The following is a 144,179-nucleotide window of genomic DNA, read 5'->3' as shown; positions in this document are numbered from 1 at the left end:
TTTAGAAATCTGCTTTGTAATATCAGCTGGACAAAGTGCTATGTATCACCACTTGTTGCCAACTAATTTCTGAAGAGTGTGGAAAACAAACACTTTCTGTGAGCTGAGCAATTAGGAAATCCTCAGTCGCTTTGACAGTCAAAGTACCGAGCTCTTGACTCAAGACATAGTAGACAGTATTCCTTAAGTACACTGTCTATTTTAAGAAGCTAAGGAAAAAAGCACAGGTTAGAAGTAGAACGCATTGTGGCTGCCCTCCATATTTTTATTTAGATCATTATCCAAACACAAATACTTGCCCTTAATGCAAACTCTCCCCTGAACAGACAGATAAGAGGAGTTCTTTCCTCTTCCTAAACTTTTCAAAGACTGTGGTTTTGTTTCACCCAACCAGCAACAAGAGAATAGCACCATCAGAAGCCACTTTGTAAAGCCCAAGGCTACTATAGAGGCATCCTTCTCTTTGCAAAGGATGGTGATTAAGATAGCACAAGGGGAAGTTACAAAAGAACTGTATTAAACTAACAATAAAAAAGTATGCAATATCACCGGCAAGTGATATCACAATAAATAAGACCATTGGCAAAAGCAGAATACCTCAGTCCCTGGGAAGGAAGGATTCAAGCGCTAGCATTTTTCTTGTTTCTGCTTTCAATGCCATTCCATGCTTAAACACGCAAACTTAAAAGCACTCAAACAGGCATAAGCTGATGCTCAATGAAATAACAAAGTTATCCAGAACAGTGTTCCTGGAGGAGATGTTTTGGTGGTTCTGACAAGAGATTAATTTCTGCCTGAGAATCAGCAACTATTTCTCTGGCTGCTGGCTGCTGTACAGGCCTTTGGACAAGAGTTTCTCTTCCCTTCAGAGAAGTATTCTTCTCCTCCTGCTGCAGAGCTAATGTGATAAGGCCCACTGGGCTTGCTAGTTATTTCTTTGCATTTAAGAAATAACTATCTTTCATCTGCTTTCAAACACAACTGAGTTCCTACATCTTTCAAACAAAACATTTGTGTTCTTTGTCAAAACCTCTTGCAACTGTCAGTCACAAGGCAAAGGGAATCTTTCAGGGTAATCTTCTCCCAAAAGGAAACTGATTCCCAAACACATTCTGAAGAAATGCTCTCACAGAGCAGGTGCAGAGGAGACCAAAGACATCTTGGTGCACCATCACATAAACTGTGCATCAGGCTACTTGAGAACCAAGGAATGAGTTAATCAGTGAATCACAGAACAACTAAAGTTGGAAGAGACCTCTGGAGGTCTATAGTCCAACTCTCTTTTCAAATCAGGGTCAATATCAAAGCTAGATAAGGTTGCCAAAGGGCTTTGTCTAGATGAGGACTGATCTCCCCGACCTCTCCAGCCCCTGTCCCATTGCTGCACCTTTCTTATAGGGAAGCAGTTTTTACTTACACCCAAACAGAATTTATCTTTTTGCCACTTGTGCCTTTTGCCTCTTTTCCTGTCACTGTGAAGAGTTTGGCTCTGTCATCTCTATAGGTCACTGTAGGTAGTGGAAGACACAATTAGATCCTCCTATGTCTTCTCTTCTTCAGTCTAAACAAACATATTTCCCTCAGTCTCTTCCTGAATATCAAATGCTCAAGCTCTCTAGTCATTTGATGACAGATTATACTGTATTCAGTCCATTTTCCCAGTATCTGTCTTGTAACAGAGAGCCCAAACCTGGACAAGGAGGCACACAGAGACCTCACCTCTGCCACACGGTGATGCACAGCCTACAACAGGCTCAGAATCACCATTTCCAGGTGACTTTCCAGTCTGAACTAGGAAAAGAATGAATTCCTACACCAGACTAGACTAAATGAGCAGAGGTTCTCAATTCTTGATCATCAAGGGAGAACCAAACTTGTCTCATAAGCAGAGGAAACCGAACTAGCCGAAAAGAAATCCTCTTGGAGCCAAATACAAAACATTCCCCATGTTTATACTCATCGTTGGGCAAATATCCATTCTTGGAGAAAGGAGAGCACCTGTCCTAATGCCAGAGAGGAACCCCAAAATAAAGACTACCTTACAAACAAATATTCTTTAAGGCCCCACTTCTCCAGTCTGCTGTTGTTATCTGTGACCACAGGAAAACAAAAACTTATACTGCTCACCACTCTGATTCATGTAACACCAACTGGACGGCCACTCTGAACAGGTTTCTCCATTTGGCCAGGCAGGAATAATCTCTGTTACTGATCTGGACAATTGAGTAGCAAGTATAATGACCACATATATGTCCCTTAAACATCTGCAAATGTGTAAGAAGGCAAAAGAAAAGCACAGAAAATGCTGAGGTTTTGTCTCATTGACTGTGATGCATCCAGGAAAGGGTAGCAAGACCCCATGCATGGAGAAAAAGTTGAGAAAGATTCCCATACATTTTTGTAGTCCTCTTAAGACTACATAGTAAGTTTGCACAGTTCCACAAGCCCACTCAAACATCTCATAATAAATTTACTTATTCCCAGGAGACCAAAGATAGTCTTGTTTCCCCCTTTTTCATTAATTGGAAAGTTCTAGTTGAAGGTCTCTGAGGCTATGCTTGGTTCCTGAAAAGACCTGTCCTTCACGGACCTAACAGCTCCGGCCAACTTATTAAGGCTTGTTTATCCATCTGTTTATTACTTTTCCTACCTCTTGAATTTGTCTTTTATGCTGAATAGCTCTTAAACAGATATCACTAAAAACCAGATATCCTTATGTTCCACACATGTTAGTTACAGTGGTCTGAGCTGATAATGCTTTGTAACGCTGTGAATCATGCAGATAATCCTGCAAACCTTTGCAAGGTGGAAATCTTTTTATTTTAAGGTAAATGCCTAGCTGAGAAACCTGTACCTAACATTTTGGTTTTCAGCTTTTATAGCTTAATCTATATACAGAAAAATCCTGTTTCCTGAGTCAACCACCCAGCCTTTTTTGGCTGGGGGAGGTGGGGAGAGTGCAAGTCTGATTTCTTGTGTAGGTTTGATTTCTTGTTTATGTGACCATGTGTTTTAGAACAGCATTTCATTTCCACAGTGAATTACATAAAATAGGAAGAATAAGATAAAATAGGAAAGGTATATACGAGGGGGTTAAAAATAACAAAGACATTTTACCAGATGAAAAGAATGTTTTGCAAATTGTCAGGCCCATCTGCTGCTCTTCATGTTCATGGATTTATTTACAAAATGCAAGGCTGGATCCTGCATAGAAAATCAAGAAAAAGCAGAATCAATTCACTAGATCTGCTGAATAAGATACAGTTTTCACAGTTGTGTAGAGGCAATGACTAAACAGGTGAGGCAAGCTGGTAGGGTAACGCAGATATAAATGTTTAATCCACAGCCCGGAGCTTTGGTCAGCTGGCTGTGGAAAGTCTGTCTTCACCAAATTTGCTGAACTTCCTTATATGAGTATCTGGACACACAGACAGTCACAGAAAATAACAATTGATGGAGGTGCTCCATCTCAAGTCAATGCAGAGGCACGGTTTTCTGACAGCATATTTCCTAACTAAGGATTCAGCTTTCTGCTGCCCATACCAAAAATACCTAGGATGCTGTCCTATAGTGAGCCAGACCTGCCACCCAAATGCTCATGTTTCCAAATGATTCCCACAAATTCCCATATGTTATGGCAAAGCAGCTTTCCCTGACCCACCACAAAGGTGGTTCTGACATGAAGTTGGGTAGGTTGTGTAGGTTGCACACAGTTCATAATTGTATGTGGGTTAGCTCAGATGTTCCTGTAGGACCCTTCTTTCCACTCACCAACTCCCAATCCCCAAAGCACATATTGTACCCATGGCAAGAAGCAAAATTCCTCATCAACAGAGGTTGGCAGTTCACTTGAGGATAACAGATACAATAGCATGGCAACTGGCTTCTACTCATGAGCGTTTCCCCAGGGTCACTGCTATGAAAACAGCCCAAACTGCCAGAAGGCTCCTGAAGACAAAGCTTTTGCTAGAAACAGCTCTGTATTGATGCAGAGCCAGATTTTCTCTGCTTCTTTCATCATAATTCATAATTTCATTATACAAAGTTACAAAAAATTAAATACATCCAATTACAGAATTTCAAAATGCATTCAGAAATAGGAAGGGGGCAAGCCCACAATTAGCACAGTCCTTAATGCAGTTTCACAAAGCCCATAGCAATTAAGTTGCAAAGTACCGTAATTTACATAAACAAACAAAACCATGGGTGGGTGTAGAAATGTTTGCTTCAGAAACAAAATAGATGTCACAAACAGCTCTAATACAAGACTGTACAACAAGCTACAGCATGGATAACATTGCTTAGTGATTCTGGCTGCTGCTTCCACAGAGCCGGCTTCCTTCCAGATGGGACAGCATTTGAGAAAGAGAGTCTGGAAAAGGATGAACTGTTTCTATCAGAGGTTCCCACTCCGGACACAACAGCTGAAGTACACAAAGAGCTATGGGACAGCTAAGAAAAATCTCTTCCGCATCAGTGTCTGGCCCCAGCAAGAGCACCAAAGAAACAAGATGCAAAATGGGAACATCACCCCCACATTTTAAGTGACAGTCTGTGACTACACCCCTGAAACTTCAGCAGGAATGTTAAAAATCTCAGCATTTACACACTTCACTGAACAGCAAATTGCTACTATGAAAGGGTGCTCACAGGAGTATTCCAAATGCCAGCCCTCCCCCTACCCACCATCATGGTAAGTGGTGTATGGGCCCCATAAGAAGAGGGAAGCATAAATCACTCTCTGAAGCCCTCTTTGAGGAGTAAGAGCCCTTAACTTCATTGTGAAAAGCTACTCTGCACCCTCATCAAATACCCCCATCAGCTGCCCAATTAGTGTAGCAGCTGCTCAAGACAATGGGACCAGTTAATCTCAACGTTCCCTTGCAGCCTTTGGGCCACGCTGTCTAATTTGAGTGTGTAGGAGTCAGTACTGGTGGCAATGGCCAAAGTTTTCCTATGAACAACTCGTCTTTCAGGAGCTAGAGAGAACATGCCAGTCCTCCAGACCGTTTTTTTCAGCTAACTGCCTGACAGGTAGGGGTTCTGGGGCTTCCAGCTCACTTCAGGCAGGCTGCTGAAAACTAGGAGAAACTTGCCTCAAAAGTATATTCATAGGCTGCAAGAGAAATGTGTCATTTCCCCCTTGCATAAGAGTGAAAAATATGTGGAAATGTCACAATATCCCCACAGGAGAGAAATCCGAGTTTTAACCAGCTCACCTCTGAAATTCGTCAGCATTCTGGTGCACTTGCTGCCACTCCAGACAAAACAAGTGCAGCTCATCTTTCCCATCTGTGCACACAAGCCACAACAGCCAAGGCTGGAGAGAGGAATTACAGAGTGATTCCATCTCCTATCTTTTCAGCCTCCTTTCATTAAAGCTTTAGCAGATCACAGGAAGAATACAATATCATCAATCACAAGGAAGGTTTTTACTGGTGAAAAAGTGTGAATAGTGGCATTTAAGAATAGTAAATGGCCTTTAGAAGAATTAAATTCCCCAACAATTTCACAGCTTAAAAATTGGAACAAATTCAGTTCTGCTAAAGTTCTGTAAATGTCACATCAGCAATTTAAAAAAATGTTTTCCAGCTGTTTTTTCTCACAGAACTGTAAATACCCTACATTTTAAGTAATATTATGCAGTCAAAGGCCTGAAACACTTGCAGATGTCATGCTTCCCCAGAAGGGTCAAAATATTCCAGGGAAATGGTTTAATTATTTCTAAATCCTGTATAATCTTTCAACAGTTTTCAAAAGTATGCATTGTGAATGGGGAACAATGTAAGATGTGCCTGACCAGCTTTCCCATTCTGCTGGTGCCCCGCATTTCATTCCAGAATCCTCCACCACTTCAAAGCAGCCCTCTGAGCAGAGAACAAAGCATGGTGGTACTGAAGAGCACAGTCACTTTTCACACCCAGAAATCAGTCCTGCTGCTTCAGTTTAGGATAGAAAAGGGGCTCTACTTTAAATTACAGATAGTCTTTAAGGTAACATCAAGAAAATACCAAGCAATTTTGCCAAGATGCTTTAAGTTCAGTGTCTTCTCTGTTTAATTCTGCTGTTGTGCTCTTCAGAGAGGTTGGATGTGTACAGGCAGTGAGTCTAGCATTTCTGCTTGCATACAGAGCCAGAAATATCTATGACTCATGTATGCTAATATCCATCTCCTCTGATAGTTAAATTCTACCAAAAACCTTTCTGTTGGAGAAAAGGTTCCTTTTTAGCTTTCATGGGTGCAAAGAAATGTGGGTGCCCTGTTCAGTCTTCCTGGGGCTTCAAGAGAGAGGAAAACCTTCTTCACACTTTCACAGGTTTTGTAGCTTGAAGACCATTGCTTTAGGCATCCCACCACCATGACAGCAGTGCTGGTCCCACAGGGAGAGTCTGTCCAGGGGTTGAACACTGGGCCCATAGTATGATTGGAGGTGACTGGATCACAGGCAACACTTGTTACAGCATGGCTAAAAGTCCCCAAATGCACACATATACACTCATTCAATCTTCTAGAAGGGAACAGCAGGAGTCACCTATATGTGCCACTCACAGCTTCTTCTGGAGGAAACTATGAACAGCCAAAACACAGACCGGTTCTGCTGAGTCTGAGTCTGTCAGGTCATTTGAACTCCATTGTTTTTAATTCCCCTGCCTCAGCCTTTGTGGCAGGCACATCTGTTGCCCCAAATCATAAAAGCCAGGAGCAACCAAGTTCCTCCACCCCTGCCTTGCTGGTGCAGTTGCTAATCTGCTGTGGGTCAGGACACGCCTGCCAGGACAGAGCCATCATTGCATCCTCAACCAAACCAAAGACAAACCAAGCTTCTTCCCCCGTCAAGTAACAGCTAGTTGTGCAGTTCTGCTCCTGTTACATGCCAGAGGACTGCCCAAGGAGATCTCAGCCAGTAAATCTCTACACAAGCAAAACGCGCCCTACCTGGGATCACCACAGCACATTCAACATGTTCCCATTTGCTCTGTATTTGTTAGCCGTGGTCACTGTCAAGGGAGACAGCATAGGTGTTGTCTCTGTGCTCTGAGTTGTCAGGCCAAGGGTCTGAGTGATGCCTGTCCTCCAGGAGCATATCCAACCATCACTGTCCTGACTGCACGGCTCCCACAGCAGCCTTTGCATTCCCTGGGAGGTGTCCACCACAGTGCATTCACAACTCACTCCTCTTAAGTCTGAGGAGCAAGATGGGGGTCCCACTGCCAAATCCTACTGGGAGCACCCAAGAGCTGGTCCCAAAGGAGAGTTTGCGTGGTAACTCACTTCTCTGGAAGACAGCTGGCACTTAGAAAGTTAGAAGCCATTTGGGATCTGGCTGCAGGTGACTCTCTCACAGCTCTTCACACATCAACACCTGCATACATCCTCTCAGAGAAGCAGTTGATCCTGGCTGACATTAACAGGCACAAATTTCCATCCTGTTCCTGGCACTGCCATCTGCTGAGTAGAAGTACCATGCCAGCACATGCCAACCCACCTCAACCAAATACAGAGTGCCAGTACAGATCTTATAAATCCTTTGAATTCTTTTCTTCTCTTCACCCTGTGCACTGGGTGGAAGTTATTGTAAAAATTTAATGCTCTGAAATGCTAGAAAAGGTCAAAATAATTTAAAAGTAAATAACAGACTTAGAACAGACTACAAAGCCCTTCTGCTCGTGGGCTGACATCTCTGGCAGGAAGCACAGCTATGTAACTCACAGTTGTACCAGCCATGGCAACAAGCGAAGACTAAAACAAATATTTGGGACCTTTATCTTCAAAACACTTCACCAGCATTAAAACAGTCAGGAAGGAAAATCTCCTGGGCAAGCCTGTATCCCCTTACTGCATAGTCAGTGCAAATCCGGTGGCAAAAGAACTGAACTCCTCACTTATAGCAGTTTGGCTCCTTGTGAGAGGTAGAATTCCTGCTAACTTAAGCAGTTGATGGACATTGCTGTAGGATTTGATTTGCCATTGGCATGGATTGAGTAAATTTTTGTATCCACTGCAATGTTTAAGCAGTTCTGCTGAGGCAGTGGTATTTAAGCTTGTATCTCTGTCCTGTAAGATTTCACACATTTGCTGTGTGTGGCAGCTCAAAAGACGCTCCACAGCACATTCTATCAACAAATCAGTTGCATTCACACTTGATGCCTATGGACCTTCCCTCATCAGTGTAGATTAGAAATTTTTCACCTAGACTTGCTAGGCTTGAGAAGATTCATAGCCCTCAAAGGCCTGACTATCTACAATTTCAAATCTGAACTCCTTGACACTGCACTACTTTCAGGTAGTTACCTATTTGCCAGCAAGCTTCCTATTTATGAAAATTTTGGGGGGCACAAATCATGTAAGAGGCTACTTAGCCTTTCACAATCTTTAAAAGCATGGTTACAGATGAACGTAGGAGTTCATGCAGTCTAACCCTCCTGCTGTACTGGTTAATTTGAGTTATTTGGGAATTTTGCTTTGCATTTAACCACAAGACTTGGGATTGTGCAATGTTGTATTTCAACTACTAGTACCACATTTGGTTTGATTGGATTTTTTAAACTTCTCAGATTTATCTATCTCATTTTGGGCTGAAATTTTCTGTTATTCATTTCATTCCCAAGGTGGTCTGAAAAAAGAAGTCTGATCATGGTTGTTTCTGAATTCTGCTTCCATATAAGCTATACCATTTCTTCACAGGTTTCAACTGTAAACGGATAACTCAATAGCTAAAACGTTACATACCATTTACTTTTTAGTTCTCCTATATGCCGTGGACCAAGCTAAGGCCACTCCACTAAATGTTGGAGATTATATAAAGGGAATTAACATAATGAATATGATAATGAATATGCTTTTCACTATTTGTGATTGACTGAATAGAAAGTTTGCTAAACTGCCCCAGTGTCACCTATCTATGCAGTGTCTGGCTTTAATAACACCACCTCCATATGAAAACGCTGAGGTCTGTGATGTTCTTTAACCTCTACCTCTCTCTGACTGCAGACTCTGTAGTCCTTAGGATACACTAAAAAGTTCTTAACAGCTCACATGGGAAAAGCTGGGGACTTAGGGCTCCATATGTATGAGAGGCCTCAGCTATGAACACTAATGCTTCACCAGCTGAGGAAGCAGAGACTTTACAGGCTCCTATTTCTATTCCTTCTAGGAAATTTCTATCCAAAACTCTTATCTGAATTACTTTGTTAAATCTAGAGTTAAAAATCAGGAAATGCATCATTAGATGAGAAAGATTTGGATTAAATCAACACATCTACAACTTTCTTTATTCACTGCCTCAAAATTTGACAAGTCTTCAGAAAAGAGACACAGAGAAGGTTCCACAGTCCTGAGGCTGCTGGGTTAAACAAAAATTCTCTTCTAAAGTCTTTGAAACAGAAACTGTGCCTTCACACATAATAAAAGACCAATGAAGAACAAAGGCACAAGCCAAAGCTTCTTTTTTCCGCTCCAGTGTATTTTCGGATAAAAAGAAATCAATAGTAGCTGTGAGATTCACATCACAAAGATCAGCTTATTTAGGTATAACCACAGCTCCCTGACACCCTGAGGATGTCTGTGCCATCCCTAGGAGCAGGTCAGCCCAGCCCGAGGGCAAGAAAAGCCCACCACAGAGTACTCAGCAGTGACACAAGCCTTTGATCTCTGATAAATTAAAGACTTGGTGGAAGCAGGGGAAAGTGATGCATATAGTTTTGTTATTCGCTATAGTTGTAGAACCTATTTTTAAATTCCTTTCTGTGCAGCAAAACTTCCTTTTTTTCTAGCTTTCTTTGTTCTGTAAAATTCATTTTTCTGCTTGAGAGGTTTTTCCTCCTCACAGCAGAATGGGGATACCTTTCCTTAGGAGCAATGTCTTGGTGTATTTGTATACACCAAACAATAGACAGTATAATTATGTTTACCAAGGTACTCTTAATTGCTGAATGACACATATTTGGATTTCTGTCCCACACTGAAGACCCAAAGCAGAAGCCAGACCTTTGCAGCAACGACAGGCAGCTTTAGCATTGTTCTGCAAGGCACCTGCTGACATGTGGATCTCAGTGTTGGCCTGCTACCACAGCACCCACAGACAAGCCCACAGAGAAACCCACCAGCAGACTGAGCCTGGGAACCAGGAGCGGACATGAGCTGCCAGCCTTTGAGAAGGTACCCCATCCTTCACAAGACTGCACTAAATTGCGGAGGTAAGGAACTGGGACACAGCTTGCTCAACTGTGCGTAAGACCTAGAGACACAAATACTGGTCATATAATGCACACCAAACTAGGACCATCCTTTCTCAAAGATTTGACTGCTTAGAATAACATTTTACATTATAGAGCCAGACTCTCATGTTCGCTCACTTTACTGTCGCCAGCATTGACAATTGCCAGCGGCTCTTCCTTGTCATATTTCTGGATTAGAAAAAATGCCAATTCACTTCAAAAATCTATTTTCAGATCCAAATTTATTATGAATCCAAGCTCAACTCCATCTCTGATACACAGATACCAAATGCTGTCTAAGATAGCTGGCACACAAAACCAGGAGATTGAACTGGAGGAAGACCGAGAAATGTTCCCATCTTCCAGACTGCCTGAATTTTCTTTCAGAAATTGAAGTACTTCCATTTTCACAATGGAATCACTCATGACAGAGACTGTGAAACACAAACACCTGGGCAGGGCTTTGAATAGAGTACACAGAGCCATTAATATCTGCTACTTTTTTCTCCCTTCAGTTTCCAGAGTTCTCTCCCTGACCAAACGGTGCACATCCCTGACGATGTTCTCTCCATGACCACTTTAGCTGCGACAGCAGTGTTGATTCTGACATGCTTTGTTACATTTTGTTTGGAAATTTATGGGCTGCATCTCACAGACTATAAAGTCATGAGCACAAGCACTGACATAAATTTTGCTGCAATATAAAACAGATTGCATAAGAACTGAACAGAAGTTTAAATACCAGATAGTACTGGGAGACTCACATCAGCATTAAAGCACACTAGATGCATTGGTAAACACTGTAATAAGCAATAGACAGCATAATTATGTTTACCAAGGTACTCTAAATTGCTGAAATCTTCCCTGGCTGTCCATAAAATGTTGCAGCCTTTGCTTTAGGTTATAGCAAATCTCATCTAGAAGGAACCGACTGAGACTATTCAGTTTCATAAGCCATCTGTGGGAAAGCAGGCAGAACACTATTCTTCCATTCCTTTATTTCTAGGAATCAAAGATGACTGTTTGGGGAAGTACAGTATTTTTTTCAAATGTTCCTTAAAGGAGAAATTGCAAGACAAAAGAAAACATCCCTTACCAAGTAGATAACAAATGGATTTAGAAAATCACATGTTGGTCCCACTGCTCTTGTATAAAATTTGACCTGCTGGGGCACCAGAAAAGTCCTCAGTCATAAGTGTATGTCTACATCTATTCTCTGTCAAATACCAAACTCGAGAACTTCAACTGAATGGGAATGGGACAACTTTACACATGCTGTAACTTCCCTCTGGCCCCTTAAAATCCTGGACACTCTGAAGAAAACATTACCAGAATGATATACAAATTCCTTAGGGAAATCTCTGTACAACCTCTTAGAGGCCTTTTATGCCTTTTTTGTGTGTAGTACATGATGAAAGACAGACCAGGTGTTCACAGGTGCTGTCTTCTCTCAGCATACAACTAACAGATAAAATAAAATGTTTTAAACAATAAGGTGAGAGAAGAACATACAATTTGGGGTTAGGAAGGACCACTTGCTAGCAGACATCTTTGTCCTTTGGTAAGTTGTAAGGGAGTTAAGCCAGGAGGGACAGAGTTTACTGGTAAAGGCAGGAATTGCTTCACCAGTGTAGGCTGACTCAAAAATCTAGATGTGGAAACAGGGACCACATAACTGAATGTAACACTTCTCTCACAGCTTCGTACCTCAAAGCCATCTGCTCGTTTGAAGGGGCAGCGCAGAGGAAACCTATTATCCTGATCCTCTGCTAACGGTAGTGGAAAACTTTCACAGAGCTTCCTGAAGATGATGCTCACTGTGGTGTGAACAGCAGATGTGGAGGCTTGACTCCACTCAGCCAGAGGCAGTTAGCTGGAAAACTCAACACAAAGGGGCATGCACCTCACCTGTGCAACTTACCCTGACTCTCTCACGGCAGTCTCAACACCTTTGAAATTCTCCTTTAGGAATCACTATTGGGCCAGTGCAATGAGAAATGAGGAGAGTCCTGGTGAGGATGGAAACTGTCTAGGAAAAGGAACTTGGATAAGAAAAGCAGACAAATGAAAATAAAACAGGTTGTGTGTCCCCAGGAAGACAGCATGGAAGAGGCAGCTGGGAAAGGAGGTAGTACCTCCCTGCATCTGCACACGCATATGGCACAAGGCAGACAAAAACATAAAATTCAGGGAAAAAGTAAAAAACAAATCATTGCCAATGATGAGGGTGAGGGGGAATCTCCTCAGATCCTGATGAGAAAATTGGTGCAAGTCTCAAGGGGCACCAATGGCAGATTAATGGATGATTACATCAACTAGCCAAAGGGTAAATACTAACGAACTAGTCCCATGGGATCAGTCAGCCAAACACAAGGGTTGGAATGAACAATGGATCCCAGACAAGGATAAATTCACCCAAAAAAAGTCATCAGCCTGCAGCCTATAGTAAAAGCTCAATTTCTGCCAATGGTCCCCATAAAGACTTTTTAAGAAAACAGGAGGTTTATAATTTTCTTTGTTTTAAAAATGTATGTAACTTGATTTTGGTACCGAATTCACTTCTCCTTTTGACATGTGTGTGTGCAGAGGCTGATGGTTTCTTTTTTTTCTATTTTCAGTCCACAGTTTATTTTTAGACCTAACCTTTTGTTCTGAGCTGGGAGGGAAAAAAACTAAAGCAGTGAAAATTTCCAGAAAGCAGAAGAAAAAAAAAGGTGTTGCAGAACAACAGTTCTTGAGGAAGACCCAGAGTGACCTCAGCCCTTCCTTAAGCCCCCACGAGATGATCCCTCTAACTTTGCCTGTGGCATTATTTTAGCCGCTTCTCATTCCCCACAGACGTTCCCTTCAGAAGCCTTCCTCCCTGACCACATCACACACTATTTCTGTCTGTTCCCAAGATCATTGCAGGTTGCTGCAATGTGCAAAAGCCCCATAGCAGGCAGGCCAGCTCAAACTTTGCCTATCTAACATCACTATAATTGCACAGATCAGTGGAGACTAGCACAGTACATTAGAAAATCTAATTGTTTAGAAAATGCTGTAATCTCAAAATATCCTTTAGTGACATAGGGAAAGGGGGAAATATTTCACAGAAGGAACACCAAATAAAGAAATCTGCTTTACACTCAAGCACTTCTGTGCACAATTGATGTCACTGCTGACAAGTTAAGCTGTTTATATTACAAAGGGAAAAAAAAAAGAAAGCAGGTTTTCACTTGCAACTGGAATTTAGCTTGATTCCAGGATAATATCATGGACACAAGAAGTTTCTCATTTTTGCTTCCTTAGTCTCTAATTTCAAAAAGCAGTTTTCACAAGGAGACTGATCCTTCTTAGTTTACAGTGCAATAGGCACTTACAAATTTCACAGGGCAACAGATGCTAGTATTAGAAAGCTAGACTTTGGGTTGTATGAAAATCTGAATATGCGTAACTGCTCTATATCACAACGTGCTTAGGCCTTCCAGGTTCTCTTCAAATCCAGGAATTCCATCAAAAGCCACTTATTGCCACATGGTTAAGAAACTCAATTGGCTCTGAAGCACTTACCCAGCATGGTTTGAAAGAAGCAACATTGGCTAGAGATGGACAAAAGCATGCATCACACATGGATTGTGATTACCCACGTCCTTTCACTTGGAAGAACAGCAGCTTTCACAGTCTCTTTCACAAAGATACTGTCCAGATGATAAGGTCAGTCAACTCATTTGCTGCTTTGCACATGCTGACTTAAAGCCTTTTATAAAGCACAGGGGTTTGGCAGTGCACCAAATGCTTGTTGCCAAGCTGCACGTTTCCTCTAACACACTAACTGGGGAACAGCCGCGTGAGTGGAGCAACCCATTGCTCTCCCTCCTCTCCAAAAGATCCCACGCAGTCCTCAGAAGCAACCAGCATGGGAAGGTACCCTCTCAAGGGCAGCTCCCAGGTAACGCAGTATTGTAGGCCATAATGCAATCTCAAAAAAGCAAAAAACTGAAGAGAAACAGAATCCTTTTTCTTGCTAGTGAGCACCATAAGATGCCAAGTTCCACTGATGTGCTACCAGAACAGCAAAACAATCCACTAAGTCATCTTTTAACTGAGGAAAATTCTGCCAGCATGGACAGACTAAAGAAAAGTGTTTGCAAACACTGTTTTTCTAGCAGAGGGACGTCTATTTCTCCAGCCATGTTCCCAACCACTTTCAGTGGCTTCCCAAGCTGAGAGAGTCCCACAGGGTCCCCAGAAAAGTCTCTTTCTTTGTCCCTCACCCTCTTAAGGTTGTCCAGTTTCCTCTATCAGCTGCACACTGAAACCCTTGGAACAGTCAAGTGGAGCCCTTACTGCCCAACTGCTGGAAAAGCACTGTTTTAAGGCAATAACAACCTTGATGAATTTTGCAAATACTTTTTTCTCCTCACATATAATCAAGCAAATGGAGCATATGGACAAGGCACTTCAAGAGTGTTGCAGTCAGGCCCAGGAGATAGCATTTGTTTCTGTTCTGTGCAAAGTTCTGTCAACAAAGAGCCAGAAGATTTTGTTACTAGAAAGCACCATGCCTGTGGGTTGTTTCTCCCATGGCACAACCCGACAACTTAGGAGAGACACATTAGGAGAGACTCCAGCTCCTGGCATCTAGACACAATGAAGCTTCTGAAGGATTTCCCAGTGCTTTGCTGAAACTTGCTGCATATAATCCATCAGCATATGGTTTTTCATCTACAACAGAAGTAGGCTCAAAGCCCCTTTTATGAGTTTTTTCAGATGGTTTATATGAATTTCAGAAAGCTTTGGGAAGTACATACATTTTTCCCATTGATACATATATGGCTGAAAAGACTTTTTTTTCCAAACAACTCTACAACTAGTTTTTCCATGTGCGATAAGACATGGGATGGCCCAAAAGAGCACAGTCTTTCTTGATTGGTGAACTCCTACTCTGTAACACTCTTGTGTAGATACAGGTTTTGCACTTTGGTTGGCTTTCCTCTTATGGTTTCAAAGGTTCCCAGTTTCCATTTGATTAAAGCATGGAAGAGGCTAGAAGCATTTTTTTTCTGAGTATTAGATGGTGTGTCTTTGAAAGGAATTCATAATCCTCTTCTCCCAATTTACAGACTCCACTTGCTGGTGCATGTACCACAGCAGTTTTTCTTTATAATCTCTTTTCACCTCTGTAGCATTTGTCCTTTTCTTTGTGTCATAACAATGCACAGAGGCTGCTCTATACTACTCATGTGAGCACTGCAAGAAGAGCAATAAGGCCATTCTGAGTGACATGCCTGCTAATTCAAACCAACACTAGAGCACAGCACAAAGCAGTTCTTAAAACAAGGGAGATGAAGAAGCATGCCAAATCAAGTGCATTTCTACATGTGTTTCCAGGATCTCACAGGGCCTTGTCATGGGGGAAGTAATGGAAACTGTGAACCTGACTACGATCACAGAAGCGCCTATGAAGAACTGTGGTTCAGCTTATTAATTCTCAGAGACTTGGGAATTGCAAAAGAGCAGATGCTGTCAGGAAAAGGCTCTGACTGTGAATTCATCATAGCAGCACCACTACCCATCCAACATCTTTAGAGAAAGCCAACTCTACTCTACAGAGAAAGAACAATCTGGTACCTAAAAATGCATATGTTGAGCCCTATGTATGACTTTTGGGGCAGGGAGGGAAATCTTAATACACCTGTACATGTACACTGGTCATTTAATTAACATACAGAGGAAAGATTTATGGTGCTGCTACAGCTCTTTTTCAGTCACCTAAAGGAAAATGCTTTTGTTATTATGAAACAAATGCTGCTGTAAACTGAGCAGAAAATTATGGAATCAGTGCTAACAGCTTTGGAGAAGGGGGAATTCACAGCATTGCATTTTAGAACTTTGGAAGCCTTTATGATCTGCAGAAAAGGTTACAATTTTTCTATTAAATCAACACAGAAATGATCACAAGGTGTTAAACACTAAATGCCTCTCTAGGCCATAAGGTAGCAATCATTACTTTTTCCTGTCTGTATAGCCTCTAGTATAATGAAGCCTTCACTCTCTAAGTCACACCTAAAATGATAACTTTCTGCCGTTACTACTGATGATTGCACTAGGCTTTTGGCCAAATTCTGTAGTATGAGAAAAGTTTAATGTCATACTCTTAGGGCAAGAATGATACAGGAAGTTTTTGTACAACAGGTACTGTTTCCTGAACAGCAGCTGCTGGAAGTAGCCCAGGAGGACAAGAACAACTGAGGCATTCTTAAGGCAGATGGGATAAGCAGTCATGATGGGCAAAGGCGAATGTAAATACTACTCTTGATGCAACTCTGCAATTAATAAACAAGTCACACCTCCAAGCATGTGTTTGCTCTTGCACAGGGAGAGAATTAGCTATATAAACACAAGCTTAAACTGCCATGGATCATTTTTTCTATCTGCCAGAGTAGTTCTGCACCTATCAAATGCCATCACAACTGGGGATAAATATCCTTGCCACTATGAGTCTATCATCAGTTCTCCTCTGCTGAATCAACTGACTTTGATTTGAGACTTAATAAACATAACCTGGCTGCTTCCTTTTATGCTGCTGCTTCTCTTATTTCTGAAGAGGAGATGGAAATTCTCCCCATTTCTCCACTTTCTGCATTGGTTTAGCCAAATGTCAGACTACGGATACCTGTGTTCCCTCCCCAAAAAGCAGCATTCTGTCACTAGTTCTCCCATTATCCCTAAACAACTTTTCGTTCCTCACCTAAGTCCCATCATGCAACCTTTGTCTTCACTTTTCTGCCATGCATAGCAGAGAGCTGAAAGGTCCTCTGTTGCTTTTTGCCCAAAGCTCTAAAGGACAATAAAGAGCCTATGTATGTGGCTGCTTCTCCCTCTGTTTTTTCTTTCCAGCACATGCCCAGATATATCTATATTTATCTGACCTGGTTAACATGTCCAGACTCTGCTGCTGACTGGGAACCTCTCTAGAGACCACCAGGTCACCGACAGCCAGAGCTATGAGATCTAAGGAGACAAAGACCTGCAAGTATGCTGTCTGTATCAGGCAAATTAGCAGAAAGTCTTCCAGTGAACAGAACTGGTAGGCACATGGATAAATCAGAGATATTTAGGACAGGTCATGGTGGTGTTTGTGGAGCAAAGCTGTGCCTTACAAACCTATTGGTGTTCTTGGGGTGGTTTGGCAAACATGCCAGCTTGAAACAGTTTTGATGGCTTTCAACACAAGTGACATGAATCTACCATGGGATAACAGGTTAAAGTTCTCATACAGGCTTAAACAAATGGTTAAAAGAGAAGAGATAAAGAGTAGGAGAAAGCAGTATTTTTTTCCAACAAACAAAAATCTCCAGAAAAATGTGGATTAGTGAACTTTGCTGTTCAACACAATCTCAGCTAAGCTTTAAAAGGTCAGGAGAGAAGTAGGGAGGCCAGAGACTTCACTAGCCGAATCAGAGTCATCCAGACAAGAGCTGACTTTGCGTAAGTATGCTGAGTGACCAGGCAATAAAACAGCAGATGAAATTCCATGTAGGTAAGCATAAAGTGGTGCACATGGGTGGGAAAAAAACGCCATCAATTTCATGTATAAAATGATGATGTTTGAACTAATGATAACCACACAAGAATGAGATCTTGAGTGATGATTCATCAAAAACACCAGCTCTGTGCTCAGCAGTAGTCAAAAACATCACATATTCAGAATTATTACAAAAGGGGTGGAAGTCACTGGAGAGAACATCATCATTATTTTCCTGTATAAGTGAATAAAACTTGAATGCTCTGTACAATTTTTTTTCCGGCACTCAATAAAACATAATGGATTTACAAAAGGTGCCAAGATGGCAAGAGGGATGATCAGATGTCTGAGACAGCTTCTGCCTAAGGAATATCCACAAAAAATGGTTGGAACAGAGGGAAGGGCTTATGACATTGGATGCAGAGTGTTATGACACAGAGCCAAGAAAGAGTGAGCTACATGAAATGACAAGAAGCTCAGAGAGAGTGACCAGGAAATACTCATTTGACTGTATCCTCTGGTAAAAGTTGGGGACATCAGATGAATCTATCTGTCATATGTTCAAAACAAATGAAAGGAGGTCACTTTTGAAACAACATGTAGTTAATCTGTGTGACTCCCTGCTACAGGATGCTAGAGGTTTACACAAGTTCAAAAAGAAACCTGGATAAATTCACCGATAAAAGTCAGTCCTGGCCACCTGCAAGAGTCCAGGAGAGAGTGCTAGGAAAGAATCATGCTTGACCCATTCTTACACATGTCTCTTGGCATCAGCTGCTGACCAGGATACTGGGCCAGGGCCAGATCTTTGGTCTAATTTAGGTCAGTTGAACTTACCTTCTTAGGCTCTTATCCTGACAAAACTGTAAAGCTTCTATGAGGAGCAAAGCACTACCCTCCGAAGCAACAGGATGAGGGTTTCAGATCTGCCAGAGCCCGTTAGCAAGTTCCAAATGGTTCTCTGTTCTTATGTCCCATCTGAAGCTGAAGTTGAAATTGTTTTAACTGGTGGATAAGCACAAGTTGCAATGATAACTCACTACAACTATAGACTTATAGTTAGGTAAGTATATAACTATATAACTATAGTCTAACTATAGACTATAACCTGCTTCCCTGACCTGTTAAATGTCATCACTGCATTTATTCCTTATGCATCAGCATAGCATAGTATCTTAGAGAAGGGGGTACAGAATATGAAGGAAGTAGAGCGAACAGCTGGCACAAGGAGGAGTTTACAGGGTTAAATAACTTCAGTAACACTGATGTCATTCTTTGCAGCACATTTTCTAGGCCGTGTGCAAACCTATCTAATTATAGATTATAATTTTAAAGCCTAGCATGCTGGAATATGAGCACCTGCCAAAATCAATAATGTCAAAAGGTGGACATAATTAAAAACAATGTAATTGTAATCCTGCCAAGAATCAGCTCTGGCACACTGTACTAAACAACTCAGAAGAGAGCTGTTCCATCAACATCCTAACCAAGCTATGCCCATTTTCTAAGGTTTGTAATTACTGCAATTAAGTAATGCTATTTTCCTCTTATTCACTCTTTTTTCTAAAGAAAAAAGTGCTCAATTCCATTTAACCTCAAAGTGCAGAGGTTCTATGTCTTATGAGTAATTTCTGGCTGTAGTCTGACCACAAATCAAACTGTCTTGCCCCTTGCTATGCACCCCACTTCCACTAGAAGTTGCAAAGTCTTTCACTTGGATTGTTTCAGCTTGTGCCAGAGACAGACTTAAAGCAGAAGTGGATGCTGTGAGCAGCTGAGGTCTTTAGCGGTCTCTCCATCTCTTTTATTTCCTTTTTAGGTGCCCTTTTTGCTGCCTTGTGTTAGTAGTGATGGACCAATCATACCATATGTTATCATATCATGAGGGATACTTCTAGCTTGTCCTGGTTTCAGCTTGGATAGAGTTAATTTTCTTCCTAGTAGCTGGTATAGTACTGTGTTTTGGATTCAGAATGAGAATAATGTTGATAACACACTGACAACAATGTTGACAACACACTGTTTTAGTTCTTGCTGAGCAGTGCTTACACTAAGTCAGGGGCTTTTCAGTTTCTCATACTGCTCTGCCAGTGAGGAGGCTGGAGGTGCACAAGAAGGTGGGAGGGGACACAGCCAGGACAGCTGACCCAAACTGGCGAAAGAGGTATCCCATACCATATTGACATCATGCTGAACAAAAAAACTGGGGGGAGTTGGCCACTGCGCAGGAACTGGCTGGCCATCAGTCAGAGGGTGGTGAGCAACTGCATTGTGCATCACTTGTTTTGTATGTTCTTTTATCATTATTATTTTCCCTTCCTTTTCTGTCCTATTAAATTGTCTTTACCTCAACTCACAAGTTTTACCTTTTTTCTGATTCTCTCCCCCATCCCACTGGTTTGCTGGGGGAGATAATCAGAGAAAAGGTAAAACTGGGAAGGGGGAGTGAGCAAACATCTGTGCAGTGTTTAGCTCCCTGCCAGGTTAAACCACAACATAGCTGAACCAAGACCATTCCCTTTTCTTCCTCTCAGAGTTTCTACCTTCCAGAGGTGGGAGGGAAGCACATTCAAGCAGATCTCATCAGTCTGACGACAAATGAAATTCACTTACCAGACAGAAGAATGACAAACCTGGACAGGCCGAATGATTAGATATCTTCTGAAGCCCCCCTGCAGAGTTATCAGTGAAATGTGCAGTTATTTGTCCTCATCCATAACACTGCCCTGCACACACACATTGCACAATGAATCTGAGGGATCAGACTGCTGCGTTAGGGCCCTTGTCAGGGAGGGAAAAAAGTTTTCTTGGTTTTGCTTATTAAAGTTCTTCCCTGTTGATATGGCTATCATGATTTCCAAGTAGCCTTCTGTCCACCTCCCCTTGCCCAGTTCAAGGAGAGCCATCCCAGGCAGCCCTCTCCAACTTCTTGGTATCAGGAGCCTTACACATGCAGAACAGAGCTGCTGGTGACTAACCAAAATATTTGCAAGAGTGATCATATGGTTTGTGGCTCCAACTGTTAGGCTGTATACCAAGCATCATTCCAGGTTACATTGCTGTGAACTCTTTTGGACTGTGATGTAATCTGTTACCCATCGAGGCAGAGAGGCAGGCAGGCACGGCCTTACAACAGCTTCCTCAGAAACCTCTTCCCAGCCTCTGGCTCCAAGGCTGGTCCTGCAGACCTGAAGAATACCTATGGTAGCCTTGTCTCCATAAGGTGGAAAGGGCTGCTTCTGTAGAAGATGTTAATTGACATCTTACAACATCATCAGCATGTCGGGGGGGGGGGGGGGAGGATGACTGAAATTTAAAGCCAGTCAGAGCTTAGTGCAGTGTTAGTGTCCGACTCTTCGTCCTCCAGCCCGCAGACCTTGGAAGGATTTCATTCTGTACCAGCCCAAAGGGACACAGTTTGCTTACTGTGTGTGACAAAGCTTCTGTGGATTCAGAGCAAAGAAGCAATTCATGTTTTAGCACAGCTGGACCCAAAGGATGTTCCTCCCCAGCTCTCCCCAATCCTTTCTGTCCCCACTGGGGTCAATTTCCTTAGCCAGAGCTTGTGACATGCCCAGCCATTCCTGCAGCAAGGCTTCTCTCTAGTGTGAAAACAACCTTGCTGTCTTTCTGGAAATGGACAAGAGGGTGCTGGCACGCCCCACTGCAGAGTGCTGCAGGTTTGGTCATGCTGCTCAGCCAAGGCTGGCATCACTGAATTGCTCTCTTAGCCAAAAGCCATGTTGGGATTTCACATGCTCCAAGCCAAGGATCCATCTAGCAATAGCCAAAGAAGTGTGAAATAGAGTATTTCGCTCAGAGCCACGCAACACAATTAGACCCGTCTGTAAAATGCACGCCCTGTTCAAGGGAACTTGCACGCAGATGTGTGACAGAGATATCACTTCCCCATAACTTTTACATTTAGTCTGCTCTCTCTTCCCCCAGCAGAGAGCTGTCAACAGCTCAAACACTTGTCCTGCATTAATCCTCACTGTGACCAATCTTTTTACTCATTTCTCTGGTAAGGAAACAGGGCTCCGAGCAAAAGCACTCGAAACTCTTCACCAGTACTTACTGAGTTTGCAAACTTAGTAAATAGTGGTTATTTCAGCCCCAAATCAGTCTGATGGTCAAAGGCAGATAAGACTTGTCCTTCTAATCTCTGAGCTTCTTTCTTTGTCCCTTGTCCGGGCTGAGATGCAGACAAGCTCAATCAACAATATGAGGATCCCGTCCACTCTACTACAAATTCCATACAAGAACACAGAAGACAAACACTATTCCTAGCCAGAGAAAAACATTTTATCTGTAAGTCTACAAACAGTATGTTTTAGTTCAAAGTCTAGTGTAATTTTTCAGAAAAAACAGATATTTTCATTCATTTTCTAGAGCTTGGCGGTACATTAAAAATTATCTACTCTGACACTCAATTCTTCCAAGGCATATAACAGTAATAAATCATAGAGGAATAAGAAAAATAAAAAATACGTAGTACTACTGTCCCCTGTACAAAATCATCTGCATGACTTCCTTGGTCTCGATAGGCTAAAAAGTTTAATTAAAAAAGAACGTACTTATCAGACCACTTGCAGAAAACTCATTTTAGAATGAATTTCAAGGTAGAATCTGGCTCTCCTGGGGCAACTGTAATTCACTTTTTGGGCCTGACTTCTGGAAGCAGATTAAGCAAAGCAAAGGTATAAAGGAGATGTTACACTAAAGATAGCTGGGAAATGTGCAGTGACATTCTCTGCATTAATAAAGCAATGAGACAAGGACTTGCGCTCTCAAAAAAGGTAAATACACAACAAGTTTGCAGGAAAAGAAATTAACTCTAGATTAATAAACTTTATTCTGCATTGAATTAACAGATATTTTAGTATATTCCATAGCATTACACAGAATAGACATTTTTTGAGTATTTATAAGGATTGGTTTTGGTTTTGGTTTTGTTTTTTTATTATCCACTCAAATCACATTACTGCAGTTTGACTTTAAGGCTGTGGTCTGCAAAATTAAGTAATTGAATTTAAGTGAGGAATAAAATCATTGATCGATGCTGAAGCAGTTTCGCTAATGTGTTTGGGGTAATTTTGCCAGCTGGACTGGTTCTCAGTATAAATCAAAGGCTCCTGCCCTCACAGCAGTCACGCGAATAGAGCCTCCGGACGGAGAATTAAAGGCGCACCGCGCCGGCAGACTACCCGCGGGGGGGCCTGCTGGCGGCGGACGACGACGACGACGACACCCTGCCTCCGGCGGCGGACGACGACGACGACGACGACGACGACGACGACGACGACGACGACGACGACGACGACACCTTGCCGCCGCCGCCTTGCGCCGCCACGCCCGGCAGCGCGGCGGCGGGCAGCGCGCGAGCGCCACCGGGCGGCGCGAGAGGCTGGCGGCGCCGCCGCCCCGGGGGCCGCCCCGCCGCGCAGCCTGCCGCGGGCGCGGTGGGCGCAGGTGGCTCCCCCGCGGCAATGTCAGGGAGGCGGCCAGCCGGCGCAGGGCGCCTTGCTTTTCCCTTTCCAAAGGCGTTCGCTTCCCCTTTCTCGGTCGGACGGGGCTGGTTCGGGGTGTTGAAATTCAAATAAAGCACCGCGGTTTTGTCAAAGGTGAACTTTACGGTGACCCAGTCTGGGTGCTTGGGGCGGGGGGCAGAACGCAGGCGGAGAAGGAGGAGTCTTGTGAGCAGGTAGTCTTGTTCCAGCTCCGAGGGGAAGCCTGAGACTGCAGGATTTCCCCAGAACTGGCTACAGTAATTTCTGTATAACAACACTGCCAGGATGACAAGTCTTAAATGCCTTGTGCACTGAAAATGCATCATCCAAAGTAGGTTGTATGGCAGCGAAAAGTTAAGTGTGAGTCACTGCACTACCATTACACATGTATTTAATTAAATACACTACTCTCCCAAGAGGAGGTATGAGGATTCTCATGGGAACTGTAAGGGCTGGATATGTAGCAAGAAAGATTGAAGATTTTGAAATAACTAAAAGCTAAGCTAATAACTGAAAGCTAAATTATTAACTTTATCTTTTGGATCACCTTTGTGCTTAACAAAAGGTGTTTTGTTTAATAAAAAGGTGATCCAAAAGAGAAGGATCATTCTTTGAGGACTCAATATATTACTCAGAAATGCTAGTCTCATTTGCTTTGTCTTAATTTAAAAGAAACAGCTACAGGCTGCCAAAGAAATACATGTTTACTACTACAGCTCAGCCAGGAAATTCTCAGTAGCAGTTAATATTGGCAGGTCAGGGAATGCAGAAGAAATAGTAACACTGAAACTGTTTGGGTGGTGAGCTATCAGTGTCAGCTGCCTTTCTAAAAGAAAGCTAACATGAATTTTTTGTTCAAATAACCTGTGACAATACTACAGCAGATTTGAATGAATGAAATGGCCTAGAAGCCAAGATCGGAAAAGATGCTTATGCCAATGATACATCAGAGTCATTAGGACTGATTTACCTGTCTACCTCTACAGACTCAGAGAGCAATGGTAACCAGCATGCGCAGGGACATAGGAGAAATCTATCAGCAATACCAGTGTACATACTAACCTCACGGGTTACTTCTGTTACAGACTCTGACTGAGGCACCTTAAGTCTCTGCAGCCACAGTCTTAAAAACACAGTCTGCATGGAATGAAGAAGATGCAAATCTGTAATGACAGAGGAGGAGTTTTACTCAGCTTTCCACCAGCCTGCACCTGCCCGCTGGCCAGGCCCTGGAGCTCTCTGCACAGTGACATTGGGTGTTGATGGCACCAAGCTGCTGGGCAGCTGCACAGACACTCAAGTCAAAGGCCTGTTTTCTTCTGAAAATCTAAAGTATCCACATGTCAGTTGGCTTATCAAAGCACAGCATTGCCTAGAGTATGGTTGTCTAAAAGACAAGGCAAATGGAGGAAAGGAAAAAAGGACAATTCCTTCTGCAATTTAGCAAACTTTGGTTACTTCAAAAAAGTGCTACTCTAAATGGCCTCAGAATCACTAAGAAATACATCAGGTGACTCCACATTCAAAAGCTGTGCTATGGCCAACATACTGGTGCTTTCCCTCTAGCAGGGAAAGCACCCTCTCCCTGTTTACCATCAAGCTACAGGGAGAGATCAAACAGGCAATCGACAGAGATGGCCATTGAGATGACTTTGGTGTTTGATCGGTTTGGGGAATGCTAAGGCTTATCTCAGTGGCCCACAAAAGGAGAACCTGTGAAATAAAAGTGCCCTGGGGCTGAAACGGAATCTCCTCTCCCTCTCTCCCAGTGAATCTAAGTCATTGTCTGATGCCTTGCAGATTTTGCAGTGCTGTGTTGCATCTCACATGTAATAGTACTGGACAGCACCATCAGATCACCGTGCAAAACATGAGACACATCTTTAATTTTGCAGGTGTCGGTCCCTCATGAGCATTCCTGACAGTTCTGATTTTTTTGCAAAGATGAAAAGGCTTTCCAGAAGACCTGAGGCCTTAAGAGAAAAACCTGGGATGTTCATATGCCATCTCAGTGTTGTAGATTCTGAAACAGGAAAAGCCTTTCAAAGGCACTGCAGGAAGGAACCTTCTGAATTATCTGTGCTCTGGGAGAGGTTCTGAAGGGTAGGAAGTGGAAGAAACCAGTGATTCTTTCTTTCTGCCATTACATGCCTTTTCCTAAAGCTTGAACAGGTGTGACACCCGCAGAGCATTCTGGTTCAGAGTTCATGTAGTGACACATAAAGGTAACTCACAGCCTTGGCAATTAGGACATATGCTCCATCCCACTGTCCCATCAGATTATCCATCTGTTTGTGAATTTGCCTTCACGGGGGCTGCACAGCAGACTTGACTTCCCATTGCTTTCAAACAGTGCCACTTCCCGGTTTAATTGAACCACTGCACTTCTTCAACCACTGATTTGTAAGAAAAGGTGGGGTGTGGACTAGACAGGTTGTTCTAGGCAGGAATCAGTCCAGGAACCCCACTTGCACTCCTGTAATAGGCTAAAGTCCTAGGTCTGAAAGTCAGGGTACTTGAACCAGGAGAAAATCTGATATTCTCATTTCAAAGTTTGTTCAAATCCTTAGGACAGTTTCAGTAACTGTTTTGGGAGCACCCCAACCAGGCCCAAATCCTCCATTTACTCTTCCTGACTAAATCTGCTAAACAGTCACCAAGCTACAGCATGCTTCAAATGTCCCCAGCTAGCTCCCTGGGACAGATGGGAGAATCTCTACTCATTACAAAGCTAATGTATTACTAGATTAGCCTCCTGAATTTTACACCTTTTTACTATCTTCTCATCATTTCAAATATTCCTCTGGAAAGTTAAATAAAATTCACAACTATGCTGGATTCCCATAGCTAAATGCATTGCAGACATCTGAATTGAATGTTTCCTAGGGCCAACAGTTAATTTACTTCAGATATTAGCTGTGAAATCTCACAGAATCCTGCAGTCCTGCTATGTCTGTCTAAGGCAGGCAATGGTCAGCTGCAGGCTTAAAAAAGAAATATGTGAATGTGAAGGGACACTGTGATTATTTAATCACTTACATGCACTGCTTCTTAGGGTACTACAAATATTTGGAGAACATAATCTCTGTCTTTTTCCAAATGTAAGATAGATGGTGGTAATGAAACTGCAGTGGGTGGGTATTAAAAATACCTCCCTGCAGAGATTTTTAGAAGAGGTTTATGTGACTTTCATGCAGCTTCCTCTAGTACTGTTTATAACCAGCCCGGCCATCTGAGGTGCCCTTGAAATATTTCATTATGTCAGCATGTAGCATTCTGCATACACTGCTGGTTCCCTCAGGCACAAAGCAGTTAAAAGACATCCTCCTGCAAAGAGTACATATTTTTCAACTTTAGGTTATGTTCCAGAAAGCCCATGAGAGTCAGGAAGGAGCTCCAAAATGAGACAGAGCTCCAGGACTAACTTGACTTAGATCCACAACAGTTTCTATTGTGGAGTTGGAAAAGCTCAGCTTCACTTAACTACCTCCAAGTTTACTGCCAAGCAGCAGATCATGACAGCTCTGCTTGTTCTGTCCTCAGCCCCATTCATTCTGTCCAATACTGTAATCAGTGAGTCAAGCCCACTGAAGTACCTTTATGCCCACAGGCTGCACAAAAAGAGCATGCCTGGATGAGGGAAGTTTTACAAAATGGTAAGAATAATGCAAGGTTGACCAGGCTGAAGGGGAGACATCAAACATCACATTAAACTGAGCTCAGCTTTTGTTGCACTCCCTGGACTAGGATGGGTTCCACTGAACCCACAATTAGCTTAAGAAAATTGGCTTTTGAGAGTATTAGTAGGGACAGCCCCAGAATGGATACCAGGAGGAGGTATAGCATAAACACAGCCATTAGTTTGAGTGCTCTATAAATGACAACCCTCCCTCCAACACAACACAAACAGTCTACCCCTGACTGTGACCCCACTTCCAGGCTGTCTAAAAAGCCTGTCACTTTGAAAAGCCATCAGCTAGCTGCCATACTGCTGTTAGTGCACTCAAAGCCTGTGGGCAGCTCAGCATGTACTTACTTTGCCAGACATAATCCATTATTTTTGCCCTAGAGAAATAGATTCCATCCCCAGCAAAGCTGAACACATGAGGAGAGGAATCTGTGCAAAGCATTTATCAAACCTCAGGATGATCATCTGTAGAGGCTTTCCAGAACTTATTGCTCTTCCTGCAGAGGTGAGCACCACCACCACATTATAGAGAATTAAGCCAGCACAGTATATGATGCTGGTGCACCTGTATCACCCTGCTTCACTATATATCCTCCTGGCAAGGGACTTGCCACCACCCCAGGAGCATTCAAGTTTTTGCTTTTTCCCAAGAATTAAAGCACAGTCTTTTGTTTCTATTGGGAGGAACACTCCTGCTGGAGACCTGCAAGGTATAGAGCTGAGGAGCACAGAAACCCTGACCTCGGATGCTTACAAGTGAGGAGGAAGGTGTCAGAAAGCTAAGGGAGTCTCAGACAGCATCATTGGGGTTCAGTGGTATGAACAGATATCCAAAGTAATTTGATAGAAAAGCCATGTGGGACAAACACAGACAAACAGCGAGTCAGCCCGCCCAAGCCCTCAGCTCCGCTTGAGCCATTCAGTTCAGATTGTGCGACAATTGGTCCGCTGGTGAGGACAAATGTGGGATCTCTCCATTGGAGTGTATGGCTTTAGCCATAGGAAAGACACCTTTGGCAGCAAGGCAACAAGCTTCAGTCCATCTTGATTGGTATGCAACATTTGTTTCTAGCTCCTCAGGAATCTGTTGATTAAATTTATTTCCACCTATGACACACTAGTCAGAGTTAAAGATTCTTTCCCCCAAACAATTGATTGTTGTAGTTAAAAGCTTTCCAGATAGCTGTGTAACGAGGCAAACAATGCTAATTTGCCCAAAGACATTGAAAAACTTTCTTTTTTTCTTTTTCTTTTTCCTGGAAAGAGAGCCATGGGATGAATCAGAAGGCTTGTACAATGCGTCTCCATCAATGTTTCCCTTGGTCTCACTGATGGGACATGCTGTTGCAGCTGAGCTCTACTAGCAAAAACAAACACATGCAGTAAATATCACTTGCACTGCCAGCACTGTGAACTCCACCAGTACTAGTGCCATCTGCATCCCTACAGGATCTGAGGTATCGCTGTCAGCAAAGATGAAACACTGATGGCCAGAGCTAGAAGAATGTAGGTGACATTTTACTGGCAGGGCCTGGGGTCAGGGTGGGTAGTGAATGTAAAGTTTTTATAATCTGAATGAAAGCCTGATAGGGAAGCCAGTCTGGAAAACACTCTCCTCCAGTCAGTCTGGGTGTCTGAGGTGAGCTTTGCTTTACTCATCGTGGGAATACCTCTTTAGCAGAGGAATAAGTGGACAAACAGCCAGGAGGAACAACATGTATGCTTTTATTCATGAGCTCCAGTAAACTGGGACAGATACTACAGCAGAAGCAACATTAAAGGTTGTAAAAAGCATCAAGAAAGTCCACATGTATGTAACTCTGGATTAAACCTGTTAAAACACAGCTCAGATCCAGGCATCTCGGCCAAACCACTGCTGTCTTTTCATGTGGTGCAAGCCCAGTAAAAGGATATTTTCCTCATGTCTCTCTCTCTACTATGTTGCTTTGCTGTGTTAATGTAATAGCATATTGGAAATTGTTCAATAAAATCTTGCTCTGGAGAGATCTGTGAACTCTAAATCCAAGAATCCTAGGTGTCGACCACCCGTATTCTCCTGCTCTCCTAGAGCTGTTGCCTTGAGCCCTTTAAATACTACTTTGTATGCAATAGCATACAAAAAAACCCTCAAAACCTTCCTGTTTTTAAATCTCTGATTTATTACACATGAAACACAAATGTTGAAATAGGCAAAGGATCTGAAATAGAGATTTAGAATATGAAGTCGATAGCCATTTGGCCCTCAAACTCAAGTGGTTAACGGTGACCATGCCCTCTGCAGGACAGGCAAGCTAAACTCCTGTGTGACACCAATACCTCCACTTGAAAACATAGTCTGGGAGTCCTTCAGTCAGAAACATGTGAAAGTATTGCTCCAGACAGTTGGTCTGGGCACCTGTTCTAAGGAACGAGACCTCATGTCCCTCACAAGACACCTTGTCACCTAATGGTGGAGACAGTATTACTCATACAAATTTGCAGTGGCAGCCTGGGTCCCGTCCTCCTCATCCAGCAGTAGCAGCACCGTCCTGCTATGCTGGACCTTGGAGCTTTGCCCCAGTGTGTGATACCCATGTAAAAGAGCATGACAGGGCCTGTGTTTATGTCTTCCAGTGTGTGCTTGAGATGACTCTATCTGATTACAACACGTATGAAATGCTACTCCAAGGACAATTTCTTTGCACAGTGAAATGACAAGGCCTCTGAAAACTGACGCAGCTGAGCCACGGGACAGCCCAGAACTTGGCAGTGGGCCAGGCAACAGGCCACTGTACAGCAGACACCATGGAGCTCTTAAACCTTTGAAAGAAATATGGCTTTTTGAGTCTATTCACTTTCTGAAATTTTCCGTAAGACTTAAGTAAAATGGAGTTCCGTAGTTGATCAGAGCAGTCCTCTCCACTTCCAGAATAGCCAGATGACCAAGGATGGGAGAAAAGACCCCAGGTGAGGGTGAGGACAGGAGAAATGTGAAGTGAGTGCTTTCTGAAGAGGGGTTATCTATCTCCAAAATTATATTTGGGCATACAGAACCAATGATCCTTAAACTCACAAACAGTTTGAATTTATTTGTACAGGAACCAGAAAAGCCATTAATACCCTAAACTTGAATGCCACAGAAATGCACCACAGAAGGAAGTGCCAGGTAAACTGAGAAACAACACCTCTCACCCCCACATCAGACAGTTTTCATCAGCTGTGAGCTCCTTTAAGCAGTTGTATTCCGGTTCCCAATGTCCTGTACACAGCCTTGGGATTATAAAGCGTTATTCACAGCTTTCTCTCCAAGGATTTTCTTGCACAAAGGATTGCATTTAGGTGACAGCAAATAGATTTCTTTAAAGTGCTCCAGGACCTCAAAATCAGGCAGGTGCACTGCCAAAGTATTTCACAGGAACTATTTAGCATAGGCATGCCCAGGAGACTTTTAAATGTAATTCACTTCCCCTTCCCTACAAAGTAGGTGGGGGCTTTAAACACAGTGTATTCACAATACCTTGGAAATTTCATAATCTAGTTTCAAAATTTAAAAAAAAAGGCAAAAAAAAAGCTACCTGATTTAAGTGATAAAAACAATACTAAGGCTGAGGGAACCTGGTTGTTCTTGAGCCACAAAATAGACATCCCCATAGGGCCAGCAGCATGTTTGTGATACAGCACCTGCCTGCCCAGCCCTCACTTCTCTGCATATTTTATAAGCTTCAAGGTCACAGGTGCAAAATAAGACAATAGCTTATTGAAAATGGCATCAGGCAGCAGGAAAAACAGGTGGTGGTGTGTTCCCAGCACTCTGATGAATGGTCACAGAAAGGTAATTGGGCCAATAAATGAAGGAAATGGGCTCCGTCCCTGGCTCTGTCACTTCCTCTCTGTGGTTACCTAGTTGATTCTCCCCAGATAAAAGCCAGCCAAGTGCTTTGTTCACAAAACAGAGAACACAAAAGCTGTGTGACATGGTTAATCCCATGCTGGCAGCCATCATCTCTGCAGAATAACCATGAAGTCTGACTGTCACACATGCAGCTGAGCTGAAAATGTGCTGCATCATCATCCATGCAAGGATGACTTGCAGCAGTGAGCATCCTGTCCAGTCTTTCCAATGTGAGAAGGGGTAAGGCCTGCAACCAGTTCTCCTCTACTACCTCTCCTGCTATTCTGCGCATCCACAGCAGCAAAACTGCATTGCTTTTGCATCTGGAGGATTTTTTTTCATCTCTAATTCTGAACAGAGGCAAGTATCCCTTGGAAGATATTTATTTGGTCTTCATGTCCAGTCCTAGAGGTGTTTGAAGGCAAAGGAATTCACTAGTAGCCAAGTTACCTGCATTACTACTCCTTAAAAATAAATAGGTTGGGGCATGGCAGCGGGGGCAAAGGAGTAGGAATGCAGAATTTGTTTTGAACTGTAGTTAAACATTATAGTTTGGCATTTGACACCATCATTTGAGCATTTCAGTTATATCACAGCTGTCCCTGGAAGCTTTGAGCAAGATGGCATTCTCTAAGCTAGGTCTAGTGGGACAAACAAGCAGCCTGTAAGGCCAGGAGATCCCATGCAACTTTGCCATGCTTGCACATCACCTGTGAGACCTGCTGTTACAGCCCATCTCATACTCCACCAGCATTCTGCTGTGTCAGGAAGATGCCTCTCATGCCAGATGCACATAGCCCAAGACTGGCATGACCCTGACCCTGCCACATGGGTTGGACCTCATGCCTCAGTCTTTCCATGTCACTTCACCTAGCACGTAGTTGTTAGATTATGTGCTCATAGCTTTAGCTCATCTGCACACCCACAAAGGACCACAGAAAGACATTGGTAGGGCAGCTAACAGTACAGTCCACCATAGGAGCCACCAGTCCACAAAAGGCCCATGTCCCCAAGCCCAGAGGAGGAGCACAGGGGCACAATGGCAGGCCAGTTAAGGACTCTTGAGGAGCCTTGTCCAGCCCCTCCTAGGGCTGTCCCAGGAGAACCATCAGCCCAACGTCCAGGTGTGATACCCACCATGATGAGCCATCGGGAGCAGCTCTCCAGATCAGGTGTCTGAGGAGGTTTCCTGCCTAGGGGTATGGGACATATTATGGGATGAAGGGGAAAGGCAGTGCTGGATTGCACAGGACTTACTATGGGATGTTTAGGGGAGGAACCAAAGGCAGGAAAAGGGAAGGACTTAGGTGATTTGGGGAGGAAAAAACATGGGAAAAAAGAGGGGTAAGGGGATTAAAAGGGCCAGTTCTGTGTAAATAGCTGGCTGGTCAGTACACATGTCTAACCATGCTGTGCGCTGATCAGTGCCTGTCTTATAGAATCATAGAATGTCTCAAGTTGGAAAGGACCCATAAGGATCAACAAGTCCAACTCCCTGCTCCTTGCAGGACCACCTAAAACTAAACTGCATGACTAAGAGCATCATCCAGATGCTACTTGAACTCTGACAGGCTCCCTGGGGAGCCTGTTCCACTGACCAACCACCCTCTTCATAGTGAATTCCTTTCTAACTCCTTCCTGGGTGAGGGGTGCTCTGTTCTGTCTGCAGGTGTGTCCGTGGGGGCCTGAGTGCCAGCAACTGCAGTCAGACCACGGGTCAGAGGGCCCGGGCTGCCAGCAGCAACAGTGAGTGTGGCTGGGGGAGTGAGTGTGTGAGCACTAGTGAAGGTCAAGCCACACAAGACAGTAAATAGGTGAAGTGGCCTGGGAACAAGGGGTTGAGTGGGTGTCTCTAGGAGAAAGAGCACTAGGGGCTCATCTATGGGACCAGGGGAGTCCTGGCCAGCTGCTTGCGTGTGATGGTCTGTACCAGCAACTGGAATAGAGCTGTGACCTCTAAGGCATGTATGTCCAAGTGACAGCAACTGGGGAAACTGAGATCCAGGGGCCAGCTACTGGGCAGACTGGGGGTCTGAGTCCAGCTGCTGGAGGGATCCACCTTGTACCAATTAAATTTTTCCTGTGAACAACTACATGTGAAATTTAGAGGCCTCAGCACACACAGACATACACAAGCACGTGTAGTCTGCATGTTTTGTTACTGGTGCCAGTTATGAGCTTTTGTTTCATCTTTGTCTTCTAGATAGAAGAGCCTGTGTTTCTCAAAACTTCCCTAGATCCCTAAAGACCAATACTGTTCAATCTGTGCTTTGATTAAGAAAATAAACTAAAATCCATTATTTCATCCACTTTCTGCTCTGTCAAGCATATACATCTCCCTTGGTGCTGTCAGAGCACAACCTCCTCCACTTGGAACTGAGCTCTGGGAATTGAGCACAGCTTTGTATGCTGGACTGCACTGATCAATTTAGGGGCAGATTAAGAAAGGAATGGGTAAATAGTGACTAACCCCAACAGCAGGGCTGCATAAGGAAGTTAAAGAACTGCAGCTAAAGAGAGTTTTTCTCCAGTATTGACAGACAGAGGAAGCTGACAGTATTCAACAAGCTTCACTGAGCCTGATATCTGGCTGTGCTACATGGAAGCAACGCTGAAAACAAAGATAGTTTTGTGAGCAGAGTGCTGTTCAGCATCTGGTTCTTTTGCTGCATAGCATCGATATCTTTTGCTGTTCTAAAGCAAGCTACAAATGCATCACTAGCTGGCAAGTGTCATGGTTTAACCCACCTGGCAACTAAGCACCACACAGACACTCGCTCGCTCCCCCGCAGCGGGATGGAGGAGAGAATCGAAAGAGTAAAAGTGAGAAAACTTGTGGGTCGAGGTAAAGACAGTTTAATAGGTAAAGCAAAAGCCACGCACGCAAGCAAAGCAAGGAATTCATTCACTACTTCCCATCGGCAGGCAGGTGTTCAGCCATCTCCAGGAAAGCAGGGCTCCATCACATATAACAGTTACATGGGAAGACAAACGCCATCACTCCTTATGTCTTGTCCTTCCTTATTCTTCCCCAGCTTTACATACTGAGCATGACGTCATATGGTTTGGAATATCCCTTGGTCAGTTGGGGTCAGCTGTCCCAGCTGTGCCCCCTCCCAACTTCTTGTGCACCTGGCAGAGCATGGGAAGCTGAAAAGTCCTTGACTAGTATACGCTCTATGTAGCAACAACTAAAACATCCATGTGTTATCAACACTGTTTCCTGCACAAATCCAAAACTTAGCCCCATACTACCTACTATAAAGAGAATGAACTCTATCCCAGCCGAAAACAGCACAGCAAGGAACAGAGTTTTGGAATAGAAACCTGTTGCACAGTAAGACAAAAACAGATGCATGAGCCTCAAGGAAAGCCTATAGCTCATATAGCTCAGCTTTCATGCCCATTCAGTAAGAAGCTGGGCTTAAGCAAGGTGGAGAACAAAACCAAGAGGCTTCCTGAATTACAATTCTTATGGTGAAAAAGATGTATTAGCATACAACCCAGTGTACATGTGACAAAATTAACTGTCACTAGTGTGCATCAGATTATCTGCAGCCAATGCCTACCCCATCAACTTCTCTGCAGATATCTAGACCCTGTAGTTATAAGGGAATTTCTAACTGCTTCTGCACTGCAGTTCAGAGTACAGATCCACCATGCCTTAGCCCAACTGCTTGCTCCCAGGGTGGGTTTTTTTGTCAGCTGAACAGTCCAACACTGTCCTGTTAGCATTAATAATCCCTGGGCGAACCAGACAAAAAAAAACTTGGAAAGGAGCTGCCATTGTGTGATACAAGATTCCCTAAGGTGAAACAGAAGGAGATAAGGGAAAGGCAACCAAAGCGTTCTTTGATAGATAAAGAAAGAAAAATTGCAACTAAGGCAGGAAAATCCAGTTCTAAAATAAGCAGAGCCATTTCTGGAGTCCATGACCAAGAAGACTTACAAAAGGTGGAAGGAGCAAGGAGCCTAAACATGATATAAACCTATAAGCACTTTGAATACACGAGCTGAGCTTGCTTTCATGTTGAAATCTGGCAGCCCTGTGCTCCCAAGACTCCCATGAGACCCTACCAGCAGATGGGTGGGATCTAGCTGACAGCGGCTCTGCATCAGTGCCAAGTTTAGAATAGTTGCATGCATCTCTGATAAAACTGATCTGTTAGAGGGCAGATGGATAGGTGGACCATTGACTTCGCAGTTACTCACTGCACCCTAGCTGTCACTTTGATGGTGTGGCATGCCCATTCTCTGAAAGATACAGCTTCTCTGCCCTGATGCTGTCTGGCCAGTGGCCATCCATAAAGCTATGTGTTGTCCCTGTCTTTGGATGCCCTTCTTGTTACTTCCAGGGCTTGCCTCTCCCACTGATTGTTTCATCACTGCAGAGGTGCTCCAATGATCCTGGAACATGCCAGGACACAGCTTCTTCCCCATCAGCTGTGATCATCTGCCACCTCAGAGTTTCTAACCAAGGATCTGACTCCCTCACAGCCACGTGACTCAATACTGGACTTCTTGCTCTAGCTTCTTCATTAGAGAAGTTGGGTCACCAGGACATTTACAGTGACGCATGCTCAGCACCCAGCAACATGCAAGGGAAAATTAAGAGGTATTCAACACAAAATCCAAAGCATCCAATGAACTCCTCATGTACTGCAACAGGCATTTCCCTACTAGTCTCCCTCTTCCATTGTGCCCTTTTCCAATTAGCTAATTATTTCACATACGTACAAGGCATAGGCTTCTCAGTCATCCCAAGTACCCCCTGTGAACCCTGTGCTTTTTTCGTTGTCCAAGCACAGCCTTCAATGTTTCCCAGTCAGCTCACCCTTCATGACGGCCTTCAGCACCTCCTGTAGAATTGCTTTTTCTTTGACAGATAACAATCAGCCTTCAAATTAAGTCTATTATTAGTTGTGTAACAGTGGCTGTCCTTTCAGATCCACAGCCACAATAATGACATTTTGTATTTTCCAGGCACTTAGTGTGTTAATCTACACACAGTTCCTACCTCTTTCCATGAATTGTGGATAATAATTAATTAGTAATAAAAGCAGCCTCTGCTCCCAATTCCACTCACAAGAAACAGACAACTGTACATAATTTGTACCATCATCAGTACCTATGTATGCAATTTGTACAAACAAAACTGATCATGACTAGCTTTCCTGCACTTCACTGCCTCTTCTTCCCAAATACCCCATCACTTATAACAGGCAGTGGCATGGGCCGTGCTCTGTCCCACAGCTACTCAGAATGCCACAGGACATTTTCATTCAGCATTTGTTTAGCAGCAAGATGTTTATTTGCCACTGCCCTTGGGGAAATTGAGTGGGGCTGCTGCTTGGCTGCAAAAGCCTGCAGGTTGCACTCCAGTGTGATAAGGGAGCTCTTTGTCTTGAAGCCAGGCAGTGGTTGAAGCAAAGACACACACTTGGATGCCTGACCCTGATACTAGGCACTGCGTGACAGCTGGCACCTGTGGTAGGAAGGTCTCTGGTTTCTCTGGAACAGTCACAGAAGCATATTAAACTGTACCCCTGGCAATTAAAATCTACAGGAACGTGCTGGTGCTCTGGCTAGCAAGGAGAGATGCACCTCAGAGACCAGCCATGCACCGGCTGATCTCTGCGCTGTGCCAGAAACACACAGCTGTGCTTAAGGTGCCTCTGCATCTCACATCCCCTCTGCGGGGGTGGGCTTCCCTGGCACAGCAGGGCACTAGCACTTCCTGTGCTAAAAGCCACTGCTCCACGTACCTCCAGCTCCTAGCACAAAGGAAAAAGCTGAACTGTCATCTGCACCACTTAGCTATGCTTCATACAGAAGTTCTCTCATTTCCCTATTTATCTTCCTAAGCATGCCCATGTGAATATCTGGCTTAGGCAACTCCAGTTTAATTTAACCAAGGCACTATTAAAACACTGAGCAGTCAAACTCAGCTTTTTCAGCAGCTGCCATTGCTTCCTTGGCTTTGCCATTTTGCCTAGCATGACAAAGTTTAAAAGAGCCTGCCCTACTCCCAGTTAATGCTCCAGGATGTGCTCAAGTTCAATGGTAAGCCAGGAACACACAGCAGCTTTGCTAATAGTTGGAACCTGTTTTCCTGAACTTGGAAAGACTTCATTTACAGCTGTGCCTGCCTTCAGACTGTGGCAGTTCCAGGGCAAAGCACAGCTCTTATCGTTCCAAAGACAATACAGAAAGCATACAAGCCAGAGATTTCCACGTAGAGTCTGTATCCTACCAACTGTAAGAAAGACCAAGCACACGTGCAAAACATGCTGCAGGACCCATGTTCACCTAGTCTGTTAGCCTCATTAGTAATTTCAGCTTCATTCATTCAACCAGATAACTAGCTCCTTTTCCTCTCACCCTGTCTCCTCCCTTCCCCTCTTCTTGTTTCATGGTCGTATAATCATAACCGATCTCCAGCCAGAGCTGCTTTGCAGCCACCTCTCATATGCTCTCTCCCCAACACCACCCTGTGAATCATAACTACCAAGGGGGCGGATCTGTATTTGCAAAACTACATCACTATGCCCAGTGGGGGGAGCACTGGACTAGCAACTTGTAGAGCTTTCTTCACCCCAAAGCAGCATCAAGGCTCTGGCACACATTTGGTTTGGCCTGGCAGAAGAGCTTGCTGGTCTCAACCTCCAACCCTACCACTCCTTTGACAAAGAGGAGGACAAATTCAGGTATGGTTGGCATCTTGCCGCCTTCCAAGCCTCACCAGGATGCACAGGTCAGATGCTCACACAAGCAGCTTGTGGGATGCTTGTGTGTACACCTAGAGCTGGGCTCGTCTTCTCCCAGGAGCAGGAAGTTGCTTTGTGGAGCAGATAGCATAAGAACTGTTTCCTTTTCCCCTCCTCTAGGTGAAGTGAGTGAAGCAGCAGGAAAGTCGGGCATATGACCAGTTACAGCTCACTACAGCTTCCTGCACAAGAAGGCCTTGAGGGCGAGAGCCCAGTGACAGGGAAGACCCTGCAGAAGCAGGAAGCAGATGATGCTCTTGTGTCTCCCTGGCTGCAGCTTGGGTCCAGGATACTGCCAAGGTGATGAGCTGAAGCTCAGCAGGTGCCTCTGCTGGCACCAGGAGGTGGAGGGGCAGGTGGAACCAGCACAGAAAGAGGTTTCCCTACCGTTGTAGCGAATTTTTCACACTCAGAGCCTGAACAAGCAGCTGCCTGAGGAAAAGAGCAGAAGAGCACATTGTTGTCACACCCTGCAATGAGAGAGAGAGACTCCAGTCCCAAGATCCCCAACCCAAACTGGCTGCATATAAGAGTTTCTCATGTGTGTCGCGGATGGAGTGAGAGTGCATTTCACTCGTAAGAGAGAAGTAAAAATATAGTTTATTGATACAGAATAGGGAGTTAACAAAGTTCAATGCGACAGTGTTTTAACAAGATTCGATGGCGAGGCACACTTGATTATTTACTGCATAGAGGACAGGGTCAGACAGAACTGTCAGGGAGACCCTCCTGCTGAGTCATGAGGTTTGGAAAAGGATCCCCTTGCTTTCTAAAGTCCTTCTCAGAGAGGAGTCTAGGTGTGGCTAGATCCAGTCCTAGTCCCAGACTTGGTCAGCGGTTTATGTCTAAAGGATTATACATGTGCAATCAATCCTCTATATCACTTGGCTAAGATTTCAAAGTTTAGCATGCTATTAGTCACTTACCGAGGATCTGTTGCGGCAAGGAATCTCTCAACCTCGAGGAGTAACCTTGAGAGGCGTCCCTGCTCAAGGGAAGATCCTGGCGTGCAGCCCGCTGCTGTGCAGGAGAGCTCAAAGGGCCCTGGGCTGGGCTGTCCACTATTTAAGGAGTAAGATGATTGACTTATGGTCATATTTGCATATCAGCAAGAGGTTTAGATCCCTGCTTCAGGCAGCCCTTGGCTACTTTGTTGCCATTCGTCCTCAAGGTCCAGCATAAGCTGGATGCAGCTATCAGGATGACTCCCACTGATGGTTACTGCTTGTGCAGGGAGCGGTGGGGGGGAGCACACCGCCACACTCCACCCCGTGACTATAGTCAATTCATCTTACCTTCACAGAGTGGTGGTATGTCACCTCTTGCCTCTGTGCCATAAATAGTGTATTGATAGTTTGTGCGCTTATAGATCCATGGTAAGTAGACAGTGAAGCACTGCTATTTGTTATGCATTAATTTGTATGTTTTGGGTGGTTGAAGTTGGGTTATCTGTTTTATCATGTGCCAAACCTTTATATACAATATAATTATAAGCAATAGACACACTAATGTTAGAGTTAGTAAAATGACAACTGGGTGAAGCATAAGATTACACACTCCCGTTGCTGTCGGTGACCATCCAAGAAGAGTTTCCCACCAATGGTGTTCTCCATCCTTCTTCACTCTTCCCAAGACATGGTGTATCTCTTCTGCATCATGATGACCGGTGATCAGAGTTTTGTGTCCATTGTTTCGGATGCGTTCTAGCAGTTGACACAGGTCATCATGTTGTAGTAGTTTCTTCACCAATGTAAGATTCATTCCGATGGGGGTAGGCAATAAATCTCGACTCAATGTATAGTTAGATTGTAACAATTGATAAGACGTAACAGGAGCTGAATAATTGAAGTCACATCCCACAATTTTTGTAAAGTTACAAACACAAATATTTGAGCTATTGCTTGTATCTACAGTAACGTTATCTACAAATATAAAATCACAAAGGGTTCTCATACAAACACATCCTTTTCCAGTATACACAAGTACAGTTTCAGGGGCTTCATCAGGTCGTATTTCAAAATGACAAACATTTTGTTCAGTGTCAAGACAGATGTCTTGGGCTTTGAGGGTGTTACTCTCACAAATAAATCCTTGTTGTTCCCATACAACGCATGCATTAACATCAACAGTTTGCCATTTGTTTCCATTTCGGTGGGCCCATACTCTGTGTTCTAATGGATAGAGTACAGTTCCATTGTGATTTAATCCCAACGCAATGATTAGGTATATGGTATACACCGAAGCATTGTGAATTGTTAAGACAAAAGCTGTGGCCTTATTGCTAATGGGGTCATAAGTGAAATTGACTAAATACCACCAGGACTGGAATTCTTTCTCAAATTTAGTTGCATTATCCCAAATTACCTTTCGAATTTCAGTGGGTAAGGTGCCCTCTTCACCTTATCTTATAATTGCTGCTACCACAGATTGCATCCACAGTTGAGCTTGGATACAACTAAGAGCTAGAGAAACATTGGTTTGGGCTACACCAAGTGCATCCACAATCAGTTGGTGGTCCCTTTCATTAATTCTTTTCCACTGAGGTAATATATCAGATAAGAGCCATTGGTTAGTACCCAATGCTAACAGAGAAGACCGTAATGGGTGTTCTAATTTGTTTAAATCACTTGTTGTTGTGCTCAGTTTGTTTACGAGTACTTCGGCATCGATACTATTTAAGACTCCCAATCCTGTCCCTATGATACCGGTCACATCTCTCCTTGTTCGTCTTGGAGAGGTGAGGGTTCGCCCATGTAACCATGCTAACCATCCTGCATAGGACGTACCTAGGAATGGTGAACAGGTCGGTTTGATTGCGGACATATTAATTTGCATCAGTAGTTCTACTCGTTTAAGAGACCATGATGGATTAAATAACACTTGTTGTTGGCCTGTATTTTTGATCACATATGGTCCAACTTCAGAAACCTGTGGGGATAGAATTGTCTCATCCTTTACAGTCAGGGTGGATGTTGTGCTAGGCTCAATAATGTCTATTTTAAATTTAAAGGATAATCCCACACGATGGTGAGCCCAGAGGCAGACTACAAAAACAGGTTGTACTAAGGTAAAATTGTACCAACAGTCCAGTCTTTCAAAGGCGCAAAGTTTCGTATCTTTGGCTATTGGTTTTGATGTAATGTTGTACACAGAAATCTGAGATGCCTTCTCATGGGTAGACCCATTGATCATCCGGCATCCTATTTTAATTTCTTTCCCTGCTGTTCCTCGGAGCTGGGGAACTTTATCATCAGCTTCATCTTTATCCCAGCTCCATTCGTTTTCTAAGTATGTTTCAGTTCCGTGCATGACCACGGTGGAAAGCTTTACATCTCCCTCACTAGAGTGTATTCTCATACTTCCAGTGTACTTAACACGAGCTTGGGACCATGGCCATTCTAGGGTTCTTTGACCACAGGCTAAGAAGAGCAGCATTGTTAGGGTTTGGAATAGTAACATGAACACAGCATTTCCGTCTGCCATCCTGTGGGGTGCTGTAAGAGGAAATAGAGACTTGTTTCGGTGGGGACAGTCCGAACAGGTTACCCCATTAAGAAGAAGGAAAAATCCATTGTGAACTAATTCTGTGTTTTGCACCACTGCTATCAGTAGCTTCCCAGGCAAGTGGGCCACGAGGTTTAGTTAAAGTCATAGGCACAGTACCGATGGATGGTAAATTGACCATCACAGGCTGTCCTGGCTGTAATGTCATTGGATATTCTCTTTTCCTAGTAGGTGGAGCGCTAAGCTCAGTTTTTACAAAGAATGCTCGGATTACAAGGTTTCCAGTAGGCCCATACCGATTGTTTAATTGATGGAGTACTTTGGGAAGTCTCGTATCCCATTGAGCTTCCTGTGGTTTGAGACTCCTTTTCAACAAGCCATTAGCTCTTTCTACCATCCCATTTGATTGAGGGTAGTATGGGGTGTGGAATACCCATCTAATTCCCTCTTGTTTTGCCCAATCTTGCACTTCCTTACACGAAAAGTGTGAGCCATTATCACTCTGGATAACATCAGGAGTAGGTAGATTTGAGAACCAAAATGATAGCCCTCGCACTGTATTTTGCCCATCGGCTTTCCGACATTTAGTCGCCATAAGCAAGCCAGAGACTACTTCCACTCCTGTAAGGATGTATCGATATCCTGCAGAGGATTTGAATGGTCCGATATAATCAATTTGCCATGTAGACCATAAAGTTTTCCCTTCATTGATATGTAAAGGTGGTGCTTTAGCAGGATGATCTGCTTGTAATTTCAGTCTACACTGAGGACATTCTGTAAGAATAGTTTCCCAAGTTTTTCTATTTATAGGCCAGCCTTTACTCTGTGCAGCAAAGTAAAGTGCTTCTTTACCTGTGTGGCCTAGGTTTTGATGTAACCATTCTCCCAGTTGATACCACTTAGGATTTAAGGTGACTTTCCTGATTTTAGTTAGCTCATCTACCTTTTGATTCCACTTTGTGGCTGGTTGATTATCTTTAGCATGAGCTTTTACCCATCCCATCTTGAAAGGTGTTTTCCTGGCTATATCTAGTAATAATTGCCAATCTTTGTTTCTCCAAACTGGGGATCTATTTACTTCCCAATTCAAGGTTTCCCATTGACAGAGCCACTGTGTGGCACCGGCCCACACAGCATAGGAGTCTACATATATGATTTTTGCTCCATTCTGTGCTGACAAAACAACTGCTCTTATTTCTCCTACTTGTGCACTGCCTTAACCTTCTTCTACTACTTGTTTGCCAGTGGTAATGTCTAATGCAACAGCCTTATATTGCCATTTACCATCTACCCTTTTTGCTGAAGCATCTGTAAACCAAATGTTTTCTGTTGGTGTACCCTCAGTGAGGGGTGGTGCATCCAGAATGGGTGAAGGTTTAAAAGGTTGTTGTAATGCTAAAGGGTCTGTGTTTATGGGCATCTGCAATTTGGAAACCTTAGTGTGTCCTTCAGTTAGTTGCATATTTTCTGCAACTCCTGTTAGGTAGGCATACCGTTTTCGGACAGTGGGTTTTTGTGCAACTCCTTCTAGGGGAGCATTCCCCTTTAGGATTGCTTCTAGTAAATTAAATGGTCCTCTAGTTCGCACAGGTTGTCCCTGATGTATTTTCTCAACTTGTTTAACTGCTCGGACTAAAGATAGAAGTCCCTTTTCCCATTCAGAGTATCGTTGTTCTGTTTCTTTAAATGCAGTTGAGCTAAACAATAAAGGTCTTTTTGGCCCATCGGGCCCAGTTTGGAACAGGTTACAGTAAGTAGCATGTTTGGCGAAACCCCATTCGGCTATAATAGGGTCGCGGGGGTGTACTGGTCCCAGTGACTGATATGTTTTTAACTCTTCAGTTAGAGTTTTGACTGCCTCTTTATGTTCTAATTTCCACTCCCAGGGTTTGCCTTTCCGTAAGAGTGAGTATAAAGGATGGGAAATGATAGAAAATCCAGGCACATGTTTCCTCCAATATCCTAAAGTTCCCATTAATTGTTGTAACTCCTTCCTTGATTGGGGCATTTGCAGCTCTTCAATTTTTCTTAAGGTATCTGGAGGAATCACTGCACTGCCTGCTATCCACCAAGTACCTAAAAATTTTACTTCTTTGCTTGGTCCCTGACATTTTCCAGGTGGAATCTCAATTTCTGCTTTATTTAGTGCTTGCCATACTGCTGCTGCTGCTTCCCCAACCTTTTCAGGGGAAGTTCTTCCAATCAGAATATCATCTATATATTGGTACAGTTTCACTTCTTGGGGGAGTGAGACTGTCTGTAAAAGTTCAGCAAGCGCAGCATGAGCAATCGTGGGTGAATGTTTATAACCCTGTGGGAGTCTGTTAAAGGTGTATTGTATTCCCTCCCAAGTGAAAGCAAACTTCTCTTTATCCTCCTCCTTTAAGGGAACCATAAAGAACATATCCTTTACATCTAGGGCTGCCATCCACGGGTGTGCAGCTGCTTGCAAAGTAGCTGTTAAGTTGGCAATGTTTGGCACAGCAGCTGTGAGCGGGGCTGTATTGGCGTCAGGCGCCGATAATCGACTGTTAAACGCCACCTCCTGTCTGGTTTGCGGACGGGCCAGACAGGTGAGTTACATGGGGATTGGGTTCTGGAGATAATTTGTCGTTTCTCCAAATCAGCTATGACTTCAGGAATTCCATTTCGTGCCAGCAGACATGGGATATTGCAGTACGTTAGTGATTTTTGACTGGAAGTGCAGGGGCTGCGCGCAGTGCCCGCACTGCAGCCTCCCGGCTTCTGCTGGGGTTGGCATCGATGTTCGAGCCGAAGGACCACACGCTGCCGTTCAGCAGGTGCCAGGTTCGTCCGTTTAAAACATCGAAACCTAAAATATTTTCATGGTGATCTTTAATTGCAAAGCGAGTACTCGACATGCGCTTCTCGCCCGGGAGCCATAAATTGACCTTGGCAGTTTGGCCCTGAACACTCACTCCGTTCACGCCAGTAATCTTAACTCTTTGCCGTCTGGGTCGTACACCCAGCTTCTCGGCATCTTGTTGTGTTAATAGTGAAATTTGTGCTCCCGTATCTATTAAAAACTTTACCAATTGTCCTTGAGGACCAACTGGAATTAAAATGTATGGGCCGTTATCATTTATCCACTGATAAGCCTCCACTGTCCGGACAGGCAGGCCCAATTGCCTTCCGGACACTGCTCGTTTTTTGACTTCATGTCCTGCAGTTCCTCCCTAAGGGGGAGGAAGGGGTTATCTCCCCTTCTGGGGTCTGGTGCAGGAGGAGTTGAAATATGGTCCTTCCTTTCACCATTATCTCGTTTCTGGAATGCTTCAATTAGACTTAAAATAATGCCAGTAGGTTGACCTTGAATCGCAGCTCTGGGAATGCCTAAAGCTAATGCATTCCTCCATACTTCATTCCTTTGTTCTCGAGATTCTGTTTGGGGGTTTTTAAATTTGTTTCCCTTCGATCTAGTTTCTGTTCCCCGTTTTATGGGTCTTACTTTGTGATCTCCTCCCCGGGGCTTCAGGTTTTGTTTTTCAGCTGGTGCATCGTCCCAGCCCATCTCATGGCTGTAGTTAACAATGCCGTGCATCAGTTCTGCCCAGAATTGCCGGGGCTCCTCTAATCAGTGGTTTTAACATTGCAAAATCTACTGTAGCAGACAGTGGGTCATCATGGGACCCTCGTTTGTGCATGGCTTGTATACAGGCGGCTTTTGTGACGGCTGTAGAGAGCTCACTTAAAGATTTAATGGGAATTATGGAGGGTTCACCTCGCTCCATGCTGTCTATTCCTCCAGCCCAATAAGCTACTCGGCTGGTGATAGAATGAGGTGTATTTGTCAGGTCAGGTCCTAAATTTAAGAAAACTCCCGGACCCCAATAGCCCCTTGCTTCATCCTCACTCAACATTATTCGGTCACCGCCACTGAGGCATACTCGCCACAAGTATTCCGTTTCAGTTTCACCTGGTTTTCTGCTATATCTCTCTTGCAAATTTGTCAATTGCAACAGATCCCAGGGGATGGTTCGCGTAGTATGTCGCGGATGACCACCCCGAGGACCCACAGTTCTTTCTGTTTTAACAATGGGTCTGGCTTCGTACTCAGGAGGATTTGTGGGGAACAAAGGGTTGTCGTCTTCTGGCTCGCTATCATCGGGATCACCCCAGATGTCTCCATCCCAGTCTTCAGGGGATACTATTAGTTTCCTAATCTGTATGATGTTGGGGGGGCGGGGAGCCTGTATAAGCATCATCTCGACCTTTTCTCCCAACTTTTGTCTTTTTTCCTTTTCCTCCTGTAACTGTTCCTGCAGTTGTTCAATTTTAAAAGATAGTAACAACTCAGTTGCCTTTCTACCTTCTATTTCTTTCTCTAGGTCCTGCTCCTTTTTATTTCTGTTGTCTCTTTCCTGATGTGCAGCTTCTAAACAGGCACCTAGCATCTTGCAGATAATTCCTTTCCCTTTTCCATCTTTTGTGTGGCCTCTAGTTACTTTTAGGTGTTCTTCAATGGCTTCCCAATTATGCCAATTGTCACGAGTCCATTCTGCTGAGAATTTGGGACTCGGATTCACTCCATGCCTCCATAAATAATCAGTGATACTACTTGCCATCCTGCCGACTACGCCAATTTGTCGCGGATGGAGTGAGAGTGCACTTCACTCGTAAGAGAGAAGTAAAAATATGGTTTATTGATACAGAATAGGGAGTTAACAAAGTTCAATGCGACAGTGTTTTAACAAGATTCGATGGCGAGGTACACGTGATTGTTTACTGCATAGAGGACAGGGTCAGACAGAACTGTCAGGGAGACCCTCCCGTTGAGTCATGAGGTTCGGAAAGGATCCCCTTGCTTTCTAAACTCCTTCTCAGAGAGGAGTCTAGGTGTGGCTAGATCCAGTCCTAGTCCCAGACTTGGTCAATGGTTTATGTCTAAAGGATTATATATGTGCAATCAATCCTTTATATCACTTAGCTAAGATTTCAAAGTTTAGCATGCTGTTAGTCACTTACCGAGGATCTGTTGTGGCAAGGAATCTCTCAACCTCGAGGAGTAACCTTGAGAGGCGTCCCTGCTCAAGGGGAGATCCTGGCGTGCAGCCCGCTGCCGTGCAGGAGAGCCCAACGGGCCCTGGGCTGTCCACTATTTAAGGAGTAAGATGATTGACTTATGGTCATATTTGCATATCAGCAAGAGGTTTAGATCCCTGCTTCAGGCAGCCCTTGGCTACTTTGTTGCCACTCGTCCTCAAGGTCCAGCATAAGCTGGATGCAGCTATCAGGATGACTCCCGCTGATGGTTACTGCTTGTGCAGGGAGCTGGGGCGGAGGCGGGAGCACACCGCCACAATGTGCTGTGACATTCAAAAAGCCTGAAAAAGACAGACAGATAAATTCACTTGGCAGTACACAGCAGAAATGCTGGTCACTCTGTTACTGGAACCAGAACAGCTCCACAACAAGCATGTCACCTCTAATAAACATGCATGTGCTGAGACTGCAACATCAAATAGACCATGGATCAGGGTAAGTGACCAGGCAAAGATGAAGAAAGTTGATGAGGCCTCCTCATATCCAGCAAGAACAGCTCCCCCACGACAGAGACAAAGTCAGTCAACCCATCAAAGCCAAGGAAGCAAGAGGATGAGACCCAAGGCAAATCAAAAGCACCCTTTTTTAAGGAGGACCCCCAGACATCAGACCCACAATACTGAGATACCAGTCAGCTATGGAAAATGCTGAAGGAGGGAGCTATCTAGTATCTCAGAACTGTGAACTTTCTGCAGGGCAATGTGAGATGTCACAGTTGCCCATCACAGAACCCAAACTCCTCTGCTAGCAACTCTTTTAATGTGTTTAGCCTCTAGTCATTCTGACTGAAACTAGCAAAGTTTCTGTGCAAAGAACACAAGGTTTCTGTGCAAAACTAGCAAAGACTTCGTGAACCAGAGTAGAAATATGTAAACCTTGTCTGAACATGAGGATCCTCTAATCCCGAAAGCTCTGGAAGGAGAGCAATGGTGAAGCAGTCCCTATCATGTCAAAATGCATGCAGACTTAGGACTGCTTGTTTTTTAGGGACAGGAAAAAGGAGTGTTTCTCCAGAATGAGAAGCCAGTTGTCACTTGAGTCAGGATACAAGATCTGTTGAGGAGCCAATGGTAGAGTGTCCAGAAACAGCTACTCAGTATCTTTGTTGCAAACCAGCATTATCACCATTTTCAAACAACGTCCACTGCTGCAATAAAATCCAGAGATAGCCTCAAAGCTCAGTAGAGGAAACAGTTGATCAGGTCTCAGATGTTGCAGCTGTAGACTGTAAGGCTGAAATGAAGCAGAGAAAGGAATCTCTTCCAGAAGATGTGAAACAGGACCAGAGGACACATTCTACTTGACATCCAGGTTCACCACTATACTATCAGTCTCTTTCCAGGCACTCTCAGAAATCAGCAAAACATATTTAAAACAATAATCCAAGTAATACTGTCACAAACCATTGCAGCTGGTTACAAAGACATTGCTTAAGTGGGAAAACAAAAGCATTTAGAGAATATACTGTATTATGAAATATACCAAAGCAGAAACTTTGTTCTGCAGCCTGCTGAGAACTAGCAGAACACCCCAGAAGCAGAGACATTATTTGCTGCATTAGCAGACAGCATTTTTCACAACAGCAATGGAGACCTTCACATGGTGCAGCCTTAGAGCATCCAGAATCAAAGGCTTCGTGTTCTCTTGAATGAAGGAGTCAAAATTCAGGCAAGGGACAGTGAGCTTTGCATCAAAGGGGAAAATAAACAAACAGCTTTAAAGACTTTCATGAAAATGAAGCTTCCCTTCCCTCAGGTGTATGAAGGAACAATTACATGCTACAGGCAGAGGCAGAAAACACAAGGCAAGGCTGTAAGGGCAGCAACCCCTCATGGAAACCACCCAGTCAGTCTTCCTATTGAAGCCAGTTGCTTGGATTTTTGTTCTGTTCTTATTTTCACAGATATGGTATAGGTTTGGATACATCAACATGCAATCATTGCACACAACATATGAAGCACAGACATATCTAATTCAAACCCATCAATACAACATCTCTACACAGTGACAGTACAAGTCCAAGAATTAGTCATGTGAAAGATTAGACATGTTTAGATAGATGTGGCCCGCATCTTTCTCTTGGTAGGGGAATCTCTCAGACTACTCTTGTAAACTTTTTTCTCCACTAAGGCCAGGCCACTGCTTGAATTTCTCACAGAAAAGCTAATCAAAAGGAAGCTTGGAAAAAAAAAATCTAGAAAAGAAAAAGCTAAATGAGGTCCATGTTAGAAGTTAAAGATATGCAGGGACTCCTTGCATAAAGGTGCATAGTGTTGCATTGCATTATACCTCTATTCAGACACTTATTCAGATGTGGTACTGGATTAAGCTTAACTGAGTTGAGTTCAATTTAGTCCTGAGTGACTATGTCTACACCAGGGTTTAAACAGCTGAATTAATCTATCTTAAGTTCACATGTTCAGTTAATATGGATAATTTTTTCTGCCTGCTCCAATCTCAAGGAAACTCCGAGGAAGCTATTGCACAAAAAGAGATATTCCACTTGTAAGTACTGATTTTTATAGCAGAATATTCCATCAGTGGAATAAGAAAATATCAGTTGCATATAAAATAAAAAATACCAGTTAGAGCTTTCTCGTATTGAGTTACCTCTGGGGAAAAAAATGCAGTTGGCTGCTATTAGCTGCAGGGCAGGTTTATGCTTTCAGGGCCAGCTAACATGACTATTAGCACAGTTTCTTGTTGTGAGGCTTGGGAATTTCAGTCAAACTGGAATTGTTTTTACTGTTATTTATTAGATTAGCACCAACTTCAGGTAACAAGGAGAGTTAGTTTGGTTCCATCATGTATTTCTGTTGTTCAGGTTTTCTGCAATGTTTTACAGTTTAAATGACTCATTTCAAACTAATGCAAAGTAATGGCAATAAAAGATAAAAAGTCAAAGTTATTTTTTCTGTCCAAATCAAAGCCAGAGAACAGTCTGAATTTCTACAAGTATATTTTACATGGGACAATACAAAACATTGACTTACAAAAGAATTTTTGCCACAACCATTTCAAAGGTCATATTCACAACAGATGCTGATGGTGGTGGTTTAGTCACTCCTGAAGTGAGGTATACATGCAAGTCATTCCTCTTGAAAACCTGAGCAATTTCTTCATGATGTATGTGCCAATTAAGAGACCACAACTTCTGTACAGCACTAAGGGACTATGTACTTCTGCTTGCATAGGAGAAGAAACCTTCTGTCATCTGTTAGTACTCCAGCATTTACAGAAGTCAGAAAATCTGTAATCACACTCACATGAAACAGAACCCCTCTGTTTGAGCACATCTTCTCTAGACTCCTGTAATATTTGCTGAAAATGCAAGGAAAGAAGCAGGCTGAGCCAGGCCCATCACTGGTTAGTTCACAGATAGATGGAAGCAACCAGTAGTACAAAGTTCAGGGAAGTGTTAGAACCACTAATAATGAGAGCATGGAAGACTTACAAAAATGTAATGCTTGCTCAGTTAGTGCTAACATTTATTCACTTTGAAGTGACTATACGCAGGCAAAAGGACCTTTCTGCGATATTCTCATGCTGGTATTTTAATGAAGCCAGTAAGTAGCAAATGCCTAATTTCCTCAACAATTATACATTGGTACTATCACTGCAAATAAGAAGTATGTGTATGAATAAACCCCTGACTTCAAACCAGCCCATAGTTGCTGGCAGTTCCTAACAAGCCAATAGCAGGAATAAAAGCCCTTCCTGTCCTCTCAGTATGTATACAGCAGTTCACAAGCTATAAATTTGCATTACTGCATGTAGGTACTGCAAGGAATTCAACTACTGTAGCATCTGCTTTGCATCTTTACTGCATTATCTCAACTAGGCATTTCAATTAATTTTACCTAAAAATTCCCTCATAACTTTGATCTGTTCAGGTATTAAAATAAGTCTCAAGGATCTTGAAGGAAAAAAGCTCTTGAATTTATGAAGAGGGCCAGCACCAATGTTTGCCAAATACCACAACACACTGATTTTTTCAAAGGCAAAACATATTCAGTTCATTAATCAAAGCTTCCTATAAGAAAGAGACCTTTTTTTCCCCCTAGCAGCTCACCAAAATAAAATAAAATAAAATAAAATCAGAATGTGTGTGGATATGCTTTTCGATTTGGCATGTGTGTAAGTCAATGTCTGTGTTCCAGAACACTGCAGTCAGCCCCTGCACGTCAACATCACCAGGTAAGGGTAAGATTGAAAGTAACACATACAGGTCGGGTAAGTACCTTTCTATCCACGGATACATAAAGACATCAGGGCCACTGTGGTTTTCCTCTTTGTAGCTGAAGCTGGTTTGTTTCCTAACTGGCAGTTACTTGCCACACACTTGTCACAGACATATTGCCATTCTGTGCAGTGGAGTAATACTCTGGGCCATGCTTGTGTTTTGAGTAAAAGGCTGATCATGACAATGCAATGCCACAGCACCATTGTTTCAGTCACACTGTGTTTGTTCAGTGCTATGATATTATGACAGCTAGTTCCTTATGTTCTTGGAAAAAATAGGACAATAACTTCCAGCCTGACAGTATTTCAGTTAGTTTCTCTGCTTTTATTAACAAGCATATAATATTAATTGGCAAAACACTGGATACAAGCTTCACTATCATAAAATCAAAACATTAAGCAATAATCCCAAAAGGCTTATTCAGACAAAACTAGCCACCAATAGTACAAAAATTACACAGCAACACAAAGCATAAAAAATTGTAAACTTTCAAATGAAGCTAAGCCAAAAATATGGTTTTACACTGTGACAGTTCCAGAATCTTTATTATGCCACATACGAGGATAAAGGCTTAGTGGTTGCACTGGCTTATTGTCCCTTAACTGTAAAATAACCTTGTTGCAGAATGAAAGAACAAACTCTCCTTTTGTCCAGATAAGTCACTTGAATTGAAGATTCCATTAAACCAATGCTTTGAGTTTCAAATAAAAATAAAAAATAAAAAACTTGGAACATCAGTATTCAAAAATCAGGGCTCCTTCCTTCAGCCACACCTAGGCATTCGCATGAATGATCCCACTGTTTTCTGTGGAACCATCCAGGTTATTAGTAAAGTTACCAATATAAGTGTTCATAGAATTGGACATTTAGTTCCTATCCTACCACTAGGATCTGGACAGGTCACTGTGGCTTTGACAGATTTCCAAGAAGCCCTAAGGATGATCAAACATGGATCAAATAGCAGGACCAGAGCTTTAATTTGTACATAAATAAACCGTAACTCCACAGTAAAACATTCCTGTTGACTTGCCACAAGACGCAAGTTCCTAGAAAGTGTTTGTACTGATTGCAAGTTTTGACTAAAGCAGAGATTGAAGCCTTGTTCCATGTTCCTTAATGTTGTTCTCTCTGCAACTTTTTACTTCAACAACTGATCTCAAGACCCTAGTTACAGTTAATTACATCTTATGTAGAGATTCTAGTGTATGGGACAATTTTTTTCCCTGTTATCAACTTTAGGCAGACTAACTGAAGTGTAGGTTGCATTAACATTTCCAGTGAAACATCCAAACTGATTACCTGAGGAAATACAGAAACTTGATTTTTCTGTACAGTCAAGCCTTCTGTACAAAATGCATTTTAAGTACTTAAGATTCATATCACTGATGTACAGACTGGTTGGCTTTTTCCTATTATGTTTAGATCAATGGTAAGATGCATAATGTTGTAAAATAGGCTAGCTGTATGGTTATATTTATCATCCAGTAGAAAAAAACCTCAATGAATCTCCTGGGACTAACTATGTTGTTATAAAGACAATAAGAGCCAGATGAGCTTTCAAAGGCTTATAGCCTATTGGAAAAAAATAGCACCATCATAGTTTTAGTCTGATATTTTTTATGGTCCCATATCCCCAGAGGTGATAGTGTTGTGTATACTATTGCACAACTAATAAAAATAAATATTCCCAGGTTTGATGGTACACAAATATACCAGACATAACAATGGCACAAAACATTTTCAGATAGGCTGCAAGTCTTGCTGATTGCTTCCACAATTCACATTAAGGTTTCTTGCAAGATCATTTATTTTAAAATATTGCTGACAGATAGTTCTTGTACTTACACAAATTTAAATCCCACACTTCACTCTCAAAATAAAAAAAGGAACAAATGAAAAAACAACCCCCCAAATAATAGCCCCAAATAAAACCCCATTTGAACAAGTGAGAAAAGCCATCTATGTTCCTTTTAAATTTAATGGTAAGTAGATGCTACATTTACAATTTAAACATATGCCTAATAAATGCATGTTTCAAACCTATTGCACAAAAGCATAAGTAATGCTCTTTATCCATACAAAACAAAAACATACAAATAAAAGCTACTCAAACTCAATGTAAAAGGAAGAAGCTTGTAAAAACATCTTACAATTTCATTTTATATGCCCGTAAATAAAGCTGGACCACTGAAACCAAAAATACTTGGATGGTAAAATAAGACAGAAGGCTTAAAATAGAATAAATAATTTTATAAAGTTAAAATTTAAAACCCCAAATCTTATTTAAATTCAATATTATATATTCTATCTGAATTCTCTATTTTTAATGAAACTATATTTAATGAGACTCTGAGCCTGGGTGATTCATCAGTCTCATTGATGCTGAGGATAATGCAACAAGATACTTCTTTACTGCAATTATTTACCAGCGTAAGCAATTGTGAAAACTACTTCACAGTAATGGCATCTTCACGAAAGCCAAAATAAACTAACATGATCTCACTAGGACTAAGAGATATCTATACTGAGTCCAACTTTTAGGCCAACTTTGAACAGTATCAGGGTTATTTTACCCAATATAATCTTGATATAAATTAACTGTCTCTTAAGCTTCACAGAAGTGAAACAAGGCTCTGACCCAAAGGAGACCTCCCTCTGACCTCAATTCAATTGCATTGTAGTCTTTTAGTAAGGCTAAAGGAAATAAATATATGGTCCAGACACAGTCACCTCCCCCCGAGGGAAGAGTTTCTGTAGCAAAGATGTTGTGACGTGTAATTTAGAAAAATAACTGGGTAGTTTTGTATTTGGGTTTTTTTTTCTTTTACTGGTGAGGTTTTATCAGATTAAACACATTGCAAAAGCAGTTACACACAATTATGAGCAAAAAAACCCAGCTGTAGGTATTAATACTGGCTTGAATTTATGTAACCGTATAGGTATAAACAGAGCTTTCAATATATTTATAGCACCATAACAAATTCAAGTGATTCTAAAGATGGTTATAAACTTATAAATATATGTTCTGTACTGTAGATTGTTACAGCAAGAGATAGATTTGAAAGGCTTCTGAATTTGTGTGTTCATAACTAATTTCTCAGTTGCACAAGTACACAGAAAAGTACTAAAATCCCAATGTACTTTAACAGCACTGCATCAATATCTAGTCGTACAAAAAGTTTCTGCAGTACACACATTCTGAGGTAGACAGATCTCACATATATATATATATATAGTTGTTTTTATGTGTGTGTGTGTATATATATATCCTGATTACGGTGGTTAATCAGAACGCTGTCTGGCAGCTTTAATTTTATGTCTACATCAGGTAACAGCCAGTGTCTGTATACTCAGGGTGCACAGAGGGTGGACACTTACAGCCCTGTTCATACTTCCAGTGCCTCACTGGCTAAAGCCAGTCCCTTATTTACACTAGGACAGTAACAACCACATGAACAGCTCCAAAAGGCCCAGTATGTCAATTTGTGCACACATCCATACCACCTGCATTCCCTGTTTCATGAACAGATTATAAAAATGGTAGACCCATGATCTCATTTGTTCTCTTCTGCCAGTTCAAGTAACGTTAAAGGCAGAAAAAAAAGCTAAAATACATATATCTGAATCCACAAACAGTAAGACAAAACCAGAGCCAAGTTCGATTCCATTGCTCACATGCATGCACACACCACCACACACACACAAACCCAGCCCGGATGTGGAGCTCTGCCTAACCCAAACATTCAAATGCAGCTATCCTATATCCTCATCTGCAAGGACAGCAGCACTTTTTGGCCTTTGTGTGGCTCTCCTTTCCATGTCCACAGTTCAATAGGCTCCCTTTCATTCTCAGCTCGCATACTTTTTGATTTCCTTCCGATTCACATCTGTGACTTTAATTAAAAATGAGGAACCCTGTTTTCAAAGGTAAACACAAGTTGGAGCATCCCTTCTGCAGCAGCAGATTGGAGAAAGGAGGACTGAAGACTCCAAAAGAAGGAAATTATGGAGAAATGTGGTGCTTTGGAAACAAGAAGAGGAAGAGGATTTAAAATGCTTGGATAAACCTCTTGCAGTATCAGCTTCCTGTTACCGAGTAACAAGTAATACTTTCTAGCAGAAGAGGGGAAGGAGGCACAGCTAGAGGAAGCAGGGCAGTTACAGGCAAACTTGTTTTCTTATCCAAAGACAATTTATCAAAAAATAACAGGGTTTAATAATAGGAATAGCAAATAGCGTTTTCAGCTGACTGGAAAACTCTTCCAAAAATTAGAAGCTTAACTATTTCCAGCTGCCAGTAACATGGCATAGCCTGTTTTCAGTGACTTGACACCTGTGCCAGACAAATACTCTCACAATCATACTATATATGCTACACTGTAGAAAGCTTGCAGAAATCACTTTCAACTACTGTTTTTAAAAAGCCAACTATTTCAAAAAGCCTTACAAACAGTGCAGTGAACCCCACTAAGTGCTATTGAGGGTGTATTCTGTAACATATATAGTTATATGTGTGTATAGATGTATGCACACATATATACATGCATGTTTATTACCTTGCATCCATTAGGGCTGATGCAAGCAAAATTATCAGTTAAGGCCAGAAGGTGCTAAAATAATCTCGTCTGACACTTCCCCCCGCCCCCCAAAGACAACTAGGAATTGCGCTAAAGAAAATGCTACAGTTTCATAAGAAAACAGGTAAAGGAAATACAAAGCTGCTCATTGATCTGAGAAATTTTTAATCAGTGGAGTGAAAACTGTGCAATATCACTCAAAGTTGCCCACGAGCCAGTGTTTCAATAGCTAGTGAGAGCAAATTCTCTCTAAACTAAAAACTGATTTCTGCAAGCCACAACTACACAAGAAATGTTTATTTTTTAACAAGTTCACAAATCTAGCACTTTTGAGTATTTGTCATTATGTGGTGCAATTTATGCCACAGTGAAATACCAGGGCACATTAAAATCAACTGAAATTATTTCTATTAATCTCACCAAATCAACATGCATATGGGAGTATCAAAACTTTACTAAAATACAAAGTGAGGGAGAGCAATAAATGGGCAAAAAATGACAGACTTATTGGTTTCCCAGATTTTCAGAAGTTTTCAATGCAGCATAATAAATTATCACCAGTCACTATATCATTCGGTATGTTCAATGCTCTACAGAACAACTTGAATAAAACCAATGCAATCAGGCATACTACGTAAGACAGTAACACTTTGCAAAAATATAGTTTTTAAAGATTCAGAATGTGAAAAGTAACTAAATGCAACTTGGTGTCAAAAGCAACATTTTTAAATCACCCCACAACATTCTAACTTATTTCTGTGTAACTGTAAGAGATAAATCAGGCTGAGCTACATGGAACTGTGAAGTGTTTTCAGTATCTGTAAACTTAGTGCTGGTAGTGTCTTGTTGAGTTGCGACTTTTCTTCCATACAAAAAAGGTATAAATTATTTTCTGTCCAGAAATCTAGGTAACACATCCCTAGAAGAAATATTCAGAAGGACAGTCCGCTATGAAAGCACTACAGTCTTCCAAAATTATTCAGCTGGTTTGTGTCATGTGATTAGTGATGCACTAAGAAGGTGCCAGATGATAGTCTCTGCAAAAAACTCTGTCCAGAAGGACAATAAAGTTCTCTTACAGCAAGTCCATTTTGGGTCTGTAATGTAGCAGTAGAGGTGCTTTCTGCAAGACAGAAATACCAGATAAGTTAAGAAACAAAACCAGAACTAATCTGTTCAGTAGGCAAAACTTTTGTTTCATAAACTAAAGCTTAAATGAACTACCAGAGTAGCTATCTGACCCATCAAAATTTTACCAAGACAAAGACAAGATACAATTTCTCCTGTGGAGCTCAAACAAGAGATGAAGAATCCTTTCCTTTTTGTCTCAGGAGCTGATCACCTCAAGATCAGTTCTACCAGGTCTGTTTAACTTGAAAAATCCATTCGCAGTATGGGAGAGAAGCAGATGTCTAGAAAGCAGCATAAGAGCATGTAGTACTTCATATTCAACAGCTCTCACTTGATTCCTGTTCTGTGAATGTATCCATTGCTTTTTTATTAATAGGTAAAGTTCTAACATCCACAACATCCTGCACCAAGGAGTTCTGTGTCTCATGTAAAGAATTGCTTCCTCTTATTTGTTCTGGACCTCCCACCTCCCAGTTTCATTTTACATCCCCCACCTCTTTCACTTGAGAAGGCAGGTTACAGTTCCCTTTTCCATGTGACTCACAATTGCATGGATTTCCATGATAAAAGTGAATAGTAGACTTGTACAGATGTATATCAATTTGATGCTCTTGTTTGGTTCCATTTTGCAATTCATTCTCACACCCCTTTCACTTGAGTTGTCATTATTAATGTGATAATTAAGACTCTGAATGAATGCCCCACTGTTTACTATTCAGTTTCAAGGAAGTTGCTTAAAGTAATCGCAATAAGCAAGTCAAAGATATACTCAAACATTTTTAACCAGCCTTGTTTGTGTCTACTAAATGCTGCTAGAAGTTTCCTTAACTAAGGCAGACAAGCACTGCAATTACTGCCTCTCCTTTAGAAGTAAAACAGCCTTCCTGAGCTACAGAAGAGAACTGTGTTGAAAATTTCTGCCTTTTCTGCATCCCAATCAATTGCCCCACTTACATGGATTAAAACCAGTTCTACCTGAAATAGTTAAAAATACTTTATTGTGGCTTCCACTTCCTTTGCCAGACTTGATAACAATTTGACAGTTGATGCAGTGTTCCCTTTTCTCTTGCAATTAATATTTAATTGCCCTTTCTTCATTTTCTTGGAAACAAAATTAACCCTTGGTGTTTAAGGATGCTGTATTAGATATTTATTAAAGTATCTTTTTACCGCGTTCACAGTTACTGCAGTATAGTTCCAAATGATGCCTATTTTATAAACATTGTATTTGGCCACCTCATGATTTACTTGGAACCACTGTGTCATACCTTAAATCTCCATCTAGTAACAACTACAAACTTGAGCGTGTGGTCCTTGCCAAGAATCTCTTCATTGCATAATATGTCCAGCTGACAAAACAAAGACAACAGTTAATTCATTGGGACACAGTACATGAAACAACATATTTCAGATAATACTACAAATGTTTGACAAGATTTTTTTTTTCTCTGAAGACACTGGAACTGTTCATCTTGCAGTTGCTCTGCAGACAAAAATAGCACCAGGAAAGAAAAGAGTGTCTTTTCTCAACATAAAGTGCTGAAAGACCATGTCCATGCCTACCGAGGAAATACTGTGTGAACTGGACTTAACTGTTTGATTTAGCTTCCCAAACAGTACTAATGCCCTTTCCTGAAAGCTTTACATGCTCTTAAGAAGGCCCAATAAAATGATCGAGGAGACAGAACTCACAAATCTCAAAGACAGCTCATTAATTTTAACATACTATGAAAATTTTTTACCTAACTCCAGCCAGGTGGCTTTCTGCTACAAGGATACATGTTTTAAAAAAACTGTCTGCCACCTCCTTCATATACTGTATTTATGGGTTCTTTGCAGATACTTAATAGCTATTTTTACTTCTCTATCTCAGTGTTGAAAGATCTTGATATTAGAAACAGTGAGGATATAAACGTAAAAACATGAGGATCATATGACTACTAATCAGCTGACCTATGATAGCTGAACATTAACTAAAACAGGGAACATGCATGAAAACAGTTAAGTTCCACCAAGGTGGCTTATATTAATGCTTTACCACACAACCCAGAAAGGCCTGAATGTGCCTGCAGTCCACTTACATAGTTTATCTAATTAGCAATAACTCAAGCCTGCAATAGTCTATAGCAATCAACCAAGTGCCCACAAGCTTAAATCCTTCTACCATGTACCTATTACTTGGTCCTGGTACACTAATTACACCACAATTTAGGTACTCTTTAAGAAGGTAGGGAGGGATGGCAAAGGAATAAACAGTACTCATGAAAGGTTATTCCTTCAGTAAAAGCCAAGCAGGTTGTTAAATCACAAACTGGCACAGTGGGATGGAGGGCTTAAACACACAAACACACAAATATATCCCCTTTTGAACAGTGATGGTAGATATGTTGCTGCTGGGCTACAGCCAGGACTCAACCACTTCCAAGCCAGCTGAGGACAAGACAGGAGATAACAGTTTTGTTTCAGGAAGACTAGCAGAGTTTGGGGACATACTCCAACCATAAGACAGTGTTGGTTTGAAGTCTACAGAAGCTAGGAAGGAAGAGTGATACAGATGCAAATTGGCTATTGAAAAGTTTGAGCACAAAGGTGTTCACACATTGGACTGGAAAGCAGATGATATGATTTGAATGAAAAGTCTTAATGAAATTCAGTGAATCATTGACATAATGTGGGGTTGGGAGATGTCACGCTGAGAGTCAATTAAGATGTCTAGAGACTATGATCAAGACCCAGCGAAGTGGTAAACAGAGGCTGCATTCCTATGTTCACCACTGTTAATTTTGAATCTGAACTAGGAGAATTGCAAAGAATTGCCTTTCTTTCTGTACCTTTCACCATAAATTCTTTCCATGATTCCATGTATTACCTGCAAAGGAAGGGAAAAGTAGGTATCTGATAACACTTTGCTCGTGGTAGGCAGCAACTTCGGGTTGAGCTTCACTGACAGCATAGAGGGGAACAAAATATTGGTGTTGCTTTCTCTTAAGCTGGGCTTCAGTAGTGTTGAAGTGTTTGTTACTGCCTGCCCCCTGCACTGAGTGTGTAATCTCTGAAAGGGTGGGGTATACCTGACTACAAGCTGTCAAACAAAGCACCTTGCCAGAGTCCATTTCAACACATGTGGAAGCACATAACCAAGCCTTTTAGCGCAACTGTTTCTAGATGGACATGAAAAGACGCACTGCAAGCTAAGTGGCAAGTCCTGTATAGACCCAAGAAAGGACAAGAAAATGGCTATGTAACATAAAATTCAAGAAACGATGTATGCTTCTGTTTTCTGAAAATAAAATCAGACTACAAGACATTCCTTTGCAAAGGAACAATCCCACACTTTTCATAAGCTTTTTATATCTGCAAAATCATTTTAAAAAATTAAAATATTACCTCATTAAAAGAAGAAAGGTTAAGTTTTTTAGCAATGAACTTCTTTAGATGCAAGACTGTTGCTTGTGCTGAGCAGCGAATCCATTTTCGTTTCAATCCACGCAATTTGCTGCTATTGCATTCCAAGCAGATGCTTACCTTCAGGAAAAAGCAAACAGTCAGGGTTGGCTGGAACAATTTTCTGCAGTCCTCATTATGTATTCCACATGCAGTTTTTATTAATACAACAAAGTGAAAAAGTACAGTACTAGTATTCCTTAAACTGAAATGCCTTAAGTCCTATTAAAGAAAACATTTTCTAACATCTTGTCAGTTTAGTGATAAGCACTACTGCAACCAAAGCGAATCTAGACAAAAAAGTCCAAGAAAGAATTTTCTGATGTTGGAACAAGGCTTCTCCAGTCCAAACTGATAGCTCAAGAGGACCCTATGTCAAAAGCTAGAGTAAGAAAAAGAGTAAGAATACCATGGCCAGTTTTTAATTATTACTTCTAACATAGCTTCTTGCTTTTAATGAAACTGCTAAATCCAGCTTAAAACAGAATTTTAACACATGCTTAAAAGATAATTTAAAGTTTTAAAAGAATGGATACAAATGACATTCAATTCTCACTTCTTTTCTCATCCAGCTACTCATTACTTAGTCTAAGCTCTTTGTGATTATTTACTTTATGCACTAGGAGGATCTAGTACTAGGTACGATCCCTTTGAAAGTTCCCTTACATTATAATTGAAAAGAAAATTAATCCAAGTTTAATTTACTCTAGACACACATAACAGGAAAACATAAAAGGGATGGCTTGCTTATCCCAAAAGGAGATTTCACTTTCAAATATGCTTTGTGTTTAAAACTTAATGGTGAACTTCTCTGCTTTCACACTATTTTTATGGTACAGGGCCAACACTGTCTTAGTATTAGAGGTTTAAACAAAATAAATAGTAAGTTAGTAAAAGTGCAAAAGGTTTTATTCATAATTATTGATACACATTCAGCTCAATAACGTATCACAATAACACTGGGATACACTCCCTCAGAAGGAGGGCCAAAGAACCTGCATTTGTTTTGAAAGCAAATAAACACTTTGGAAACTCGTAAACAAACAGTCAGAACTATAAAATCTTAATGCAAATTTCTTTAACATATTCTCCATTCCCACCAAAACCCAAAGATGAAACTCATGCTTACACAACAGCACTGGGCAACGCTGCATCTTGTTTGTATCAGAGGACAGAAAAAGTACCTTGAAACAGTTATTTTTCTTCTCTGTTAGCTTACCAAAGCTCTAAAGCTAAAATACAAGATAAAACTAAAACATGCCCTATGAGCTCACCTGTTCGTCACTTCGGTGGTAGTCATTATCTTCTTCCTGTTTTTCCTCAGAAGTTTCTTTATTTGAGTTTTCATCTGTTTTAGTTTCACCTTAGATAAGAAACCAGATATATGGGATAACACTCAGCAGCAGCTTGTAATACTAATATGATTAAAACAGCACAGCTCAGGACTGCAATATAGAATAAACTTTGCTCTTCCCAAATTTTGCTTCTCTGCTTAGGCAACAGCCCCATGCATGAAAGAGGAATACATACAGAGCACAACCTTCAGTTCAACTGCTAGCAGCCCAGAAGCTGGGTAATTTCAGAGTCCCCATGTAGGCACTACTATGGAGATCTCCTTCATCAAGAGTAATATGCTATGACCAGTTAAAAAAAAAGATTCTGTGCACAAATAAGGGATAAAGCAACAATCCTACACTCACTGTATTGTGCAGTGTTATAAAACAATTGTGATTGTAATAAACCAACTAGGCACATACCTCCAACAGGTCTGTTCGTTAATTTACTAGCTGTCACCCGCCCAAGACAGAATAAACAAAGGACCATTTACCATTTCGATGGGAATCTAGGTGCTGTTTTGTAGAACATGTCTCCCCTTTGATGTCCCCTGGAACTTCCATGCCCAGTTTGTGATAAAACTCCCTTTGCTTTTTCATTTCCGCTGTTTAAAATTGTAAATATTAATCCCTGTAATGAAGTTCTAATGCAATATTTATGAAGTTATTCCAAATCCCTTCCCTCTTAAGTGAAACATGCTTGCCAACAAGTAGTGGTATTGGCAGTATTTACTACACTTCTATCTTTGGTATTGTTTCAAGTCATGCCTGTACTTTTCAGAGTTAGAATACTACAAAGTCATCTGCATAACCACTATGATAGCATTCCTGTTAGAATGAGATACTATGTAAAATACTATACCTTATTTTGAATCCCTCCCACAATATTTCAGTCAAATCATTGTTTTTGAATTTTTATTTACAGTTCTGATTTTCAATATGCTAGAAATAATTTTTAAGTAATACATGTAATCTTATTGGTGTTTGAGAATGTTCTGGTTTTGCAGCTTAAATGGATTAAAGTACTCTATTTAAAGGAAAGTTGTAACATACATTAAGACAAAAAATTACTGAGCAGTTACTATAGAGTGCTTCTTTAGTTGAATAGATTCAGTCTCAAAGAGGATTATGAAAACACAAATTGAAAGTTGCCTGCTAAGAAAGGACTCACACAGTAGCAGAAACTTCACTGAAACTAAAAGCTGTTCTGCATTACATTTTACCTCTGAGAATTCTAGAAAGCTGGCACAACAGATTTAAGTACACAGTTTAACAAGAACAAATGAGAGTTAGTGTGCCAACATTCAAAAGCTGAAATACTATTCTGTTTTACATAATACTACTTTTCAAAGAAATGTCCCATCTTTCCTCCCACCACCACCTCCCCAGTTGCTGCTAGTACAGGTATGAAATTAAATTAATCACTAGAAATGACACAAATGAAGGAATACAGTTTTCCATTGTATTTTTCCACAGTTCCCTCCCTCTCCCCCACCCCGCATTTTCATAATCTGAAACTTTTTTTTTAATGTGTTAAATAAGTATGTGCAAAACAACCTCTAAAAAGGTCATACCACAACTTACCTTCTTGGAGGCCTGGCACAAGTTTGTAAACAATATCTTGCATTGTTCTGTCATGACTAGCAATAAAAAAAACCAAAATAAAAAGTTTAAGTCAACCATCTTGTTTCAAAACATTTGTCTTAAAAAAGTTCCAGTACTAAATTGATGTAAAATCTCTAAATTCACCTAAGAAGAATTTCAATTCTGAAATCAGTATTTATATCAAACAAGAGAAGACAGTAACTCGAAACAAATTATGAAAAAGTACAAGCTAAGACAGAAACCCAGTTGAACTTTGTCTTGGACATGTGAAGGATGACACTCCATGGAACATAGCCACCTGCATCAAGGCAAGTATGTCACTAATAATCTCAAAATTCTTTGACAACTTTGAGGTAAACTCATTTTTATTACAAAAAAATCAAGGATAGTCTGTTTCTTACCCCTACAGACTCATCTCTCACATTTCTAGATTACTTAGTTATCCTTACTTGCCTTTTCCAAAAATGCAAGAAAACAGCTCACAGAAAAAGACCACAACAATAAAATTTTACTTTGCTCTTAAAAACCAACATTTTAACTGTGAGCAACATTATGTAGCTCAGAGGCCTGTAGAGGTAGCATGGCTGAAATAACACAAAGGTCATACCACCACTGGAAATGGAAGGCAGCAGGACCGGTTAAGATTCTGAACTTAATTCCCAGCTCACCTAGACAAAATTCTGTTTTAGTCTAAAATAAGTCACTGTCTGAAAGAAACTAAATATTACCCTAAATTCCAATTGATAAATAAAATCAGAAACATTTCAAATGTTTGTCTCAGCTCCTGCAAGGCCATTACCCCAAAAGAGGTTGCAATACCAAACCCTGAATCTTACTTAAATAGGAGAAGAGGCTTACAAGAGTAGTCTCAGGCTTCTCATCACCTGACATGAGCACTTCACAGCAGTGGAGACCAGTGAACAAGTAGAGAAATGGTGACAAATCAAGAGATTTACAATTGACCATTACAATCTTTTAAGTAGCACTACAAGAAGAATCAAAATATCATTAAGTCTAAAATTCATGTCATTTCAACCAGTAATAATCCCATTTGCAAAGGCTGGGATTTTCAAGTGTCACATACGGATGACAGGAACATCTCCAAAAATATTTCAGCATAAATGAGTAAATCAGTCATCACTATTTGATCAGAGGTGAGAATTTAACAGCATTCAGAAATGTGAAATAGGGGACACATCTGGTTTACCTATTTTCCGGATAGAGGGAGATGAATAGGAGCGCAAACCTACATTTTAAGACATATTGTGAAACTTCTGACTGTCAATTCTTTATTAAAAAAAAAAATATATATATTCAAAACTAGGCAGGGCAAAGGCTGTTTCATTGTTGAAGGGGTAGTAGTTTATAACTAGTTCAGGCAAAATACTTCCTTTGAAGTGTATTCAGTGAGCAAAAACAAATAGCAAATTCCTTTCTAGCTGTTCTCAATTTGATGCTGTTACCTGGCCCCTTTGACACAGAAAACAAGCTTCTGAACCAAGGCACTGGTGTATTCCCGTAGCTTCACGGAAGACAAACATGCTGTCTTAAGCATCGTTTATTCGTTCTTGCCTATTGGCATCTACTTGTCCTTTCAAAGCATACACTCATATAGTGTATTATCAGTGTATCATATAACATATTATCAGTGTACACTATTATTCTTCAAATGCAGAGATGGCGTAACTAGTTTCAGGCTCCTGAATCAGGATCAGCTTGAGCAATATAAGTGTGTACAGAACATTGACAGTTTTCTGTAAAAGTGAAGAAAAATCAGACTCGTTTTCTATAAGCATTGCTTCAGAAGTTGTTATAGAAGTGAGAAAGGCACACTGAAAACTGCCACAAATGAAAGTAAACTCTTTATAAAGGTAGGCAAAACACTACTTGATATGCAACAGCTAGTGCAAACACACTGTCACAATGGATCTTCATCAGCAAAAGTTACTACAGTTCAGTAAGAAAAAGAAAGGGAATGTCTTTTCTGAAAACAAAAGGAAAAAGAATACTTAATAAAATGGGAAACAGATTAACAATACCACATTCATGTTAGGTCAGAAAGTGAGAGCACTCCGTGCAGGGATCAAAACAGAATGAAGGACAAGATTGTTCTGCTCTGGAGATTAAAGTCACTGGTCTAATATTTTTGCTGCCATATTCTTATCTGTTCCTATGAACTAAACAGACCTTTGAAAGATTAACTGAACAATAAAGCTCACAATTACTTCTCTCATTACTCTGCCAGACACTGAAAAGCACTGTTCAACTGAGACTAATTATTTTGAGGATTTTGTAAAAGTATAATTTCTACAAATGTTTCATTTATGTAACTTTTACGACCCAAGCATACAAAATGAAGAATGACTAAATCCCATTAAAACTCACACAGAAACTAAACAGTAAAGTGCATACTTTGTTTGCTTTTAAGTCCGGAAGAAGCTAACAGATGTCAAGGAGTTGCAAATTCATAGCAAAGTTTGATCCCATATCTCCTCAATCACCTTCAACCTTCCTTTTAAAATGTTTAACATGCTGATAAGCAAGTAAAAAAATTCAGGCAAAAGCTCTGCTGTATTAAAGAGGCTGAAACAGTCTAGAGTGAAGCTAGTTGCACTTTTGCTTTCATACTTACCCAATATACTGTAATGGGTGGCTCTGATGTATAACAATTCTACAGGTCGGACAGGTGTTGTTTTCCTCCAAATATTTCACTAGGCAGCTTCTACAGACTGATAATGAGGACATTCATAATTAAAAAGAAATAAAAGAAGCATAATTTAAAAAAAATTGTTTTTATACAGTCACAGAAATGCACCTTACTGAAATTTACACAAAATCCATTTTTTACATCATGCAAGCATGATGTCTAATCACGCAAAATACAGTTTCCAATATCTTTCATTAATGTTCTTGATATAGGGAAGTGATGCACTAGTATTAAGGCATCTGTACCTAGCCAGAGTCTTCCTAATAAAGCATACAACACACAATCCCACTCTGGAATTTACTAGAACAGCAATTTCAAGCAAGTCAACATCATATTGCTTGCACCATTCAACTTGCACAGATGATATTGCAGGAACTGTATGCCATTAAGATACTAAGCCTATCTGCTTTAACCATGGCCACATACAGAAGTAAAGTGTATAGTGGCAATGAACCCAACACAAACATTATTCCAAAATTGGATCCTTTTTAAAAGAACAGAAAGCTTTCAAAAAGTGGATATCCAGGTGCTATTTTAATTCCAACTTCCACAGAGTACACTACAGTTAAACTTCCACCAGAAAAAAAAAATTACATGGGCACAGACCTTCAGTATTTGTAAAATATCCTGGTAGAGGTTGCTAAAGCTGTCATTCATTACAAAGCCGCGTGCTTTTGGAACTGTTTCCATATGCATACACACAATCATCTGTATCTCATTCTAAGTAAACTATCTACACACCCCTCCCCCGCCCAAAACAGTACTCATAATGTACACTACTACACGATATCCTCATTCACTTGACGTTACAACTCAAAAATGTAGGGAAAAAAAGGGTGGGGGGAATAGCATTTTTTTTTTAAATAGCAGCAGTTCATTTGATCTTAGTATTAATGCACTTGTTCTTATCACATAAAATGAAAGCATTTCTGTAACTATAATGCCATCTACCTCTCAGACAAGTTAACACGACAATTAAATAAACACCTGTTAATACCAAGAAAATTATGCAGCAGCAAATGAATTGTAGCAAGTTTGCATTCTGCATTGTATTTATACACTTAGGATGACAGTACTGTTGCTGGTAGAGGTTATGGTTAGACCAAGCCTCATAGCTTTGCACACTAAGCACAGATCTTGCACAGCAGTCTGTTCCAGTGGAATGCCAGAGCAGTAGATCCATTTGCAAAAGTGAAGCCAAACCATGGTCTTACCAAGTCAATGAAAGCAGAATCTGACAAAGGAAGCAGGGACAGGTATCCTGGGAAGAGTATAGGGACATTGCCTGGTTGTGTAGGGATGGGGTCAGGAAGACCAAGGTGCAGCTGCAGCTGAACTTGGCAAGGAACACAAAGAATAATGAGAAGGCCTTCTATAGGTATGTCAGCCAGAAAAGAAAGGTCAAAGAAAGTGTACCCCCCAATGAACATGACTGGCAAACTGGTAACAACACATGAAGAAGGCTGAGGTACTCAACAACTTTTTTGCCTCAGCCTTCACCAGCAATCTCTCTTGCCACACCTCCCGAGTGGATGAACCTCAAGGCAGAGACTGGGGGAGCAAACTCCCTCCCACTGTAAGGGAAGATCAGGTTCGTGACCACCTGGGGAACCTGAACATACTAAGTCTATGGGACTTAATGAGATGTGTCCCAGAGTCCTGAGGGTATTGCTGACGTAGTTGCCAAGCCACTCTCCATGATAGTCATGGCAGTCAGGTGAAGTCCCTGGTGACTGGAAAAAGGGAAATATTATGCCCATTTTAAAAAAAGGTAGAAAGGATGACCCTGGGAACTACCAACCTGTCAACCTCACCTCTGTGCCTGGGAAGATCATAGAACAGATCCTCCTTGAAGCTATTCTAAGGCACATGGAGGACAGGGAGGTGATTTGAGACAGCCAGCATGGCTTCACCAAGGGCAAGTCCTGCCTGACCAACCTAGTGGCCTTCTACGATGGAGTGACTACATCAGTGGATAAGGGAAGAGCTACAGATGTCATCTACCTGGACTTCTGTAAAGGCCTTTGACACGGTCCCCCACAACATCCTTCTCTCTAAATTGGAGAGATAGGGATTTGATTGATGGACTGTTCAGTGGATAAGGAATTGGCTGGATGGTCGCATCCAGAGAGTAGTGGTCAAGGGCTCAATATCAGTGACGAGCGGTGTATCTCAGGGGTCTGTATTGGGACCAGTACTGGTTAGTATCTTCATCAACAACATAGACAGTGGGATCGAGTGCACCCTCAGCAAGTTTGCAGTCAACACCAAGCTGAGTGTTGCGGTTGATACGCCTGAGGGACAGCTTGCCATCCAGAGGGACCTGGACAAGCTCAAGAAGTGGGCCCATGTGAACCTCATGAGGTTCAACAAGGCCAAGTGCAAGGCCCTGCACCTGGGTCAGGGCAAACCCTGGTATTGATACAAGCTGAGGAATTACGGGATTGAGAGCAACCCTGCAGAGAGGGACTTGGGGCTACTGGTGGATGAAAAACCAGACATGAGCTGGCAATGTGTGCTTGCAGCCCAGAAAGCCAATCATACCCTGGGCTGCATAAAGAGAAGAGTGGCCAGCAGGTCGAGGGAGGTAATTCTGCCCCTCTACTCCGCTCTGGCGAGACCCCACCTGGAGTACTGCATCCAGCTCTGGAGTCTTCAGTACAAGACAGACATGGACCTGTTGGAGCAAGTCAAGAAGAGGGCCACAAAAATGATCAGAGGGATGGAACACCTCTACTATGAAGAAGGGCGAAGAGAGTTGGGGTTGTTCAGCCTGGAAAAGAGAAGCCTCTGGGGAGACCTTATTGTGGCCTTTCAATACTGAAAGGGGACTTATGAGAAAGATGGGGACAGACTTTTTAGTATGGCCTGTAGCGATAGGACAAGGGGTAATGGTTTTAAACTAAAAAAGGTTAGATTCAGACTAGATATAAAGAATAAGTTTTTTACGACAAGGGTGGTGAAACACTGGAACAGGTTGCCCAGAGAGGTGGTAGATGCCCTATCCCTGGAAACATCGAGGGCAGGCTGGAGAGGGCTCTGAGCAACATGATCTAGTTGAAGATGTCCCCGCTCACTGCAGGGGTGTTGGACTTGATGACCTTTAAAGGTCCCTTCCAACCCAAACTATTCTATGATTCCATGATACCTTCTGAAACAACTTTCCATTTCACTACGTCTTCCAGTTTGGACTAAGTATACACTAACTCCCCCTAAACTGAACTCATCACAAGTCAGCTGAGGTTCTGGCAGGTTTATTTGTCTAAGCACAGCATCCAAATAAATGCAACTAAATTTATTTTTGCAGTGCATAAGACTGCAGCTTATGGAGGGTGCTGCAGTCTTCCAGATGGGTTCTTTTTTCACAGGGCCAAGTTGGGATTAATAAACTCTCCTGAAACTGGAAGTCCTAGGAGAATGGGACAGCCAATATGGGAACCTCTCTAGGGTCTGAAACAATATTCTGAATTCTGTTTTACGAAAGAAGTTGGCCCTGTCCCTCCAAAGGACTGGTCTTGGTCCTCCAAATGACTCTCACCAAAGGACTCAAGAACTATATTTACTGCTGAAGTGAAGAGTCTCTGAATGTCTGAAGGACAGGAAATTAGAGGAAAATTAAAAAGATAAGAAAACTGTGCAGTTCTGAGTAGAAACAGAAGGAAAATTTCAAGGTGGTGTAATTCAGCAGAGGATTCAGTATCTCGGACAGGGCACTTTCAGGATAGACTTTGCAAGGGTGCTTTTCCAGGAGCATATATTATTAGCATTAACATACAGAATACAAACTATGCCAACATGTATAAAGTTTTTTAAAGAGACAGGGCTGTGTGCCTCTTATCAGAAAACTGAAATTTTACAGGACACACATTGAAGGAGTATTTTGAAAATATAAATAGCCAAAATAAGGGAGGGACAAGCCACAAGAGGTGCATGGGGGGGAAGGAGAAGCTAGCAAGGAGCATTCCCTGGCTTTTGAAACAAGTACTGATGTACTGCAGCACTGTGGATTAATCTAAAAAATTTACTCCATAGCGAATGTAAGAAATGGTGGACATGATGTCAGCTGAGGGGTTTTTGTGGGTTTGGGTTGTGTTTTGTTTTTTTTTTTAAAGAACAATGAAAAATGACCCTCTGGCTCTATGTCAGCCATGTTAAGTTGTTGTAATACTGGTTTTGTATACAATCTTGTTACTAGCAGCAGCAAAGAATTTGGGGCAAAACTAAGTAGAACTCTAGCTTAAGGATCTCTACACTCCAAAAAGAATGCTATGGAAATTAAGATGTGAAACAGACACAGAAGGGACATGAGGATAACCGAAGTGACATGGAAGCGTGACAAAAACAAGAAAATCATTAAAGCTGATGAACAGAACTTCTAAAAGAAATACAGTGGAAAACAATCTCTGACAAATCATGAGCATTATATTTCCCCTTTGTAAGAGTTTTAGGTGAAGAGTAAGTGCGCTGAAACTTTCATTTTGTGGAGATGACGCCACCAAATAATTCCCTTCCAAAAAAGTTTAGGACTATCGGTCATTAAGCTATTCAAACAACATACTAGCTTTATCAGAATAAGAGTAAAATACTGTGACAGAAGCATTTTAAAACATGGGATGTTTGAAGTTGCATGGCAAATACTATTTAATAGATTAATACAGCTGCATATAAACAAAACAAATTATATTCTAAGCTCTGAACAGATAAAACTGGACAAATAGAAGCTCCTGGGTGACAAGGATGCATTGGTAAATTGCAGGGATTCTGAAGACACAGCTAGAAAAAATACTTTTGGTAAAACCCTGTAATGTAAGATGTAAAGCCATCAATGCGGCTGCTACAGAGGATATTTAATGTCACTACCTCAGGCCTTCTGGACTGAAGGTTAATTCCTCAGCTGATACCTACCTTGGCAAAGGAAACTGAGGATCAGAACAGATTCAAGAGAGAAAACAGTTTTGGAGTTACCACTTTGGACTATAAGGGTGCTTCTCCTCAGAAGGAATCTTTCCAGATCTTTAGTTGGAACTGTGCTAATATGCAATGTTTCCATCAGAATACTGCAAACTCTAGCACTCCTATATCCCACGATGTCAACAACAAAGATGCTGGGAGGGACTTATATCTTTAGTTTTCTTGAAGCCTAAGTCTTTGCAAGGTACTAGAGCATACTTCATGGCTGTGAAACTAGAAATTCACAAAGTAACATAACAACGAAAAACTACCTCATCACAATATTTTGGAACAAAAGCTTATTTCTAGGGTACAATACAATATACTTATTCTTTATCGATAAACTATGGCTGCTTTCTGCAGAGGAACAGGAGAGCAACAGACATTTGGAAGGCTCCAGGTGGAGAACATATGTTATGTCAGCTGTCACAGAAGAGAGAACTAGGCATTCCACATTCCTTTAACAGGAAGACAGACTCCATTCTTGAATGCATACAAAACCACTAACTGCATATGGCTTCAAGTTTGTGCAGTACAGCTTTAATGTTCTCTTCATTTGCTTTGTTAAAAAAGCAAGTCATCTGTTAAAAAAAGCAGTGTCTAGTGAAGCATGCGTTATTTTGGCTGATGCACAATGTATTTTTTAATTTCAATGAAAAACCATTAAAACATGTTGCACATCAAGTTAAAAACATACAAAAACAATGTCTTTAACTTAATTATACTTCTACTTACAAGTATGTAAGCATTCTGTTACAGTAGTAGCATCAATCAGGTATCCATTGCACAGACGACAGGTTATATGGGCATTAATGTCCCAAAGCTTAATCTTTCTCGTTAGCATCTTTGGTGTCTGCAGAAAAGACATATCATAAAGTAACACAGCTGTAGTGATCAGGTAAAAGTCATTTGGGAATAAATGATTGACTAGAATTAACCCTAAAGATATGTTTATAGGGTTTTAGGCTCTCATATAGTGTATATGCGCATGCACGCACACATGCACAATGACAGCTCTAACTTTTAAAGGACTTCACAGAAGTGAAACAATGTAAAACCCACACTATTTTGCAAGTCAAAATTTCAATAGCATAGAAAACAGTCTTTCTAGCATGCTATTAGTAAGTTCCTTTACTAACCAAAGGACTTGGATTTAAGGTGAAACCCTATTACTCTGTTATTACTCTAAACCCTATTGATCTAAGCCATCGCATTGTCTAGTAATGGAAAAAAATTCGCAAAAATTTGGAGAGAGAAAATCCTCGAAGCAATTTGAGAATTGAAAGCATTTAGATAATTGAAAAGTCAAAATAACTGGGTCTGATTTGGCATAGTAGGTTTAACCACATTTTTAAGTGTTTGCCAGTATGGTTAAAGCATAATTTTGAAGCTGTGTCTCAATAATGGAGCTGAAAAGTAAACCTTCTGACATCCCATTTTATTTAAACTCAAGTGAATTAAAGAACACATTACAAACTAAAATAGTCTCATTGGCAGAGCTGCAGTTTGTTCTACTAGGAAACATAAAGTATAAAGTTTTTCTCTCTTCAGAGCAAGGGATGGCATAACCACCATTAAAAAGAAGAAAAATCAGAAATTAAAAATGAAACAGCTCATTTAACCTTTTTGGCAGCGACCTCAATTACTTTTAGAGAAAACACCACACAAAGCCCATGCCTTAACAAACAGTTACCTTCTAAATATAGCTATATTTTATTTTTCAAAATATATTGAAAAGAAAATTGTACTGTTACCACAAGTTGTCAGCATTAGAGTTAATTAACAGAGCAGGCTAAACTGGCTTACAACCTATTGCATTTGGTTCCTGCACTGCAGAAATCACTGAATTACACTATTTTTCATTAAAGTGACTTTATTGTCCCTGCCTCGCAAATACTAGTTTTCATCTAGCTTAGTTTGGAATACATTTCAGAATTTGAATGGTGACACACATTCCTCAAATTTCACATAGAAATATCATAACAAGGCTGTCTGATCTTTTAATTTAATTTGTGAAGTACATATATTTAATTTTAATTTTTCTTTTTCTATGTTTAATGAAGTGGTACCAAGCAAAAACAACTACCAAAAGGCAAACTTTCACACTAATCTGAACTATACCAGCACTGAAAAAGTACTTTACATTCCGTTACAACCTATGGAAAAGCACATCCAACACCCACCCATTAAAATCTGCATTGTCCTATACAAAAATGACTAGGAAGACTTCCAGTTCTCATGGCTAAGAAGTAAATGACACAAAAATCAACCTATCTTATGGTATTTGAGATTTCTTAATTAAGCTAGTGACTAGCCATTACAGCAGAATGAAAGCGCAACTTGGTTTTGCAGTACACAAGATAGGTCAGAATCTACACTAGGAAACTGAATTACTTTTCTAAATTGTATGTTATAGATTTATTACTAACCAACTAAAAACCAGCCACATATTAAACCCTTGGAAGTTAGTGCATGAGGTCTCCAGTTAAAGAAGCTACTGCATGAAGTAAATACATTTCCACGGCACAGGGGATGAACTATTCAACATCACTCTAAGAAGAGTTCAGGAGATGGCTTAAAACCATCAGTTAAATAGAAAGTCAGCACATTGGAAAACATAATTCATGACAGGCAAAAGAGAAATTAAGCTACAAGGATTCTTAAAAAGACAATATCAGTAAAACTCTAATTACTCGCCTAGTCAGGAATTCAGAAAAAGGTGTTCAGGATCACCACAGACTGATGAGGCAGTGGTGATCACCAAACACTAATGAGGCAGAAAAGCCAAAGATATTATGGTGAAAACGGAAGCAAAGAAGTTATTTATTTTCTAGAAAAAGCATGATGATTTTCCCCACTACAGTAGAGACAAGCACTGTCACTAGAAAAAAAAAACCCTGCAACAAACAAAAACCAGTTCACATAGGGTATAATATTATGACAACAATAAATGAACCATACAATGAAGAAGGTAAAAATACTACAAAATGTTAATAAAGCCCATTGTGCCAGAAAAACAGGACAGCAAAGGTAATACACACTTAACTGACTGAATGGGAAACAAAATCATACACTTTTTGGCAATGGAAAAGTACATGTCTTCTAGAATATCCAGAGCAAGCCTGTCAAATCAACCTTATGAAAATTTTACACACCTTTCAAGAATGAGACAAAAACCATCTCATTAGATGTATAAAGAACAGAAACAGGGAAGTATTGGAAGAAGCAACAGAATGGGAACAGGTTTTTCCAGGGCATTAGACACCTCAGTTTCAAAACAAGACAAAACCTACACTAGAATATTTCTCCAGAAAGCCTGGGCCACACTGCTATCTTGCAGCTGCTAAAACAAGAGAATGACCTCTTCTCTGCAGATGCAGAGGCCCAGACATGGTAGCTTCAACACAGCTTGAATCTCCAATAAGCAATGCAACTTTTAAGGTCTGTAAGCAAGCTGTCAGTGTCAGACTCCACTTTAGCTGGCATCTTGTGCAATTCAGAACTGTGTCCTCTAGTCTCAGGAAAAAGAAGAAAACTGGAATGCCTCTCTTATTTTTCAAAACAGTTAACCTGTAACAATAAGAAGCCTTATTAAAAAGAAAAAAAAAAAAAGCCAGACCAGTTCATATCTATTTAGAAAGGAAGGGAGGAGCTAGCAACAAAATGGCGTATTACCAAGATATCAGTTCAGTTAGACAACGTATTTAAAGACTCAGACTTTGAAAACAACCTGAATTGCTTCCCAGAGGGAAAGAGGAAAAAAAAAATTAGCAAAACTACTGACATATATAAATAAGAAACAGAAGAACTAACATTACAGCCTCATACAAGAAATTAAATACTTTAATACCAGCAACAAATTTAAAACATAAAGTAATTCCTGAAAACACATTCATCACCTGTCTGTTCTATACCACTTTAGAGGAAAGTACATAATATAATTGCAAATTTCACCATCAACTACTTTTTTATCATTATTAATGTATTCAAAAAGGTTACACAGTCATACTACAAAATATGAAGCTAAGCTACCATTCACAATACTTAGGAAGAAACTCTCCATGTGTGCAGATGGCTAGTATAGGATGTCTTCCATGTTCCTATCTGGAATATGTTAAAAACTATCAACTCAGAAGGGGTCCTAGTCTATTTGAATCACACACCTGCTCTTGGGAAGGAGTCCCAACATTCCCATGTTCCTAGAGCCTACTGCCAAACAAAAGTTAAAAGTCCCTTTCATCATAGAAGACAGCCAAGTCCTTATCACCCCATCAAAAAACCCACATGAAACATACTTTTCAAGTAACCATATATACACTGAAGTACACTGCTGTAGGGCAGAAAACATGGATTAGATCTGAAGATTAGAAGCAAACAGCAGGTACAAAAAATTTCCAAGACATTAATGCTGACAAGCTTATCATAAATAAATCCCCAAGCCCTATTTCTAGGTCATCTTAACTGTACCTTAATTATTATAAAGACTACCCGTTATTTCAATGTTACGAGTACAGTAATGAATTAAAAATCTATTTATTAAAAATTTAAGATTTTACATCACTCTCATAAGCTTGCAAATTTCAGTTGAAATATTATTATAGTTTATCAACAAAGCAACTGAAAACCTAGTTTTGTTTTTTTTTTTAACTGCTGGGCTCCCATGAAAGCAAGATGACATCTATCTTGAGAAAATCTCAGTATCCTTCAGAAGTCTCAGCATCTGGTTTTGCTATTTAGGTAGCACTCCCAAAGAACTACTTTTACCATATTAACATGCAATAACATAAAGGAAGGAGGAAAGGATGTTTACGAGCTGCTGGATTCCTCTGAACAATTCTGAATGAAGTGACATCCTTCTGCTTAGACTACTGACACTTTCTGCACATACAATTAATCCATGTTAGTAATCTCATACAAACTGGGACTAAACAACAAGACTACACAATGTCCAAAACATGAAGTTTGACTAAGAACCACCAAGATTAGCCAGCTTGCTTTAACCAACCTATTTTTCTATTTTCTAGGCAAATCCATGTTTCCGTTTAATATCTCCCCTTTGAAAAATGGAATGAGATTTTTCCCAGTCTGAACTCTAGGTGGTATCTTCCACAAATCTCATCTTCCCTTCTCTCAAAGTGACATGTTGAACATAAAGCTAAGACTGAATTCAGAAACTTCCAAAACAAGTAATAGAACCTTAAAAACAACAAAAAGTCCCAAACCATCTTTGAATACACATTCCCAAGCGAGCTTGCAGATTAAGAGCACAGAAATGTTCAGACAACTGGATAAAGCACTGAGCAACCTGGTCTGACCTCATAGCTTACTCTGTTTTAAGCATTTGGATTATGTGATCGCCTGATGTCTTTTCCAACTTGAATTATCCTATGATCCTATGAACTTAACTACACTATTACACTACCTTTGCCTATCCACGCAAGCTGAATTTCTTACTGTTTCAACTGCTCTCAAGCTGCTCATCGAGTATGTCAAGCAACTGTTATCCGGTCATAATCACATAGACATCAACTCAATGAAGTTAGCATGAGCTCAACATCTAAAATTGGTTGCTTTAAAAAGAAAACTGGCAGAATCAGGTTGAGGTTAAAGCCACACACACCAGCTTAAAGTAACAATAGGAGGGGACGATAAGTTTACTTTTCCAAAGCACCACCTAGGCTGATGGCTTCTTGCATAAAATTTTAAAAATCAAAACAAAACAAAAACGTATCTCCAAATTGAGACTTCTTTGTTACAAAGACTTTATAAACTCACTAGACTGCGCAGGAGTTAGTATGAAAAGCAAAGCTCTACAATAAACTGAGACTATTTGAAATTGCCTTATTTTGTAATATCACCAATCAGTCACTGCATAGAAGATGCATGCTCAAGAGCTTCTGAATCTTTCACAGGATCGCAGCCAAGTTCAGAAGCAGTAGTCTCAAAGAAAGTTATCATCCTATATAAAAGCAGGCAATTTCAGAGGACAGACCAGAATCTGAACGCCATTTTCAGAATGTAATGGCCCCTTTGTCACAGCTGAACACTGCAAACCTTAGGCTCCCATCAAACCTATGGCCGTTAGCAGACAACAGAAATATCATACCTTACTTTAGTTTTTAGAAAGCCAAAGCCAAGCAAGGCAAATCTGTAGGGCACAGAGGTTCATTAGTTCTTCTACACAGAGTTACCTGCTTAAATAGTAACCTACTACAGCAAGTAATCTCAAATAAACTGTAAGAACTGTATATAACTTTCTGAGACTCTCAATCCACTGACTGAACAGTGACAGTTGATAAGAACTTACAAGTTTCTCACTCTTTACCTAGCCAACAAGTGAACACTAGAGCCAAAGCATGACCCTTCTCCCTCAAAACCATGTTGCTGGAAGAGGAAGAAGTTACTCTGACTCCTCGGTTCTATAATCACAAAACACTTCTCAACTACAGATGTTGGGGTTTTTTTAGAAGGAAAAAAAAACAAACCACCCCCAAAAACAACCAACAAAACACACCAACCTGAGCCTTACCTGCTTTTACAGGAAATGTAGAATGCAAAATGTGGCCCCTCAGCAGGTTACATAGATTCATAGGATAACATAGATCGGAAGTAACCTCCAAACTGCTATAATCTAACCTTGCACTCAAAGTAGGCCCACTTAAATCGAGTTGCTGTGGGCCTATTCCTGCTGCATTCAGAAAACCTTCAAGAATGGAGATTCCACAGCCTCTCTAGGCAACCTGTTCCAGGGTCTGACCACCCTCACTGGCAAAAACTGCTCCTACTGTCTCATAGGAATGTCCTGTGTTGCAGCTTGTGTGCAGTGCCCCTCATCCTACAAGTGTGCACCTCCAAGAATAGTACAGCACCATCTTCTTGATTTCTGTCCACAAGTGTGTTGAAAATAGCAAGAATATATTCCCTTATTCTTAGCATCATTTTCTTTCGAACCTTTATAAACACACCATAAAAACCAGCAACACCAGAATCTCAGTCAATAGCTGAAGAGCCACTTTTAACCCAAGTTGTTAGTACTTTACACTGGGAATTATTTTTGAGTTGGAACAAAACAAACCAGTACTGTACTGCTTTAGAGAAACAGGAAATCTTCTAAAGTTTCAGAGACCTGAATCATGGCTAAAAAATAATTAAGAGGTCCTGTTTAAAAAAAAAATTAAAACGAGAGCCCTGAAAAGACTGGGTTAGACCAGTCTTTCTCTTAGAAAGATAAACAAAGCCTACTTTCCTAAAATCTGCCACTTATGAATCCTGAAATGGATAGGAGACATAATAGAAGAGCTATCCAATTCAATTTTTAAGAGATTGCTTTCCTAACAGTTCTAAAGCAATGAATTATTCAGAAACAACATACCAACAATGGAAAGAGAAGAGGCAGTCTCCTTAAGTGCTGGAACATGAAACCCCAAACAAACACACAAAATGTTCCAAACATCCAGCTAATAGTAAAAATGATCACTTGCACAAAGATTAGTATTTCTTCATCTTTGTTCCAACTGACATTACTTTATACCACACTGTTGGCATGGTGTCAGCCTCTCACTGTCTGGTAAATCTTACATCACATGAGGAGGAAGTGAGTGTAGACAATTACAAAGGCATCCGGACTACATTGCCAATTAAAAAACAAGCACACAAACAAAACCCCACACACAGAGTCAGGAGAGGTTGGCAGGTGCTATACACGTGTCAGTCAACTGGTTTTGTTCATTGCTATACTTCATCCACTAAAGCAGTGTTCTATTAAGATGATCAAGCAAAAACGTAATCTGTGTATTACGGATCTCTCTACTAAAACTATCACCAATAAGACAAGCCTGAATGTCTCTGTACAAGCTTTCACCTTTCAGAGAGATTTCAGCACTGAAAAGTATTATTCATGCAGGCTTACAGAGAGGATCAGCAGAGGAGTCCTTAGAAGTATGGCCTTATCATTTATATATACACTAGTCAGGAATATTTTGGCCTACTTGAGGCATACCTCTTAAAACAGCATTTCTTTTCAGAGTCTGCCATCCAGAGACCTGAAAAGACAGAAAAATAGTCTGAAAGTTAACATCCAAAATTCCTCAAAATCCAGCTGCCACAAAGAAATACTTAGCTCACTAAATTCACCTAAAAGTACCTAAGTATCTATATTAATTGAAGATAACAGCACGGTGGGGGCACTTCTGAGTAAGAAAAAGAAAGGGGGAAAAGACTGTCAGAATTAGATCCTCAGAAAAAAAAAGAAAAAGAAAAAAGATGTAATACAGTCTCCTATGAAAGGACACACATAGGCAAGGAAAATTACTCAAAAATCCAAGTAGTCCTGTCACCATGTGATGGCAAAATGAAAAGAAATTCATTATCTTCACAAATGACAGGGAAAATAACCAAATAAATAAGCAGAAACCTTGAACCACAACCTACAGACTAGACAGTGATCGGTCTGTAAGAAAAGAAAAGATTTTGGATTGAAGATCCACAGCCAGATGAGTATTATTCTCATTTTTCAAGCTATATTTGCAAGTAATCTGCTCTTTGTATCTTAAGTTTCAAAAAATACTTTCAAGGAAATAATTCCTATTTCCAGAATCTCTAGATATTTTCCAAAATAAAATTATATTTAAAAAAATAAAAACAACTGTTGAATCACCTTTAGCCAGAGGATAATCTCACATGAATAGATTAGCTTGACAAAAGGCGGCATTTTTCTTAAGTTGATTCACACAGGAAATACTCAGATGTTAGAGATAGGTAAAGCGTACTACTACTTCCATCTTCCTGCTCCAAAAAATGAAAGGCATAGCCTGTAGTTACTGATTTTACTGTTATATTGCTAAGGGAATTATAAATACAATGATACAACAAGATATTAATTATAGCACTAGGCAAGAACTTCAGTACAATGCAAATGAAAATCTCTTAGCAATTCCACTATGAACTTCTTTGACTGCATTCAGAGAAAAAAATTACTATTAACTGAAAGCAATGCAGCGTTGCATGAGACGCTCTTTTGTTGGAACCCACAAAAAAAGTCCTCACCGAAGATGGAAAGCCCCTCATATGGACAGGAGAAGAAACTCCAGAAGGCATTTGCCACAAAAAAAGATCTATTCCTGCAGCAAAATGTGGAGAACAGAGTAGTCAATGACACTGCTTCTGAAGAAACCAAGTCAGAGGCTTCTCACCATTCCAAGAGCACATCACAACATAAACTTCTGCGTAACAGTCTTTCAAAAGGAATTGTCATGCATCTTCCTTCACTGTTACTGGAAGAGGACAAGGTAACACTTTGGTTCAGCTGGAAGAAGAAAGTGGCACTCAACTTGTGAGGAAAAAGCCAACAACCAAGTTGGTCCTAAATCACCACCATATTCTTCGTGTTCTGGTTACAGGAAGATAGTGATACACTATAAAAGCCACAGACAGGGAAATTCAGTTCATTTTTATACCTAGAGAGTTGTTGGAGACCAGGCAAGTGGATCACTCTACTGATCCTGCACACTAACAAGTCAGAATTGAGTACTAATATTCCTAAACAGATTTTCTTTAACTGCTCAACTACTTTTGTTCAACTGCTATGACTGCTCTTCATAACTTGACAGACTGTCTAACTGTAATTCTCATTTGTACCACCTAGCTTTGTAAAGCAAAACAGGAAGTTACTCTTACCAGGTACAAATCCAGAACTGAAGGGAATGCCCGAAGGAATTACAAACCATTAAAACCTTGCTCTGTTTTAAAAGGATAAGCACATATATTTTTCTTTTGCTGAAACATGGTGTAATAATGTTACTACACTAAAAAGCAGAAGTATAGTGCTCACAGTGGAGAGCCTGAGAAAAAAAGCTGATACTAGTAATTTTGCTGAATAATTACCGAAAGGTACTAAGGTCATACAGCACTGAAAGCTGAATGACAACAGTAATAGAAACAGGAGGTATACCTCAATTCACAAGGACAGTGTCATTAAAGTGAAAGTCACAGCTCTAAGAACAAAACATTACAACAATGGAACTTTGCTCAGACCCAAAACTTAGTGTGGGAAAGAAAATTTTCACATCTGATGATGTGAAATGGCATAAGCCAGGCATAAGCCTCGCACACCTTTGTTAGTAGCTGCATGCACATGAAACCCAGCAGATGAGACCCAGAAACCTAGATCTACAATGAGCTGAATTGAACTGTATAAAAAAAGACAGTCCTTGCTATGGCAGCCAGTTTAATTATTCTCAAAGACATCCAATAAATATTGATAAATTAACTACTTAAATATTAATTTAAATATTAAATTCATAAATACTATTAAAAATTTTCAATTTTAACAGCTGTTTCCATGTAATTCCACAATCTACATCAGCTGAACTGGCCTGCAAACACCTCATTCCATCAAGATACGATCCAAAAAAGGCTCCTGACATTGTGAACATAACCATGTAACTAGAGAACTAATGCCTGGTTTAAAAGGGAAGTCTAATTCACACTTTCAGCACAATGTAGCTGAAGGCAGAGTTGCATGGTCATGATGCCAGAGATTCCGAAGAAATACAAGCACAGAACTTCTGCCTCTTCAACTAGCTGGATTAAAACATAAAACCAGCTTGTTATCATAATCAATTGCAACAGAAAGTTATGTTGTTAATGGCTGAACAGACAGACCTCTGTTCCATAAGGAAATTTATTTAGCAGTAACTTATTAAAATACTATCATGCTGACCTGCAACAGATCAAAAGAATTATGGCTAAATGAAATTAATTAAAAAACCCCACCAGCTCAATATAAAGTACCTTGCACTTCTGCAAATCTTTCCATCACAGGGCAAGATATTTATGAGCCAGAAATTTATTTCAGGAGAACTGGAGAAGTAGTCATAGTCCTACTTTGATTGCTAATGAGGTCAATACAGCCTATACAGTACTCTAGAAAATGATGAGGATATTATCTCAGATAAACAACTTAAGATGGAAGGATAAAGAAAACAGTATTTGCGGTTGCTTTGGCTTCAGATATCAAAGTTGTTTATTTAAACTGTTGTCAGGTTTATGTTGTTGAATTTTTACTTTCAAACTTAATGTATCAGCCACTTAAAAAAAGAAAGCAGTAACTTCAAACATACCAGCAGTGAGAAGGTTGTATTGGGTTTAGCAAAGTGCAATTACAGAAGAAAATTTTTCTTCCAAATTGAGTTTTAAAATATTGTAAACTTCAACAAAATTCTTTATGGTGTGTTTGCAAAGCACTATTTAATAAAAGAAACTACTAGAAACAAACCTTTTTGTTGAGCAGAAAGTAGTATCAGTAAAGATTTAAATTTGCTTTAGCAAGCCAAGTTATGATTAACAGCCCACGTGCAGCCTTTTATGACTTATTTCAGCTGCATAAGTATATGTTAAGGCACTAAATGTATCCATGTACTCTTTTTAGTATCACACCAGCATCTCAGTGGAACTCCTCACAAGTCGTTTTTCCCATTTCTGGCAAAACGGTGGTATTACCACCACCAGATGGCACCGGTGCCCTAACTTCACTAAAGCAGGTATATATCTTAATAACTCAAAACAGAAAAAGGAGGACTTCCCCGCCCCGAGAAAAACAAATGAAAAACAACTTTTACACATTTGTTGTCTCTGTCTTCTTAAAACAAAGATCTACTAAGCACAAACACAGCATGCAGTTAATTTAAATCAGTACCTAGCATTATTGTGAAACCAGCACTACCCCCAGAATAGACAGCAGCATGTTTCCTGATGCATTTGTTCAGGGGGTTTTGTTGTTATTTTAAGTTTACCTTCTGTTGAGTGGAATATTGCATTTCAATTCTGTGCCCATTTCATGGGTGTGCTGAGCAATTTGCAGAGATCACATCACATACAAACTAACTGACAGGTCAGGTTTCCCCAGTTCCAGTGGAAATTAAGGTATTAATTTTTCAACATCTCCGAAAAAATAGAGATGGCCTGCAAGAATAGTACACTACTTTCTTCACTTTTCTGAGTATTTGCCTGTTACATTGCTAAAACACCACCAAAAACTGATATGCAATTGGTTCCAAAGAAGGATTTAAATCATCTGATATCACTTACAGAAATTACTGCCATACTCTTACAATACTCTTGCAAGGAAAGCCACTTGCCTTCCAGTCTACTTATAGTAATTGTTCTTTTCCTCTGAAAAGGTTCAAGAGTGATGATCGATTTCTCCACTGGTGAACACTGTGGAGGTGAAAGGCAGAACACCAAATGAGACTTAAGGGAAAAAGCAGGCTCCATCTGGCAGCCCAAAAGAGGTGATGCTGCATCAGCTCCAAGCCCTCAGATACAACTTGTAGTGGGGCTGAGCACATATTCCCAGTAGGCACACACACACAGGACACATGTATACAAGATGTATAGCCACTGACAACAGATCAATCAAGACAGACACAGACAGCATGCACATGAACACGAACACAAACAGCACCAATAGCCTCACCCTGCTCCCCTCTCTGGCTGAGCAGAATGGAGGTCCACTACTAAGAATACATACACATACGTGCAAGGTGGATCCCCGCAGCAGCTAGACTCTGCCCAGATCCCCAGTCTGCCCAGTAGCTGTCTCCTGGATCCCAGTCTCCAAAGCTGCTGTCACCTGGACATACATGCCTTAGAGGGCACTGCCCCACTCTAGTTGCTGTTACAGACTGTCTGGGGCCTGGTTGCTGGTACGCACACACACAAGCGCGCATGCACACACAGAGCACGCCGGGACTCTCCTGCTCCCCCAGTAGTTCCCCTCTCCATCCCCCACCATAGTCTCACAACCTCAGAGACACACATACACACAGATGGCCGAGACTCCACTGGTCTCCCAGTAGCCAGTCCCCTATGGTCTTTCCCTTAGAGCCACACATTCACCAGCAGTCTCACCCTTAGAGATCCCCAGATCCTACGGTGTCCCTGGCAGCCAGCTGGACTCACTTAGTCACCCCAACGGCCAGCTTCTCCTCAGGTCTTCCCCTTAGAGAGGCACACGTCTGGCCACTTCACCTACATGCAGGCTAGCCTGGCTTGCTCTTCACTAGCACTCACTCACTGTAATTGCTGGCACTATAGACACATGAGCTTCTGACCCCTGGTCCTACACCACTGTCTGGCACTTGGTTTTGCACACTCCAGTCTCTCCAGCCACTGGCACTTAGGCACATGGTCCCTCTGTCCTGCAGACCTACTCCAGCTGCAGTGCCCAGACCCTCACTTGCTCCAGCTCCTGGCACCATGGACGCACAGACCCCAGTGACTTAAGGCCCCACTCCTGTTCCTGGCACTTATATCCATTCATGCCAGTCTCTCCAGTTGCTGGCAGCCTGGGCCCTCCGACGCGTGGTCTGACTGCAGTTGCTGGCACTCAGGCCCCCACGGACACACCTGCAGACAGAACAGAGCACCCCTCACCCAGGAAGGAGTTAGGAATTTAAGAAGAAGGTAAGACACACTGCACTGATCAGACACAGGGCATGGCCAGACACAGGTACTGACCAGCCAACTATTTACACATTCCTGGCCATCTAAATCCCCTTGCCCCTCCATTTTCCTATGTTTGCTCCTCCCCAATCACCTAAGCCCCTCCCTTCCCCTGCCTTTGGCTCCTCCCCAAAATATCCCGTAAATCCTTTGCAATGCCCAAATGCTCTTCCCCTGCACCCTCCATGTCCCATACCCCTTGCAGTAACACGTCCAGCCCCCAGTCCAAAAGGTGCTCCAGCATTGACTCATGGTCATGGGTGTCATGTCTGGACAATGGGGCTGATGGCTCTCCAGGGACAGCCCTGGTTAGGGTACATACCTTATGGGCTGTGCCCTCCTCTGAGTCCTTAATTTGGGTTCCCTGCCTGACAATGTGCCCCTGTGTTCCTCTGGGCTTGTGGAGATGGGCCTTTGACAAACTGATGGCTCCTGTGATAGGCCTGGAAGTAGTTAGGCAGGGCACAATCATCCCATCTCCCATTATCTCTTTGCGCTCCTTTGTGGGTGTGCAGATGAGCTTTACCATGTAACCTAATAGATCTCTCTAAACATGTTCACAGAAGCACGTTCCAACTAAATTGGAGAGTGATGGATTTGACAGATGAACTGTTAGATGGATAAGGAATTGGCTGGATGGCCACGTCCAAAGAGTTACAGTCAATGGCTTAACATCCAAGTGGAAACCAGTAATGAGTGGTATCCCTCAAGGGTCCGTATTGGGACCAGTACTATTTGGTATCTTCATCTCTGACACAGTGGAATTGAGTGCACTCTCAGCAAGTTTGTGGACGACACCAAGATGACCGGTGTAGTTGATACACTTGAGGGAAGGGATGTCATCCAGAAGGACCTTGATAGGTTTTAGGAGTGGGCCAATGTGAAGCTCAAGAAGTTCAACAAGGCCAAGTGCGAAGTCCTGCACCTGGGTCGGGGCAATCCCCAGTATCAATACAGGCTGGGGGATGAATGGCTTGAGAGCAGCCCTGTGGAGAAGGACTTGGGGATACTGGTGAGCAAAAAACTGGACATAAGCCAGCAATGTGCACTTGCAGCCCAGAAAGCCAATTGTATCACGGGCTGCACAAAAAGTGTGGCCAGCAGATCAAGGGAGGCGATTCTCCCGCTCTACTCCGCTCTCATGACACCCCACCCGGAGTACTGTGTACGTTCACAAAGTACAGCTTTATGTCCCTCAGTACAAGAAAGACATGTACCTGTTAGAGCAGGTCCAGAGGAGAGCCACAAAAATTATCAGAGGGATTGAACACCTCTCCTATGAAGAAGGGCTGAGAGAGTTGGGGTTGTTTAGCCTGGAGAAGAGATGTCTCTGGGGAGACCTTATTGTGGCCTTTCAAAGGGGCTTATGAGAAAGATGGAGAGACACTTGTTACCAGGGCCTGTAGTGACAGGACACTGGGCAATGGTTTTAAAATGGAAGAGGGTAGCTTGAGATTGGCTATAAGGAATAAAGTTTTTATGACGAGGGTGGTGAGACACAGGAACAGGTTGCCCAGAGAAGTTGTGGATGCCCCATCCCTGAAAGTGTTCAGGGTCAGGGGCTTTAAGTAACCAGATCTAGTGAAAGATGTCCCTGCCCATGGGAGGGGGGTTGGACTAGATGATCTTTGAAGGTCCCTTCAAACCCAAACCATTCTATGGTTCTATGATTCTAAGCAAAGTAAATGTAAGCTGTTCTTCAGCCCTGCAAAAGGGAAATACTTAAACAGAGGGTGCAGAACACAGGATGGATCCTCACCAAGAACAGTTCTTCTTCCAAGAAGTTATTTTTCATCTAGCCAACAAGCAAGTATTATTTTCTCTGTACCAGACCTATCAAAATAGGGCATTCCACTGCATGCTTAGAAATAGTTATCCCTCTTTAGTCTCTCATAGCCATGCTTGTGGGCCATATGAATGCCAAACCAGAGTAAACTGCTGACAATTAGATACATACTTCAGCTGCAGTTCAGAAAAGAGAAATAATTATGCATGACCAAGTAGCGTAACTTTACTTTCATGTGCTCAGGTCTAACATAGTGCAGATGATCCCTTAAGGAAATCCACTGGAAAATCTGCTAAATGAACATTTCATGAAGTCCCTTTAATATTTACAGTTTATCCCAATTAAAACACGCAATAGTCATCAAGCCTAGAAGTCATCATATACATTTTTTAAATCCAGTTAAAGCTAGACCAAAGACTACTTCCCTCCTCTTCCAAATACAGAATAGTCTACTGAATCTACTTAAGCATAGGGTGAACCTCTAAAGACTAACTCAGCCATGATATCTTTTACTCTGTGTATTGGAAACATGTAGGAATAATATAGGCTCTCAAAATTCATGTTATCTTAAAACATGACATTTAGAATAAAGAGCCTTAATTTACTATCACATCTAAAATACTAGCTGCCTTTACCACTAGAAAAATGGGTTTAACCACCTAACTATTCCAATTACACAGCACAGACTGCACATAGTCATTCCGATAAGCCTCTACCCCAATGTTTCTTTTAGTGACTTGCCTGCCTGCCACAACTAAGTGTGGGTTAACAGCCTGACTCTTATAACCAACATAACATTCTCCACTGTTTGAGCTTTTAGCCAATTACAACCCAAACTCAGTTCCTTCATAATCGCTATTTCAAAACACAGGTTTAAGTTAATTTCACTGAAGAAAAAAACTAGGATATTATAAGGCCTACATAAAAGTTATATTATCAGAATATACTTACCTTTCATGAAGGGATTAGAAAATCACCATGCCTTCCTAGAGCAAGCAAATGTCAATACCGATTTCATTTTTACATATTTTAATACTTTGGGGTTTTTTGGGGGGAGGAGAAGGAGAGGGGGTGAGGGTGCTGAGACATTTCAATGTTCCCTAATGAATCAGGAGCTTTGTTTAGAAGGTATAACTTTATAAGCTGCAGGCAAGTTATAGATTTCTTCCCAGTGTCTTGAATTATTGGAGGTTCGTATCAGAGGTACTCCCTCCTGGCATCAAGAACACTTTGGCTTTGTGAATATCTTTTGTAGGCAAAGTCACACAACTAAGCAAAAGGGAAGGTGAAAAGAGAAAGACAACTGGAACAGTACCTAAAGCTCTAGAGTGCTATCACATTTTACTCTCCGAAATTTTCCCCAAGTCTAAGTCTATTTGTTTTAAGCACTGTTTTGAAGAACTAGGAAAAAAAACAAAAAAAACCCCTCACCTTATTTTGTGGCTGTAAAAGCCATCCTTTAAGTAAACCAGTAAAAGCCCCTTTAAGACAGACATCTAAAAATGTTTAATTAATACAAGAGTATTACTATCCCCACAACAATACTGGAAAGTTTAAAAAAAAAAAGCTCATGATCCCAGTTTTAAACTATGTGAGTTGGTAACTGAAAGGGTTGTTTTGGTTTGTTGGTTTTTGTTGTTGGTTTTTTTTTTTTAATCCCTAGTCTTGGTTCCATAACTAGACAAATGAGTGAGACATTTTTTCCCCTCCCTTCCTGCAACCACTTGGCAACCAAAATAAGCTCTGCCTGAATACCTCTGTAGTAAAATTGCTTGTACATAGTAAGTATAACTCGATCTTCAATATCACTCCCCAAGAGACTGTTTCAGTGATGGGTTTTATGCTAGTCAGATTTTTAAGTCAGAAATTCTTACTATTCACTAGTCATTACACATTACTCTTAAGTTTTTAACAATTTATTCATGATCAAAAGTCAAAGAGTAGTAGGTGACTAGACAAGTCAAGCAAAGTATGAATAATGTGATCTTTAGCCAACTTATTTGAAATGAAGTCTGTCATGTTATTTTAGAGAATTTAGATCATGATTAATGGTAACGTCAGCCATCAAGTAATAAAAAACCAAAAGAATAAACTCTAATATCACATCGCTTTCATGAAAACATCTTCTGAAAATGACCAGGTACTACTCATTTCTTTGATCTGTTATACTCAAGAGGACTTTGGTCTTTTTTGAGAAGACTTGACTAACAGGTTAAAGAGAAACTACTTTGGGTGTAGTCACACCATTACTAATAGATGCACTAGGGTGGCTTAAGAAATGTCGACCCCAAAGCAAAACACATTCACTTTTACACAGGTCTCATTCATGTCAATGCAAAGTAAAAGACACTACTGTTAATAAATGACATGTAAAAAGTGACACAAATGTTTGAGATAAAGTAGAAGTAATAATCAGGACATAGTAGCATTAAATCTACCCATTTAATCTTTATTCACCCCATATACTTACCTTTCATGGTACAATGAGAGACTGATCTATCTGATAATTTTTCCATAAAACACCTGTTTCTGACTACACAAAATGCCCTGTAGTAAGTTGTCAAAGCAGCAGAGATGACTGTTCAAAATTTCTGTCTTGCATGTTATTAGTAAAAGACATAATGAGGACAAAAAGGACTTCTGTAAGGCAGGAGAAACAACAATGCAGTTGAAGACAAAGTGCCTCAAAACTGGGTCCTAAGCCCCTTCACACAAATTTTAGTAACTTATTTTATGTCATTTCACCTTGCAGAGAGAAATGAGGAACATCAAACACCACTTCCTCCCAGCTGTTACAGGAACTAACTTTCTTAGAAAATTCACAAAATGTAAGTACTATCAAAATCTTAAATATATTTAAAAAAAACGCAGAGCCATTCAGTCTCGGTTTGGCATCTAATCATAAAAAGCTCAAAGTTACTAGACACATGTTTAATAGCAGGGATGGATACTAAGACATTTTAATGTAAGGTTTTATTTAAATATTTTCTCTTATACATTGCTTAGATTTGGAGTCTGTATGAAAACTAACTGTATTACAGTCCTGAAAAGTCAAACAGCTACTACCTGGTTGCTAAATTTTAGTTAAAAATGGTCACACAACCCATCTCTCAAAGTGTCTGGAGCCAAAGAGATATACCCAAATTATGAAAGTTAGTTCTGTAACTCTTCACCTGACAACAGATGCTTATAAAGCATTAAATTAAGGAAGACACTTTGAAAATAAATTAAATAATTAACTGTTATTCCTTTAATAAAATCATGTCATTCCTTTACTAAAACGATAAACACCAGTTTGCCAGTAAAAAGGCAAGACTAGAGAGTTGTAATAGGCAGTCTGTTACTGTACTTTAAAAACTCATCTACACCTTTGTCTACCCATTAGCGTAATAGGACACTGCAAAGAAGATGGGCATCATCCCTGCATTGAGACTCATATTTCATTTTCAGTAAATGTTGAGTTTTATTAGATTCATAGTAGGTCTGAATTCATAGTCACCACGACTTAGTAATATAAAATCCCACATATGCAGTGCCTTCCACCCAAACATGTGAAAGCACAAGTTTCAAACACTGCCAATATTTACTGCAGCCATAATCAGATATATATTAACCCAGAATGTGTCATGGGTCAATTTCAATAGCCACAGTCCGCTGTCACTGCAATTTTGTAAGCTACTGGTGAAACATCTTCTGAAATAATGTTCAATTCTAGTTGAACACATTAAGGAAAAATAGCATTGAAATTGGACCAAGTACCAGGAAGGGTAATCACAATTAGGAGAACACAGAGCGTGAATGAAAAAAAACTTTGTCTTTCCTACATTCAGCTATCGCATCCTGGTCTGAAAGGGCAGTATGACTGCTACTTGTAAGATAATGAGAAAGCAGAAAGAGTTATTTAAGCTAAAAATATATAATGGGAAGAAAACATGTGCATAAACTATCTAAGAGTTAAGTTTAGGAGGATTTTAGAAAAACGTTCCCAAATATCTGTAATAGTCTTACACTTCAGTTAATATAGGTAATCAGGAACCTTGTTTACTTACCTAGAGACAAATGGGAGATGGTGGAGACATTAGCAAAGTTAACTAAATGATCCAGACAATATTTCAGGCATTTATTGTTTCTCTAAGATGAAGCCCCTGATACAGCAAGGTCATAGCAAACTCAGGAAGATGGCAATAAATGTGTTTTTTCCTTCTTAGTATGCCAACTGCAGATCAACAAATGCAAACTATGTCATACCTTCAACTCTTTGATTTGCAGTGCATCCATTATCAATCCCCTCTTGTAAAGACTACCTGTAACCTCTTTAAATCTTTCTTGTAGAAGGCCACTACAGAGTTTTGTTGCAGGAGTATACATAAGGAAAGAAGATGAAAGCACACTTAAAATGTACAAATGGGAATTCAAAACAGCACAGACTCTGCTTCTGTCAAGCTGGAGACAGATTTTGGCATTAGATCCCTTCAGCTCTGAAGGTGAAAGCAAACACAGTGCAAATAAATGCAAGACTAAGGTTTTCCTGACTTCAAGCAATGATGATTGAAAATTGCCTTATATGAATATGCATAAAGCATCAATACTAAATCGGAGCTGGCATTTTAAAAGGTTCTGTTTAGGAAGAGGAGCAATAAGAGTAAAAAGTAAGAGAATGGCAGATTTTTAACGTAAGGAAAATGTGTATACATACTAAAGGCAACCTGGCCTACTTACTTGATTCCTTCCCACCTACCATCACAACTGTCAGCCCCAGTGTGTTATTCCCCATATCCTTCCTCCTCCACTCTTTCCACTGCCTCAACTCTTCTTACAGAGTCAGGCAAGGGATAAATATGTATTACATCCACCCAAGACACATTGGCAAGTGTAATTATGGAAGACATCACATTCTCATAATTCAGCAATAGGAGGCTTTTCAAGTGGCAACAGATGGCAGGCATCTCTTATCAGAAATCAAACATGATCAGGAACATAAAAGAATACATGATATGAGAATTGTAAATATATACACTTTCCATTTTCTTTAAATCAGAGTACTAACTTAAAAAGCTACCTTAAGTGCAGTTACAGTGATCTACCTTGATCTTACAGATTTCAACACAGATTTCATTGTATAATGATGTGTTATCTTCAAATCAATATTCAGAAGTCATTGGAACTAATCCAAAAGACTGCTGCTATGTTACAAAAGAAAAAGGGGGGAAAAAAAAGTAAAATAAAAATGTAAAATGTAAAAAAAAAAAAGCTGACCACTGCCAAAAGCACTCATCCTAGAGAAAGAAACATTAACTACCAAAATCATGCATTCATGTAACTAGCCAAAAATGTACAAAACACAGAGTAATCCAATTCTCAGAGTACTTTAAGAGTAGCTAAAAATAATTTTCTATTTTTTTCTTGAAGTGTATTAAGACATTAAGGGGGTTTTTCTGTTTATATGGTGGTTTGGTTTTTTTCCTCAAATAAAGTAGCCATCTCAAAAGCAGCATACTACAGTCAGGATTCCTAAATTGTATTGGTCTCACATGTATTAATATTATAAAGCTAGCCTGTAAACCTCAGAAAGAAAAATATTGATTAAACTTTGCTAGGTTTCTTGAATGGCCATTTAAAATGGCAGTGAACATACTACCACAAAAATACAGAGACATTTAGTATTGTGAATTTCTATCATTTGAGACAGGACAGAGTTAATCGGCTTTTCCTACATCGGTCACTAGGAGGCACCTAGCTAGCCAGTCAAATTTCAGAGGTTAGCCATTAGCACCAGACTCCAACCACCAGGATCAGAACTCCAAACTTTAGAACCAGTACTGAAGTTCTTCACCTTTGGAGGAAAGGTGTCTTTGGCAAAAGATCTGCAATGAGCATCAGTGTCTCTAGAGACTTGCAGACTGAGAGCATAGGAGGTGGCCCTACTGCAACAGCATGAAAATTTTAAGTTCCATTGTACCTGCAGCACCAGCTGCTAAGGGAAACAGTATCCTCTCATGTTCAACCACAGCCTTCCCAATCACTCACTCCTTTTAATCTCTGAGGCAAGTAATATAGTGGGCAGAGTAGGAGTCAGCAGCAGAAAAGCAGACGGAAGGTAAAGGGCAAGACACAAAGGTTTTGGAAATGTCAAAACTCTTTTAAAACTTGGTGTCTTGCACTGGTTTTGGTTGCTCTGCTTATATTCAACATCACTGAAATTAGAGATATGGTACATAACTACAATGTCTGTTATTACAATAATATTAAGCCCATTTAGAGAAAGTTAGGATTAAATTTTATTACTAAGCATTTTATGTCCTCCTCCTACGCACCCCAATAGAACGAGTCTATTGGGGGGGGAGGGGAAGGTATTAAACAGAAAGAATCATAGGACAAGTAAGTATCTTTCATAACTTTTGCACTCGCCTGTTAATAGGGACGGCAGTTTTTAAAACTCACTTGACTGTCATTTGCAAACCTCTACAGGTTTCTATGTAAGCTCAGCCAGTACTTTACCCCCCACAGAAACCACTTCCACACAGTTGCTTTCTCTGGTTTTGAGAGTTGCAGAATTATGCAAATAGTGAGTAACAGCAAGCATTCAACTTATCTATCAATACTCTGAAATCGTGTTATGGTGATATACGCTATTTCCATTTCATTCTGGAAATGGCAGTTGCAGCATAAGCTGAGAAGAACTAAGATGGGGAAATGAAAAAATACACTGTCTCAAAGCAGATGTTTCATTTAATATAATGTAACCTGAAGAAATCTTCCCATTTGTAATACAATCTAATCAGAAAAGGTGGTTTAATAGTCTCAAAGGTGGTTTAATACTCTCAAAGGTCTAAAATATCAACACAATTAGTTCTAATTTTTATTTTGATGGATGTTTTTTAATCAGATGGACTTACTACTGTATTTGTGGTTTATTGTGTAATACCTGTATGTGCACAAAGTTCTTTCACATAGACTAGTAAGGCCTACAGTTAAAATAAAGTTTAGTTAATGAAACTTGTGTTTAGAAAAGCTTTTATAGATTACATCATCAGTAACTTTCTTGCAAGAAAAAAAATTGTTGCCATTCTGAAGTAGAAAACATTTTTCCTTATCTGCCATCTAGCTGCCTTGATTAGCAGAACTTTAGAATTTCATCACTTGTTCAAAGCAGCTCTTAGAGTCTCATTAAAACAGCATCTTCCATACAGGTAGTGCTGTTTCAAGGCTTAGGATGCTTTGGGATGACTCACAAATCTGTGGATAGTCTTTTGCTGGACTGATAAATTCACTTATTCACAGGAAGGTTAAAGGAAAACTTGAGAACACTCAAGGGAAGAGGATGCACTGCACAGTGAAAACTGAACTTTGTTTGACAGCAGCAAGCCATTAGCTTGGCTCCACAGCCTGTGAAACCACATCCTTCAAAACTCGTAAGTAAAATGCATTCCAGACACCTCTTCCAATTAAAACATGCTTAGTTGTTCAGATCATGAGTTGTTCATGGTAGAGTCTTGACACTACCTACGAGCAGACTAACAAATATTGGGATGCAGAATACCTATGCAACAAAATTTAAAATTTTCTGCAAGATAGCCTGGATAAAAACAACATCTGACTGGCCAGATTTGATCCTACTAAACTAATTTTCCATTTCTGACAAAGAATCACTAGTTTAATTACATTCAAATTACTCTTTACATTCTGCTATTTCCTTTGTTCAGTGCTAAGGGTACAAGATCATTTCCAATCAACATGGATTACAACCACTGATAAAACTGGGAAGAGGTCTTAAAGTGTCAAAGTTCAAGGCTTTAAAAATACTATAAAAACACAGCATTATCTCAGGAGTGACCTTCATCTCATCAATTAAAACCTTCTCTAATTAATACAACCTCCTCTAATAAAATGTGGCTCATTACCAGAAATCAAAATCACTGCTAGAGGCAGGAGGCTTTTGAAGAAAAGACTACTCTTAAACCAAGTACCATGCCAAATTAAGTTCTTGACAAAATGTTACAGACACATTTGTCATACACTGGAAGAATATGTTCCAACATCCTCCTCGTTGAGAATTTAGAGACAGAAACTATAAGCCATTAAAAAGGCACTTTGTTTCAATTCAGTACACATGGATGAGACGGAGATGAAGAGATCCTTGACTTCCAGTAATTAAAAATCAGCCAAAACCAGCCTTGAATCTCATGAAGAACAAAGTCCTTTAAAACCAAACCTTCACTGAGATCCTACTATCTGAACCCACATGACTTCTTTGAATGTTTAATATCCATACACTTCAGAGAAAGTAATTTATGACTTAACCTCAGCTGAAACAGATTGTAATCTTCATTACTATGTCCTCTGCAGAACTGATGAGCAACTCAAAACACCAAGTGACTTTTAGTTGTCATTTGAACAGATGGTGTACATTTGCACTGATTGCTCTATGACTCCATGTAGGACAACAAGGGCTTGAAAAGTTCACCATGGAGAAGCAAGAAGCCTTACAGACCCGTGTCATCAACTCCTAAAAAAATTTATGTTTTGATGATCTTTCCCTTCCTCCTACCTTACATAGATTATGTTTTAACTTCCATTGTTGAAAAATCCTAATCCTAGTTGCAATGAAAACATCTAGTTAGATAAAATGTCATATGTGATTCTAGAACCCCAGAAACCAACCACTTACTAAGACAAGGAAAAGGTGTATCCCTGGTGAGTAATTGTATGGTAACCTGAGTACTAGGATTTTTATACTTTTTTTTCTGAAGCAGTTACAGATCTCTATCAGAAACAACAATTTTCCCATTCTCATGCAAATATTGCCTATTTTTGAAAGAGAGAGAATAAAGATAAACAGAGATAAAGATAAGGAAAAAGAGAGGATAAAGATAAAAAGAGAGGATAAATTCCTTTCGGTATTTAGCAAAAGGCCTTTAAAAATTCAGGTTTTCAGTCACCTGACTCCACTTATTGTTCCAGACACAGTGGCAGCCCAGTAAAACAGTAGCTGTCAAAACGGAAATCTGTAGTGAGAAGCAAGAAGCTACCAGCAGGTAAGAAGTAGGAAGGTGCTACAATTCAACTGAATGCACATTTTACCAGCAGTCACTTTTCCTTTTAACATCCCCACATAGTTTAAACACAGAATACAGCACTTGATGGTTAATTAATCCAAACAAAACTTAAAGATTTGAAAGGATCTGAAAAATTACATATCCATGCCTTTGGTTAAAAAATTTCAGTGACGAAAGCTTTCAGCTTCACTGATCTGTCCAGTAATTGCCTCTGTGCTGCTATGACAGAAGATGAGCAAACATTGCTAGAATTGCCCTGTACCTTGCAAATGGTTAGTAGGTATTCTGTATTCCTTCTGGATTTAAATGTACACACAGTAACTTACATAAAGTTAGCTACCCATGAACCACACAACTCAAATTAAAAGAAGCCTTGCAAAATCTTTCTTCTTCTGTTCTTGCAACTCCAGGAGGGCTTTAAGATGCACCCTGCTCATACTTCTATTGTTCTAACATTCAGCTCTTTCAGATACAAATTTAAGCAACCATATAACACAGTCTCCTTTGAACTCTTGCTGCTGCAGCTTTCTTACCCCAGACACGATCCTAGCCTTTCAATTGACTGCAAATGTGAAAACAAACCTGATAGTTAGCATTGTTTATTTAGTATTATATAGCAGGATTTTAATCAATAGAGCAGAAAAGCTTTTTTTCTTTCCACCAAAAACTGTTCGGTCCTCCATATCTTCCACTATTTGATTGCCTCAATTCTTACACTGAATTCTTGAAACTTCAGTTTTGAAAACATTTTCCCTCTTTTTTTTTTTCCTTTTTCTCTCTCAAAACAAATACAATTGTTAAAGTTAAGAAATAGAGGAAGGGACACTAGAATGCAATACAAAATCAGGACCACCTGAGCTGGTACTTGCAGGTGTTAAAAGAGAGCAAAAGCAGAGGCTTGTATGTGTTACTTCCAAAGACTGCAAGATTTCTCCTTGTTAAAAATACAGTAGAACGCTCTATTAAAAGCTTCCTTTTTCTTAACAAGGAGAAATACAAATCATTTCAATAATACATCAACCCATTAAGAGCTGGAATACAGCTACACTTGTCAATCACTTCCAGTAGGAAAAATATTGATAACCTCTCAAGTTTACTCCAACAGTTTGTAATTCTTTGTAAATATACCTGCAAAGGGCTGGATTCATAATCTAAAAATTTACTACTTTATTTCACTACTGTGGCACATTTTTCAAGGATCCAAGGAATCTCCCCTCATTATCTTTAAGAACATTTCACTTTGTTCAATATAAAGGTGTTTGCACTGCTAGACATTGTGAACTTAAGAGGAACAGTTAGCTTTGAGTCTTCACTAGTATATATCCAACTGATTTTTAAAAGGAAAATTGTACATATTTTAAGCATTGTATCAAATTTAGACACCACTGATAATTTTATAGCAGACAGTATTCTGCAAGTACTTTATGTTTAGAAGATACAGAGAACAGTGAATGTAAATAGCAGAGAACTCTGGCTTTATTATGCAAGGCATACAATAACTTTCTTGTAACTAGACATTAATGCAAATGAAACATAATCTGTTTTCACAGTGACCATTGTCAAAGTTTTATAGGAAACACCTGTTGCAACTACTCATCATTGCTTTAAGACCTCAAGTACAATAGCAGAGGATAGAGGGAGATACTCAGATCACCTGCACTGACAACATTTATGACAAAGTCTGAGCAATACCAAATAGCACTGCAGAGCAGAGACAGTTTTCTTGACTCATTAACTTTTGGATTTCCAACACTGCCTGGCTCAACGTAACGTGAAGAATCTGAGGGTGCCAAAAGAAGTTGTGATGTCTACTACACCTGCATCTTGAGCTCCACTAGCTTAATCAAGAACTCAAACAACAGGCTGTGCCAATCCAGCTCTGGCTTGCTGTGTTTCTGTTCCTCACTCCTCGCTTTGCTATGCGCATCTGCCCCTTTCCTTGAACAAACACACCAGTCTGAGCACACAGTCAGCCTGTTCAAAGAGCTGACTCAGTCCAAAACTAAGCTAAGATACAATTATGTATTTGCCCAAACGCTCTAAAGTACAGAAAACCCCAAGAGATGATAAAACTCACATCAGTACACTTTTACTTCTCATTGATAAAACTGACTGTACAAATCAAGACAACCTAATCAAATTCAACACCATTTTACCTGCAAAAGGTTTGATTATTTTTAATAAGCAGGAACACAACAGTCCTAATATTTGGAGACAACACAGTAACATCTGACTCTTCTGTTATGAGGACTTGCTATTCTCTTCGCTAAATTCCTCGGACTGTGTCAAGTAAACTACTAAAATGTATTAGTCCTAGGCTGAACATAGTAAAGCCAAAAGTTTCAAATTTTCAGTGATACAAGAATTCTCACTTCCACTTCTTTACTGAGTAGAATCTTTAGAATAAATGAAATATTAGGAACTTAAGCATTTTTAAAATAAAATTAATCTTTAGTTCAGTATGTTGATGACAGTAAAGAATAGTATCTGAAGTGGCCAATTCTGTCTTTTCAGGTGCTTTTAAAGGAGAAATCTACAGTACTTCATGTATCAATTTCAGTTTTAATGCCTTACAGATAAACATATTGTGAAAAACTATTTTGATTGCAACAGTAGCATGGAACTTTTCAAATCCTACCACGAAGCTCCTAGCCTGAATTATGTCACCTACCTTTAAGCCAAGCTACACTGCTGCTTGTTTGCCATCTTCCTCTCTCCCTCTCCTTCCAGCAGTGACAGCCATACTAAAATACCAGGAGAAAATCATCACTTATTAGAGAGGGTGCACTTGTCATGAAGCAGCATCGTCTCCTATTCTAGCAGGCCCTTCTTTAGTATCAGCCCTATAGGCCTCGTGCAGCCCACATATTTCTCATCTTTCATTCAAGTATCATCCATCATCATTTCATTCTCATCTCTCATTCAAGTATCATCCATTACACATTACAAACTTCCCTTGAAAGACAGTGGACAGCCAGCCTCTCCATCGATGAGCAACAGAGCAGCTGAACTGTCAAGACACTGTGAGGCCCTCTATTCCACAGCTGTGCAAAAAACCCTCAGGGCCATTTGCTCTCTGCAGAATCAAGGGCAACGAATAAGTACTTGTCAATCCTACAAACGCAGGGAACACCCAGCAACCTGCACACAGCAAGTGTGCTCAGCAGAACTCTCCTTTTCCTCTTGTTGTACCCATGTAAACTGCACTCAAACCAACTGAGAAATAGGCTTCAATATAAACAGCACTTAAAACAAACACTGGCATTAGACTAACAAAAGCACCTATGCTTGTAGTAGAAGAATGAATAGTTGAGAGGAATTAGGAAAGAAATGGCAACGTTCAACAGGTAATAGAAAGGAAAGTGAAAAATAGTAGTTTGAACAAAGGAGGAAGGAACAGAAAATTATTCTCCTGGAAGAATGAGAAAATTAAACACCGAAATATAATCTAGTTTACTGTGTGGTTTAATTCTTTCGCATTTATAATGAAATAGACTATAAAGACAGGGACCTGCACTCATGCAATAAACACAAAAACCATTTCTCCAATACAGTAATTCTTGCTTTTTCAGCTCTTGGCTTATTTTGACATGCTGACCGTACTGCCTTTACCATACTAAAACAGAACAAGAACATAAAAAGCAGTCCTAAACTACTGATATTCTATCCCAGCCATCTTAACAGTTTTTTACCTTTAGAGCTTTTCAGCAATTAAGTGCAATAACTTTATCCATTAGAAGCAGCAGACAGCATAGATGTTTGAAAGTATCTTTTACCAAAACACAAAAGACATTCATAACTACATTTCATCAGTCATGTTTCTTGTAGGCCGTATGTTCTGAACTCATCTTAAGATGTTTGCATTGGGGATCGGTCACATTGCATAAAGGAAAGATTCCACCTCACACTTTTGGCAGGCTTAATGAAATCATTACAGTGACATGAGCCTGATATCTCTGAAATGTCCTTAAATTGCTGTGTGTGCTCATGTAAAACAAGTACTACATTTTCAAGTCAGATTGCGGAAGCCAGCATGTTTCACTTGTGTAAGAGCTTTCACAGCCTCATTTCTGCTGTTTTAGAAAGTACTGGCTGCAACTGTCCACCCCCCTTGCTGAAGAAGGCCACCTTGAACCAAAAATTCCTTACACATCAGGTGCTTATTTTAGCAGTACAGAATCTTAGCACAAACCACTGATGAAGGCAGCTTTATGACAGTATAGGCTCAATGTAGCAGAAGAGCAAGGGGAAACTCTTCAGGAAAAAAGGCATGTGGAATGAGAACTAGATCCACCAACTTGCCTGTCAGCCATAATTCTCAAGTGCTGTTCTTACAGCATACATTAGTAAAATCTCCCAAAATGAGTCTGTATTTCCCTTCTTATGTTCAGTAAGATTTACACTTTAATAAGGAATAGCCATGAAAATGTTCTCTAAATTGCCAAATACCAACAACTTAACCAAATCTCAGAGAAAGTAAGCAATTACCAGTTTCCCTTACTACAATTTACTTTGCTGCAGCACTAACACAAGCTTATTCCAGCTAGCAAGAGAAATTAACTACCTCCTGAACAGAAGTTTCCCTTTCCAGCCATGCATATAGTCATTTTGTAACATGATCAAGTCTCTCTCTCTAGAGTCAGAAGTATAGAAAATATATATTTGAACAGTACAAAAGTTAAATCACTGTTCCTTATCCAGTCATGGCAACGGTACTCTACAGCCTCTGGGATAGTTCAGTTTTAGTCCATAAACGAGTTGAAGATACACTCTGCATTTAGATCTTTGCACTAAACTCCTCAGAATCCCTTAAAACAAGGCACAGTTGTCAGCTTTTATAGGTAAGGGAAGATTGTTGGTGAAAATAAAGAAGTTGAAACAGAAAACCAATAGCTAAGCAGCTAGCTCCTTCCAACTTCAAAGACAGCACTAACAGCCAGTCTATTACGTTAGACTTAATAGTAATTAAGTAATAGACTTAATAAAAAATAAAATCAGTAGAAGAATGGATCAGTAGACCAACTTTTTTTTTTCTGTAAAAGAGAGATCTATGTGGAAAACTAGTATGAAAGCAGACAAATAACCACTAAATGGCTTTTACGCTGTCAGGAGTCAGGCATTCACAACAGCATTTCACATGGACATAATGATTCTATGATATACTGCAGAACCTTTCTAATCCACAGCAGCAGATCAGAAAGCAGCAAGTTACAAAGAAGGCAGTAGCAAGTCATCTATGAGCTAAAGCTCTTTATATCAATCTTTTATTCATTCTATACGAAAAGGTATCCATCATTAAAAACATCACTGAACTTACAGAATTATCACAGAATTGATAATTAGCATTCAAAGATATGTGCGTTACCAACAAAACTCCTCAGCTGCACATTGATACAAACTATTCAAAAATTGTAGGAAGGAAATATTCTCTGAAAAGTTTCAGCCTAAACAGGGTCTGACAGTCCATGCAAGGAATAAATAAACAAACACTACCTTTGCTATGTATCATAACAATTGCATTGCAGGTATACCTTAAGTCTCCCCCCAGGAATTTTTAAAAGCAAAATCATTTTCATAGGCCCTTACTGCTTCCTACAACAAATTTGAAACACTAGATGGATGTGTGACATGTACAGTAAAAAGGAAAGATACAGTCTTTCAGTGCAAGACGTTAACTACTGCAGCCTGCTAGCAGTTATCTATAGGCTTCAATTTGGTTCCTCTCTGCAATTCACCAATAACTGCTTTTGGAGATTGAACTATGCCATAACGGACAAACAAAATAACGTAGAAACATTAATTAAAATGTAATAGTTGTTTAAACAGATGACATCTTCACTGACACCCTGTCCCTCCATCCTTTAGAGCATAACTTAGTAACATATCTCACAAGAAACATGTATCATTAAAAGTTCGTTTGACAAGGAAAGAAAGGACCTTGCCTAACAGTGATCTCCACACAGCAAATCCTGGGCATCCAAAATACTTTTTGTCTCAGGATGTACTGTATGTAGATCTCTTTTAGATTGTGAGCAATTGAAAAAGTAATTTCAGGAAAAAAAGTTCATTCCTTTGTTTTTGGATTAAAGCTGGGAGGAAAGAGAGCTGAAGAGTTGGGTTTTTTTTTTCCATTTTCATGCTAAAATTGTCAATGTCTGCAGATGGTGATAATGGATGACTAACTCGAAAAAAGGTTACTTATCATGGGAGGCAATAAGTGGCTAAGGAATCCGGGGGAGAAGCAAAAGCAGCTCATTTTTCCCTTGTCTTCACTCCTCCAATGAATATATCTTACAGTAATGTCAAGCCTAATAATGGAGGCTGCAGAAGAGGAATCTGGAATCTTTTCACTTATCCTTATACTCTGTATTTCCACATTCTAAAGATAAAACAAACCTCCATGACACTTTCCAATCACCTCCAGAAATTCAATTCCGTATCGACTCATGCTCGTTAATGGAGAGTAAATGCCCTGACAGAGCAGTGGCTTTGGAAGTCTACCTCAATTTCCAGTAGGCAAGTCATTTGACCCATTTGGTGGAGCAACAGAGGAAGGAACTGAAACATGGGGACAGAATGTACTTTCCCTTCCCAAACACAAGTAGCAAAAATACTTCATTTGTAGACCATAATCCACTTACATACTTGATCACAGAATGGCATATATACAGAGTTAGTCCTACACTTATTTGTGTCCCATTGCATTGTTAATTTCAGTAAAAAAGAAAAAAGGCCAGGCTAAAATACCTTTTTGTCCAAAAAAACCTAAGACAAAACAAGGCATTATCCTGTCTGTATCTGTAACACTTCATCCAAATTCAAGCCATTTTTAGTCATAAAATCATAATCACACAACCCATGAGCTGTTATCATCTGGGCATGATAACCTTACATAATTTGAATAACTGTTACAGATTAGAGCAAACATATTTCTGATAAACAATTTCTGGAGTTAGCATCTAAGATGATGCCTAAAAACTTGCATTAAAAATGACTGCAACTAATAGCGTACTTTTTACACCTACATATTTCAAATTATATTCATAAAATGAAAATTTCAAGTGACAGGATTCACTTAATACCATGTGGATCAATATACACAGACTTCTTCTGGTAACTTCTGTAAAATCTTGAAAGAATCTGACATGCGAGAAGGTGAACTGAAAAAAAAATAGCTCCACTAGCTACCCAGAAGCTTTTTACCTGGTCCAGTACCATTTATGCTACCTCAGATACAAGCCTATACAAATCTAGACTAGTTTTCTTGTGGACAATCCCCAAATTAAGAAGTATGAATGAAGCATTTTATGAATATAAACAAAAGTCTCTTCTGAAATTGCTACAGAATGACCTGATGTGGGGATAGATTTCTACCTCATTCTAGCTAGTCAAGAAACAGAAGTACAAGATTAGAAACACAAGTTTAATAAATTGGTATGCAAATAAACCACTTACTCTGGCGCCACAAAGCATAATTATACTATTAACAAAGATAAATTATGTTAAAAAGCACCTTTCAATTAAACTGCTCCTGCTCAATAATAGTTAGATTGAAACATTTGGTAAAATAAGGTATTACCACAGTATTTCAAATAGACTAGATTTTATATTTCACTGCAGGAATAGACATAGACTGTAGCAATGAACTTCAGAATTTAAAAGTACAGATTCAAGGTAAGGCAATGCCAATTTACTGAATCCAAACACACTGGGAAAAGAGGGTTGGGAAGGAAAACGCATATATGGATTTTCCAGGAAAACAATACAAAAATATTGGGCATCTCTTCACAATTTGTCTGAGAACAGTATGAGTATAAATCAAAGAACTTTCTTTTACCAAGATTTTAACTAAACACCTGTGAATTAACTACCATCTTATGGCAAACCAATACAAAAAGCATGATCTTAAAGCATAAATTGATTTAAGATGCAAGGCTACTTTGCAATCAGTCTTAGGAAACTGCTACAGAAAAAGGCAGTTTACTTATTTCATTCAACAAATGAAATAAATCCATGCAACTGTTCCTAAAAAAAGGTAAATGTTTATCTCTAAACCTGATGGATTTAACTCACAGAGTATAATTTTTTACTGTATTGTTTCCACATCAACACAAAAGAACTTTTCCACAAGTGCAGACTTTTGGACAGGGCAAGAGCAACTTGCACTTGTGGATAAGAAATTCTAAGTGAGCATTTAACAAGTGGTGGTGGTATGCTTGCTTTTCCCTGAAAAGGATTCAGTAAAGCTTGAAAAACAGTCAGTAAACAACCAACTAGTATAATGCTAAAGCAAGAAAGACTAAAGGAGTCACTTGCTGTAGCACTGCAACTGAGGGGGCTTTCATAAGTGCAGACAGATCCGACCAGGCAAACACTGTAGACTGGTTTGGGGTCCACAGCTTACACAAAAGGAATAATTCAAAGATGGAAAGAAAAGCATTTCGAGCATTAAGAGCACTGATTTGATTATAGTGTGTTAGCACTCTCTTAAAGTGAGGAAATAGTATTACAAGTATCTTTAACAGATATAGGTTTAACAAAAGTTAGAGTTTGAAATATAAATAATTTGATTTAGAAACGGGGCATATGTATTTTCAGCAGTTTGTATGATTAGGTACTTAAACAATCACATAAAAAATTCCCTTACCTCTTGCCTATTTTGAATCCTCAAATCAAGATTGGAGTCCTTGTGTCTAGAATATACTTTATATTGTAGGAAAAAAATATAATCAGAAAAAGCCCAGTTATTATTACAATGGAACAGTATGAAATACAGTCATCTGAAACACAGGACTTCAGATCCCAGTCCATTTTGACCTTAGCCCCAAGACACAACTTTAATTTCCACATGTCTCTATGTCCAAATGATTTTTGGGAAAAGTCATTCTCAATTAACAAAGCATGCGACTATTTAAAAAAAAAATCCCATTCCTCAAACAAATTCTACTGATTGCCACTGCTCAATACAATAAATAATTTTGTCATAATAAAAATAAAAATTGTTTAGTAAGTTAAAGTAAATTTGGCAACATCCTTCAACTAAATAATAAATTGACCCACGGCTTTCATAATGCCACTCTGTGTACTCAAACTAATAGTTCAGATAAAACAAGAAATGTCAGAGACAATTACTCAAAAATAAAGAGTTAGTCAGCTGCAGGAATAGACATAAGTTAGTCAGCTGTATTGTACCTTTCATCTTGTTCTTTCAGGTGACAAACTAGAAAAAGCAGTACAGCACAACAAATTGCCTGAAAAAAATCAGCAAACACTGCACTGGCAATGCTTACTTATTTTCATTAATAAATTACATTTATGGTTACAAACATTAATATAATGTTTGCATGCACATTGCAAGAGAAGATAGCAAAGATAACCTGTTCCAACATAACATCACGCATAATTCACACAAGATTTGTATTATATCAAGTAACATCGCAATGATTATATAATAATCAACTGAAGATAGTGACATACACTGACTGTCTGATTATGCAGAGAGTGAAAAGAAAGTTCTTAACTAAAACTGAAAAACTTTACAAGATGGTCATTTGCAAGTCAGCAAATAATGTGATACTCATTCTGGCAACCTGAAAAAGTAACTTTCCTCCTTAAGCAAATACTGCACAGACATTCTTGCCCACAAGCAACAGACACAGAATGCTTCCTATCTTAAATTAAAATGAATTTATGCTATTCACAAAGCAAAGATATCCTCAGTTTCCAACAACAAGGACAGCCTCAGTTTCAAGCAAGACAGATCCTTATTGCCACCAAAACACTAGCCCTTTAAATGTAGACAAAGTTCTAAGTTACTGTCAGTCACAATACAAAATAGTTATCTGTTAACAGCATACAAAATACTTATGTTAACGTCAACCTAAATATACGTCTATAGGGATAATAATAAGTCTCCTTCTTACCACTTTGCAGAGAGATGGAAAGTAATGGCAGTCCTAGTTTAAATAAGTTCTTCCACTAGCAGCAAAACTACAAAAAAGCCTGGGTTTCTTCACAGTTGCGTATTTCTTCCCGCAATCTTACCCTGAATTGTAGTAATGCCAACACACACCTCCATTATCTCCAGTTCTCCCCCCACCCCCTCAACAATTTCCCCCACTGACTCCATGAACTTATAACTGTGATTCGAAAAACAAAGCAATCATAACTGTGTCAGCAGTTATCTTTTGACATAAAGAACAAGTAACTTGAGCTCACCATACTTCGTCATTCCCCCTACTTTTGAATGATCTGTACTACCCCCTATTTTTGAGTAATACATGCTGTGTCTGACAAAGGAGTAAGAAGACACTTAAGTTTCTATGTAGAGTATGAAGTTCCTAGTATAAAGTACTGTTTCTGATTAAGGAAAAAAAAAAAGAGAGAAAAAAGGGAAAATAGTATCATTGATCAACTTACTGTTGTTTTATTCCTTCCTACAATGCTGGCTCTGCAATATGATTGCAAGACTTCAGGTCTCTGCAGTAGCAAACTTCAGTCAAACTTTCAATAGCACATAAGGCTTTCAATCTCGCTAGTTCTCACCTCACTGAGTATTTAATTTTCATAGTCTGTTCATTTAAATATAGATGGACTTATTCAGTAAAATTAACTTGAGAAAATCTAATTCAGATAAGAGGAGCAAGTTTTTTCTTGGCTCTTTAGAACAATTATAGAACAAGCCACTGTTTACAGTGTGTCTTCAGTTAGCAACGAAACTGTTACATATCACAATAGCAAAGATTGCTTTTAATACAGAATAACCCCTTTCTCTCCTCCCTTTTACTGCATTTATGACTTCCACATATTAGCTAAACTTACAGTCTAATACAGCAAGCTTGCATTTTAAAAACGGAGGTGCAAGGAATACAAAACCATAAGTTTACTTCAAGACAGAGCTTCAAAGTAAGTCTTGCATAAGCTAAAAGACATGGACAGCTTCTTCCTGGCTTTTAACCTACCCCAATCAAACTGCTCTGAGCAGGTTTTCTCTACATTTCATTCAAACATGACAGCATACCTAACCTAGCAAATCAGAGTAGTTTCAACCATCATGAAACATCTTTATAGCAATGACAAAAGAGAGAACATAGTTTAAACTACTAAACTCTCAGGAATGCCAACAGTCTTAAATCCATTACATCTCCAAACACCATTATCATCAATACAAGCTTCCATTTAGTAACTCTGCTTCCACATGTGTACCAATTGGACAATAGTTCCAAAACAAAAAATAGAGAAAATGTTTATTTTATAACATACAAGATCTCAATACACTTTCTTGTAAACTGGTATCATCTCTTAAGACAGTAACTGAAAAGTGAAACCTATCAGCATGCATGCTTTTCAAAACATCATACCCACGTCCACTTCGTAGGTCCTATCTAGCTTACAGCTTTAATGGAAGTGCTTCTACTTCTTCTTACAGAGTTTCCCAAAGAGTTCAGGAATTTAATCTGGAATTATTTCAGTCCTGGGAGATCATTACCTGAGAAAAGCTAAAAAGGCCACCTAGATTAAAACAGTCATATGGGAAAAAGGAAATGGAAGCTATTAAAGCAAATGTAGAACAGTTCTTGGTGAGAAAGCTTACCTATATCTCAAATATAAAGCTTAGAGATGACCTCCTCTAAAGCATGTAGGTAGTCAAGAGAAGTAAGAGTAGGTTGGGCAGCTGCAGCAACTAGAATCTGCACTTTACAGTCTCTTAGTAGGCGAAGTCTTTCATAGCATGGTAATTAATTTCTGCCATTCTAGGCATTAGTATTAGGCAAGCATAGTTATAAACTCTTAAGTCAACTTTAATACAACATTTACAAGTGTTCGGTCTTGATTTTCTATGGTGACAGCAGCATAACAAGATCAAGCTGGCTAGATCAGCCCACATAAAGAAATGAAACAGATTTTCCTCAAAAAGTTGTTTACAAAATGCTTTAAAATGTCTTTCTTTCCAAGATTTCTCTTGCAGTACCCCTATGCATCTCTTTAGAAAACCACTTGACACTTTTCTAATGCATCCTACATGATCTCACCATGTATCTTCCGTTCTGCACAGGTTCTGCATTCTCTTAAACACATTATAAAATATCTACAAGTACAACTTAAATTGAAATAGTAAAGCTACTGGAAGGGTAACAAGGTTTCTATTTCTATTCACCTTGTCACCAACCAAAGAATTTTATGAATTGCATAGCACCTTTATGAGACACATGATAAGTATCACAGTTCAGATTCTCATCTGACCTGCCACTAAAAGAACAAACATAAAATTCACAAGTATCCTACCCAAAAATAACTAGTAATTTTTAAAAAGCACACTACCTAGTACTAAAGAGACTTGTAACAACATATTTAGCACATGCCTAATTGTTCATGCTGTAAAAAGGAAACCAATTTACAATGGAAGATACATACATGGGGTGCTCCTTAAATATAAGGTTCATCTCAACTTTTTTTTTTTTTCTTAAATTCAAACCTTTTCATCCACAAACTTAATTCCTCTGTGAAACTCTGGAAGACAATTATGTAGGATTATTTTGAAAAATAACAAACAAAATATTTCCAGAAGAATGTTCCAGACCACATACAGATACTAAAACAGAATTTCTTGAACTGGTTTCTCAGAGGCACACATTTCATACAGAGGACAGGAAACATCTAAACTGATTTGATACAAAGCACGCATAAAGTAATAGTTTTGTAACAATTAAAAGAAAAAACAAACATGTGAAGTAACAAAAGAACACGCAAGTATTTCATAAACCATAATAATCAAACCTTCTGTGAGCTGTATTAACTTTGGGACATGCTAAACTTTCCACACAGGACACTCTGAAGTAATACTCAACGCTTTGAGACTAAAAGAGACCAACTTAGGAGACCAAATCTGACAGTACCACAACTCACTAAACTGTTGAGAAAACAATCAGAATTTTTGTAATATCAAATATATATATAGGAATGCATGTGTGTGTGTATGTATGTATCCTTAGACCTTAAAACAACTCAAACCACAAGCATTCTATATTTTACCTACAAGTACCACTTCATTTCCTATTTCTCACAAGACTTAAAATCCCGTATGCCACTTAGATACACAGCTGAGGTCGTACACGCAAGGGACTTGTCCTCTCTATTCTCTAGCTTACTGGAAACGGTATCTCCACCACTACCAACCGCCACCCCACCCCTCAAAGCGACCCTTTCTCCCAAAGCCGTGGGGTTCTGGAGCCCTGCAAACCCACCCCCGAAGGGGAGAAAGCATTCAGGGACAGCTCGGGACAGCTCCATCCACCCCACCCCACACAGGCAGCACCGCCTTGCCCGCAGCTGAGCTGCGCCGGGCCCCTCCACACAACAACTGCTCGGGGCAACTCTGCTCGGGGGTAGGAAGGAGAGGAGAGGGGGGTGTCAGGGTTTCCTTTCCCCCAGAAGACAAGAGCCACTGTCCGTGGGGCGGGGGGGAGCTGTCCAGACAGACAGGACAGGGACAGACGCTCCCCTGGCCCACAGAAGACGCCCTGCTCCGGGAGGGAAACCCCACACAAAACCCAACCTCTCCTACTAACACCCCCCCCCTCCCCGAGAATACAGCGTGCTTGCTGCAGCACGATAAGTTCAACTACAGTCCCCCCGAAACCCCGGACACCTGGGAAACAGAAGGCCCGCACCTCCACAGACCCCCATCTCCTTGGGGCGGAGAAGACCCTCGCCCCGCACCCTTCCCCACTCCCACGCACACTCGTGCCGGGAGGCCCCCCGCAGCTCCCCACGCAAACACCCCAGCGGGGGTTGGGGGGGGGGGGGGGTGGCAGGCCCGCCCCGCCCCCAAGACCCTCGCCTGGACTCACAGGGCCCGCGGCCCCCACAGCGGGACGGGGGAAGGCCGGGACGTCGGCCCCGCCACCGGCGGACCCCCACGCCACCCCACGCCACGCCACGCCACGCCGCGGCCCCGCACTGACCTGACGGGGGAAGGGCGGCGCCGTGTCCGTTGGCGGGGGAGGGGCGCGGTCGCTTCTCGGGGCTGGCTGGGGGTTTTCCTGCCCGCCACGGCCACCGATCCTCCGCTCCCCGGCCCGTCCTTCCCCCGGGCGCCACCACAGAGAGAAAGCAGAGGACGTGAGCGAGGTAACGCGAGACAGAGGGAAACCCCAGCCCCTCTTCCCCTCCCCCGCCAAAAAATTAAAAAAAAAGGGGGGGGGAAGGGGGGGATAAAATTAAAAGGCTCGGCCCGGAGTTTAAAACAAAGAGGCGGAAATAGCCGAGCGCGGCCCGAGCGGAGCCGAGCGGGGGCGCCGCGCTCAGGGCGCATGCGCGCGGGGCGCTCACCCGGGCACGGCTCCGGCCGCCCCCTCCTCCGAGGAGCGGGGCTGGCCCACGCGCGCTCCCCCGCCCCCCGCCGCGCGCGTGTGTCGGGGGCGGGTGGGGTCCGGCCGCGGGGCTCCCTGTGCCACCCGCCAGCAGCCTCCGGCTGTCCCGGGAGCCTAGCCCGAGGGGCAGAGGGAGGATGTCCGGGTCCCCGGGATGCCCAGCCTTGAAAAATCAGTTGAACTTGTGAGCAGGGTGAGGTGAATGCAGGTGATTCACTTGTCGGCACGTATGGCCCTTCATTGCTCCAAGCTGTCTCATATCTCAACGTTTTCCTCAAAGCACATAGGTGTCGTCTTAATCGGTGAACGTGGAAACTTGAATAGGAGCTGGGAGCGCTGGTGGCAAAACGCACAACTTGGTGAGAAGCTGCAGGTGACTCAAGCACTCCAGCTGTTAAGATTGGGAAGACTTTGGCTTCCTGAGAGTTGAAAAGTGTGAGGTCTTAGGTCAAGGAGCATGCATAAAGCTTGGGAAGCCCATGCCAAGTTCAGCTTCACACCAAGTGGCTGAATGCCAAGGTTGCAAAGACAAGTACTTAAAAATTCACCAGTCCAAACTCTTAAGACACCAGAGCAAGCTTTATGTTCCCAATTATGCATATATTTTTAATGTAATGCTTTAAAATACCTGTGTATTTCCTGCTTGCTTTCCTCCCTGCCAACCAAGAATGAGCCACAAGACAGTCTTCCACCTTGTCTAAGAATGCAACTGGAAATGGGCTGTCTGACATGGCACAGCCCTAGAAGATGTTTTCCTCCTTGTCCAACAAACTACTGAGCCTTTATTGTGTACCAAGACTTCAGGATCTGTGCTTGTCTCTAGGAGCTATGTTAGCCAGAAGCTAAGCCTGTGTTTATAGAAAATATCCCAGCACTGTAGCTTTCCTCTGTTTAACTTCAAGGGTTATGTGGTTAAACGGATGCATCTTGTCTGTCAGAAATGTAAATTCTGTTTTCAGTTTAACCACAAATGACTTTGCATGGGCTTTTGCTTACAGAGATATATTCTAGAAAGTAACGGGGTCTCCTGCCTGACTTCTAGAATTGGGGTTCAACTAGCCAGAAGCAAAAGTAACAAGCTGTAAGAATGTGCATGAAATTACAAACTGGATGCCTACTTTCCCTGCTCCCCCCCCCCCAGTGTTTCCAGAGCCAAACACTGCAGATTGGGAAAAACATTAAGGCCAGAGTCCATGGGTTCTGGTTTTCTCTTACTATAGATACTTTTTAGAAGATGGTACCTGAAGCAAGATGATATGGCCATGCCTACTGAAACAATCTACTTTAGTATACCCCTTGTGACAAGATTGTTGTGACCCTCAGAGACCCAAGGCAATGGTTTGCTCTCTTTTCAACCTCATTACTCTAACATCAGTTCTAATGCCTTTGGCAATGCCATTAAAGAGTGCGTTAGCCTATAAGTGATAGTTCTGAAATACAAGCTTAGCCAGTGACTAGAGCATCTAAGATCATAACTGAGTAGATATGAGTGCCTATTTGAACGGCAGCACTTGGTATTAGGAGAGAAGTGAAACTTTTTGTTAGCATTGCAGTCAGTGAGCTGTGATCAAACTACAAAAGTTCAGAGAATGACTTGGGGGGAACTAGAAATAGCATTTAAAGGATTCTTTCTGTTAGCTTTACATGAGTTATCCTCACAGTTTTCACACAAAAAAAAGCATAACGTGAACACAGGTAAATTGAAGCTCTAGCTTCTGGAACCATGTATTTCCTAGCTAAGATAATTCATGGAAGATAATCCATGTGAGACCTCTTGACAGGAATAAAAACCCAAACATTTCAGGTCAGAGAAGTTCAGTTTCTCCTTTAGGACTTCTAACAGTGAAAAGGTATTGGTCAGCAAGAGCACTTTAATGGTAATGGTACAAACAGGGAAATGGCTAGAAACCCAACAAAACAGGATATTTTCATGAACAGTAGTGAAGCACAAAGTAGGCAAATATATGACAAAATTATTCTAGTTTAAGACCATAACACAGTGTTCACAAACAGCAAAGTTGAGAATTAATATTCCCAGTAGTTGCTCAGTTCCTTTCCAGAGCAATAGAGCTGTATCGATCCTGTAGGTCTGTGGACTAGACTGGTTGCATCTAACAGTGCTGAGAGAGCCTGTTGATACCATTGTAAGGCTACTCCCTCTCTGTTACCTTTGCAAGATCATTATGACCAGGGGAGTCCCCCAGTACTGGCAAATGGTAAATATTTCACCCACCTTTCAAAACAGCAAGAAAGGTAATTGAGGGAACTACAGCCTCACTTTGGTCCCTGGGAGAATCATGGACCAAGTCCACCCATGCCATTTCTGAACACATGCAGGAGAAGAACATGTCTTGCCAAAGGTAAATCAGGGTGGACCAACCTGGTCTTCTATGATGAAATGACTGGGTTTGTGGATGCAAGGAATGTGGTGGATGATGTGTACTTAGACTTTAGCAAGGCTTTTGATACAGTCTCCCACAATATGCTTGCCCCACATTAAGACATTATGGCCTGGATAAGTGAACTACTGGATGGGTGAAATATTGGCTGGATTGTTGGTCTGAAAGAATACTGGTTAATGGGTTGTATTCTGTCTGAAGGCTGGTGACAGCATGAAGTTCTTCAGCAGTTTTCCCTGGGACCTGTATAATATCTTTGTCAATGACTTGGACACGCAGAAATAAGTCTGTGGACAACAGCAAACTGGGAGTGCAGTCTATATGTCTGAGCATAGGGCTGTCATTAGGAGGGGCCTAAACAGGCTGTAGGAATAAAATTCAACAAATACAAAGTCCTGCACCTGGAACAGACTTAACTTCCTGCAGCGATACAGGCTGGGGTGTGACCAACTAGCTGGAAAGCAGGTCTGTTGAAAACGCTTTGTGAATTCTTGGCAACAATAGGCTAAACATGAGCCACCAGTGTGCCCTGGCACTGATGAGAATTAACAGCATCCTGGGATGTATTAACAGGCCAGTACATTGGGGGACGTGATTGTTCCTCTTTACGTAGTACTTGTTAGAATGAGTCTGGCATAGCGCATCCAGTTTTGGGTGCACCAATATGAGAAAGATACTGATAAACTTGATCAAGTCCAGCAGAGGCCACCAGGATGGTGGTGGGTCTGGAGAACATGTCCTGCAAGGAGAAGCTGAGGGAAGTGACTGATAAGCTTGATGAAGTCTAGCAGAGGCCACTAGGATGGTAGAGGGTCTGGAGAACATGTCCTGCAAGGAAAAGCTGAGGGAAGTGACTAATAAGCTTGATGAAGTCCAGCAGAGGCCACCAGGATGGTAGAGGGTCTGGAGAACATTTCCTGCAAGGAGAAGCTGAGGGAACTGGAATAGTTCAGCCTGGAGAAGAGGTGGCTTCAGGGGGACCTAATGGCAGCCTTCAACACTTACAAGGAGGTCACCTACAAAAAGCGGAGACAGACCCTTTAGTGAGGCAAATGGCAGGAGAATGTAAGACAGTGGTCATAAAATGAATCAGGGAAGATTCTGATGGGACAGAAAGGAAAAAAGAAGATCACTATGAGGACAGTTAAACTTTGGAAGAGGTTTCCCAGAGAGGCTGTGCAATGTGCATCTTTGGAGATTTTCAAGACCAGGCTGGACAAAGCCCTGCTTTAAGGAAGAGTTTGTACTAGAGACCTCTGGATGTCCCTTCCTATCTAAATGTTTCTGTAATTCTGGGATTAATTGTCAAGCAGAGAAATCAAAATTGTCCAGGTAAAGAGTATCTAAAGAGTATCTAAAATGGATGAATTGTCCTGGGAAGGCAGAGCAACTTTCTCAAACTGCTCAAGAGCAACATTGCCTTTTAGATGATGTGTGAATAGGCTGATCTAGGTGACTAAACTTTGTCAGTGAACTGTTGGCTGCTTTTTCCATGCTTCACCTTTCACCTTGGCTGCTATTAGCTCCCAACAGGCCCTCACCAATTACTGCCACTCTGAGTACAGATACTTACCTGTTAGTTGCAACTGAAAACTCGGAGCATTTCTAATCACCACCTTTCACACTCAGTCTTTCCCAGTCATAAATCTTCAGTCAGCACTGGATTCACTTAGATTTCTTCATTCAGGTTCAAATAGCAGGCAGCAAGCAAAACACTGTGGTAGTAACCGAAGTTCTCAGAGCTGGGCCCCAAACATCTTGCAGCCTAAAACCAAAGAACTCAAACATTGACCAGTTTTTGTCTTCTAGATGAAGGTACCATGCACTGATTATTTGAGTAACCTATTCTTACGGGAAGTATCTACAAGATTTGGGCATTAGCAACACAAAATGATCACTTCAGAACACACACACTATATATACATTTATATAAGTATATATGTACATAGATATAGATATATATGTAAAATCCTATATTTTGACATCTCCTTTTTTACACATCTTCCTTTTACTCTATCAGGTTTATTTTGTTTATATCTGCACACACACGTGTACCAAATTCCCCTCAAATGCATGTATGTTACAGGCCTGCATTGTATTGCATTAGCCTGCACTCAACCTTTGCATTGAGTATAAAACACTTCTCATCACCAACTTTTGCAAAGTTACGATGCCTTTAATTTAAAGTTTCAGTTCCTGGAGATGCATGACACAAGTTCCTGTTCATGCAAGAATATCCAGATTTATTTTACAAACTTGCAGATCATATAGTTTTAGAGAAATGCTTAGATAATGTGACTAGGCTTCAAGTGTTTTAATAACAACAATTATATACAAGTGCTGGTCTAGCATTAAGTCAGTCATTATATTTTGGGAATGGAATAATGGTTTTTAAAATCTTGAGGGGACACCACTGACATTTCTGACTGATTTTGTTGTGTTTCCAGCTACATAAGCCTCCGTTCTCCTGCTAATGACCGGAGAAGTCTCTTAACAATAAACAGATGGTGCATAGCATTTTATGATAGTATTGCAGAATGGATGAGGTTGGAAGGGACCTTTGGAGACTGCCCAGGACAGCTTCCCTGCTCAAAGGAAGGTCAGGTGGAGCAGGCTGACTTGCTTCTTCTATTTATCACAAGATCAAACACTGCCGTTCTTACATTGTAGGTTCTGCATGAACATCCTAATGACTGAATGATAACTTCATCCTTGCTCAGGAGCCACTGGGAACCAATCTTCTGAATGTACTTTTACCACAAGTAAATTCTGGCTTCAGAGATGTAGTCTATTAATCCTCTAATTTAAAAACGAAGACCTAGAGGTCCTTTACAGGAGGAGATATGATTTAGCATCCCCTATGGACACAGCTGCATAGGTGACAAGCCAGACAACCAGAGGAACTGGCTAAAGAACATCTGTTGCTTCAGCAATGAAACAGCTGAAGCAGATGAAAGCTATGTTTCGTGTAGCCAGCGCACGCCATGTCATGCAGCTCTAGATGGCTCAGTATGAAGAACTGTTTGCTAAGTGGCCTTTCTGGTACTACCATTAAGTCCCCTTCATGTGCTTTGCCAGCAATGCTGGCCTTAGAAGTTCACTTCCTCCCCCTTTCCCCAGCCATTTGCTAGGAGGATGAGGTAGGACCATTGAAGGTCATTTGATCTACCAAGGGATACGAGCAATGGTGTCTGTACTGTGTAAGCTTCTGACAAGTGAGTCGTGAAGACATACAATGTCCATCCTCTGAGGGTTTCAAATAGGTTTGACAACCTAGCCTTGCTTTGTTGGTCTGATTATTAGAAAGTATTTCCCAGTTTTTAACCTTGCTCTTCCTGCTAAGATTTTAGTAGACAAAGCAGTTCATACCCTTTGTCTTTGCAAAGACTTGTGACATATCTGTCATAACCACCAGTCAGTCTTCTCTTGACTAAATAACCACTTTTTCCCTCATTTTGCATCCTAGATTTTGAGCTTGCAGACTTCTGTGTTTCTTTGACACAGTTTTCCCAGTTATCTGCCCCAATAGACCTTTCTTCCTCTTCAAAAGACCTGCCATTTCTTTCCAAGACAGACAAACACCTTGCCTTCCCTCAGGAAAGCACCTTTAACAAGATCTGCTTTCACCATCCAGATGCTTTGCTCTAATATGTACAAACCCAGAGATGCAGTTTGTTGACACAAATCTCACTTGGGACCCACACTCTCCCAGAAACACTATGACAAACAGGGAAGTATAGTGTGTCATACTAATCTTGTACTGGGGAGCTGTAAATCAGAGGCAACTTGGAGGTTCGCTGCCCCACAAATTCAGACACATTCTGAAGTATTAATCAACGTTTTGTTGCAGATGTACTTTAGTTTAAGTGTACTCCATAATAGTTTTTAACTCCGTAACTGTTGTGCAACTTCCTTCATCTATAAAGCAGTAAGATACTTCTATTTCTTTCAATAATCGTTAATCTTTGGGTTTGGGGGAGTTGATATCTTTCTCCCTGTTGTCCCTGCTGTAGAATTGACAAGGCGTGCTGTCTCACCCTCTACCTGAACAGTTTTATCCCTATTCTGATCTGCAGCATTTTTTATGATTGAAGGATACCGTAAAATCCAGAGAGATTTAAACCCAAGAGACAGGTATTTAACTATACCCTCAGTCATTCCAACCCACCTGAGCTCTTCAATCCTCACTGTTACTTGGCTTTCAAATTCCTCCATTTCCCATGGCAAAAAAAATCCCTGGTTTTCTCTCTAGTGTCAAACTCAAATAAATCAGGTTCATTAAGCCCTCTAGCTAAATCTACTCAACTGTACAAGACAAACTGATTCAGCAATCATTTGGAAAAGATGAAACACACTATTTTAGCAAATACCAGCCACTTAATGTTACTCTAGGCTTACAAATATTCCCACTGGTAAGTGAAAGATTAAGGCTTTTGGCAAAGCATGTCAGCAACTGTTAACTAGCAATTAAAAACTTCTGGTTATGTATTCTTCCTCACCAGAAGACCTCTTAGTGCTTCAAAGATGAACATTAGATAGAAAAGTGGAAATAGAGAGGGATTTAGTGACTCAGGAAATAAATATCTGTTACCACTACTTACATAAACACAGCTTAGATCCCTTCAAGAGTTTGGTTTTTAAACACAAAAAGCCTCAGCCATGTCCTTACTGTTAAATGATGACATTTACACTGGGGGCAGTGGGTGGGAGGGAGAAGGAAAACCAAACCCCACACTCATTTCCCAGGAGTTCTGCATCTGGGGTGTTCCATTCTCAGAACTTGGAGCTTGCTCCACTGAGAGGAAAGCTGTCAGCAACCTACTGCATTGTGCAAGTCGATGTGTTGTCCCTTTGACTGTCAGCTGTAGTTACTGCATTAAAGCTGAGGAGGAAGTTACCTTCCTGATTGGTGCAGTTCTTTATGGCCACCAGTTATCATTTGGCTGCTAACATACCAGACTACATATGTACAGGACACCGGTGAGATTTTTGATTGCCTACACATGTAGAAACCACTAACATCACCACTTAAATTCCAGCAATTCAGTTTCAGATACGCTCCCAAGCAACCTGTACAAAATCAAAAGCAGAGATGGAAAATCAGAAGTAAATACTGGGAAGAGGAGCAGGTTATAGGAGGAAGTGACAAACATTTGGAAAAAGGGCTCAAAAAATTTCTTCTTCAATTAGCAGTATGTGCTGCTACTAAATTGCAGGGGTAAGGGTTTTTTAAGCAGATAGGCTCAAGGCTATTAGAATGCAGCACATGATGTCCTTTCCCTTGGGGATTTTTTTTTCTTTTAATCTGTGTTGCAGCTTTGATATGTAACTGAGGTGCAAGGTGCAGTGATACCACAAAGAAACTTGGCAGAATGCTACCTATTCATTGTGATGAGCCAAGGCGCATTTTGCACAAAGAGTGCTTGGCTCACATCTCTTCAAGTTCCTAACTTCTTTTTCCAACAGGTTGCTGCGAGACCAGTGCATAAAGCTGACAGGCTTAGAAACTGTGTTAACCAAGTGGATGCAGCTGTATGTATCCACCCTGCTTACATTTATCTGCTTCTGGGTTGTCCCATACATACCTTCAACCCTCCATATGTTTTGCAAGTCACCGTACTGGTTATAGGACAGTGTGTAATTCATGGTCCCCCTGCTACTCCAAATAGTTTTCTGTATATGATCAGTTCTGGCTCTAGTTCCTCCGAACAGAGGGAAAGTAGCCACTCTGACTTGGATATTGGCCATCCACTGCTGACCAAAACCAACGTATGATAGAGCTTTGCTGATTTCCAGTATTTGCTTTTTTTTTTTCTGGGGTAAAATCTGTCTTTCAGCAAACAGATTTTATTTGTTAAGATTATGCAGGAGAAGAAGGAGGTTCATTTGTCTTCCAACTCAAGCATATCACCTTCATATATATTCAAGATTTGGATTTTTTTCCACCATATACATATTGTGATTGATAGACAAATATTCCTCTACACAAACTGTACCATGTACACTATATATTTATACAGTCAGCTACAGTTACCAATCACTTCTTGTTCATTGATCACTAACATTTCTGTGGATCCTGACTGAAATTTCAGGTGTTGGTTCTTAGAAGAGTTGCATTATCTAAGAAGGGTATGAGTTAAGAGATAAGAGGCATATTGAGATATCTAGTTCTCCCCTTTAAAACACTTGTTTCACAGAATGGAATACCATGAATCCTGATCAGGTCTCCCTTGAGAGAGCAGGTGGAATACAAACAGTCATGCAGTGTAGTGTGTTTCACCGGGGTCGTGTAGACAAGAGGACACCTCAGACAGCCCTCCTGAGCTGGAATGAACAGTTACAAATGAAGGAGCAGGCAGAACATCAGCTGTAATGTCATCTGGGAATCTCCTGAGTGACTGAATACATATCTTTTTCGGTCAACAAAGTTCTTTCAATTACATCAGACAACAAGAGAGGGAGGGAGGGATTGAGGGGAGGAAGGAGGAAGGGAGAACAGGTCCACCCCAGTGACTAACACGGGAGTGTTGATCGTGCCTGTTTGCATTTCAGGCTGGGCCTCCCCTCAGGAGCCCTGATGAGCCTGAAACTGTCTGTAAAGCAAATGAGTGTCTTGAGTGCATGCAGTGAAGGAAGTGAGTATCAGTCAAGTACCTCGGTCAGTGAGAAGAGCCCATAGTCCTGAAAGTAGAACTGATGCAGTGGGGTCAACGGCAGGGTCTTATGGGGCCCAGGAAAGGGACATTCAAAGGACTAAAGCTATAGATAAGTGTTTTATCTTGGGGGTGGAGATACCATGTTATGCTGATGCAAAAAAAAAGTAAACCTAACTTCACAGTATGTAAAAAGAGTATGAACTGTAAGCCAGTGATACAGTTTTTCCATATTGTTCGTAGTACTGGTCAAGTATCATACTCGAAGAAAGAAATGAGAGAAAGTGCATGAAGATAAACAGGTGTAGAAAATATGACCTAATAGGAAAGACTAGTGGAGCATGGGTTTAGTCTAAATGCATTTGATGGAGACACATCAAAGATAGCTGAAAGTTTTGAGGTACTTGGGGGGATATTTTTCCAGTATCCAACTGTGAGGATGCAGGGAAGATGTGTAGTCTCTATCCTAGGAGGCTAAACAAGCATCAATAAGCATGACAATAAACTGACAATAAACATGTCTGTAAATCCAGTTGATCTTACCTTGGGGTGGGGGGCCTATTTTTTACTTCTGGGAATCTAGCTTTCAGCGCATCCTCCAGGAAACTGTCCTGTTTCAAAAGGGCCTTCATCAGGACTTCACCTTAAATGAACTTAGTATAATCACCAGTTGTTTCTATGTAGATTTCCAAGACAGGAATGGTTTAGCAATCATATGGAACTATATTTTGTAGGGTGACAATAGCCCTCACTTCTGGGATTAAAGTAATTTCAGTGAACAATTCAAACCTGCTATCCCACAGAGATCATCTCTGACAGCTCCCAATCAAATTTTTCATCTCTTCCTGCATATACAGCAGCTATGTTTGATTCTTGCATCCTGATTTGCTTTGGCAAGCATCTCATTTTAGCTTCACATTTACTGTGATCAGGTCTCACTGGAATTTCCCTTGCTCTAGGGTGAATCACTGCACTGTAGCGGCATTAATGTGTACAGTGCCCCTCTACTTTTCTTCTACATTTTTTGTTTCTCTCTTTCTGAATTCCCCTGATTATATAATTCCAGTTATATCTTCTCAATACATTTTTGATCTGCTAGGTGGTTCTCCATTTCTAAACACAAACTTGCTTCAGGTTTCTTAATAGTGTCTTTTAATACACAACTTTAAAATCAAAACAGACAATTTGGTTTTGTTACATTGGCTCAAACAGCACAAACCATTTTTGCTGCTTACTGTAATAGTCTCACTAATTGGCTGGGATAGAGTTAATTTTCTTCCTAGTAGCTACTATAGTGCTGTGGTTTGGATTTTAGTATGAGGATAATGTTGATAACATGCTGATGTTTTAGTTGTTGCTAAGTAATGTTTACACTAGTCAAGGACTTTCCAGCTTCCCATGCTCTGCCAGGCGCACAAGAAACTGGGAGGGGGCACAGCCAGGATAGTTAATCCAAACTGACCAAAGGGCTATTCCATACTATATGATGTCATGCCCAGTATATAAACTGGGGGGAGCTGGCCGGGGGGGTAGCGATCGCTGCTCGGGGACTGGCTGGGCATTGGCTGGCGGGTGGTGAGCGGTTGTATCACTGTTTTTTTTTTCCTCCTGGGTTTTGTTCCTCTTTCTCTCTCTTGTTGTTTTCCTTCTCATTACAGTTTATTATTATCATTATTATTATTATTATTTTGTTCCAATTATTAAACTGTTTTTATCTCAACCCACAGGTTTTCTTACTTTTGCTGTTCCAATTCTCTTCCCCATCCCACTGGGGGGGAGGGTGAGCGAGCGGCCGTGTGGTATTTAATTGCTGACTGGGGCTAAACCACAACACTAATACAGGAGCTTTGTCCCCAAGTTTCAATTAATATTCTCTACAATAATTAGAGATCTATATCACCTATTGTCTTGTGGGCTGAAGTGGCACATCCTTCCATGGGAGGACACATATAGCCCATGCTGTGATCTCCAGCATGGCTGGGGACTCCTGTGGCCTTTGAAAGACTCCTTTTTAGGCTTTCCTTTTTTGGACTTTCACCCGTAAGCTTTCCGTTTCTCTGCAAGGTTGCTCTATAGCATATTGCACAATGGTATTATAAGAGATTTATAAACTGTCTTGGAAGTATCTGAATAATGTCCAGTATACTATTGGAAAGTATTCTCCCTGGTAAGTATACTCACCTGATAACTCATCGACATGGAGTTGGACATGTAGTCAGGAAAGACCACCACAAGATTTATAAATTTAGGATCGGCTTTCTTGTGGCAGAAAAAATACAGGGATATCCTGATGATATGCTAAAGCTTGTCAGATCAATGTCAATAGCAGAGAAGTTTCTGCTGATGTACTAGAAGGCAAATGTTTCAAGATGCTGCTGCAGCCTTTGAGGTGAAGCATGCTGTTGATTCTAGGAATCACGAGAGAGACAGAGGGAGAAAAGAAAGCTCAAGAAGACTCATTTACTACCATCAAGACCTTCAGGAATTCATGTGTTCAACTTGTAGTCATACCTGTGTGTGAGACTGACATATTCCTACTGCACCAGGCACACCAAACAGCCACCTCACTCTGAAGAAATACTCATAGTCCATTATGAAAAGAGCTGTGTTACGATAAGCTGCATCACATGGCTGGACTTGAGTGTGGCAAGAATAAGCTGCATCTGCAGGCACGGGGAACTGTGTCCTGAAATGGAGCAGCTCTAGATGGGGTAGACTGTGACTTCCCATTGTAACTGTGTCCAACGGGTACAGGGATTCCGCGTGAGACTTTCTGTTCTAAGTGACACAGAGGATACAGTCTGAGCCATCCCATGCAATAGCTGCGTCTGCATCACATAGGTGATTCTCACAGCCTTTCTCAAAGCAGGAACTACTTGCACCACCACCTAATTATCACGAAGCTCCCCAGGAGCATGTGAGACACTCAACTTTAGGCAGAGGCTCTCAGGACTGGAAAGAATTCAGATGTTTATATGTGAAGGTGAAACAGGATGTCTTAAAGCAGTTTGATAGTGATCTGGACTTCTCAACAACTGTACCCACCCCTAGGAAGCACTTTTTATAATTTAACATCCAGTTAACTAATGTGGCCCAGTGAAAAGTAACTCCACCTTCCCCCAGTGAAGACAAGGCACTTCAGTTTATTGTAAGTCAATTTCTTTCTGGATTCTTTTGATCCTGTCTCACAGAGGAACCAAAGTGCCATGCTTGTATGGTGTTTACTTGGAATAGTTCATACTTACTGCTTTACCCAGGAAGGAGGAAAAGAAGTAGCCTGGAGACAAAGAGAAATATTTAATGGTGAGTAGAAGTCCCCAAAGGAGCTCTTTCTTTGGGATGGGATATTGATGTCTTGAAGCCAGTACTTTTGTGGGATAATTGTCCAAAGGCAGTCTTAGATATCTCAAGTCAAGGCAAATCTCTTGTAGATATTAACACTGGAAGTGTTTGGACTGTACTGCTCTTTATTTCCACAGAATCTAGTCATAAGACTTTACCTGGTTTCTCCACTTCCCCATCATCTGCTGCTGTGTAGTATTTCTCCTTTTTCTTTAAGAAAAATATTGTCTGAAAACACAGGGACAAGTGAGAGGTAATTAAGGACAAGGTCCAGTCATCCCTTGAACATGTTTGCAACATAAGGTCCTGCAGAGTTTGAGCCTTCCCTGAACCCTTGTGGGCTCCAGGGACTTGGCAGGGAAGGCAGGAGCAAGAGGAAATCTTAGTCCCCAGCACAAGCAGGGATAAATCTGCACTGGTTTTTTGCAGAGACAACACAGCTGTCATGCTCAGGAGCTTGCATTTAAGGTTCTCTGGTTGCTGAGTCAAGTAGAGCCCTTCTGCCATGTACCCAACAGGGAAAAGACAATCTCTCCTAAGGAAAGGAACAGTAGGTCAGCAGTTTAGGCACAACCAAATCGAAGTCTCAGTGTTTCCACAGATCTCTATCATTATGGCTCTACTAGTTCTGTGCCTCCACCTCTCAGCTGGGTGAGGAGGAGGAAGAGTGACTGATCTTTCATTCAGCCTGTCTGAAGAGACCACATTGGCCTGATCAAAGGTTTCCAAGCTTTTCTGAGGTACTACTAAGCCAGCATGAGGGAAACGCCTGCAGTCTTTTGGGGTAGAATATTACTCTGAAGTGGTTTGCATACCACTACTGGGACATATAACATAATTTGGGAACCCCTGAACTACAGAAGGAGGGAGATAGAGGGATTCTGGATTCTTACATCTAACAATTAAATGGACAAGTATGTTGCTTCCACCTTGAACCCTACCAGTCAAATCAGCGTCACTCTCTAGCATGCCATTTTTGTCCTAGGCAATATTTTGAAAGTACTTCCCATTTTTAGGACTTGGCAAGATTAAAAAAATATGGGCCACAGAGTCAGGCCATCCTTGGAATTTTCGTAGAATCATAGAATGCTTTGGATTGGAAGGGACCTTTACAGGTCATCTTGTCCAACCCCCCTGCAAGAGCAGGGACATCTTTAACTAGATCAGGTTGCTCACAGCCCCATCCAACTTGAGCTTGAATGTTTCCAGGGATGGAGCCTCCACTACCTCTCTGGGCAACCTGTTCCAGTGCTTCACCACCCTCATTGTAAAAAAATTCTTTCTAAAATCCAGTCTAAATATGCCCTCCCTTAGCTTAAAACCATTGCTCCTTGTCCTGTCACAACAGGCCTTGCTAAAAAGTCTGTCCCCGTCTTTCCTATAGGTCCCCTTTAAGTACTGGCAGGCTGCTATAAGGCCTCCCTGCAGCCTTCTCTTCTCCAAGAGAAGGGTTTTTTGCAGGGTTGGTGGGCAGGTAAGCAGGAGTTGGGATTCCAGCAATGCCTTCAAAACACTGCAATGAATAATTGCCCCTTCTAAGAGGAATAATGGTTGGCCAGAGCATCAGAAATTATTTTTTTTCTGAGCTCAGGGAAGAGTTAGAAATCACACCAACTTAACATTTCACAGACAAGAAAGTGGCTCCCAATTTTCTTGTAAGTCAGAAAATGCTTCATTGTATGAATAATGAGGGGAAAACAAAACAGCTGACTACCGCAAGGGAATACTATATATTTACCAACCCATCTACCACCTAATCCACCAAGAAAACGAAACAAAAGTGAAGGATGAAAAGAAAATAAAAGTTGCTTTTGAAAGTATTAAATACAGTATAGTTACAGTAGTCTGATTTTCAAGCTGGTACCATTTTACCTCCTTTTTATATCTGCCTAACTCTTTATTTAACAGTATTACTTCAGACATTTAAATACATAACAAAAAAATAACAGTTCTGTCTGTATCTAGGAGACAAGGCTGTCTCAAGGTAATGCATAACCATACAAAAGTTTTAAAAAATTGTTGTTCTCCTAACAAAGGGCTTTAATTGTACTAAACCTTGGCACCTACTCACAACCTATGGGAACAGTGCACATTGCCCACTTTCTGAACAGCTTCCTAGTTCAGGTCAGTTAGTAACTGGAGACCAGAAGCAAACGGGCATATCAGTCAGCCATCCCTGGTAAGAGGGAAATCACCTCTGGTGCAAAAGCAGGATCAACAGCTGGAAGGCAGAGGTGGCCACCATTTAATCTGCATAGACCCACAGCCAGACGTCTCCGTATTTGCCACCTCTTGCAGAATCTTGCCCTAGGCAGAACCATCTATGTTGTCTGCTTGCTCATGTCAGCCCTGCAGGGAGATATATTACTCAAGCCAACAAAAGTCATTGTGGGTTCTACATAGTTCTACATTTTCTGTCTGCACCACTGGAAAAACAAGGTCCCGCACACAAGTCATGGACAGGTTTCCTACAATCCACTCCCTAAACAAAAATAGACAATATTATAAACCAGGCCAAGCACCTTGTTAAGTAATGCGCACCTCAAAACCAATGCCACACTTACTCGTCCTCAAGAAGCTTATTTCAAACATTTCTCTTCTCCTTTCTTCCTGGCTCTTGCCTATTTTCCTCATGCTTAAATTACGCTTTGGAGGAGGTTTGCACACCACTCCATGTTTTTATCAGAACATGTACAAGGACTTGAAACGAAGGAAAATTTAGGTTTATTTAATACTTTGGTTGCAGTCAGAGCTTTGTTAAGTACTGCTTTCCACTGCACTAACATGTGGTGTGTCCAGCAGTTCCTCAAGGATGCTTTGCTTCAGCCTCAAAAGCAGTTGTGCAGAGTCAGCACTTGCTGGTCTTTTTGAATGAGAGCACAATTGTCAGTGGACATGTTAGGTCACAGGTCAGATGCTAGATAAGTTATCTGCTTCAACATAAAATGCTTTTGGAATATTCTTGGTCAGAATACAAGCTGAAGTTTTTCAGCCTCATTGTCTTTTAAGGACAGCTCTGTTTCAGTGAATACATTTCAGGTAGAAAGAACAGGTCTGCTTTTGTAAGTTTATGTGCGCCAAGACCCCAGATCAGACTTCGTAGTTCTGCAAATAGAAGAGGGTTTGAGGAGAAAAGGTTTATCATTGGAGGCTGTAGGTGGGCTTCCCTCTGTTTCCTGGGGTTTATTACCTTTAGGACAGGAGACAAATTAAAATAATTTGTCAGGTCTCAACACTGAGTGAGATTTTTAGATAATGTAGGAGAACAAAAAATGCCTTCCCAAACGGTACAGAGACCTAGGGCTGATCAGCAAGAGGTGTACCTGCTAATACATGTCTCCCCAAACCTTCAAGCTACTGAAGAAATTTAGCCAGAACCATCCACTGCACACCATAAGTAACCTAGACAAGCTGCCACAACCACAAGAATTCCTGACAATTTATTACTGACTATGGAGACAAGCATCAGTGTTTCCATTGACAGCTGTGAGGACTTCTCTGGGAAAATGACAAATCAGTAAGACCACAAAGGGACAGACCTAGCTAGAAGCCATGGGGGAAGGTTGAAATCCAACAGAACCAGCTGCTAAACCAAGCAGTACGTTGGGAGGGAATAGAAACCATGTCCTAAAATGAGTTCTGAGCCACTGTCAGGCTCTGTTGACAAGCCCATGTTTCCAATGACAGATTTGAAAACTGGAGTTCTGGAAACTTACATGGAAACTGCAGCCTAAGAACAGACATCCAGTCTGCTTAATAATGTGGAAGATAGTCATATGGCCAAGAGATATGGAAAAGGCTCACAGGTTATTATGTATCAAGGGCTGGGCAACTGCCAAATAAAATACAGAGGATTGTAGCAGAAGCTTTTCATCGCCTATAGGCTGGGAGAGATCTCCAAGTAATGTCTTTTCCAAACAAGACACAATTTCCCAGTTCTCCTCCACTGCATCAACCTTCCCTCCCTCCTCCAAAACAGAGTCTCAGTTGCCACTTTTTCTGGTGGCAACATCATTTTGCCTGGAAAGATGCTATGAGTCGTCCTCCCTCCTCGCAGCAGGGCAAGTTAGTTTATGCACAGTTTCATTCCAGCATAGATCAGTTTTGATGCATTGCCTTATTTATGTCCTGCATTGGCCTGAAAGGACTAGCCAAGCTAATATGTTTGTAGTACTCACTAGACAGGAGTTCAAAGCAGCAAGCTCATTTTTAGGGATGAGAAAACCAAGTTTCTCTTTGCTTGGGAGAATTACTGCCCTTATTTCTAATGTGGATGTGCTATGATCACTTTTTGCCCAGGAGGCTGAAGTAAAGTTAAGTCTTTTGCCTCACTGATGCTAAAGAACTCCTGAATATATATGTGGTATGGGAAAGGCAGAAGGTGGTTAACACTTTCATCCATTTCCCTAAGGTGATCCAGCCCAGTCATGACCAGAATGAGGTTGTCTTCACAGAGTAGGGTCAGCTTGCCCATAATTGCTTTCTCCAGACAGAGCAGTCAGCATCAAGCAGGATTGCCCATAGATGTCACCTCCTGTAGTGTCCAGGAGAAGCTGCTGTGATGCCTTTTCCTCTGTGCTTGGCTGTTAGTGTCTAAGGGCACAATAAGGCAGCCACTACCCAGGGGAGTAGGAGGAAGCTAAGCAATAGGTGTGAGCATGGGATTATAGTGAGCGGGGATAGTGTAGGAGAAGTTTGTTACGTCAAAGAAGGGATAGTGGACGCCAAGGTGAAGTTCAAATAAGATTTCAGAAGGCAGCTTGTTCCTGGATGTGCTATGGCAGAGAACTAACAGTGAGAGAAAGGCTGAGCACGGACATACACATGTGGTTACAGTTGCAGTACCATGTCAGAATGGGACAGTGAGGGGGTCCCACAGCCAACAGGCAAATCAGCAGTCAAGCAGTGAAGTACCAGAAAGTTCTGGGGACAAAAGAGAGAAGAGTGCTGAGGGAAGTGTGGAGGGTAGCTGTGGTGAAGAAAAAAACAGGATTGCAGAGGGCTGACAGTCCAGTTAAAGGAACTGGGCAAGGGAAGATGCCCAGTGAAGACTGATGTGTGGGTTTGACCTCAGCTGGCTGCCATGCTCCCACCCAGCCGCTCTCTTACTCCCCCTCACCAACTGGACAGGGTGAGAAAATAAGATGGAAAAGCTCGTCGGTTGAGATAAGGTCAGGGAAATTTCTTGCCAGTTACTATCATAGGCAAAACAGACTCAATTTGGTGAAAATTATATAAATTTATTGCCAATTAGAAATAGAGTAGGATGGTAAGAAACAAAGACAAGAGTAAAACACTTTCCCCTCACCTTACCCCTTGTTCTCAGGCTCAGCTTCACTCCTTCACTCCCAACTCCTCTACCTCCTCTCACCCCAGACACGCAGGGGAATGGGGGTTGTGGTTGGTCTGTAACGGTTCCTCTCTGCTGCTCCTTCTTCCACACAGTGTTCCTCTGCTCTAGCGTGGGGTTCCTCCCATGGGATGAAAGTCTTTCATTAACTGCTCCAACATGGGTCCTCTCCACAGGGTACAGTCCTTCAGGAACAGACTGGTCCAGTGTGGGTCGCCTGTGGGCCACAGCTTCTGCTAGAAAACCTGCTCCTGTGTGGGGTCCTCTCCACAGGCCACAGCTTCTACAGGAGCCTACTCTAGCGTGGGCTCTCCACAGGCTGCAGCAGCTTCCTTCAGAGCAGCTCCACCTGGTGCGAAGTAGGGTCCTCCATGGGCTGCAAGGGTAGATATCTGCTCCACCCTAGTCCCCCTTGGGCTGCTGGGGGACAACCTGCTCCACCATGGTCTTCTCCACGGGCTGCAGGGGAATCTCTGCTCCAGTGTCTGGAGCACCTCCTCCCCCTCCTTCACTGACCTTCGTGTCTGCAGGGCTGTTTCTCACACTTTTTTTTTCCTTTCCTTCTTTGCCTTTGTGGCATTTTTGCCCTTTCTTAAGTACTTTCTCCCTGGGGTGCCACCATCTTGGCTGAGGGGCTCAGCTGTGCCCTGTGGTGGGTCTGGCACAGAGCAGCCCTGGCCTCTCCTCACAAAGGCCCCCCTACAGCCCCTCCGCTACTGAAACCTTGTCACATAAACCCAATAGAAGTGAAAAACTCTATAGGTTGGGCCTAGGTTTCTCCGTGGGGAGATAAGGAGCACTTGCTAACTAGAAAGAAGGGAGGTAAGCTGGAAAGAGGTCAGGAGTGCATGGGAGCCTCAGGCACTGATGGGGAACAAGACAGAAGGAGAGAAGTGGGCAAAACCACAGAAGGCTAAGGAGGAAGGGGGGAAGGAGCAAACAATAAGGACTGCAAGGAAGCAGAGATGTGGAGGAGTGGCAAATTAATGGGCCCATGGTTGCAGGGAGTGAGGAGGAATGGCCATGAGCAAAGCAATGGGCTGCGCGAGAAGAGTGAAGGGAGGCTGAGAGATGTGCACCTTGAGATCTATTAGGCAAGTTAAGCAGGGGAAAATTAAGCACAAATTAATACTGAGGGAGAGAAGAATATTGCAGAGAAGACGGGAAAGAGTTAATACAAACTGTTGTGAAAGTCCGCAGGAGGGGAGGAAGGGGACGGAGAGAGAAAGTGGAGGAGACAGCATATGAGGTTTGGATTTGTTTTTTTCTTAAGTTTTACAGAAAATGTATCACCTATACATAAAAGCTGATTCCCCATTTATCACTTTTAGGTATCCATACCACAAGCACACTCCTTTCTTGCATGCAGCTTGAAAGCATTGGCAGGCAAACAGAAGTGGGTGGTTCCTATTCTGTTTGGCGTTTGACCTGTGACTGAGCCCAGGAGGTTATGTGGCAGTGGCACAAGCTTATGTGCCATGACCTAAAGCTACCTGGCTTGTTGGAATTGGATTGTGTTTCCAAATAGACACTAGTGCAATGCTTTTTCTTTTACTTTCCAATGAAGGTACACTGCACTAAGGTACAGTTGAAGCTGTGAATTTACATCCAGTTTTGAAAGGACATTTCAGCATGTGGGCCTTCTTCTAAAAGCCATCTACCATAAAGCGCAGGGATTTCTGGGTTGAGCTTTTCCAGATTTCTTTTAAACAGCTTTAGTTAAGGAATTGCCAAGTTGGGGCACTCGGCTAGCCTTTGTCCAGCGCTGTGTAGCTTTGTCCAGGTTTATGACTAAGATAACTTTTTAACAGTAGTTTATTCTGGAGAATCCTAAGACTTGGATAAAGTCTACTAACTGCCTCCTCTTAGTCCCTTCACACCTGCAATATCTGTCCTGTTCTGTAACTGTACACTGCGATATAGAAGAACTATTTACATCAAAACCAAAAATAGAAATAAATCAACTGTCTGAGTGGAAAAAAATGCAAGTAATTCCTCTGGAGATCTGTAATTGCATATCTAAAAACTCTTCTGTAGTGGCCACAAACGTGCACAGGAGGAGAACCTGCCTCCCGCTGTCATGCATTCACTGGGCGTAACAGGGGAAGTAAAGCCCTGGCTCCCATACCCCTTCTTCCACACAGGTTTAGTAAGGACTGCAACTCTTTCTCCCAAGGGGGCTACAGTAATATGGTATCTCTGGACCCAGCCATGTGCTGTCACAAACCTTGTGACAACTAGAGACTGAGGTCACTAATTTATTGATGAATTTTTTGGAGATTGGCAAAGGAAAGCAAAGATTTTGGGAAGGCAGAGAAAAGACAGGGTCTGTTTACATAAGCCATGTTTCTTAGGAAAACAAGGATCAAAATGAGAAGACTACAGCTTAATGTAAGACATGCAATTTATTTCAATCAGGCATTCCCATAAAGGAGCAAATCTGAATCGTGGCTTTGTGGCACACATAGCAGCCATCCACTCATTAACAATCTCCCCCCAGGGTTAATGAGTCAGCCAAATCACCCACACATTATGAAAACTACAGATAAAATTTAGAAGTGCTGTCATTTTCCTTGAGGAAAAGGCAGTGCTGATTAATGAATCTTAGGCTGCTGAGGTCCCCAGTCATGGACAGGAGCATATTTATCCCTTCTGTGAACTCTGAAGATGATGTTATTCACCAGTGACTAATGATTTGGGGTGTTTTGAAGAGGTGCAGTACAGGAAGTATTGCATGCTTGCTCTAAAAGTCAGGCATCTGGTTTTGGTTTCTTAAATCGATACCTTTAGTCCCTTTTGAAATATTTTGGTCTTTAATGGTCTTTTTGGTCTCTTCTTTGGTCTTTGCTTTCTTAAGAAGCAAAATTAAGTTAGCAACCTACTTCTATTCTTAAACCCCATTTTAGGTTCCCTAAAGTTTTTGGCTTGAATGAAAGAGTGCCATGTTTCTCTGAGAAGAAAGAAGATTGGTTAGGCCACTTGAATAAAACTGCAAGCAGTTCTGAAGTACCAACTGTTGTACTAGCCTGCTTTGAAATCCTGGATTTTTCCCTAACATTTTTCTGCCTTCTTTGTACCTCAAATGCTAGCTTATTAGCACCGTTTTGATCTTTTTGGAGAGTTAGTCCTCACTGTTAACCTGAGGAAAAAACAGACTGACATTAAGGCTCCAGCACTTTGGAGAAGGTGAGCAGTTAACAGGACTAACACCAATTATATGGCTCCTTTAGCCAGCACTCTTGAAATCAGGTTCAGCCACCAATGTCAACCTAAACAGGTTTGTGAATACAAATTTTTGTACTTAAATCTATGCTTAAGACATTTAAATTAAAGTTTCATTATATGTAAAGAGTCAAATCTTCACATTTACCTCCAGTCTACTGAAGTGGGCAGTCTGCTCAATGGGCTGTTGCATGGACTGAGGACAGTATTAGGACCATCCAAGCACAGGAGTACACCTGTTCTAGCCTCCTCATTTAGAGATGGGCACCCCAGCAGTTTCCTACAGGAGGACCTTTCACTGTGGTGGGGTGTGAGTGAGGGTGGGAACAGGTCCCACTGTGGAGCCCAGATCTCTGGCAAAGAGAATTCTGTTGAGTGCTGCAGGTTAGAATTGAATCAATTACTGAAGATAAATCTCTAATGGTTAATCAATACCCATTTATTTAAAGATTCAGCTTGGCTCATATAACACTGGGTAATTTGAAGATTTGTTGCAGGCTACAATATACAGTTCCTGTTGGGTGCTTTTCTCTTTCCAGAGTTCAGTGTCATTATAGCATTTGCACACTGAGCAGCCATCCAGCACTTCGTTAAAATAGCCTGTTTGGCCAATAATACCAGCTCAATCACCATATTATCTGAAATACATATAATGCTCAACTACAGTTAAAAAAGCATAGCAATAAAAAAATTCTGCAAGAGCTAAGAGACCTACACTTGAGTAAGTGGCCTCAAAAGTAATTCCTTCTCATTAGCCCCATATCTAACACCAGATGGGCACTGAAAAGCCTGAAACTCTCCTGAATACAAAACAGTGCATGATTCTCCTTTGAGGAGGAGAAATTCTCTCACTAAGATTTTCGGCACATCCTGAATTGGTAGCATGTGTAAGTTTTCAAGTGGTGCAGCATGCAGGAGCTACTGTGCCCTGAAAATAGGAGCTGTGAAGAAACAGCTTTGCAGGGAACAGTAGGGAAAGACAGAAGTTACTTCCATTTGACCTGATCTGCTCCTTTTGGGTCCCTGGGTTGTAACTCACACCCTGTGCAGGCAGAAAACATACGTGGTTTGACTTCTTTTCCTGACTGTCTTTCCCTCATTAAAAATCTACTTTTCAGCCCCACTTATGGCCTTCCTAGAGGTGCTAAGAGATCCATTTCCACTGTGGGTTTCCAGAGGTACTCCTCTGTCCGTGGTCAGAAGACAGCCTCTCAAGCTGTGCTTCACTGTCTGGGACAGGACCCAGCCCAAAGCTGGGATGTCACAGCTCTTCCCCATGTTCTCTTCCTCCCACTCACTCCATGAGCCTCCAGTGAGTGGGTTTAAACACTGACAGGGTTGTTATACGTAGCCACTCTCCTTCAGTATGTAATCCCCACTGACAGTACAGCTCCATCTGTGCCGCATTTCCAAGTACACGGGGGAGGATCTGCAGGCTGCAGAATTATTTCAGTGGCATAAGACTTCCACAGGCTTTTGGAGCCCTGTATGGGCAAGAGTTTGAGGGCAGGGAAGGTGCTCTCCCACCTTTCTCTCTTCCCTCCTCTCAAGTTAGCCTCAGTATCAAGACGCAAACTGCAAACACAGGATAAACCGAGATGCCAGGCTCCTACAAAGCAATGACAGTGATTAATAGTGTGATCCTGCCAAGACATTTGTGGGTTAGCTTACTGCAGTTCAGATTTAAAAAAGAAAATTGAGAAATGTTTTGCATGATGAGATACGCATGAAAGACTCACAGTGACAGGGTATTTCTATGGTGGCCAGTCCAGCATCATATTTAGACTATAGTGATAAGAGGTGTTAATGGTGGAGTCCTGGCTCCTGAAGCAGCCAGATCTTTAGGGAAGCTGAGTACACTTTAAAAGGAGCAAGAAGATGTTTCAGATGGATAATAAAACAAAAATACAGACAGAAAGACTGCCCCAGCCATGTAGAAATTTGGAGCTGAGTTATGAGGGCTCTTGGATTTCCATGTACAGCTGTACGACTACAACACTGTTTTTTCAGTATTTCTGGTGCAACAGGCAGAAAACGAGCAGAAACAACGGGCGCATTTGTGAAGCTGGATATTAGAGGAATACAAAGGCTGTATTTTCAGCTTCTCATTAGGAAAACATCACAGCTCATTTTTTTCAGCATGCACATGGTGGTTTTGTTACTAAGGAAGCCAAGGCAAATCATGGGACACAAGGCTCAGATCCAGGAAATAGAAAATAATTCCGAAGTCCATATCTAGATATAAACCACACAGTATTTCTTAGAAGGGCTATCTGTAAAGGGAAGCACATTATCCCTTTGTCTGTGCTGATTTCCTGTGAAGAACCTTCATGTTCTGAGCAAGCCAAGCTGGTACTATTCCCCTTTTTTGACAAACTGAAAGCATATAATGATGTTAGCTTTCAGCTCTGTCCCTTTCCTTGCTAAGCTGTTTTTTCTCAAGTAACACCTTCATAAACATCTTCTTGTGCTACTTTTCTCCCTGGACTAGACAATTATCCCTTTCTACCTGCTTGTACTTGGTGCTGCTGCTACAGTTTCTGCCATCAACTTTTCTTACCCCCCTCCAGTAGCCAAGGCATCATCTAGGTTTACTTATAGAGGTCCCAGACTCCCTTTCTTCCTGTAAGGCTTTCTTAAAACTTTATACCTGGATGAATCCCACCTCATTTGCCTGGCTATAACATGACACATTAAAAGTATCTTTTTTAAAACACAACTAACTTCTGAAAGCAGGATAAATTCGGGGATCATAGTTTGGTGAAGAACAGGCAGTAGAAATATATTTGCTGACCTAAGGCCAGGGCAGTTGTCACCAATTCTACAGCTTCAGAGCAAGGAAGCCTCACAACAAATTGTCTCCTCTTGCCTATATTTGTCCTCCAAGCCAAGGATTCAGCCAGCACACCAAGTACTACACCTGTTGGCTCTGGAATGCTAACATGTCACAGAGGGTATTTCAGGAAAATGAGCAGAGCTGAAGCAATGGTCAGGAAGCTGAGAGGTAGTATTGTAGAATAATTTCGTTCACAAGGAACCTCTGGAGGTCTATTATCCAGCACTTGCCCCATCACCACCCATGGAGCTTAAAGGAGTGCCAGCTGAATCAGGCTGCTCCAAGCCTTGTCCAGTAGAGCTGGGAAGATCCACTGGAGTGGAGATCCCATGGCTTCTCTGGGTTTCTCTTCCTGGGTCAAGCATCCTCCTGGGGAAGAAAGGGCTTCTTTGGTCTCTAGTGAGTGTCTTTGGTGCTGTTCCTCTACACCTCTGAGAAGAGTCTGGCTCGTTCCTTTCTGTTCCCCCACCCCAAGGAAGTTGAAGACATCCAAAAGAGTCCTCTTTTCCTTTCTTGTCTCCAGGCTGAACAAAGGCCTTTCTCTCTGCCTCTTTCCAGATGTGCTGTGCTCCAGCACCATCCTCATCTCTGTGGCATCTGCTGAACTTTTTCCATGGAATCAATGGCTGCCCTGCTCTGGGGAGCCCAAACTGGTCACAGGTCCCCAGATGCAGTCAGGCTCAGTGGTGCTGATGCAAGGGGAAAGATCCCTAGGACCAGGATGAGGTGGCACAGAAGCAAGTTTAGGCAGCTGAGTCTATTGGGGCAATCCAAAGCAGTGGCCTTGGTTCTCCCCTGGGTTTGACAAGGGAATTCTTGGGTCAGAAGTTGGTGTGCACAAGATACTGATTTTTCGAGGAGGAGACAGCGAAGTGTGAATGACACACAATAAGGTGTATAGAATAGTTCCTTAACACTGCGCCAGTCCTGCAGGGGAAAGCCATTTAAAACTGCCCTCAAGGGATGCTGGAGTAAATGTGTTCCTTTCTACTGTCTCGTACCTAAAGTTCAGTCTGATTTACTTTGGCTTCATAAGAGGAAAAAAGTGAGAGGTTTAAGCTTGTCATCTATGTTGTGCCGTGAGACCCCCTAAATAATTGCACTTATTCATTTTGTTTTTCATTACTGGCAGATGCTGCTGTATGAAACAGTGATCCAGAGTCTTGTGTAATAGAATGAATGCTGTTCCACTGCCTGTCTGCCCAGGACAGACGGTTTTTTTGCCCAACAGAAAACAACTGAAAGGCTGCCTAACACTGCCACCTTGGGACATCTACACACACCATACTAATTCTTAAACATCACTAAAAGTCTTTTAGTTCAAACTTTTATAAGTACCTTTCAGAAACTACACAGAGACTTGTTTCCATACAATGATTTAAAAGTTATCCATTTCCATTCAAACAAATTATTTTCAGGACTAAAGAATTTATCTAAAACTATCTTTAAAACTTATCTCTCAAAAATGCAGATTAAATTTTAGACATAAAAATATCTAGAAATTTAGATTCTTTAAATAAGGTATTGGATTTGGAGCTTGACTTCAAAGATGATCAGTTACAATTGCATTCTAAGTAGCTTAAGTTAGATCTAAATTTGAAAAACTAAAATAAACTGTTTAACAGAGTAAACCCCACGGTTCAAACTCATCCCTACTGTAATCATTTTAGATAGGAGGTACTTGCAAACAACCCCAGAGGAGGAGAAAACAAGACCAGTCCTTTCCTTTGAGTGGCAAGAGCTTATTGTTCGCAAATGTACAGTGTCAGTTCCCATGTGATGGGTAAGTAAGAAACCACGTATAATTACTGTCTGCAAGATGTTTAACACTGGTCTGGGAGCCACTTGCTGCCTTTAATTGCAGAGAGTTTGCAGACCCTGTCTAATATAAACACTTGCAGTAATTAATTCCTGCTCAGTCTCACATCTCACCTGGGCAACTGGCTCTCGGTGGCCCTGCTGGAGCAAGGTGGTTGGACCAGATGACCTCCAGAGGTTCCTGCCAGCCTCAGCCTTCTGTGGCTGTGTGATTCTGTGATCCCCGCCATGGCGATAAGGAGACGCTGTCAGCAGCCACCCTGAGACAGCCCTCCTCCCCATGCAGGGCAGGGCCCTGTCAAACCCCAGGTCAGGAGATCTCAGTTCCTTACTCCTGCCCCTGCTCTACACCAGAGCCCAGCAAGACCCCTACCAGCTGCAATGGCAGGCTGAGGGAAAGAAGGCGAAGCATTTCCTGTCCGTCTGAAGTCACTTGGTAGGAGCTTGCACTGAGAGGAAAGCTAAAGAGGGTGTGAAAATGGTGAGGCGCTCACCTCAGCATGAGGTGCAGCGCTGCAGAGCAGACCTGTGCCACCAAAGCTGAAGCCCCATGCATTCTCTGGCCTTACCTGGGGGATCAAAGAGACCCCAAAGATTAGCAGCCCAGAAAACACAGGCTCCCACCTGAGAAGGAAGAGAAGTGTCTTTCAGGTGACACAGGCTGCTTCTCTGGAGGCCTTTGCTGGTGATGAGGGTAGCTTTACATTGTTATGGAAGAAGAGAAACTATGCTTGGTGCTGAAGAAGCAGTTCTTGAGGAACTCATTGCTTGCTGTCACTGCATATGGGAGGAAGCCCTTTTTACAGATTAAGCCTTTAGCTGGCCTCAGTGAAATAGCTATGGTCATTACATGGGACATGTTGGCGAGGCAGGGAAAACAAAAGTCCACAGGCTCGCAGGCAGCATGTTGCAAGGCCCAGAGCTGCACTGTCCTGGCAGTACCATTGACAGGAGGCACAAGTGCAGCCAGTGTGATAGACATGAGAAACCCTCCCAAACACCACAGGCTTTGAGAGTCCTGACTTTCGGAGCCCTGACTTGCCTTTGTGATAACATTTCCACGCTCCAAACATCCTCCCATACCCACCCACAGCAAACTAACAGCAGGAAAAACAGGCTACACATCAGAGGCAGAACATTCAGTTTGGCGTAGAAGGAGCTGACACGAGTCTCAGTTCATTTTCCATACCCTTTAGGACATTGTTGATGTGAACAAATGCATTCCTGCTCTGAGGTTATTTTAAAGAGCAATGTTACAGATTGTATGCAGAAATAACCTGAACATGGCTGATGTAATTTATTATGTTCTTTAATGTTCTTGCAACTAAAAGAGCTTGTTGTCATTCTGCCCTCTATTCCAACCCTGTTCAAAAGGATGCTTAAAAAAATATTAACCTAACAAGTCATTCTTGCTGGACTTACATTGAACAAACATAATTCAGCTGCTGACTCGGATTAAATAGAAGCAAGAGGCAGCATTCCTGAACATAGGGTGATTTAGAGATGTGGGCAGGGCAACAAAACATTGTCAAGTTTTATGCTAAGTATGAGTCTGGGTTAAAAGACCCACAAGGGAAAACACACTGGACAATGCAGAGACTGCTGCGAATGGGGACTGGGGTTTCCATACCCTATTGCAGTCCAGGTCTCTCTGCAATGAGATCTAGTTCTCATGGCACTGAATGAGTGTATGTGAATGTCAAATTTTCACTAAGAAGACCTCTTGAAAATGCAGGAGTAAAATGTCAGTCTTCTGGAAAGAATGTGGAAATCAAATGAGGGTATCCTAAAAGCTTGGAGACCAAGAGGCAATGATAAAGTTCACATTTTATTTTTCTTAAACGAGTGATTTACCATCTGGGTAGCATTGGGGAAAACAGGGCAGAGTAGGGATTGGCTTTTCTTGATTAGTGAATGTTTAGGTCAGGCAAATGTAGGGCTGACCACTAGGCCAAAAGCCTGTTCATGTTTTGCTATCATTGCATTGTCTGAAAAAGGATTTTATGAACCATGTTGTCATACCAGATGTGCTATTGTCTGAAAGTTGCTCTTTTCCCAGTTTGCTCAGGACAGAGCAGAGTTTTACAACAGGCATTTTTCCACTTACGGTTCTTGTTCACTTGGCTGGCAGGCCTGTAAATTATCTTGTTAGAAGCCTTTTTTAGGAGAATTTGGTGGAAGTAGATACTTTGCTGTACAAAAGTATTCATTATTTTGAAATGTGCTTTTGCTCCTAGTTTTAAATACAAGCCAAATCTTTCAGCATGCTCTGCAGAGGGGATGCAGCAGCAGATCTGGGGAGCTTTTCTCCCCATTTCTGAAGCAGTAACCCTGCAGCAGGCTAGAGACCTTAGTTCCCAATGTCTGTACAGAAAGATGGAAAATACTCCAGCAAAGGGGGAGGCAACTTCCCATCAGAACCCCCTATGGCTTAATTAAAACCAATGCACCTGTATCAGATGTTTTCATCTTGATAATTGGGCAGATTCCACCAAATATTTTTTTCCAGACATTTAACATCAGCAACATATGACAAACATGCTAAAATAGTGTTTCTTTTCACACTGGTGCTATGGAAAAACTCCTACAATTCCATGCAAATTAGTTTTAGCCTAGCAGTTGCGGTCCAGTGTGTGTGGTATATATTTCCCTGTGTTATTAGTGAGATTAGTTAAATTGTGGTATTTCTGATGTGCCTTAGAGCTACAGATCAAAGGGGAATTGACTGCCAATATGTGACTGACACTTATTCTGCAGCTGTTCAACCATATTTCCAAGGCAAGCCATCAGTGCATTTGACCCTGGGATCCAGAACGATCCACAGCAGCAGGAAGTGTCCAGAAGAAAGGCAAAGCATAGCCAACATCACAGAACATGAGAAGCTTTGGTTTGAGCAGTGTTCGTTCTTCGTGCCACATGGACGTTCTCAACAAGGGGCAGTCCATGCTGTTATGTTTTATCTACCTTCCCCTATCAGTGGGCATCGTCATAATAAGTACCTCCATTCATGGGTTGTTCACTATTAACTTCAAAATAGTTACTCTAGTTTAAATAGTGAACATTATCTAGCACACTTGCTGTCCAGTGATATTATTCTACCTGGTCTTTTATTTCCCTAATTAGTTAATATGCTGTCACTTGAAATGGTGCTAGCCTACCAAATTAGAAACAGATAAAAGAAAAGAACGTGAACTATTAATATAGGACCTAAATACATGCCTGAAAAGCTCCCTGAGGTCTTCAGTGATTGTTTTGCTGTGAAGTCTTGTGCCTCTTCACTGTGGGAATCTAGTGTCTCAGGAGGCAACAGGAACTTCTGCTGTAATTCATAGTACTTCTGACATGAGAAAGATAAAGGCACGCTTTTTTCCCAATAGTGTTATACATTTTCTGAGTACATAGGTGAAAAGTAAGCAACCTCACCTTTATGAAATGAGTGTGCGTGCTTCCCCATTTACATTAAAAATATAGCATCTTACTGGAAACCTTTCAGTCAGCAAGGGAGCCCATCTAAAAATGAAATTGATGGTGTGCTCCTTGTGGAAATGCACAGCTGGATTTTAGAGCATTAATGTAGTAAAATTTTAATAAATGATTTTCATGTAGTTTTTTCTTTGCATTAGTAATGAGTCAGCATTACATATTGCTACATCAGCCTTAACGGCTGGCTGCATTGGCTTTACTATCACAGTTTACATTTGTTTTACAAGCAATCAGTTCTACATGGATTATCTTTACTGGCCTCTGAGCTATGAAATTTATCCCATGCTCTTTGTATGAACAACTCCTTATGCTGTCTCTGTGTAACACTATAATGTGTCTATTTCCTGAGCAGGTGTAAAGGCCATAATGACAGTTAAATCTGAATTAGATTTCTGCTGGAATAAAAAAGGCATTCAGGTCTCACTTAGAAGTTTTGCAGTACATGCAGTCTATCAGGTTTTCTAAGTCAAATGATTATTCCAGCCTCCTAGTCTGAAGCTACAGGATGTAAAAAACCCACCATTTATACAGATGCTAATTACTCCCTAAAAGTATTCAAAATTATCTGTAACAGTTCTGATTTTAAAAACTTGTGCTATTAAGAACATTTAAATGGTGTAATTGCGTTTTCAGCTATATTAGCATGTGTGACAGCATGGAATAGAAAACGAATCAGCCTCTGGGGGGTTAATTTCAGATGTGAGTTTAGCTCTACAGCATCAAGAGAAACCTCAGTGATTAGTGATTCTGCAGGGCCATAAAGGGAATTTCAAACTGTAACAATTAGGATCTCTATAAAATAATTCTGCCTTCAGATCTGTTAATTATGCATTGAAACAAGAACTAGGTATTTGTTCAAGGTGGAAAGCAACTGTGAAGTTCAGCATGAGAATACAAAAAAGGTACTTCATGAAATACGATCCTACTCTAGTAGATTTAAAGTAAGACCTAAACTATATCCTGCACATTTTCGTAGCAACTCTGTGATCCTGTGAACCAAGAATCATTAAGACTGAAAAAAGTACCAAGGAAATAGGCATGTTTTTTAACCAGCTGGTTTTTACTTTCTGTTCTGGTGTAATAAAAATCCAAACAAATTACTCTTTCTACAGAAGCTGTATTTTCCATGGGTTTCTGTCCAGTATCCACTCTGCCACATTAATCTCTTCTTTTGGTCTCCCTCTAACACCTAGAGTGCTTCCCATGACCCTGAGCTCTCTGTTTGAGAGTGGACAGGGGGTCAAGAGGCAGTGTGTGCCGTGGCTGGCTTGGAACAGGAGTGAGGGTGCCAACTGCCAAGTTTACCCCTGCTTCTGAGCTGGCCAGAAGAGAGAATACCTGACCTCCCCCTGCCTTCCCTTACACACAGTACTGGTGGTCTTTCTTCCTAGATGCCAAGTTTTACAAACTTTATAAGACATCAAAGTCATTGGGATTTCCACCCTTCCAGCTAGCATGACTGAAGCTGGCCAGCAGATATGAAAGTTATCAGAGAGGGACTAAGATAACAGATACATGCAGATAGCATGAATGCATAACCCCCTTTTCCAAAGCAAACTGTTCTAAAAAGGCTCAGGACAGCCTCTCATGCAAGAATATTAAACCACTGAAGAGACCACTTCTTTATGAATGAAAAGAAAAAAAATATGCAGAGTATAATCCACAGTAAAACCTCACATGATAAAAACCAAACCACACCAAAACACATGACAAAGGGACATCCCATACTCAGAAAGACAAAGCATGCGGTTTCCAGCTAAACAGAACTGTAGCTCCTTGTGCAGTCAGCACTGAAAAATACGTGTGCTTGATGGGGAAAAAAAGGAGGGGGAGGCAGGAAGGAGGAAGTTGTTGCAGTATTAAAAAACCCACTAGGAAATAAGTTGGGGGGTGGGCAAGGAACAACAAGAGGAGAACTTTGAATGATTCTTTCCTCTGAATTACCTTATATTGTATTAAGGAAATACTAAATCCAGAACAGGAAATTTTAATACAACAAGAGTATGCAAAGTTTGCAAAATGAAGTGCAGCTTTTCCCCAAAAACCTTCCTATATTTCCTCTGTAAATAATTTTTTATAATTCTGTAGGGAAATAATATAAACTGAGTTCAATTTCATTCTGAAATGTAGTGCCTTAAGTAGTAGATTTGTGTCCCAAGTGTCCTGTTTGGCCCCCTCTCTGCACAACACTGGTCCCAGTGGTGCACTCTGGTAGAGTATCAGTAAATGGCCACTCAAGAGTTACTCATGTAGATGGCAGATTTTTCCCTTGGCAAAGGATAGGGTCGTCTAGTGCAGCACTAGGGAAACTGTGCTTCTTTCCCAAATACTTGCTAGCTCTCATTTTCAGTAACGTTGAATATATGCATGACAAATATAGTCACTGCACCATTTCTCATCCTTCTGGGCTGGTTTAGGGCCCAGTTGGTTCCTTTTATGTTTATTGGTCACTTCTGGTCAACAGCTATTTCAGAAACAAAAGAAGGACTGAGACTACTCTTAAACAGGATAATTACTTCTGGATTTCTCTGAAGTTTTCACATGCCATTTCCTGCAGCCACTATGTAATAAAAATATTGAATTGCTCTTTTGCAATTACACATACTGACAGCAGAAGGCCAGGAGTAAAGTAAACGTGCATGGCTCTATGTGTTGTGGGGTGTGGATCTGTGACCTTACCGTGTGTCCTCTGTGTTCTCCTGCAGAGGGATTAAGAAGTCCCCTGCTGGGGATTTCTGGCATGCAGAGGTAGAGGCAAAACAGAAAAGAGGGAAATGTGCTTATAGTCCTTTGCACAGACTTGTCTAAAATCCTCTGTCAGCCTACATACTCCTCACCCAGCCTGTATATTGTAGCTGCTGTCTACATCTGCGAAGTGGTATAAAGCAGAAGGGATACATTGGTGAATCAGACTACTGAAAGGCAAAAAAAAAAAAAAATAAAATTTTGAGAACTTCTCTGTAGTTATTAGCAATCACAAATGTCAACATTCTCTTTGGTGTTTTAAATAGTGTTTATGAAAGGAATTCCATTCCAGGTAAATGTCCAGCCGAAAGAGTATGAAACAGAGTATGCATCCAATCACATGTTAAATTGCACTGAAGAGAAATTGCAGTTACCACAAAGCAAGTCTTCCAAATACCAGAAATTGAACTGAGATGACCAAACGTGCAGGAGAGGCTCGGATAAATCATCCAACCTTTTTTTTTTGTCTTGCAGAAAGAAGGAAAAGGAAAGAGGAAGGGGAGAGAGAGAAAGTGAGAGAAAGGCAGAACAGGGAGCCACTGTCCACAGGCATCACTGCTTTCTGGGAATGTGAACAATGATGTGTTGTGATATGTAATTATTATAATCATATGGCCCTTGCACAGCGTTCCTGTAAAGCAGATTTAACAAAGTTCTTTCTGTGCTCTACCTGGATAGCTCACTTCCAGCACTGAGCATCTCTTGTCGTCTTCATCTTGGCTGCAGAGCACCTGGACTTACAGCAGTTGCTTTCTGGGACCATCAGGCTTCCAATCTGGTTTACAATATGTGGATTCTTACTCCATTCTTCAGCTCCCATATAACGCATTTCTTTGTGCAGAGAACAAGGGATAAATCTGAGAGCGTTTTTGAGAAAAAGACTGTCTTTTCTTGTCTCATGAGCACTGTGCCTGCAATACAGCAGCAGCTGCTTGTGTGTTGAGGACATCTCTGATGACTTTGGAACGGGCCACCACCATTGTACTGGGGATCAAGCAAAGATGCCTCAATGTTGCACTAGTTAGATGTGGTCGTGACCCAGTATAGCAAGTAAGAAAGCAAGGACTGTGAAAATATGGTAATGCTAGAGCCCTGATTGCTAATGTTTAAGAGGAAAATGTTTTAAAAAGCTTACAACAGGAAAAAAGCTCACAACAGGAAAGCTAGGAAAGCTTTGCGGTTGGAACAACCTGACAACAGAGATTTGTGGTACAGAGCAAAGCCGGCTGCCTGGCAGGGAAGAAGCGTGCTGCACCGGTACCTAGTGCTCTCTGTGTCATACCAGCCTGACGCCTTCTGCCTCGCTAAAACCGCCCTGTGGGTTGCCGCTGCTCCGGGGCGCGGGCGGGCGGGGACGCGGCACCGGTGCTGCCTGCGGTGAGGCGGCGGCGGGCACAACCCGCCGCCCCTCGCCCCGCCGGCCCTCGCCCCGCCGGCGCTGGCTGCGGAGCTCTGCCGGGCACCCCGGCGGCAGGCGGCCGGCCGCAGGCTGCGCGCCGGCGGCTGCGGCGGGCGGAGCGGTGCGGTGCGGCGCGGTGCGGAGCGGAGCGGAGAGGTAACCGGCCTCCCTCGGGACAGGTCCGCGCCCGGCGCGGGTGAGGCTGCTGGCCGAGTGAGCCGCACTGCTGCTGGAGAAGAAACACGTGAAGAATAAGGAGAAAGACAACGCTGCAGCAGGAAAGCTAATTTTTAACATAGCCTTTTGCTTTGAAGCGTAAATAGGACACCTACTTTGTTTGGATTTTGCACTCACTTATTTCAAACGGAGCATGAAATATGGTCAGATATGATGATTCTAAAATAGCTCCAGCTACACATGTTTGCAAAGCCATGAAATTGATTATGTTTTCCATGGCGAAAATAAAATAATAAAGAAAATAAAGTAAAATAATTTTAAAAAATATTTCCGTTTCTCTCCGTTAAAGATTAATCCTACAAGGCACTAATGGAGCCATTGGTGCACAAACAATTGATTTTTATGTAGACATAGCGATAATTCCACTTGCTTGTCTTCTGTGAGTGGGTAAGTTTGGTATAGACATAAATGGAAAAAACCTGGCTCAAGGACGAGTAAATACCAAAATAAGAAAACACTTTAAAATATCGGGTAATGTTTTATGTCTTTCATTGAGTTATCTTAGGTTTCAGAAAAGATTGGCAGCACAGATACAGCAATCAGGAGTGTGTTTTACTTCACATTCGTGGAGTCCACAAGCAGAACTTTCTAAGACACACGTAATTTATTTCAGCCAGAAAAGTCCTTTTGTCGGGTTGGGTCCACCCATTTGCAGGAATAGTTACAGCTACAGTGACAAATCTGTACTTAGCCTTGGAAAAAGGAACAACCTCACAAGGACGAGTGAGCCAAAGTGTAGACAAGTCTTTAAAACTGTATTCTGTAGAAAAATATTCAGAGATAAGAACTGAGTAACGGACTAGTCTTTCACTGGTGTTTAGAGTGGCAGAGGTGACCGTGCTCCCTGGACTTCTGTCAGCTGCTTGCAGTTCTCTTAGGGGACATGTTGGTTTTCCAGGCTCATAACTGCCAGAGATGACAAACAACAAGAGGAACCATTTCCAGGACCTGCCTCGCTGTGAAGAGATTCAGCCTCTGGACAATTGTTTTGCTACCCAGAGTGTTGGACATGCATTTTGCTGTCTCCTAAGATATTTTTCTGATTTGACTGGCCTCTTTTGCTCTGTTTGGCCAAGCAAGCAACTAATCTCTGTGTCTGGAGGAAAGTGCCTGGTTCAGCAGTCTGCAAACATGCCAGTGCAGTGACTTCTGCATTCCTGTTTCCTCTCCATACCTGCCAGTAATGGAACTTGCATATGCAATAGTCTTGCAGTCTGGGAGATATTTTGTGCTGGTTTGCTCTATGCACTTAACAATTGCTCTCTTTTTTTTTTTTTTTTTTAATGTATGATCTTCTGCTCCATGAAGGGTCTTAGACTTGCATCGTGACAGTCTTGGAAATTAAGATTTTACCAGTTTCTTCCACAGTGTGCACTGTGGAAACAAACACGATACTGGCCTCCCGGTATGCAGAATGAGTCTTCGGAGTTCTCTCTGCCACAAACCATACAAATACACACTTTAATTAGCATTAAAAGGTCCAGGTTAACCAAAATCCAGGATTCCCTGGGGAAGTCTCCTCATGCTTCTAATATCAGGCCGAGAGACAGAACAGCAGTGGATGGCAGATCCATTTATGTAACAGCAGCACTTCTCACTATATTTTTGTGGATTTAAAATTAATCAAGGCTTGCTAATTTAAATGTTAAAACATTAGGAAATGCCAGAATAAAAATTTTTTGAGCAACCCTAATTCCATCTCCACCCCCATACACACACTCTGCACCTAATGAGCCTGCATGGTCTTTAATTGCACTTTCAGGTACCATTTTAACCTGGGCTCCTTAGATAGTAAGGAATGCACAAAACTAGTACATCTGCCTATTTCCTTCCCCTTCCTTTTTTTTTAATTTAT

The 144,179-nt window shown here is 41.2% G+C and overlaps 1 protein-coding gene across 6 annotated transcripts; it reads right to left on the bottom strand.

Moving 5' to 3' along the window:
* Nucleotides 1–50,692: 50,692 nt before the first annotated feature.
* Nucleotides 50,693–108,764, bottom strand: PCGF3 (polycomb group ring finger 3). 6 transcript variants are annotated; one of them, XM_072860050.1, is made up of 11 exons: nt 108,433–108,449; nt 103,116–103,171; nt 78,123–78,165; nt 70,859–70,976; nt 65,099–65,195; nt 62,446–62,501; nt 61,356–61,466; nt 60,802–60,890; nt 59,471–59,608; nt 57,352–57,432; nt 50,693–56,075 (listed from the first exon to the last, which is right to left on the bottom strand). In XM_072860050.1, the coding sequence occupies exons 4-11, from the start codon at nt 70,965–70,967 to the stop codon at nt 56,028–56,030; spliced, it is 729 nt and encodes a 242-aa protein (XP_072716151.1). In that variant the 5' UTR covers nt 70,968–70,976; nt 78,123–78,165; nt 103,116–103,171; nt 108,433–108,449; the 3' UTR covers nt 50,693–56,027. The 6 variants fall into 6 exon arrangements, with proteins under 6 accessions (XP_072716151.1, XP_072716150.1, XP_072716148.1 ...); XM_072860049.1 differs by lacking the exon at nt 108,433–108,449 and adding an exon at nt 104,888–104,908; XM_072860047.1 differs by lacking the exon at nt 103,116–103,171 and having other exon boundaries at nt 108,433–108,764.
* Between the last annotated feature and the right edge of the window lie 35,415 nt (nt 108,765–144,179).

Source organism: Ciconia boyciana, chromosome 4 (assembly GCF_034638445.1).
Source record: "Ciconia boyciana chromosome 4, ASM3463844v1, whole genome shotgun sequence".
NCBI lineage: Eukaryota > Metazoa > Chordata > Aves > Ciconiiformes > Ciconiidae > Ciconia > Ciconia boyciana.
This window is presented reverse-complemented; position numbering and strand designations above follow the sequence as displayed.

Coding starts and splice junctions, on each gene's coding strand:
- PCGF3 (XM_072860046.1), bottom strand. CDS start 70,991: ATGTCTTTTCTGCAGACACCAAAGATGCTAACGAGAAAGATTAAGCTT. Junction 60,891..61,355: donor CCTAGATTCCCATCGAAATG/GTAAATGGTCCT, acceptor TTCTTATCTAAG/GTGAAACTAAAACAGATGAA. Junction 59,609..60,801: donor ACCACCGAAGTGACGAACAG/GTGAGCTCATAG, acceptor TTTTTCCTGAAG/GTAAGCATCTGCTTGGAATG.